General features: G+C 39.9%; 1 protein-coding gene across 3 annotated transcripts; it reads left to right on the top strand.

The window, feature by feature from the left end:
• Positions 1-1801: 1801 nt before the first annotated feature.
• srgap3 (SLIT-ROBO Rho GTPase activating protein 3) lies at positions 1802-97626 on the top strand. 3 transcript variants are annotated; one of them, XM_066663109.1, is made up of 22 exons: positions 1802-2335; positions 29985-30180; positions 46931-47093; positions 53890-53952; positions 64778-64963; positions 67287-67415; positions 72268-72489; positions 72812-72913; positions 75071-75268; positions 76443-76527; positions 80299-80326; positions 83612-83642; positions 84401-84461; positions 85935-86012; positions 86389-86523; positions 86657-86762; positions 87823-88050; positions 88388-88461; positions 92531-92711; positions 93526-93675; positions 95153-95468; positions 96918-97626. In XM_066663109.1, exons 1-22 carry the CDS (start codon positions 2269-2271, stop codon positions 97350-97352), a joined length of 3234 nt encoding a protein of 1077 aa, XP_066519206.1. In that variant the 5' UTR covers positions 1802-2268; the 3' UTR covers positions 97353-97626. The 3 variants fall into 3 exon arrangements, with proteins under 3 accessions (XP_066519206.1, XP_066519205.1, XP_066519207.1); XM_066663108.1 differs by lacking the exon at positions 83612-83642 and adding an exon at positions 83073-83175; XM_066663110.1 differs by lacking the exons at positions 80299-80326; positions 83612-83642; positions 84401-84461; ... (7 more) ...; positions 95153-95468; positions 96918-97626 and adding an exon at positions 77057-77088.
• Positions 97627-121896: the final 24270 nt, after the last annotated feature.

Raw genomic sequence — 121896 nt, 5'->3', positions numbered from 1 at the left:
CTTTGCTTCTCAAAAGCTAATGAGCTTGTAGATAGGCAGTCCCTTGTGCAAGGTCTACCCATATCCCCCAGATCCCTGTTCACGTCTATTCAACACCTCCCCCTCATTAACTCCCGGATCACCCTAAATAGCCCTTAGATCTACCCACAGCTAAACTAATATGGGCCCTAGGGGACCATTGCTAATTATTCACTCATTCATTGTCTGTAACCACCTATCAAGTTCAGGGTTTCGGAGATTCCGGATCCTACCCTTGGCGCAAGCAGGAACACACCCTGGAGCTGTACTTAAATGTCATAACTTGTATCAAAATATGTTTGCTCCCTTTACTGGCACAGGTAAGCAGGTAAGTAGTACTGTCCTTGTTGTAATTATAAATGTCTCTAAAAGGCCTTTATACAAATGGAGATGGTGGTGTGTTAGCCAGCTGACATCAGCACAGGTGTGCACATATATTGATATTACATGTAACATGTATGTATTTATATACGGGGGGCCGCAGTGGCCTAATGGTCAGAGAAGCAAGCATGGGACTTCAAATTAGTTTGATCCCCACCACTGATCATATACAATGACATGCGTACCCAACATTTCTTCAGAAATAATGTATATTACTATGTAATTTGTGCTCTTTTTGGCTGTTGCAATTGCTTTTACTCTCAAGGCTTTACAAACCGGAAGGTTGCTGTGAACATTTTAGGCCATTCAACCACAAGAACATAAGTGAGGCCCGGCACTGAAGTTAAATGGTTATTTCAGGATCACAGATGCAACCTCACACCGCGACCCTGAAATGGAAAAGCGGAAAAGAAGATGAGATGAGATGAGATGCAACCTGAAGGCATTATTCCAGAGCATGCAGTTCCAGTGCTCCACAAGACAGTACCTGAATTTACTAAGGCGTGTCTACACATTTTGGACATTGTGTAAATCCATCATATTATTCTCCAAAGCAACCAGTGAAGCTATATATTTATATAATTTTGTTGATACTTTCTACCATCTCCACTGACACAACAAGTCTCTCAAAAAGATCACCACTCTGAATGATTTAATTTTAATGATAGAAAGGTGTTGAAAAACGAATCTATTCCTCTTTGATTGAAGGTGTTAAAAAAAAAACAATGAATAGCTTGTGTGGATTACAGCCTGAAGCTAATTGTAGGCATATGCCTGAATTGTTTATACCTCTGGGATTAATAACGTCTAATAAAATCTATCTATCATTCTTGCATATTCATACTTTATTTACAAAAAAATCCTTGACTGCCTTAAAGTGGCCTAGATGTAACTCTACATATTTATTCAGTGTGCTCAGCTCTATCAATATGCAAGCTCCTCTTACCCCTCTACCTTTTGCGTGAAGCTCAAACCTTGACGGGATTGGTTTTGAGGTTTATGATATAAGAAACCCTTTTCATGGACTTGACAATTTATTTTGCACATGACATGTTTTCTAGCATATAAAAACGCCACACGGACATGCTACTCAGGTAAAACGTATTTTTCACTATAGGGAGGTGTTAATTTTAAAAATAATACTAAAATAACAGAACTGACTTTGATGTTGGCCGTTCTGTCACAATGCAAAGAAAAGTAAGTGAAAACAAACAGGCTGGCCGAAATCCTATTGGTTGGCTTCCGGAAGATGAGCATCTGGTTTCGCCAATACGTGAGAGGGGTTGTCGAGGAGAGCGCTGATTGGCTCGTGTGAGGGCGGGAACTCTGCAATGGGCGGTGCTTGGGTCGACGCTGCTCGGCGTTAGCTCCATTCTTGGCTTTTTGTGACTGCTGTGATTTTGGAGGAGCAGAGCTAGTCCGCTCGCTCTGAAATGCGTCCTAAAGTCTGCAGCCATGGACGTTGTGATAGTTTAAAGGGCATGGGCCCATACCATATACCTAGCAGACGAGTATTTTTATGAAGGAAAGAATTTGCTTTTTCTTCTAAATCCAGTGTGCATGGCCAGGAGGAGGACGAGGAAGAGCCCCCTGTGAGCAGCAGTGTAACCAGGGTCTGTGTCTGAGGGCTGAAAGAAAGCGCAGGTGTGTTTGTACAGAGGTGAAAGCACTAGAGACAGAAGTACTTCATGTCACCGCAGGGACATTCTGTTCTTTCGCACAAGTGCTGAAATACAACCCGAAGAAAAGGAGAGAAAAAAGAGGAGAAACCACCACGACCCTGCGTGCTGTGCCCGAGGAGCTAGTTCTCCCTCACTCGCGCATCTCACCGGATCTCTACTACCTTAATAATAAGTTCTCTCAGGAAAAATGTCGTCCCAGACGAAATATAAGAAGGACAAGGAAATCATTGGAGAATATGAAACGCAAGTGAAAGGTACGTTTCTACCAGAACACGCCCCTGTATTTATGAATCTAAAGTTTTTCGAGGCGTCGCGCCCACAGTCATTAGCCCTGGTTCTGTTCTGTTGTCCTTACAGAGACGTGTTGATAACCGGCCACACACTGTTCAGATTTTAAATTACCGCTACTAACAAAGACATGATGATGGATTTAGTGCGGAGGGGATTAGCCTTCTGCTCGCTGAGCCTTGATGTGATTTTTCTCTGCATTGAACTCTCAGTGGGTACCGCCTCACCTAGTTGTGGGCGATACGGCGAAATACCTTATCGCAATCATTCACACTTTACTGAGGCGATACGATAATAGCGCACTATTTACTTTAACTGACTCTTTATTGCCTTAGGACAGACAAAATATGGCGTAGTGTCACACTGGGGAGCTTAAAACCAAAACAGTAGTTTGAGGGTCAGTTGTCAGATAAAGACTTACATTTCAGTTCAATTGTAAAAAACTGAATCTTTATTTATTTTCTAATTGAAAAACGGTCTGTGGACTGTGTTTTATCACGATGATAACAATGAATGATACTATCACTGTATTGTCTATTCATAGCCTCACTTCATTGCCAGTGATTGACTTCTTCCTAATAGGCACAACACATTGTCATGAAGAACTGGGTGACATGGAAAAATGAATGACAACACTTGGAGACATTTTCCTAATACACCATAAGCATGACATTACTTTGACATGCAGATGCACAGCACTAGTTGAATTTACGCACAGTGCTGCACCGAATCCTATTAACCAAGACAACATAATGAACACATGCTTTTGGTCAGTGCAATTTAAATATGTCGATATGCAGGATGTCCTCAGAGAAGCATATTTTTTATCACAAAGATGGGGAAAATATAGCGTTATTGTTCATTTCCATCACATAAGATATAACACTGCTGTTGTGCAGTGCAATCAATCTATTCGTGTTGGAAATGTAGATGACCCAGATGTGACTCAGAGAAGGGAAGGGAAATGCTACACAGACTACAACTCACTGCCCTGACGCCTACAGATGTACGGCTATGTTTATGATCATTTCATGTTGTTGTAGTTGTGATCTTCTCCTGACCCAAATGCTACAGCTATCTTTGTTGCCGGGTAGAATAGAGTTTATTGCCATGCTCCTTATGCAGATGGGTGGAACTTGAAGGTGACCAGCTCAGTTAATTCTTCGCTTTGTGCATGCTTCAAGTGACCACCTCAGCAAGATCAAATGTCTGGCACCACTTGTTAGGCTATGCAGAGCTGGAGGGTCTGTAATGTAAATACGCAGGAACATGTGACCACAGAATTTTAACTGCAACCCATTGTCATATCACACAAACTCTACCATTATATCAATTATCTAAGCAAAGATGTTTAAACAGTATAATTGAGTGGAAAGTGATGCCCAGCACGGGGGTCATGACCATACAGCCGAATATTTCCTTCAGACAATGCAATTTTTATCTTTTCAGCTACGTGGTTCAGCTAGTGTTGTATTCAGGGCAGTAACTTAGCTGTGGGGTGGATTAGTGACCACTGGCTTGTGGATATTTTGGTCAATTAGTTTCATGGATCTCTTCTTTTAGGCTTCTCTTCTAGCTGACTGGACCGTCTGTAAGTCCTTTGATACTTCACTGTCAAAGAGTAGTGTCGGTCACTTTTTTTTTTAAATGTTTGCAGGGGTGCGCAGTCTGGCAAATTATAACAATACAGTATTTGAAGGCCTTATATGTGTGTATCATAGTATTTATTTATTCTGGGGTTTACCCTTTAACTATGAATGGACAAAAATGCACCAGCTACCAAGATTTACACAATGCATGTGATTCTTTGTTTTTTTTTTTTACTTTTAATACAATACTGAATTCAATCAGGACCAGCTATGTGATTTTTCTAATAAAATATTCAGTTGATTAGTGTTGACTGGCAATATCAGTGATATATTGTGGTAAACAATATGTTTATGCTAGCAAATAATAGGCACTGTCAGTAATGAAAGAACACCTACTGCAGGAGCATGTTTTGAAGGCTGTTTTTAAATATGGCACTAGTAGTCTATTGTGTTCATGAGTCACAATATTATGATACATACTGTGTATTTTGACAAAGGTTTGTTGCATATTTTAGGGAGTGTTCTTATTCAGAACCCCTCTGCAGTGATTCATATTCAGGCTCCAAATTTTATGAATGAACTGAAGCAACACATTCAGGCAGCACTGACCACGCTACGGCCCACTGCATAGCACATGGGCTTCGGCCACGTTTTGAGGATTACGGCAATGTCTGATTGGATTCTCGCTTGAGTTGCATGTGCTAAAAGGCTGTTTTCCGCTGGGACTCATGAAACGACATGCTTGCAATGACTAAAACTATGTCAAATTCAGGGTTAGCTTTTCTAGTGCACTGGTGTGTATTAATCAATGAATGGAGAACTGATGATATGTCACCCAAAGAAAGCATCATGAAAAGTGCTGAGGGCTAAGGACAGTTCTTTCTTCGTGTCTTCATTCAGTATCAGTGTTAGGCGCTCAAGTGTAGTGACTGCAATAGCAATACATTAAAACAGGCAGTAATTGTTGTTGTTAGTGGGGGGAGCAGCTTAGGCAGCAATGAACTGTAAACACTGCAAAAGAGGCTGCTTTGGCCCGGTGGAGTCCCATGACGCCTGTACATTTGCTTGGGTTCAGCGAGGTGGTCAAACCCCTTTGAAGCTGCTAATCCACATAACCAGACTGACACGGACCACAGACTTGTAAATCAGTGTGCAATAGCTGTTTAATATCAAGAGACAGATCCAGCAGCCTGTGTTTCACAGCCTTAGGATACAGCTGTCTGTGTATTTGAATGTGAAACTTCCTGTAATCAAACAGTTGACATGATATCAATCTTTTATTTGGCCATCACTTCTTTGTTAAGGTTATAATTTCACATTTGTCAGAATTTCTTTATTGATTCATTTCTCAAACCTATAGGCCACAGCTGCCCGCTGGAACTGTGCCACACTTGGGCTGGATGGTTAATAGAATATTAAATTCTTATCAAAATGTTGAATATATGTTCAGGAGAATGCTGGTTTGATCCTGTTTGATGTCTCAGTTGTCAGGTGGGTGGGAGCCATACCCGTTAGTTAGCACATGCTTTTATTAGGTGATGTGACAGATGTGGGCAGTTAATTGTATCCCTTGATGCGTTGATGAGATGTTCAGTGGCATTGCATTAGCGACAGTTCGAAAGGAATTGATGTGTTGGATTTGCATGTCTTGGAGGAAGCACATGTTCGCCACCACTGTCTCGTCCCACTGTGTGTGAACGTAGGGAAATATGTAACATTTTTGTAACCATATTTATTTGTATATATATTTATTTTTTTTTAGTTTATTAAAGTTTATTATATATTGTTTGTTTATTCATTTTGCATGTGTTTTTTCTTCTAATATTATATTAAAAGATCCCAGAAGTCCAGTAATATTTTTTTCTACAGTTCATTAAACACATTATTTTTTAAAATTTGAGTAATCATGTTAAATGTGGTTATGGATGAAAATAAACATGGTTATTATTGTTGTCAGCCCCCTGTGCCACACTATATATCAGTAAGTGAATAAGTTTTTGAGCCGGTGGTAAATGAGTCGTTACTGTCACTAAGTGCTGTTACCGTGGCAACTCGGTTTACTGTCACTGGGATAAAGCCTACTTGCTCATGTCTTGACTTCAGGTCTGCTTTCTTATGCTCTGACTGAAGGCTCAGACTAAAGCTCATTGATGCCATTCTGCAGACCTGCATTGATTATGTCCTGTTTAGAAAAATGTGGCTTCTCGCCAGAAGCCAGAGCCTGTTCACAAATGACCAAGACTAGTCAGACTAGACCACTGACAATCACTGTAAAAGACTGTAATGATAATTATCTTTAACGCATCGCCTACATAATGTATGAGTAGGAAGTTGGGTACAGCACTTGAAAAAGCTGAGCTCTTTAAAAATATTGTGAATAATGCAAGCCACAGGAATGAATTATAGAAAGATGAAGACTGAAAGACTTGGAGAGTGACAAGCCAGCAGAAGAATAAAGACGGCATTAGAGCCGGCATATCCATGAGCATGTGTAGGGAATGCCACCACAAGTCTGCCTCTACTCAACACTCTGAATCAGACAAAGCAAAGATAATACAATCAGAGATATGGTAATAATGTGCAAAGAGCCTGTATCTAAACTCGCAAGCGATCCAGCTGTTGGTTTTTCTTTGCTAGTTAATTCCTTGAGAAAAAGAGGAGTGTTTTTAAATTATGTTATTTTTAATTGGCCAAAGGCCCACATCTGCAAGATCTTGTATGTCCTGTTTATTTATATTTATGACATAGAGCAAAGCAAGCTGTTTTTTTTTGTGTGTGTGTATATGTGTTTGTGTGTGATATATATATATATATACACACACACAAATGCATTGTAAGTATTTGCTCGTATCTAAGCTGAACTGGCATTTTGAAATCTAAAAAAAAAATCACTGTCCTCTTCAGATAATATTAAACAAATAATATGCAATTGCTCAGTGAATCATACATAATACGCTGCCTCATTTTGGCGTAGGTGGAAGATGGAGTATAAATGCACCTACCTGACTCTACCTGTTATTTACATCATAAAACCGCAACACAGATTAGCTCAAATATAGATAATAAACAGACTAATTTGGATTCCAGTCATGCATTGATAGTTTAATACCGTACTGCATCTTTGTCTGACTGACTATTGTTATTCATGTCCTCAGTGCCTTCTGACTGATGACCTCTAATGGTCTGGATGATTATGGTGACTTTGGATATAGCAGCAGTTCTGCTAGCATCATTTATCCTCAGCCCGTCAAGCAACTTGGACGCCTTGTTGTGCATACGAACATTAATTATGCAGTTTGCAGCTGCGCTTTGCCATTGGTGCCCAGCTCCTGTTTAATTAAACAATGTTCCACATGAGACAGGAAGGAATAAAGGAGTGCTGGGTTAATAGGAATTCAATGTTAATTCAGTCTCAGCTGTTTTACACACATGGAGGTTTGCTTATCTCCTCCACAGGGGAATTTGTCCCTTTAATATGTTAGTTTTAAGCAGTACATGTTTCATCACCAGGATCTATTCAATGCCGTTTGAAGCCGATAATGAGATTCCGGTTTAAACGGCTCTTGTCACACTTCCCGTTATGGCTCTTTTGAATGGTTTGCATATTCAGAAATCAGCAGTACATTAGATGAGGTACCATGGGTGTCTACAGGATGAGCTGTTTGCTGCTTTGCCTATTCACATGGAGATTAGGTGATGGAGTACCACTTGATAAGGGCTGTAATAAGTGCAAGGATCCTGATCATGACACAGCATTATTAAAGCAGCAGAAAGACCCACAGCTTATTGCTTGTGAAATGTTGTGAAAAGGTTTTGAGATAGAAACCACAAACAAGTCAACTTCATATTTCTCTTTGCACTGATGTTAAATGAAGCGTCATCTTCACTGTTCAAATATTTGTAGATCTCAGCACGATTCTCTGTGTATCCAGATGTACTAGATCTTCCACTGACAACAGTGGAGGAAATATGATTTGAGGAGATGACAGTGACTGTTAATTTATTCCTGACTGTTGGTCGAGCCTCTGTCAGGACATCATTAGCTTTGGTTACTGTGAAACAGCCTCCTCAGTGGCTTGACCTAACGAAGTGGTACTACTTCTTCTTTCAGAAGGATACCAAAATATTTCTTGCAGAGTGTCAGAGGGCGCTAAAAAACATAACAATGTCTGAAATTAAAGGCATTTACATGTTCGTGGTGTATTTGTTTGTTGTTTGAGTAATACAAGCCACTGACTCAGTGCAACTCTGTGCATTAAATTGACATATATCTGTGTGAGTTACAGAACAGTGCAAAGTAGTTCCAAAGACACAATGACGTTGAGATCTGGCCTTTGTTTTGAGAACACCAGCAGTTTCTTTTTTGATTTACTGAGAATTTATTGACTCTGGAAAAGAATTTTTCTTCATTGTTCCTCATGAGCGGAGGATAGAAATTATTCCACACTAACACAGGCTGCAGCATGAACTGGTTCTCTAACAGGTTTAACTTCATATTTAGTGAGGAATGCATTTTGCCCAAATATCTTAAGGAAGTGTGCACTACATATCTTGATTCTTGAGAATCTAGATAGATTAAAGATGAATCTTTCAGCATTTTCACATTTATTGTTCCTCTTCCGTTCATGAAATATGGCACGCATTGTGATTACATCTGTGTTTTTCCTTTTTAAGGTCTTTTAGGCATCTGCACATCTTATCACACGTAGGTTTATAAAAGAGAAAATGCCTACTTCATTTATCTGAAAGCTGTAGTTATGTTTGTAAACACTGAGCATAAATGCGAAGCCTTGTGTGTAGATTGGATGATGATCTGATCACAGCTGTCAGATCACTGTCATGAGATATTAATATCAAGTGTAAACAGGTGACAAGTGGTGATGTTTGTTTTGATAGTTCTTAAGTACTTTGCAGACAAGATTAGTATCCCATAGTAAGGTGAGGTAACGGTATTTTATCACTGCATGGCATCTCTATAAATGACTTATTGGGCTGCTCACAAGTAGAAAACAAATCAAAGCATTTAATTTATTTGTGGTTTCTTTTTAACAGTCTGCCTAGCTTTCTTATAGGAATTGTATGTGTCATTAACTTGGGAGTTTAGCCATGAACATGAAGTCCAACCTGAATTTAATCTTTTGCCATTCAATGCCGGGTTCACACTACATGATTTTATCCCTGATTCTCCAGTCACAGATTATTTTTGGAGATCCCAAATCAGCATTCACTCTGCGTTTGATCAGTCATTATGTGTGGACCACTGAAAGACATGATTCGAGCGCTTGCCGGGCCATTGCGAATGCCTAAAAAAACCACCTGGCATATATCTAGCAGGTTTGATATCTGAACCTGTCGGCAGCTCTAACTCTGGTAACATGAAAGGTGTTGTGACTGGGAGTGAATGTGGAGAACAGCTATAGCCAAAGGGAACACAAGACATGGGCTAAGGGCAAGCTGCAGAGAAGAACTGTTGTGCTGTGTTTATTGCTCTTCTTCTGTATTTATTTTAGTCCTTTGTAATTATTGCACTGTATTTTTTTGCTCTCGTGTTCTGTGTTGTACCCTGGTCCTGTTTAATTGTGTACTGGTTTATTGCTAAAATCACAACAAATCCCAGAAAACATGCACATATACACAGGCTTTTCAGTAATACGAGCAAGAAGCTATGTTTTAGCTGCAAAAATATGTATTTACCTTCAGCTCTCTCTGTAGAACAGAAAATCCCTGCTGCCGGCATGCCCTTATCCAATTTCTCACCCATATACTTGTACATACTCTCTTGTGTGTTTTTGCTACAAATCAGTGCAAAACAACTTGTTCTGCTTGATTTTTTTTGTGTGTTTTGGAAGAAAAATAACGTGTGTCTTGAATGCCTTTATAAAGAATTGTAGTTGTGGACATTGCTGGAGTCGCTGGATGTTCCTCCTGGTGAAAGTTTGTGTAATTCATGACCCCGTGTCACTGATCAATCTTGTAAGTGTGGAATAAGAAAACACTGAAAGAAAACAAGTTGTTTAGGGGAAAGGTACAGGGATCTGATGACTTTAAAAAGTCATGTAGTGTGTAAATACAACAGGCATAACCTGTTTGGAATGTGTGTGTATGTGTGTGTGTCTGCGTTGTCCTGTGAAGGACTGGCGCCCCCTCCAGGGTGTATTCCCCGCCTTGCGCCCAATGATTCCAGGTAGGCTCTGGACCCAGCGCAACCCTGAATTAGATAAGCGGTTACAGATAATGAATGAATGAATGAATAACCTGTTTGTTCCTAAGACAGGGAAATCTTGCATGAGATTAATAAAGCCTGTGATTATTTCTACTGTTTAGAAAGGGGACAGAATTACCAAGAAATACTGTAATAGTGCTCCTGTTCAAACAGTAGTTTAGTCTTTATTTATTTTAAGTTTTCTCAGATGTACTCTGTAAGTCAGGCTACCTACTCTAATGAGCAGGCGGCTGGACACTCACGTCACACTGTCTGACCATACATAACAGTGCAGGAATGTGAATGATGGGTTTATGTGGCACCATGCAACTGGCCAGCAGTGATTCATAATGGTGCCCCCCCACTTCCCTCTCATTTACACATGCTGTAAGCAGAGTAGAGATGGGTAACGCTGCTCAAAGTTTGTCTGCATGATTCACCGATAGTCCTTACCCCCATGCCATTTAATGTTAATATAGACGCTGATCACCAAAGTCCAATCAACCTGCCTCAGCTGCTGCAGCTCAACCTCTACATTAAAAGTACACAGAGGCTCTGGTCTTTGGAGCACATTGCTTCATGGTGGTTGTATTACGGTACATCAGTCAGGAAGGGTGGAATCTTGATCGGCTGGTTTAAGGACCCAGAGGACAAGTGCCAGACCACAGGCCCCTGAAGGACCAGGGGGCTGCGTGCCTCACCTCTGTCCAAAGCTGTTCAGCTGCTACACAGCTTTATTTGCATTTAAATAGAGTGGCTCCAAGTGGAGAAGGAGCAGGGCCTTTTAGAATTGGACTGCATTTAGTCTTTCCTCTCACGCAGAACAGCGAGGGACGGCTTGGAGAGAGCTGCTTCCTGCTTGTCCTCTCTCTCCTTTTCAGCCTTGTCATATTCAGAGGCAGTGAAAGGGGTGCATTATGTAATGGGTCAGGCTTTGGCCATGAGGTCTGCTGGCTCCCTGCTGCTGCATGTTAGGCTATAGCAAGGACAAAGTGCCAGGCTACTTGTTTTGTCAGCGTTTATAAGTACCTGTTTGTGGGAAGTGATGGTTTTAAATGAGGTCTTTCAGAAATCTTGGACAACAAGTAGTGATTTGTGTTAGGTGATAGGTCAGCTATTCAGGTTTTGTCAAGAGATTTTACTGACTTTTATATCAACTTACCATTGAGATACTGATCGCAGAAACATTGATATTGAAAGATATTTGCTTAATGTTTTGGTTTGACAGATATTTCAGTAAATATTGTCATGGCATTATTATTGTACACTCAAAGAACTGTGTTTAGTACTGTAAAGCCCTATTCGTATGGGATTAGTTTTACACAGGGAGCTGGGGTCATTTTCCACAAGATGTCAGTAATGTTTATGGTGGATTCACACTGAATAAGAAATCTCTGGGAAAATAACAGAGATGGGAAGGGCTACTCGATTCACGTAATGCCATCACACAGATTGGATCATACACAGCAGAGCTGCTGGAGTTATTAGACGGTCAAATCTGCTCTGAGATCAGCCCTCAAACCAAAAACATACAGCTCTTAAACGACTTTATCTTCTAGTCCTTCATAACAGATAACCGGTGAGAAGGTGGCAAATAACTTTACTAATCGTCCACACAGTTGTTGTAACCTATATTATAAACTGTTTAATGGTAACGACACGTTCATAACATGTACTCACAGGCTACAGGCTGTTTTGTAAATTTGAGCCTGGTGCATTGTTCAGCCACTGAGCTTTAACTTAAACCGTATATTTCATCACTAAACGCCTCCTTTAAACTAAAATATATAAGAATATGTTTCTCTGGAAATCTAGTTTCTTTTGCGTTAACATATACAATACTCTGTAAGGAAGGACTGGCGCCCGCTCCAGGGTGTATTCCCGCCTTGCGCCCAATGATTCCAGGTAGGCTCTGGACCCACCGCGACCCTGAACTGGATAAGCACTTACAGATAATGAATGAATGAATGAATGAATACTCTGTAAGGTGTATTAAAAGCACCAGTGTACTAGAACTCTATCTAGAAATAAGAGTTTATTCGTTGTATTCATGACTAAATAAAATATCTGTAATTGTAATACCTTGATATATTTGGAAACATGTTATTGAATTCTCAGTATCATCCACTGCAGTGTATAATTCATCTCAACAACATGCATCTAAGCTTGGTTTATCTTGATATTTTAAAGATATCTAGCTAATCTTACTGATGGTTGGGCTGGGGATATAGGCTTATTTTGCACTGGTTAATCCTGACCTTCTCGCACTAAGTGCTTTACTCAATGTTTTTGTCCCCGATCTTAATCCCTCGTAACCTACTCATGTCTGTACTATGGCCATATGGTGTAGATCACATGGTGAGGTTGCCTTTTTTCAGTGCCTGACTTTTTTATTAGATTTGTCTGTTCTTTATCCTCCATTGTTCTCCTTAGTTCAGTGCAGCGGTGCTGGAGAGTGGGGGAGAGCAGGTTTTCTGTGCTCTTGGCTGGGTGCCCTGGTGCTAGATGGCCTTTTAAAACTCGAGCCATGGCTGCAGTTCACGGTCCCTTGTATATCTCTCTGCTCCTGAGCGGATACGTACCCTAATCATCAGTGATAACACCAAGACAAAGACAGCGAGTCTGGCCAACTCCGACTCGGAGTCTAATCCAATTAAACTGCTGTGTGGCTACAGCCAAGTCAAAGCCGTTTGGTTTTGGGTGATTCTTTCTCAATGACTGAAGCAGATTGTCACCTAACGTATGTTTCGCTTCCTAGGTGCTGTTAAATTGGTCAAGATTTGTTTTGACACCTTATTCACTCTCTGCAGGAGCTAACCCAGTCATTTTTCAGACGTTTTCTGCTGAGGCCTAATCTTAACAGGGTGAACAATGAAGCAGAGGTTTCAAAAACTAAAAAAAATGTAATTAATTTCTGTTTCCTGGTTTAAAGCTGCAGATTGGATGGACTGTTTCTTCAGAGGTCAGGTTTATCTGCACTGTATGACAGGGATAAAAAAGTGATTTCTGGAGCACACTTCTTTTACCATGGGTCCCTACAGCAAAATGGATGTTGTAATGCATGACTTTGTGTAAGAGGCAATGGGCTGCTGTGTGTCCTTGGAGAAAGCGGATATGTAGCCAAACCAAACAGTGATGGAATATGTGATGACACTTTCAGTGATGGCCTTAATTTTCCAGAGGGTGGATGATATTTTTTAAAGTATTTGTGTTGCCATGCTCTATTCTTAATGAATTTGGACAGCAGCAGAGAAACTGAAATTTTATATTATTTTCCCTGAGGCCAAAGCTCTTTGTAGTATTAATCATCTCACATCTTAAATGAAGTGTTAACTTGGGATAAAACACCAGTGCCACTTTTTCAAGCATGAAATGTCAAGTACTGATTGAGTCCTGATGCCGGTAACAACTTTGCTGTTTAAAGCACACTTCAGTTATGCACTGTTTATTATATTATTTTAGGATATCACAATTTTCAAAAAAAAAATTTGTATTCCATTACAGATATTGAACACTTGAGTACCAGCTCATTTTATGTTTATATATATATAAGTAAGAAAGTAAGAAATGTTTGGCGAACAACACAACATGAAACTTTGATAGTCATATTCTGTCTTTTTCTATTACAGAAAATGTTGTCTAAAACCAGCAAAGTTTAGCCTAATTTCTGTATTCGGCCTGTATCCAAGATTACAGTTATTTCTTAAATACAGTGGCTTTTTTTGTTTTTTATTGTCTGTAGTGATTCCCAATTTAGCCAATAGCACCAACCAAAGGTATGCAGTAGTACAAAGAATCATGTTTATTTTAAATGACTTCACTGTTGATATAAAGCCAGTGGAATGAACCCAGTCACAGGGTTTCCTTTATGCCCTTCTCATGCTCCTCTGCTTTGAATTATCGTCATGTGCATTTCTAGGAAAAAGAACACTTGATGACTTTTGGAGCTTTGTGAGCCCAATGCAGGGACGGTGTCGTCAGCGTTCTCAAAAGGCTTTTCCAGCTGCCAGTTTGAAATTCATTCAACAGGAACCTCATATTTGCAGCCAAGTGTCAGACTTGGAGGAAAGTACTCTCAGTTTTGGTACTCAAAATAGTGTAGCTGTCAGGCACCACTAAAATATGTTTCCACTGGAACGCTCTAAAGAGATGACTGAAGATGACCATATAGCATTTTCCACCTTTTACAACATTTACCATGATTTCTCATTCTTTGATATGCTCTGCTATGGTACTCTTCGCTATCTTCTGAAGAGTTTAATCCATTTGCAAGATGTTTTTAGAATCCTCAGAGACCTTTCTTTCTCGCTGGTTGGCTTGATGAACTGTACAGTGGAAATTGTGGAAGTAATGTGGACCCCACATATACTTTGTTTGAAAACCAAGTGATTAAACCAGGGCTGTTTCTGCTTGTTTTTAATCAAAACACTCATGGCTGGATATCCCTGCCCCTAACCTTAATAGGACATATGTTATCAGTATTACTCCTACTTCTTTGAGAGGGACCTCCCACACAATATCAAATGTGGAAAAATGAACAATGCATCACCTAGATCAACAAGACGATTCATCTGTTTTTGTACTGTTTTCCAGAACGATGAACAGAAAAGCAGCCCATTGTTTCGTCTCTTTTGGTTTGATGTTGGGTAGGACTTAAGATACTCATGAAAGAAGAGAATACTTCTAAATTGAGGAAGTGGCATTTGTTTGGTCAACTGTGTGGTTAAACTGTGTAACGACTTTAGCTCTCAGACACTGAGAGAGTCTCTTGGTTAGTTTTGAAGTGCCTGGCCAAGTGTGACTCAGTCTTCTGACCAGGGCATAAATCCTGCAGCAGTTCTTATTAGATTTGTAGTAAGCCTACAAACAATACAGAATGCTCAGCTACACGGTTCTCAAAAGATCCAACATATATTGGCTGCAGGAGATGATTTGTGAAGCCATTAGTGAACATTACATCACATAGTCACTGTTCTTCTGTGATTCATTTAATTAAACCCTTCCATTTTTTGTGGGGGAGTGAGGCTGGAGTGAAACTTGGAACTGTATTTTTGTCACTGAGGAGAACATTTCTCAGGACCACATTTTGCAAGAAATTGTGATTCAGCATCTTCCCATTTTAGCTCTGATCGTGCAGACTAATAAACTGGGGAGAAAAATGGTGCTATTTTTACCCCAAATACTTCTGAACCTTCTGAGTCAGTCTGCAATCTCGTCAAGTGTGTCTTGATTTGCCTGGGATTGAAACTCTTTGGTGAACTGCTCTTATGCGTATAAGCTTTAGCTGCTTGTGGCTGAAAAGCTGGCCATATGTCGCACTCTGCATCCAGACTGTTAGTCATAGGCTTCTGAATCTCTCTCCTGTAGATGATTTTAATTGGTCCTGCAGCTCCTGAGACAGTGCAGTAAAGGCTGGGATGTGGCCTCGCTGTTACCTCATGCTATGCTACATCTTCACCTCCTTCTTTTACTCTTGGCAACGAGAGAGGGCTAATCCTTATGAATAATTGATGGCACTATTACATTTTTTCCCCCCACTGCCAACAGAAATGCGTGGTGGGTAAGGGTGTTAGGATGAGATGATTTGTAGCAGAACTAACTGGATCCTAGTGTGTCACACCTGACTGAATCATAAATAATATTTTTTACATTTTCATTCTGATACTGTCTTCACATTAAAGGGGCAGACCTACAGTATACAGGCAAACTATGACAGGCTCAGCTCGTAGTAGTGTCCAGAGGTCAGAAACCACTGTTATAGCTGGTGGTAATAAAAGCTTGGCGTAATTGAATACGGATGATTTCTGGGCACCTACAGAGCGCATGGACATAAGTGGAGATGGTCTCTCAGATGGGCTGATTCTAAACTTTTGTCTTTATAGGTATGGGATTTTTTTTATTTTGTAATTTGATTTTGTTACACTTATTTATTAGGAATATTCATATTTAATATCTGTGAACACACATTAAGTTAAACACAAGCAGGGAGAAGCCAAAGAAGTATTATTAACACCATAGCCTTTATTACTGTTATCACTGGTGTTAAAGGCTAAATTACAAAAAAAAATAATAATAATGAAACATATTTTAACACACAAATAGGCAAGGGAAATAATTAGTAACAGGAGGCTGCCTCTGATGGCGATTATTACAGTGGCTGAGATTATTTTTAAACGAGCATATTCTGCTCTGGGCGCTTGAAAAAAGGCGTCAGATAGCAGTACACAATAGGAAAGAGGTCAGGCTGCCATAGAGTCATGTTAGCATTTGTGAATGAGGAGGTGTCAACGTCTTCCCCTCGCACCTTCACTCGCATCACACCACGCCTCGTCCCCAGAGAGCAGTGGACCATGCGTTGCTATAGTGACGCTGTGGAGTCATTTCTCTGAGTGACTGCAGTTGCTGTGCAGACGGGATTGATTGACGGTGTGTCTCTGAACAGGGTGTGGTTCTCTGAAGGGGCCGGATCATGTAACACACGCACAGGATGCTACTGCTGATGGCTGAGCCTCAGAGCAGAAAAATCAATGCTCTGTGAGGATGAATGACTGCAAATAATTCTTGTTTGTGTGTGACTGTTTGTGAGTGTGTGCACTCGTGGTTGTGTGAATGTGTGTGTTTGTTTCTGTTTGTAGAAGTGCTTCACTCAGATTTTATTTACCCAGCAGGACAGATTTATCACCACTGCTACATTCCTGATGCCCTTTAACCTCCAAAGTGCAGAAATGTTTCACACACATCACTCCTCAACAAGCGTGTTGTGTTTGGGTAAGGCACTAACGGCCCAAACACAGTGCAGTGCACAAGTCGCTTTGGGAAACGTTTTTATTTACTTTTTTACCCCTATTACTTAGACAGGGTGTTACTTTAAAGAGCCATATTATACCCTTTTTCCTCTGGTTTAAACATTTCATTAAGACCCCGAGTTCTTCCTTCTCTGTCCATTTTTCTGTTTCCTTTTGGTGCTGTTGACATGCTATAGCCCTGCCTTTGTTCATGGGTCCAGCACTATTTCGATATACTTGTAGGGGGACCATATAATACTAATGTGTCTACAGTCAACTTTTGGAGCAGCACAAAATCACAATGTCATGTTTTGTCCCATGTTTTCTGATTTGGGTAAACCAAGTTTCACTTGTTTCGTAGTTTGAGTGTTGATAGTCACTCCGGGTCCCTATATGAATATGCACATGCACACATGCACATGGATTTTTTTTTTATAAAATGTTCCATTTGTATATGATTATAATGACATCTGATTGTCGGCCCTGTACTGTGTGCCTCAATAGAATTCTCTTTTTACTATTTTCAAGTTAAACTGCTTTAGTATGAATAGGCTGAAACATAATACAGTCCAAAAGACCCAGACCACAGTGAAGATCGTTTTAGAAAAAGTGAGCTGCCTATATAGTCCATGCCTACTGTTAAAGTAGGTAGCATTCTAATTTTCGTCTGTCCTCATAAGGCAGATTGAGACCATCTTGCTAGAGAGCAATTGCGTCATGGCTTGTTTCGCTCGCTGCACACAACCGGTGTTTACTCATCTCAGCTGCTAGCATTGCCTCAGTGTTTCAGCTAGAAATAGTGAATAGTGAAATGGAGTTGTGCGTGCATTGCATCATGGGATTGCCTTAGTGACTGAGGAACAGTTTGATGCTGCCTTAAAATTCGTCCAGATTAAGATATCTCAGTAGGTAGCATAATGAGTAGTCTAAGAATCGGGACAGCTTACGTGTCGAGCACACGCACTCTGATGTATTATGCTCTCTATGTAGACAGCACACTAGGTTTTGGAACAGATCATTTCTGTTTATGAACTATGGAGTGAATAATTCATCCTTATAGTTTTTACCACATGATTAAATCAAATACCTCTTTGATTAAAAAAGAGTTACTAGTTTTCCATGAAATGGGCCCTTTAAGCATTGCAGAAGAGGAGTTTACCACAATTTTGAGAGAGAGAGAGAGAGCAATAGAAGAAGTGACCTGCTCTATGTAGAGAGGCAAAAGCTGACCACAGTCTGCACTATCAGGAAAATCGATGAAAACTGCTGCCTCAGCTCCTCTCTCATCTTACAAATCTAAGTGCTTGTCAAAGCCCTCCATTTGATTTGAATATGTTTCACTCCTGCCCTGACTGCAGCGAAGATAGCTGCGTTTGTCACATTTATCTGTCCCCGCTGCCGGGTAGCACCCCGTATTTCTTCCAGATAAATTCTCTGCTGTGTGCACTTCCAAAGAAGTGCAGCATTTACTTCCAGCAAGCTTCCTCACAGGAGAGTAGTGTTGTTTGCATCTCTGTCAGTCCATCTGTTCATGTTTGGGCCTGACAGAAATTAAAGCAATGATGTTAGCAGATGCTAAATGGCTCTGAGGTTCACAGTGCATCCAACTAGCGCCTTGCTGCTTTTCTTTAACCCCGTGAGATTGCACAAGTCTTAGGGTTGCGTTTCAAAGCTGTGCTAAATCTCAAAAAGCATTTTTGGCCAGAGGGGTCATTTCAAATTAGCGTCTTGTTAAAAGAAACTTTGGAGAGTTGAAGCTGAATTTACTAAGTATTTTTAGAGCGTGGCTACTGCCTAGGGCAGTGATGAATAATGTAAATGGGCCATAAATGTACTTTTCATATAGAATTGCGGGTTAGATGGGAGAATTGGCATAAAAGATCTCAAGATTTGGCCAAGAAGCCTAACAACTCATGAGGTACGATTCTGTGGTGAGCAGAATAATTTGTTCTTAAAAGAAAATGAAAGTGATGTGTGGCTCCAGAGTGAGTCGAAACTCATGAGTTTTGCATTCGGTTCTTATGCTGGTTTGTTGTAGCCTTTGTGGGCTGAGGGTGACTTAAAATCTGCTAGTCAGCCTACACATGACAGATGACATGCATAGACACTGAGGACTTGAGGCTGTTTCAGCCACACTGAATTAGCCTGACTTGAAAACCATCTTTTGAACATTTCCAAAGTACCTCCAACCCACACATACACGTCTGGCACTTACATCAGTTGACAGACATGTTGTGATAAAGCTGCAGATATTTGTCTACTGGCAAACCTTCATCTTTATATCTTGAGCTGAAGAGGGAGAATGAAGGATACCTGTAAGTACTCCACCAACTCTTCAGTGTCTAATGACTGTAATAGAGTAATGGGTCATACAGAGCCTATTTTCTACATTGTGGAAGTTACTCTGCCTCAGTACACCATCGTAGCAATATTGAGTTATGGAACAAAGAGTGCCATCACATGACCAGTGCTCCAGTGCTCCAGTCACATTGAGGAAGTGTGCCACTTAAAGGGCTATGTCATTTTGTGCCATTACGGAGCAAGCAGTATAATCTGAAGAGGAAAAAGTCAGACTAATGTCTGCATGTACATTATAAACACATAAACAAGAAGCTTTGGCTTAAGGATTAGACATTTTATTCCCTCCCTAGTCCAAAGAATTCACCTGTGTAAGCTAATCTACATGTGCATGCGACAACCAATCAGAACAGGCACAGTAACACAAATGGCCTGTTTAATTCTTAGAAATAATGAAAATTTGGAAATATGGCAATACATTGACACACAACCATAAATGTAATATATCTCAGAGACATTTTGCAAGAATAATAGCACATGCTGGCACTGTTTCTGTTTTTTAATGTATCCCTGCTGATATGCTGGTCTCTCTTTGATTTTAAATGATTGTATTGTTATAGTTATAGGCTGCTGGCACTATTGTTTTGCCTCAAATTGCACATGGATCTGAAACTTTTCCTCATGCTCTGCTCTCACCTCATCTTGGTTTTGGTTCAGGAGTCTGACTAATGGATACTCCAGGCCACGACTGCTGTCATTAATGAATGGGCAGTAATGGAGCCAATGGGGGGTTAACACATTGGGTTTGAAGTTAATTGCCTGCAGTGCGCACTGTGTAACCTTCAGTCTGAGCACTGCAAAGCTGCTGCAGTGTAGCAGAATCTTTCTCTACAGATGGCAGAAGCAGAGACAGGGGGAGAAGAGACTGAGATATTTTGTAAAGGGTTTTAGTCCTGTGAGAACAATCTCAGTAGACATTGCTTGGTCCTTAGTTGTGATATATGAGAATAGCATTGTATTTCAGGGCCTGAGTAAACCAATTCACTGCTGTGGGCTGAACACAATACTGTAATCCTATAACAAAAAGGCCCAGAACAGTCTTGTTTTGCTTTTCCTTTGTGTCTGTTTTTATTCAGTTGGATCTTTTGTTGGCCTGGCTTTGTATTTGGTAGAAAGTTATGCTCTGCATGTTTCCATTTATTTACACTGGTAGCATACACAGAGGATTTAACAATGCACATTATTACTAATCATGGGAATGGTAATCATGCAAATTCAAACCCTGTTGGGACATTTAGTAAAATGCAATAAAAAAGAATCTGTAATTTGTTAGTTCTCTTGAAGCTGAAATAACCATGGATAAGATGGCAGCATACGTCTCTCTAAAAAGCTAATGGTTTCCTCCATCTACACAAAAACATCTCACATTCAACAAGTCACACATGCCATGGTCACTAATACCCTCCATGCCATGAGAGAGGCTGGTTTTTGCACATAGTGCTGATAAAATTCTGGATGGTCCATTTCTTTATAAGTACAGAAAACACAATACTAATATCCATCCATCCATCCATTATCTGTAACCGCTTATCCAATTTAGGGTCACGGGGGGTCCAGAGCCTACCTGGAATCATCGGGCGCAAGGCGGGAATACACCCTGGAGGGGACGCCAGTCCTTCACAGGGCAACACAGACACACACACATTCACTCACACACTCACACCTACGGACACTTTCGAGTCGCCAATCCACCTGCAACGTGTGTTTTTGGACTGTGGGAGGAAACCGGAGCACCCGGAGGAAACCCACGCGGACACGGGGAGAACACACCAACTCCTCACAGACAGTCACCCGGAGCTGGAATCGAACCCACAACCTCCAGGCCCCTGGAGCTGTGTGACTGCGACACTACCTGCTGCGCCACCGTGCCGCCCCACAATACTAATATTTCATGCTGAAACATGGACTCCTCTGATCACAGCACACATTTGTATTGGACTGTGTTAGAAGATAAAAGACCTAAATTCTTTGCTGACATGCACTGAAAAATGTTTGAACTCTGCTCTTCAAATACTGCCAAATATTCATGAAAAATGGTCAACCTATTTTTGCTTGAAAAGTCTGAATTTTTGGTGAATGCGTCTTTTATACATTATCCACCTTGTTAGAATTCTTCATAATAGTGTGACCTGTGTTGTCTATTCTCTTATCTCTTATTTTACCAGTGACTCAGTTTTTGGCGTGTTGCAGACATCAGATTTATAATGTGTTTATATTTACAAAACAGAATCAAGTTCATTGACAACATTGGAAATCCTTTCTTTGTGCCATTTGCCAGTTAAATAAAGGTTGAAGAGAATTTCTACAAAATAATTATTGCTTTTTATGCATTTTACAAAACATTTCTGGAAATGGGCACTCTGCATTATTGCTGCACCAAACACTTGCCAGAATGAGCATTTAATGTGGATGCCTGTGTCTAAAAACATCAAATATGCAAATCCTGGGCATTGTTTTGGTAATTCTGCTGTTTGTTGACATGACCCAGCTGTTTGTTTCTTTAAGGGGATGGAGGCTGAAATTAAGGGCATGCAACTGTTGTTCCAGTCTGGAAAACAGAATTATCCTCCTGATTGTCTTGTGAGAAAACGATTTTATATTTGCTACTGGGATAAAGATACATATGAAAGAATAATAAAGTCTTATTGTACAGCAAATTCATATTGTACAAAAAGTCATAACACCACCTTGTCTTAGTTATTTAGTCATGGCAAATCTCATGGGAAATCTTCACTACTTCTGAAAATGTTCATTTATTTATTCCTATACTTTTTCCTATATGGTGGTCACCACCTGGATCATGTTTTGAGTAGTGGAACTAAACGTGTTTGCACAGAAGCAGTTATGTTTTTAATAGCTTATTTAACATAACATTTATTAATCTTTTTTTTCTTGCTTCTTAGCAAGTTTGTGGTAACTGCCAATAGAAAATGACTCATTAGGCCATGTTTCCTGTTTATTGACAAAATGTCCAAGCTGCCATGTCATACAAACATAAAGACAGAAGGAAGGTTTGGATTCATGTGCTTGGACTTACAGCTTGTAACCGTTGATCCGAATGATAATTTGCATTTACACCAATCGTTAGTTTCACCTGTATTGTACTGAGAAACCCAGACTTAAGAACCTCAGTGCCAAAGGCTTGCATTCATACACAGTCTATGATTCATACCTCTTCAACACTGCATGAAATAAACTCAAAAATGCTGAACTTCTGCCTTAGAGCGGCTCCTCCCAGAGAGAGGGAGCTTTCTAAAAATGCACTTTGATGGTCTTCCAAGCACCATTTTTCTATGGAATTGTTTTCTGTTTCCAGTGTTTTTCAGGGCTATATTTTCACAAAGGGTGACAGGTCCCCCCAAACAATAAGAGGAAACATTGATTAGTTTTATTTTTAGGCTATTCCAAAGAATAAAAACTGAATATTGCTGCATTTATACTGAATTTGTTTGGTTTCTTGCATCATTTAATTCTTAGGCAGGCTTTTAGTTGAAAACACTAGGTTACTGCTACAACAGCATGTTGTTTGGTATTTAGACACTGACAAAATCATGTTCAATATTTATAGTAATTTAGATGAAATAGTTTCCACATTCAAACACTTTTCTGAAACGGCTTCATCTAATTCAGGGTCTCTGAGTCTGGAACCTACCCCAAATGATTTTTGGAATTGCCCACCCACATATGTGTTTTTGGAATCTGTGAGAACACTGTCAAAAGATTGCACCTGACTTTAAACAGTTTTTAACAGTGGTGGAGAGGAACAGTGGGCAGCGTGAACATTTCTCTCACATTTTTTCATCTCTTATTCTTACTCTTACATCTGTTACTCACTCTATAACCCCCCCACCCCCCCCCCCACACACACACACACACCCACACCCAGACATACTTCACTCATTAACATAACACCCATATCACATGTTGGCTTTTTTCTTGCACACTACAGGGAATGCTTCCTCTGTATCCTGCTATTGTTCCCAGAGGTTGTTCACCTATGCGCTGAAAGATTTCAAGGCCACTTTGGATGCATCAGACAAATCTTTTGGATCTGTGGAGATAATGCTGATGTATTGTCTCAAGGTCAATGTGAAGTACTTTTTTTGCTTATCTTTGTCATCCTGTCTGCCTGTAGATGGGCTGTAATGAGCCTGGACCCCACACAAAGGCAGTCTGAATTGATCGGGCAGGATAGCACTGGTGTTATCCTGTTTACTGCCGAATAATAGTATTTAATTGAGAAATTAGATCTTTATCTTCTAGTAAAATGTACTTGTGTATGATACATTTATCTTAACTGTTCTTTTAGAGACTGAAGAAAGGATATGAAATCTACACCATAATTATGTCATATTGAAAATCTCCATTGATCAGCGGCCAATAGTTAAATATAAATAAATAATTAATTATTTTATTTAATTAAAAATATATATATTTTTGCAGACTAATGTAGAAATGTAATTATTAGCAGTGTTGGTTATTATACTGTCCTGCATTCTTGAACAAATGCCCTTGAACTAAGTTATGTTCACAACAGTAATGCCTTGTCTGATATGGACATGCTAAATTAATCAATGGATATATCGGTGGATAAAAGGATGAAGATGATACCCATCTGGTACAGATTTTCAGTGGCAGGGCAACACGTCACGCAAATAGTGCAGTGACGTTATTATTAAAAATGGTTCATAAATGAAACATTTTTAAAGCTTTAATGAAATAAAAATCAAATCATTATCTCTACAGTCTAATCCTAAATATTCACTATTGGGGCATATCTAAGCATGGATTATGGTGTAAATATACTTCTATGCAAAACAAGTTAAAGCTTTATTATCTTTACAACCTACAACAAAAGTGTTAATAGGTTTCAACAGCCTTCAAGCTCCATAGAGGTGCTTCTCTGTTATGGTCATATTACAGTGTTTGACTATTCCTTTATTAAGGCATGTGTCAACTAGGGTTGCAAAGGTGTGGAAAATTTCTGATTAATTTCCAGTAAATTACTGGTAACTTTCCATGGGAAATTTAGCTCGGGAACTTTGGAAATATTCCAAAATGTAAACTTTCAATGGAAATGTTGGAAATTTATTGGAATTAATAGAAAATATGTTTATAAAAAATACATATATCATACACTATTATTAATGTACCCTTTTTTGTCAACAGCAGACATGAAGGCATAACAATACTAATAATAACTATGACACCTGTGATGTCATAGTTGATGCATGTGGCATTCTTCCGTTAAATAAAATGACAGTGGAAAAACACTAAAGCTAATGGTCTTCAGAATGTTAAATAAATAATAAATATTAATTCCTGGTTACAGAAACGCTATGAAGCAAAACTAAGTATATAGGTAGCTAGCCTATGCTAGCCTTGGTAAGCTAACCTCTTCCTAGCCTTCTAGCCTTTGTAAACTAGTCTCTTAAATAAAATTGCTCATTGAGCTTTTCTGATTTACCAGATAGCAGGCATCTGTGAGATTACACCTTGATTTAATAGTTGCTTAAATGTTTCAATGCTATTACTGTCAACAAAATATGAACCTTGTCAAAACTTACCTGACTTTAGGTAGTCCTTTGGTCCAAAAGTCTGCTTTCAGTAGGTGAGTATCAGGTTTCTAAAATTTATCTGGACATGTGCTGTACGTGTGATGGAGGAATGAACAGTACAGGGGGTGTGGTCTCAATAGCCCTTCAGTGTGTAATGTGCCTGCAACTGAGGAGCAGCTTTGCTATTCTATTGTTTTGATATCATATCTAATTATTTTAGACAAGATCATTCTTCACTATATTTTTATGTTATCATATGTAAGATTCAAAACTAATAGTGAGAAAATTCTAATTTTGCAACCTAAGTGTCAACTGTTTTTTACAACTCTTTCATGTCGTCCCACAACTGCTGTTTCCAATGAGCAAGTGGCTATTGCGGTTCACATGTTTAAAACTACACACTGTTATAGTTGATTGAGCCACATTCTCAGTGCTTTTATATCTATTATCTGCCTTTTAGATGTGACCTCCTTGAAGTCTGAGAAAGCATTGTTAAAATACTTGGTTACAAAAGACACAAATACAGACTGCTATTAAACAAAAAATACTGTAGGAAATGTCTGAAGACTGACAAGGGCAGCAATTAATTTTACAGATTATAATGTCAACAATTGCCAAAAATATGTAGCCAGACAGGATGGGGCTTTGCTGTTTCTCCTCCTGTCCTGTGGGATACATGCCCAAATCCTGAGGTCTACAGTCATTCACAGGAATGATATTCAAGTGTGGATATATTGTACATCTCATATTATTTCTCTGGGATTATTATTGTTCTAAATGTGTTAAAAACACTTTCCTTTGGTGTGTATTAGTGTTGCAACAAAAAGTGTTTTTGTTCAAGCACTGTATAGAACATTTCACACTGACAGCTTTCACTGACTAAACAGCAGACAGAAGGCCCATCACTGTTTGCTAACAGAACCACAGACATTCCCTTGTACAGGGCCTTTAAATTTGTTATGGACCCAAATACTAAAAGCTTTCATCATTTTAAAGAGTCTGTCATGCACTAGTAGATATTGGTATAGCCTTTCACAACCCCACCAACTGAAAAGACTTAAATTATGGAGATTTTTGTTTTATTTTTGTGAATAACTAGTCTCTTATTTTCAAAACCAATGTGACAATATATTTACAATATAAATGTAAATACAAATAAAACAAATGTTAGGTTTACATGAACAGTATTATTTAATGAGGCTGGATCTTGTGACACGAGTTTCTCTTTAAGGTAAAACATTGACAAACTAAATAACCACGAGGTGTCAATTGCCATAAAGATGTTTTGGCTCTAAATTATGTTATTTCACAAATTAGGTCCTGCCCAATGTAAAATGTGTTCGACACCACTTGGGGGTAGTGGCAGCAAGGCAAGCAAATCTCTGATTTTAAGCCAAGCTTGGTAGCCATTTCACTTTGTTCTTTTCTTGGGGGTTTCCTTCTGATAAAACATTTGCCATTGGCTTTAAAAAAACAAACAATCAAACAAACAAACAAAAAACAATAATAAAATGAATGTTCCTCTACGCTGATAAGGAAGACCAATCTGGGCGGCCTCTCTATTGTCACAGACACACTTGGCTGATGTGCTTTGAGCTCTGAGCGCTGAACTCTGTACCCCCAACATGTCCCTGATCGGCAGGCGAGCAGACAAAGGACGTCCAGTGGAAATGTGGTGGGGGAGGGGATGCTCATGATGCACTGGATCTAATTGAGGCTTTGCTTAATCAAACCACAGTATGAGGTGGAAACCCCTTCAATTAAAGGTTAAGCTCGTAGTCTATATCTAATTAAACAGGCTTTTCTGTGTTTTTGCCTCTTCAGTGATGCTCCACCCTCTTTTACAGCGCTGTATGTTGGAGTAATAATTTCTTAATCATTCAGATGGCTTAGTCGCAGGGGTGAAACATGGCCATGCTTTATTCATTCCTGTAAAGCCTACACGTGCTGTGTGAATATATTATTTGTATTATATTTGGAGGTTGTGTATTCACGTCTGTACATAGTCTTTGCTAGTTTCCAGAGGTATTAAGTAGATAAATATTCCTTCTCTAAGAGGAGCTGGCTTTATGGAAAGTCGATTTTATCGGTTTGGAATTCATTAAGTTCTTTTTTGCACAATATAATTTTTGAACTGTTGGTCCCAACAACACAATCTCGTAGCTTGAGAAATGTTCTCTTCTCAAATAACGGCACTTTTCCCTACCCCCAATAGCTGAATAAATCTACCGAATACTGGTTGCTCACATTTGTTTATTGCCAGGGCAATCACTGTTACTCATTTTTTGCTTTAGCATATGAACAGAACCAGAAGATGAATATGTTTGATACCTTCCTTTTCGATAATGCCTTCAACCCTTTTGGTTAGATTCTGAAGAAAAATATATCTGCAGCGTGTTTCAATTCTGAACCAGTCGTTACATCTATTGCACCCTGGCATCACGTCGGACTGCTGCTGTGATGACTGAACAAGTAAACAAACAGCTGTTAATCAGAAGTGAGCAGAACTCGTTTCAGGAGCAAAGATTTCAGCTGTTGCTTTTGACCAAATGGCATCAGTGGTATATTTGCTACATTTTAAATGTTTTTATGCTCCATGTTGCTTCTGTAAGCGCTTTTATGTGCTTATTACACTTGTTTATGCTTAATAAGTGTTGCTTGTAGTTAATTGAAATAAGAAACAAAATTGCTGGTTGACAACTTGATATCATATTTGTGTCGTGTTAAAGTATGGACGATATTTGACGAGGATTTTAATTTGATAATTTTTTTGTTTATACCTTTACAATAAAATCAAATCAAAATGTGTCACATACATAGTTTATACACAGTGCAACTTGTAGTGAAATACTTTGATGACTGTCCACACAAGGTAACACAATACAAGAGTTAAGGAAATGGAATAAATAATATATATATACATTCTCAAAGTAAATATTAAACTAAAAATTAATTAAAACAAAAATTAATACAAAAAGACAAAAAAAAAAATGTATAATGTATGTGTTTAATTTACATTAATACAATTAAAGATTAGGAATCAGTCCTGTCAACACCATGTGTAAATGAGGTTAAAATGAATATGAACTTATTTATGATGAACTGTTTAGCTATATATTGACATAAATTGGATGCGCACTGACTGTACAGTAGTTAATTAGCTGTATTAACTCTACCTTGCCAAGGGTTAAGCAGTGTAACATCAGTCAGTTCCAGGCTTGCAGTGAAATCCCACAGAGTCACTGCAGTGTGTGTGCATGGAATCCTCTGTTCCTCTGAATAACTCTGTGATTGCTCATGGTCTCCGCGAGAGGTTGAAGGCTCACTTACAACGTGACCTATTTTTCCAAAACCCGCCTGCGAGTTCTCGTGCTGCTGCTGCTGGTTTTGAAGAGAAGTCGTCTCTTTACGAGAGTATTTTTGTCCTGCCTGTCAAGTGAAACGATGTCAGATGTTTCTGGGGTGTTACTCTGGATTCTCTTGTTTTGTTATCGATATGTGTCAAGAGCAGAGTGAAAGGAATGTCAGAATTTTAAAGAAAGAAAAGACGTGGAAAGGCGTGGACTGGTTGTGAGAATGGCATCTCTAAGGCTGCTGATGTTGATGATGGGGTTTTCCTCAGTAACTGATCTGAAAAAGCCTAAGCCACAAAGGAAAGGCTGGGTTTTGGTGGTTAATTTGAGCTTGTGGAGAGTAACATGGACAGTGGCTGGCCACACGTTATTATCACAAAGAAATATTAACCTCCCTTTCTTCTGAGCCTCAGAGCAGTGATTAACATCGACCAAATGGCAAGATCCCACTCATCATGCAGCTCTTTATGAATGTACTTTGTTGGACTGTCTAATTATACACCCCTAACAACATGGCAGCCTTAGATAGGACCTCCATAAGACACTCAAGAGCAGGTAATATTTGGATTCTGGATGATTTCTCAGCATTCCAGACGTGGTGGTGGCATGTTACTGTGTGTTGTGTTGGTATGGGTGGAACTGACACAGCAGTGCTGCTGGAGTTTTAAAACACTGTTCCTTTTTTAGCCAATCAGTAAATATTCTGAATTTCTTGTCAATTATGATGCCATTTTTAACAGTGCTATCAGTAAAGATCACATATTATTGGGTGTTTTTTCATGTCAAAGTTTGGATCTTTTTATGTATTTATTTATTTTAATCTTCTCTTATTAAATATCTATGTAAACAGATGTAAATAAATAATTGCATCAAGTGAGTTTGACCGGTGTACATATATATATATAAAAAGAAAACATGGTGGGTGTGTGTGTGTGTGTTGTGTGTTGAGATTTTGACCATAAATTTATGGTGAATTAAATTTTATTAGACCAAAACAACAAGACATTTTTGAAGAAAAAATAAAAAAACATAGTCAAACCCTGCATCTAAAAGGTGTTGCTCTCTGCAAAGGGCTTAATTTAACCCACCAAAGAGCATATGAATAATTTCTCTGTCAACCTCAGAAGGTGAACATGCAGATAGTGCACGATGAAGCAGCACAAACGCCTTTGAAATGGGTCTTGAAAGCATTATTTTTTGACACATTAGATGCTGTCAGCTCCAGGGACCCAACTCCCTGTACAACCTCTGTGTACTGATGTTAGTTTTCCTTTTTTTCTAGCTTGTCAAGTCATTTAAAAACACTCTTCCTTTTGAGGAAGCAACAAGCCTTTTAGAGGGGCCATCAACCTACAATAGAGGATTTGATTTTCTTGTAAAACAGACCTATTTGATTCCTCAGCCGTCCGTGACAGAGGATATAAAAGAGCATGACTGGCTTCTCTCTCTCTGGCAGGTCCTCTTTGTCTCTTAACACATTGTGATGTTAGCTATTGTTGCTTTCGGTTAGCTGATGTAACAGAACTGGGCAGTTCGTGTTGAGCTGTCCCATGACATAGCATTAGCACAAGTTCAAAAAGACACACTGACTGGCTTCACATTCTCTGTGAGGTCAGATTTTTTTAACAACACCGACAGTTGCAACAAAAGGATGAAGTGACATAAAGCCTCTTGAATTTCCTAAATCTCCTCAGTCACCTGCTGAGGAGTTGTGCTGTTTTGCCAATGCTAACATGTGCTTGGACATGTGTGTGTTTGTTTTTGTTTCAGAGATCCGTAATCAGCTGGTGGAGCAGTTTAAGTGTCTGGAGCAACAGTCGGAGTCTCGGATCCAGCTGTTGCAGGACCTGCAGGAGTTTTTCCGCCGTAAGGCTGAGATTCAGCTGGAGTATTCCCGCAGCCTGGAGAAACTGGCCGAGAGGTTCTCCTCCAAAATCCGTTCGTCCAGGGAACACCAGCAGTTTAAGTAAGCCGCTGGCTCACAACAACACTCAGATTCTGTGGGGAGAGAGGAAGAGGGAGGGAAGTGTGTGTGTGTGTGTGTGTCTATGTGCGGTTAAGCTTTTTAAGTTGTTATTGTGGTGCTGTGCTTGTATGCATCTCTCTCTCTCTCTCTCTCTCTCTCTCTCTCTATCTCTCTCTATCTATCTATCTATATATTTTTTTCCCTTTGTAAAGTAATTTTAAAAATAAAAGCTATGTTTTTGTTTTTTTAAAACTTTAAACAAGTTACTTAAGCTGAGACTAGAGCTAGGTTTGGGAATAGGATTCAAAAATCTTAATTAGTCTATGCATAAGAATGGAACATATCAATTAGGGTTTCTGTTAGGCTACAAATACTGGTTAAATGCCTACTAGTCCTGTGTCTGGAAGAGCGGTAAACAAAAATCCCACCAGACACAATGCCCAATAGTAATTTCCCCAAAATAACTAGTAAATTGAAAGTAAACAGAGTGTTTTGTTAGTTCTGTAATTGGGGAAGGAACCCTCTCCTGGGTTCAGAATCGAGGTCTGAAGCCTCGTCTGCTGAATCTCCGTGCCAAGACATTCAATGCAGTTTAGTATCCTGCTTAGATGGTTTTAACTTTGTCTCCTCATTTACTCCAGCACTAAATCTCCCCAGCTGCTTCTATCAAAATGGCCCAGGAAAGTAGTAAAAGAAATAAATGATGTAAGATCTCCATGTAAGTCTAAATGTGGCAAGACTGCAGTGATTGCCGGAGCAAGTTAACAGCTCTGCTCCAAACTGCCTTCAGGAGGTGCTAGGGGAGTTAGTCAGTTTGGAGGGTATATCCTAAGCACATCTCAGGCTGCTGAGAACATTTAGATGGAGTGCAGTAGCATTCTAAAACACCAGCAATATATTGAAATTGTATTTTTGGCTTTTGGAGAAAACGTGATATGTATGAAGTGGGCTAACTGCTCTGTGTACCCCCGCTGCCCCCAACACGGCTGACTAGGGTTTGATTCCCAGCTTAGGCAGTCCCCAATCACTGCTTGGTTTGGTATGAGCTTTGGGCAACATTACAATCAGTGTATAAGCAAAGAGAGGAGAGTGGGTTATTTTAGAATCATTTTCATAGATGCATTCTAGTAATTTAAATTGATAAATTTAGCTAAATAAATAAAATACGGCTGGTCTTACCCAAAATTCCCTATATCCCTTGCTGTGCATGCCAGATTTTCTTTTTCTCTCTTCATTTCTCTCACGGCTCCACCCTTTTCTCTGTGCTCTTATTAGTAGAAATCTGCTGCTGGCAAATTAAAAAGATATCTCTCGAACTCTTCTCCTCTGGATATGAATGTCCTTCACAGGTGTGCAGCTCTCTTCCTCAGACTTCTTAGAAGTTGTAAATCATCCAAGGCATAAGGATTTTTATATCCATTTCACTGTAGCTACTATAATATAGCTCATAATGGAAAAGGACTTTTTTTTCCCTCTCTCAAACAAGTGCTTCTTCAAGGCAGTGGGTGCTGCAGTGCTCCTAAAAACAGCACAACTGGAATTCGGCCTTTTGCATACGATAGAGCTTCTGCTGGTGCATATTAGATCAATGGACAGTTCTGTGCTTGGTTGGCATCCAGCCAGTGATGGATTCTTCGCCTGCGGTGGGGTTCAGCTCACAAGGCTGCATTTGGTGTCTGAAGGATCCTGCTGTTTCAGGCACTTGTCTCTCAATAGGGTTACAATGCACGTATTCTGCTTTTAGTAGCCCTACTCTTTCCTGCAGTAATAGCTTCTTCTCTGCCTGGCAGGATTTTTTTTAAAACACTAGATAGTGTAACAGTAACTGTGAGGTGATGGCAGTTCAGCCATGACAACATTTGCAAGGTCAGGCGCTGATGTTGGATGATTGTTATGTTATAGATAACAACAGCAAGCCACGTCAGCTTGTCCCTGTAATATTTGGCCATGGAGACTCATGTGCAGCTGCTCTAGGGCACTGTAATTTATGCTTTGGAGATTACAAAAGCCACGCTTGCACAGTGGAATGTCTGAGACTTAAGTTTTGTCCATATTTCTTTGTAAATTTTAATGAAAAACTGTCTCTTCATTATTCATGACTCAATTCTGCTTTAGCAAGTTGGGGATGATAAAAGCAAGGAGTTGGCACAATGCTAATGGGCAGTTATAATCTAATAAGGGGCTAAGGGTGAAAAAAAAATCCAAATGATCACTTTAACAACTTGTTGCACAGTGAAAAGGAATATGCGCTGGTGTGTGTGTGTGTGTGAGAGAGAGAGAGAGAGAGAGAGAGAGAGAGAGACATGGACAGTATAGAGAGAAAGTTCACCAGGCCTGGGAATCAAAGTTTGGAGTGCACATTCATGCCTGTGTGCATAGTGTATGTATGTGGACTGTGTGTGTGTGTGTCTATGCGCCTGTGCCTGCTGAGGCCTTGTCCAATAGCAGCCAGCTTGGTGTGTGTAATTAAGTGCAGCTGTAGGGAAGCAGGCAGAGGGCTGTGTGTTCCCCAGACCAGCAATCAACAATGTGTAGGAAAAAATGTGCCATTCTCACAGGCTCAGTCCTTCTGGAGTTTTTGTGCTAATAGTTCTGTTCTTTCTCCTTCCCGTTTACTTCTACAATGTCATTATCCTTTAGGGGCCCAGACTCATGAATCTGTATCACTGTTTTATTTGTAAATGTATTAAAATATAGGACTGTCTCATTTATACCAGGAAGGAAAATCTAGATGATTCTGTGACGTTAATAGGGTTTATTTTCACAGGTATATATTGTGCCAATAACATCAAGATCTAATTAACTGGAGACAAGAAAAAATATAGTACCACCAACACTCAGGACACATATTGGGATGATCAGAAATCTTGGAGACCAACATTTGGATGTGTCTTCTTGTGGTGCTGGTTAGTTTCAGTGCCTGCTTACTCACAAACACATTTGCACATTGCATGATGATTATTTTTACTTTACAGGAAACCCCCCTTCTCTCTGTCTCTCTCTAACAGAGATAAAGCTAGCTGCTTGCACACAGTACTGTGTCTCTTGAAAACTCAACGCTTTCAGATAAAGCACACACCCTAAGTCAATGTTCACACTCCACCACCTGGGTTTCGTGTCTATATCTCTATTGCTGTCTTTATCTTTCATTCTCTCTCTCTCTCTCTCTCTCTCTCTCACTCTCTCTCTCTCACGCTCTCTCTCTCTCTCACACACACTCTCTCTCTCTCTCTCTCTCTCTCTCACACACACGCTCGCTCTCTCTCTCTCTCTCTCACGCTCTCTCTCTCGCTCTCTCGCTGTCATTCTCTCTCTCTCTCTCTCTCTCTCTCTCTCGCTCCCTGCCTTTACTTTCCATCTCAACTTGTATCTTCTTCATAGCGATTGATAAATTATTTCATAATTAAGGTTTGTTTTTACTTAGGCTTGAAGTCTTCTTCCAATTAATATCTCTGTGAATTAGACACGGTTAGTGAGGCTGTGATGTGCTGCTGTAATTCCACTGTGTGTTGTTCTCTTCTCTCTCATCGTTCCCCAGTCGTTCAGTGTGTGTACATCTTGCAGCAGTGAATGCTTCACATTTGCTGCTCCTCCATCCTGCTGGAAGACTCCTGTCCACGTTGATGCGTGAAGCATTTGCAGGGGGAGTTGCTGCTCACGCACAGATGCTGAATACTAATTTCACCTGCTCTGCAGTCCTGCTACTGCACGTGACTTCCTGCTCCTGTGTGCCACTATACCATGCATTACCATGCACCTCTGATGGTCCACATTCTGCTCTAGTGTTTACAGGGTACAGGGAGCAAACACTAGGGATGCACTGCTATTGAAAATGTGTGCTGATGCCAATATCTAGTGATGTGGGACAAATGGCGATACAAAAGCTAAAACAAAAATATACATAAAATGTAAAAACCGGGAATATATCCCATAGCATTATACATGGATATAACATTCATTCATTCCTTCATTATCTGTAACCGCTTATCCAATTCAGGGTTGCGGTGTCATTGGGCGCAAGGCGGGAATACACCCTGGAGGGGGCGCCAGTCCTTCACAGGGCAACACACACACACACACATTCACTCACACGGGCACTTTTGATTCGCCAATCCACCAACATGTGTTTTTGGACTGTGGGAGGAAACTGGAGCACCCGGAGGAAACCCACGCGGACACAGGGAGAACACACAAAACTCCTCACAGACAGTCACCCGGAGCGGAATCGAACCCACAACCTCCAGGTCCCTGGAGCTGTGTGACGGTGACACTACCTGCTGCTCCACTGTACCGCCCACGAATATAACAGTTGTAGAGATATAGAAACAATAAAAATGGATCAAAATGCAGATATTTTTGCAGTTTCTATTCCCATCCACCTGCTAAATCTCAACTAATCATAAGAAGCTAGGATGCTGGCAGGGTGAAGGCTAGAATATGCTTTTGAAGTATATAAAGTCAGCCATTACTTCTTTTCAAACTGCCATCAATGCAACACCTCTACAATAACCAAGACGTTTGGAAAAGAACCATGTTTTTTTTTTTTTTTTTTAAACATTTTGTTTTTTACAATTAATTTGACTTCATTTATAATAAAACTTTACAAAATCCAGAGAATTCAACCTTTCTGTATAGAGAGGCCACCCAGGTGCTTGTTCAGTTCATCATAACTTCAAGGCTTGTCCAATGCAACTCCCTTCTGGCTGGTCTTTGAAAATGATACAGGACATGGTAGCCCAACTTGTCTTCAGTGTTCCTAAGGTCAGCCATGTGATTCCTCTGCTGTGGTCCTGTCACTGATTTCCTGTAGCTGTCCTCAACAGATTCAAACCCTGAAGCTGGTATCCGAAGCCAAACATAGCCCCACCCTTTCTTACTTGATGACAATTGTCAAAGCCCAGACCATAACAAGAGCTCCTCGAGCTAAAAGTACAGCTCGGCGTGACCCACCACCCTTCAAGATGTGTGGAACACAAGCACCCAGACAGTTTTCTGTCCAGGCACCTAAGTGGCGGAAAAGATTTCCCCTGGGTGTCCAAATGGTAGAGCCACTTTCTGTCTTCAAACTAGAAGACCCAACAATTTCAGTATTATATATCAGCACTTATCTCACACTTACCAAATTCCTGTGATTGTTTTCATGTCTTATTTAATAAAACATTCAGGCAAAGTTGAACATTGCGTATCTAGGTATCAATGCTGTATTTTGTATTTGGCAGCATCTTAAGATTATAAGTAAAAAGCAAAGCAGTTTTATATCACTCTGGAGAAGAGCATCTGCTGAATGCCTTTAATGTAAATGTATTGTAATGATTTTACACTCAATTACAATATGAAACATGTTTGGTGCCAAGTGAAATATGCTAATCTGCAGCGTATGCAGATTGATAAGCCTGTCATCAAGCCACTATTTTATTTTGCTCATAATACTGTCTTAAATGTTGCTATCTGGATTGCTTTAATATCTTGTCATGTTTCTTTAAGGACTATGTTATGAATAATCAGTAGCAAGGTCAGTCTACAGAAGTAATGTATTGGCCAAGCTATGTGACTTATAATCACTAAAAGTGTCCAGATGCTGTTAGCCTAGACCAGACCTTGGATCTGGTTTCCTGTCCTTGATTTTGTAATCACTGGCAGATATGCATCAACAGGTCCATGAACAATGAGCGAGTAAAAAACATAAGTTCAGAGACCTGTAGTTGGAGACCCATTTGTGTTTATTTACTTTAACATCAATTTGACATCCAAGATTTACATTACACAATATTTATTTATTTACATATATTATGTGACTATTTTAACTTTTTATAGCGGTGGAGGATTCCTACCCTACATCAGGGAGTGCGCTTGAGTCAGAGCAAAGAAATGGAGAAATCTTATTTGAACAAACATTTTATTTGTTGTCTCTTCTTGCCTGCCACGCTTGCTTTCTCCCAGTGAGTTGTTGTCAGTGTTTCAGTTTGTAGTGGCAGGAAAATACAGGTAAACATTAACACATAATATCACACAGTCAGTGTGTACCAATGGTTCATTAGTGCAGAAGGGCAAAGTGCATTTACGCATGCTGTTTTATATTTTTCCAAAGAAACTTTGTTTGGTTTAGAAATATCCAGAATCACCTTCTAATTAGTGAGTCCATCTTCTTCCTTATGGGGCACCTGTTGCCAAGATTTGTGCTTCATTGCGTACACAGTCTAATCTTCATAGAAAAGCGTTACTCTGGAGAAAAGGTACAAGCCTATGTTGGACATGACCAATTCCAAGCAGCAGCTTGTGTGATCTAGAGTGATAGAGCACCACCTAATACCTTTGGGATGAGTTGGAGTGTTCCACAATGCTGTCAGGTTTCACGTGGCTGAATTTAGCGTAATCTTCACAGCAGTGTCCCAGCTTTTCGTGTGAAGTCTTCCCTGAGGAGTAGAGGCAGCTTCAGTATGAACAAACTGCCCACTAATACGTGTTGGTTGTATCTACAAAAATTTGACCTGTAGTGTAGTAGATTGAGACATTTGTCATGTTTTAGGTTTTTAAAAGTGATGCATTTGCATTATATTTTTGATGTACAGGTATGTGTCATTACTCTTATTACTTCCTTCTCAGTACAAGATAAAGCAGAATGGGTCTGATAAACTGCTTCAGACACATTCTAATCCTGGGAGCATCATGTTCATGTTGTGGCAAGTGGAGGAGATGAGGATTTAGTTCAGCTGTATATATCTGCCTGCGGCACTGGGCTGGATATGGCAGTAGCTTATTCCCCTCACTGCAGTCTGAGCGGCAACCACTGCAGCACTGCTCTGCCTGCAGCCTGAATGAGGGATGGGCGTGCCTGTTGGAATATTTATTCATTCAATTAGGCATCCCGTTAAGACTTGTGTAGTTTGTAATTCATTCATTCATTCATTGTGCCTATATATTTTTTTAATGGAAATACATTCAGGATGCCCATCATTTGCAATGTATTAGTGCATTTACTCATAAAGCGAATTAAAGAAACAAATAAAATGGAATTGAATCAGTTTAAATAAAAAAAAAAAAACGTTTAGAGCAGAATGTTCCTTCGTTCATTCATTAGCATCTGTTCCTCTTCCTGATTGGAATTGCTGTGTCCCCCGCCCTGAATCAAGGCAGAAACACACCCTGGACAGAGCAACTGTCCATTGAAGGCCATCACACACTGGCCTAGTCACTCTCAGACTCTCACAACACATCCACCTCCAGATGTGTTTTTGGACTGTGGGAGGAAATTAGAGCATTAGAGCACTATACCACCCCAGAATGAAAAAATAAAAAATAAATTAGAATGAAGTCAGGCAGGATATATATATATACACACACACAACGTTTTATTTCGTTAATTGAATCATATTTTTCCTTATTTTATTTAAATTATATTACTGCTTATATTTATATATATCTATAAATATCTAGCTTCTATTCTTGAATGACAAGAGGCTTATTAACCTCTAATTAATTTACTCAAGTAAATATGGAATGTAATAAAAAATATTTGTCCTACTATTATGGCCAATGCATACGTACATGTAAACAGACTGAAGAAGGGCTTTTTGTGCAACCTGATTGGCTCTTTTTATTAAAAGGTGGAGCTTGTCCCTTAAATAGACACAATATAGAGCTTTACTAGCTTTTCGTTGTGTTTTAATTCCATTGCCTTTCCTCCTACATAATGTTGACAAGTTTGTACAAATGTTTCATTAAGGCTTTTGTTAATGAATCACTGATAAATGTGTTAATGCTTATCTGTCACACAGGTATGATTATTAATATAAATATTACTGTCCAATAAAGTCACTTATTGTCTTTAAATAAATATTTAAATATGCGTTTGGCTAAATATGCATGCACAAGCCGCTGATTTTCATGTTTGACATTTTATGGAGTTATATATGCAAATCACAATCATTGTGACAAATTTGTACCATTGTAAATGTGGTACATTTAATCACACACATCTAAACACCTCAATATATCACTAAATCAGCAGAGATGCCAGGTATGGATTATGTTCTTTAAACTTGCTGCATGCAGTAAACAGATGTAAAGCCAGTGGTTTCGTGGTTTATTCATGGCCTTGGAATATTTCCTTGTTGGAATATTTGAATGATATTTCTTTAGAAATGCAGCTATTCAGATGTCAGAAACGGTTGTAATGCCTATTCTTAGCCTGAACCCAAAGCACTGCAGCACAGCTCATCTCTCTGCTCTTCTCACACAAGCACCTGCCTCCCACCTCCAACCTTCATTCACACACTGCCAGTCTTCTTGCGCCAGAAGTGGAAGAGGGTGAATCATTCAAACTGTCTCCTATCTGACAGTGGTGTGTGTGTGTGTGTGTGTGTGTGTGTGTGTGACTGTGACTCAGAGTGGCCCAGGCAATGCCTTCTCTCTGAAATGTTGCAGGAGCTACAGCGAAGTGTTGTGCAGCAGTAGTTGGTGTGAATTAAAGCAGAGGATTGTTTGGTCATCAGGTCCGTCAGTGTCCTGTCTATCACTAAGTCTCCAGCGGTCCTCTTTACAATATCAGTGACAATATTTTGAATAGGACATTATTAATATGTACACTTAGCTTAAAGAATATTTGGCATCAGACACATGACTAGATTTTAATATTCATTGGATATGAAGTATTGTACTGTAGAATACAATTAGGTCATGCTGGGTTACCCTCCCTAAATATTGCAGGTTTTTTTTTTTTCATTTAAATACATTGAGCCTGGTAGAAGTTAATGCTGTATTTTTCTGTACTGCTAATGCTGGAAGTCTCAAATCTTCTCATTTTTAAGTATTTATACATCAGTATTGATATGAAATGTTAATATATGGTCCGTATAAAGTAGAGGTTTTTGTAATTATCGCATACTACAACTGACTGCTTGATATTTACATTTACAGAAATATTATTTTAATTTAAATATGCCCAGTTAGTTTTGAATTGCGCCATATATTAAGTTATTGAAACCTAACAAAGATCTCTTGCTCAGATATTAAAAACATTATTAAAATGTAGGAATACCCAAGCTTATGGTGTGTGTGTGTGTGTGTCGCAGTCACACAGCTCCAGGGACCTGGAGGTTGTGGGTTCGATACCCGCTCCGGGTGACTCTCTGTGAGGAGTTGGTGTGTTCTCCCTGTGTCCGCGTGGGTTTCCTCCGGGTGCTCCGGTTTCCTCCCACAGTCCAAAAACACACGTTGGTAGGTGGATTGGCGACTCAAAAGTGTCCGTAGGTGTGAGTGTGTGAGTGAATGTGTGTGTGTGTATGTTGCCCTGTGAAGGACTGGCGCCCCCTCCAGGGTGTATTCCCGCCTTGCGTCCGATGATTCCAGGTAGGCTCTGGACCCACCGCGACCCTGAATTAGATAAGCGGTTACAGATAATGGATGGATGGATGGATGGATGGATGGATGGATGGATGGATGGATGGATGGATGGTGTGTGTGTGTGTGTGTGTGTGTGTGTGTGTGTGTGTGTGTGTGTGTGTGTGTGTGTGTGTGTGTGTGTGTGTGTGTGTGTGTGTGTGTGTGTGTGTGTGTGTGTGTGTGTGTGTGTGTGTGTGTGTGTGTGTGGAGAAGGCAAACAGTTGTACGACATGCAAATCACGGCCAGAGCTTATTGAACTTCACTTAAAAGGCTAGAAATACATTTGAAGCATAAAGCTGGGACGCGTGTGCCCTACCCCCAATCTCACTTTGATATGCGTTTGATTCCTTTCCTCCTTCTCTTTTAGGAGATAAGCTCGAGCAAGCCACTGGCAACTGGATGAAAAGCCTTTTGGCAAAGCTCTATTTAGCTTTGAGTGTAAAAAAAAACAAAAAAACAACGGCATCTTTTATTGAAGTGAAAGGATATATGAGCTGCTGTGTTGACTCCTGCTGTGCTTGAGTAAAAGTCTGCATGTTGGGGCCTTTGAATACAGTAAGAAAGGCTTGTTGTCATTCATCCGTATAGGATAGGATTAGAGGTCTTTACTGCTCTAAGCATCTCCTTAAATACAGACACACAATCGCTAACAGAAACATTTGCATAAAAATTCTCACATGAACCCACACTGTTAACCTTATCTTAATGAATCAGTGCTGATACGTTCAGAGACTTTTTGCAAAGTCCTAATTAACCAGAACTTCTGTTGTTACATTACTTCGCTACATTTGCTCCAGAACTGTACATTTTGATTGTAATTAAGCAAACTTTTCATATGTTTGGTATGTGTCGTCATATCCTTTGACTGGAAAAATGACTAAAAAATGCCACATAGATGGCCATATAACTGACTGCACAACATTAATGTGGGGGAGACACTGCTATACAAAAGAAACACAAGCCTGCTTTGTTAATTACTGTATGCACTATGACTTTTTTCAGAGTGGCTCTACTCATGCATTCAGAAATGACATGGCCATGATTAATACGATCTGTTTCTTCAGCGTGTTAATAGAACCTGACACTGCCTGATCAGAATGATAGCTTGGAACAAAAACAAACTGTAAAAACATTTGCTCGTTGTTGCATCATGTTTTTGCACGTCAAATATATATAACACTGATATATCCGATTATTAAAGAAGAAATTCAAATCAGAGTCAGCTTTGTCATTCCATCTCACCAAAGAGCAGCAGACAAAAAAAATACATTAACTACAATTATACAAATTAACTATACAAACACAACACTGAAACTAGAGAAAGTAGACCACACATAGATCTACAAAGGCTTTAGCTGTTACCAGTTGACTAATAATCCCTAATAGTCCGGAATGTTTTAGGTGTAAGTTGAGTGTATGAGAAAATATAGAGTAAATTTGCCTTTCTGGCAGAGTGTTAAACTGCGGAATATGAATATGGGACATTGTAACTGTCAGGTTAGTGATGCTGGTGTAAATCTGTCAGTGAGTGATAAGCACAAGGAAGCAGCGTGTGTCTGTTTGTGTGTTCTAGGCAGACAGATGCTGGAATATTGCTCTGTTTGTTTCAGCAGCAAGGCATTTCCCTAAGGAGCTTCTGCCTGCTCTCAACTCCTCACTAATGATACCCCACTCGATTCACACTCACACACACACACACACATACACATACACACTCCGTCATTATCCAGGCTTTTTAAGGCCCGGTGACTCATCCCGCTGGCTGCTGGTCTGTCCGGCAAAGTGGAGAAAGTGAGTGGCCATTTGACTGTGTGGTCTGGTGGGACACAGTGTGAAGGGAATGTTAGCATATGAGAAGTGGCCATCCAAGTCCACTGACAGCACACAACAAGAATGCAATTCTGATTCCCAGCACTGGCATTGAATATTATGGTATATTCACTGCTTTAAAACCGACTTGTCCAACTAAGCAGCTTATTAAGTCTCCATCCTGCGAGGAAGAGTGTGTTTTTGAGTAGGGAACACACTAAAATTGAGTAGGAAAGGCAAGGGATGATATACAGTAGCATTGGACACATAATATGCAATCTAAAATACCACAAGCTTCATGGATATGTGATTCTGTTTATCATCGTTGATGCAAATTTTTCCTGTGTCAAAGTGCGTTGAAGTTTCATACAGTATTCCATAACAATATTAATGACTGCAAAACCAGTACACAGGTATTTACACATTTGTGGTACATTGGTATCACTGAACACAGCTCCAGGAACGTGGAGGTTGTGGTTTGACTGTCTGTGAGGAGTTGGTGTGTCTCCCTGTGTTGGTACACACGTTGGTAGGTGGATTGGCGACTCAAAAGTGTCTGTAGGTGTGAGTGTGTGAGTGAATGTGTGTGTGTGTCTGTGTTGCCCTGTGAAGGACTGGCGCCCCCTTCAGGGTGTATTCCTGCCTTTTATCCTTTTATTTGTAACTCTTCTCTAGTAGCTGTATGTTTTGACATGAGCCAAACAACATTTCTTTGAAATGGCTTGTATTGAAGTAAAAAGAGTAGAAACATAGTATACATCCTTTAAGAATGGACACAATACTGCTAACAGGCTAACTGTAATATTAAGATAAAAGCTTTAAGTGAAACATTTATGGAGCTATTCATTGTGGAATATAGACTATGGTACAATTATACAACTTCAAATGGGCTTCGAATACCAAACCAGCTGCAAGTAAAATGATAAAAACTGTGTGAGTATATCTCCATTAGCTTAGCACTAATGGAAACTATTTTATATCATGCTGTGTCATTTATGCAAAACAAAATTATCCATAAAAGCCATGATGCTTTTTTCCATCTAGTCATCTCCACAATCTCCTACCATGACCTGTACCGACCTTCCAGTACATTCATGCAGTTCTCATTTCATTAAAAAAATCATTATTATATATATATAAATATATTAAGTCTGTTTTGCCTGCAAAAATAATGCTAATTTGCCTTAGGGACATTTGCCTCCTGTTGATTTACTTTTTCAGTTCCATCCAGTAAAAAATGCAGCTCCTACAGACCTCATAAAATCTCAGGAGCGATATTATTCTGCTGTCTTTACGATGGGTAGAAAAACACTGGTAAGTCAAGTGAGTCAGAGTGAAATTCAGGGGAACTACTACTATTATTGACACAAATCTGAGATATTCAGGGTAAACCCAGAGCACCCAGTGCTTTACAAATTCTTTATTTGCTTAGGAATGCATTTCATTTTGAGTGTACTGGTGTTTGTGGTGGTACTGGTTGCTATGCTTTTCTTCTGCCAACTAGTTCTTTATTTGCGGATTTTTACTCTGATCTCTCTAGTCTACTCTAGTCTATATTCCTTTTTTCAGGAGTGCTAAAATAGGCAGCTCCCTCAGAGGTTCTGTTAACCAGTTTACAAGCCATCCTACTGCCCTCAATTGCTTTCCAAACCAGGACATGAGCATGGCTAAAAACAGATAATTGGTGTCCGTTTGTCTTTTGTTATATAAGATCTCAGTCAAATGAATTGTCTTTGGGAATTTAGAACTAGGACATGGAATGCCAGGGCCTGTCTTGTTCAGCACCCCCAACCGGCATGATTAACATCACGTGACACTTCTGACACAGAGCATCCTGCATTATTTCTACTTCTAAAGCAAATAGGCACATGGGCCAGTGTGTGTCGGTTGATGCGTTGTTGGTATGTTTGTGCTAAGATGACCTATGATGGTTGAAGTTAAGCTCTGCCACAGGGAGATCCAGGCACTAAAACTGCGTCACAGCCTTAGTGGATATACACGAGGTTATCACTAAATTGCAGAGGGCTCTCGCATCTGTCATAAAATATAGTGTTAGCATAACGCAACATGTAGCTAGCTCGAGGCAGCTGTCTCGCCAAAACAGCTGACCTTATTTTAATAAGCCGAAAAAGGGCTTTTCACAGGCAGATAAATATTTAACGTAGGATTACATGAGAAAGATATGTGTGGTCAGCATTTTCAGAGGAGTGAGCTGAAACTTTTCAATCCCCCTATACGCTTTAAGGGAGTGTGTGTGTGTGTGTGTGTGTGTGAATGGGATGAGGGGGAAGCTCTGATTACGCTTCAGAAGATGATTAAGCACCAGTATTCTGAACACACATGAAGCAGTAAATTTGCATGTTCTACATATATCATTTATTATCTCTAAAAATGAATAGACCATACATCTTGGGCATGAGGTATACTCTATCAAGTATATTGAAAATTGAATAATTTTGAATACTGAAATTGTATATGGATCAGATTCCCTCTAACTTTATTCTTATATAAAAAGCCATGTGTCACAGAACCATCCTAACGATCAAGAAGCTCACGTTCATTTAATTCATTCATTCATTCATTGTCTGTAACTGCGTATCCAGTTAAAGGTGGCGGTGGGTCCGGGGCCTTCTCGGAATCACTGGGTACAAGGCTGGAACACACCCTGGAGGGGGCGCCAGTCCATCGCAGTGTGACACACACACACTCACACCCATTCACACCTAGGGACACGTTCCATCAGATTTTGAAACCGTAATATACACTTTTAAAATATATGTAATTTTTTTAAACTTTATACAGGAACGGAACAATTAGAAGCTGAGTGACTTTCTTATTTGTGAGCGTCCAGCATTTTATTTATTTATTTTTATTTTTTTGGAAATAGGTTTCTAAATTCTGGAATAGATTGTAGGTTATGTAATTGACTCCTGCTCCAGTTTATCAGAAAGGATCGTAAATTATTCAGTTACCATAGTCTTTTGATTATACTTGTCCTATTTCTCAGTTCCACTGGATAATAATTATTCTGGCACCTTTCTGAAATTTTGAAAATAATAAAAAGGGAAGGCAGAATAAGGCAGAGAAAACTCTGGATGGAGAAAAGACATTTTTCATTGACAATGGTAAGAGGAATTAGCCCGAGGCTCAGTCAGACTGACCCAGTTCCAAATTGGGGCCTCTGAACCTCTCGCCCACAGTGGAGACAATGACGAGATGGAAATATCTGGTCTCGTGCCTTTATCATATGTGTTAAAAAATAAATAAAGAAAATAACATCCTTAAAATAAAAGTTCTTTATAGAGAGCAATGATAGCAGGTACTGGAATTGGGTCGATATTTTCCTTTTTTTTTGTGGAGCACAGGAATGCATCTGATCCAAGCAAGTAACAGTTGTTACTAGAGATAACACACAGTCACATTGTGATGTGATGTTTGTTTTTTTGTTTTTTTCCACTGTCGTGGTAGAGCTGCTTTTTTGTAATGGAACATTGAAGCTGAAAGCTATTTAGAAACCTTTATATTTGACAGTAACTCTATCCGAGCCTCACAGGCCCAGACGTGATCTGATAACAGGAGTGGCTTTTTTAGGCCCAATGTGGGTGAAACTTATTAGAGGAACAAACTGAGTGTGAAATGTCTAAACCAATTTGATGCTTTATGAAGGTAGAGCTCTTAGGAGCAGACTATGGCAAGAAATTCAACACTGTCCAACAGACAAGAAGACTGTTGTTAGCCTGAGGAAGTGACACAAATTAACATGATTAAAAAAATGACAGAAACATTCAGTAAGAATGTGTTGCATATAAGAGGAACACATTACATGTGGTAAAAATAAATATTAATTCTTACAAATATATACATTCTCTTGGCTAAATATAGCACTTAATTTTGTGTGTGTTATAACATTTATGGTATTTGTGACATTTACATTTAAAGCACGTTCTACAAACATTATAAGAGGAAAGTACACTTACTGTGTAATATTAAATATCCAGGACCAAACATGGATAACGTGTATGTGGCAAAAATACAAGTAGTCTTCCCTGCTGTGATGTACCGGGTTGGGTTCTACCAGATTTTGCTTGCAATCTGGGGTGGTAACAGAATCCATTTACCATAATGTGTGTAACATCATTACTTAGTGCATTACTGAGAACGCTATGAAACATAACACGATTAGTTGTCGGATCGCAGCGCAGTACATTCAGTGGAGTTTCGGCACACCGTGTGTGTATTAAACTCTCTCTTAATTCTTGCAGTGTTTTATGAATGTAGTCCACCAACCATTAATGTTGGCCAGATTAGGGTTTTACTGCCAGCAAGCTTAACAGACTAAGAGATTAATAACAGGATGGTTAGCATATACCACATTGTTTGCTGTTCATCCCTGGTGGAGGGGACGGATTAGCCAGCTAATAACGCTAGCCTCATGCTGCAGGAGAGAGATACGCACTCCATTAGCAGTGATTAGCATTTCACCAACTCTCTGAAGGGGCCGTGCTTTGATGTTTTCTCCCATGTCCTCAAACTCCCCAAAGTAATTGCCTTCACTTCCCTTATCTGAACCCTCATCCTGCTATCTCTGCGCTTCTTCAGATTCTCCACTCACCCATTCTTCTCCTTCTTCATCCGTGAGCTTGTTGATTGATCGGAGAAGGAGATAGGATTGAGTTTGTGGCCGGTGTTTGTGGTGGTTAGCACAGGCTTATGGGCCTGAAAGCTGATTAGGCTCAAGCTAGGACTCTTTCTCTCTCAGGGTCATTATGATTAGCAGCATGAAGGAATTAAGTGATCGATGTGCTGTCAGGCCGCATGTTTGCGCGCAAGAGCATGTATTTAGTTGAGGAGGCGTGGTTGAATACTGTGTTCTGCTGGTGTGATTATTGAAAGCAAACAAGGGACAGAGAAAGATGTCCCTTAGGTCTTTTTCTCTGTTGTTAGCAAGCAGTGTTGGCCAGCAGGAGCTGTACTGGAGACAATGGAAGTGAATAGAAATGATCTTTGTGAAACAGGTTAAATGTGATTGTATGTTCTCTTATCAAACAGCTGTAATTAAATTGATTAAATAGTTACACATATACAAAATGTGTATTGTATAGTCAGATAATGTAATTAGCCTGGAATTTAATTTCCAGTCAGGCTTTTGATGCATAGCGGTGCATTCTGTAGAGCATCACCTTTCTAGTGCATGTATAATCACTATTTGTTACCACACAGATTTTATTTTTGGATGTTATTTAGCCTAGTTATTTAGGTGGCACTTAGTGTAGATGAAAGTCTGTAACAACAGAACTGTGAGAAGGTCTGTGAACTATGTGTGGAATCAAATAATTTCTCTATGTGTTGGATAAAATGCATGAGAATAGATTTCAATCAGTATTTTTTATATATATAATTTATTTTTTATGAGTTTTTTTATGAGTTTTGATTATTTTCACTAAATTCGATAGCAACCTTTACAACAGTATCAATGGAATATCATCAGTAAAATGAAGGTGGTATTTAGGGGGATGAAATCTCAAAAGCTCATTGTTGTGTCCTTTTTATTTCCTTTAGGAAAGATCAGCATCTCCTCTCCTCAGTGAACTGCTGGTACCTGGTTCTGAATCAAACTCGCAGAGAGAGCAGAGATCATGCCACACTTAACGACATTTACATCAATAACGTCATCGTCCGCCTCGCGCAGATCAGCGAGGATGTCATCCGGCTTTTCAAAAAGGTCTGTTTTTCTTTCTCTCTCTCTCTCTTCTTTTCATCACACACAAACATTGATTCTCTTAACTGAGGCAGTAGTAACAGAAGTAATTAATTGACTTTATGAGATTACCGGTTAAAGCAAATGAGTGATGGAGACAGGCTGTTTTTATCTAAAAACAAACTGTACTTCATTAAAGGTGAAATCGGCCATCTGTTGTTTTTGATAAATGTCTTACCTGTGCGCTTTAGCTTTCCTGGCTGCGTTAGACTGTGTCTAATGTAAATTTATCTGCTTCCAGCCAGGTTTATGAAAAGCTGGCTGGTAAAAAATGTACATTAACGTGTGTGTAACACAATACAGTGGTGTACCGCTGCATACTCATCTGCATTTTACTTCCCTTCCTTTCTGTGCACTGTAATGAGTGCCTTTGCCACAAGGCTGTATTCTGTATGGTGAACTCCTGCTGGGGAACTCTATATGTGTTGGAATGCTGTCGGCACATAGCCTGGATTCTTGAGGTCTAACCCAAACACTGCCGGCATGTTTACACCTGGCTGTTCTTCCTCTAAGTGGAGACCCTCCCTCTCAGTATTCACTCGCACAAGAGTGAGAAAAGTAGAGGAGCCAATGACATGTGAGTGGTGGCTGCTCATACTTAGAAATGCTTTGATTAAACTGACCTTAGATAGTCGTGCTGGAGAAGAGTAGGAGAGCAATATGATGATGTTCACTGTTCGTGTGATTCACAAAATGTCATAGTAGTCTTTTCTGTCATCAGAACAGAAGACTGACTAGTTATGTTTCAAAAAAACAAGAATAATTTTAGTCTTTTATTATCATGTCATGTGAAACACTGAATACAAATTATTTTGCCATTCTGTAAATTCTACAGTAATTTTTCCTCATTAAGCTGTAGGTCCTAAAATTGATTTCAGATAATCTCAGAAAAAGTGATTGCTTGATCCCTTTTGCAGTGTTTACAGGTTTGTTCATTTTGTGCGTTGGCAGTTGAAAGAAAGATTTTTGCACCTCAATTTTAAGGTGTTATACACCCACATACTGTGAACTCAGACTAGCTTCTCAGCTGGAGGCCCTGCGAGCCTGAGGCTAAACACCAGTCTCTGTGGATTTGCAACATGTAAACCAACCTAGGTTTGACAGCTCATCTCTTATGATAATTAGCCAATATCCAGTACCATAGGAAAGGTTTTTTGTTAACCTCTTCATAACTTGTCTAAAACATTTAGCGTTTGCAGAGCCCTGTTTTTCTAGCTGAATACAATCAGTGTATCAATGTCTCAGTTACACTTCCAGAGCTATTAGCTCATTACTGGAGCTGGAAGTTCAGATGGCAGAAGAATGATTAAAGAGGAGTCTGTAGACTGAAGGATGAAGCGTGACAGCACTGGGAGCAGCGGTGCTCCTGACAAAGAGTGACTACACTATGTCAGTTTCGTTTGCTCTTTCACTATGTTGCATCAGAGATATCTAGTAGGGCTATGACTGCCTGCCTGTCGTGTGATTGAAGTCAGCACTTGCAATAGTGCATCTAAATGCCAGCTATGTGCAGAATATTAAACTGAAAACGTATTGGGGTTTTGTATTAAACAGTGGGAGATGGGCATATGTTCACTATCTAACAGTGTTCAAATGGCAAGATTTATTTTTGACCATTCTAAATTTAGATACCAAAAAGTTGGCCAGATCTACATGAAAACCGGAGTGGTTTATAGCAATTTATTGTACAATTGTAAACAAAATGTAATTTTTTGCAATATTAAATGGGCTGGCAATTCAGCTGCAAATCTCCTTAAATCTTATAAACCAAAGAACTGAAAATAAATAAATAAATAAAGTAATTAAAAATAATAATAATAATTTCTCTCCCTCTCAGAATTTTTGTAGTAGCATTTTAAACCACATATTGATTGACAATTTGGTCTTCACATGACAACGAATACAACCCTACACCAGTAGGCTTTTGTTAACTTTAATGTTTTGGCAGCACTTTGACTTTGATGCTGTGCTCAGTACTGGATTTCAAAGGTAAACTTGTGTTCAGTTAACCTGACTAATAAATTATGCAGACAGAAACTAAATTCATACTTGCACCCTCTGCCTGGCAGCTCATTCATCCAGTGACTGTTTATTATTATATTTGTTTTGTAAGCAAGCTGCACTAGCCTAGTTTCACTTTTGTGAAATAGGTATTTCATAATGTAACCATAGTAGACCCTCATTTATATAAAAGCTGTGTACTGTAGTCATTTAGCACAGTGGTTTTAAATGCTAGCTGACTTAGGCAGATCTAAAAAGACTTTGTGTGCTGTTGGGCTGTGGGATGGAGGCACTGCCAAAAACATCGGCCCTGATTGTAATTGGCTTGAGGGGTCGTTTGAGATCAGCATCTTTTAGCACAATCCCATATAACGTCCGCAACACAGAGGAACACCAAAAGGGAAAAATTATCTCCTTTACAGAGTAGAACACATAAAAACGATCTGACTGTATACCGAGCATACATAGGCCTGAAAGATAATAGAACTTCTTTTTAATTAGAGAGTCCTATATGGGTTTAAATGAAGTGTGATATTTCAAGGGTCATTACTGAGTACAAGTAGCAGATAAAGAAAGAACACATTTCACACTTTCAGCATTCTACACAAGCACCAATAAAACATAAAATGTTTGCCAAAATAAATAATGGAAAAAAATAAAGGCTAAGAATATCTTTCAAATTCAGTGAGGTGGGAATGTGAAGACATGGCTGGAATATTTGTTTAAATGCTTGCAGAATAGTGGCTTTCACAGTATGGTTGGGCGGTATCCACATATTTCATACCTTCTCAAAATATTATCGTGGTATACGGTATTACGGGGAGGGGGTGCTCTGTCGGGCTGCGCTGAGCCTTATGTCTGTGAGAACAAAATTGAGTGAATTTAGCTGAACACAGCCCCGAGAGTGGACACACGTGTTGACGATAAAAACCTGTTTCTGAGAGAACTGTGAGAGAAATTTCAGCGTCTGGTGATCAGAAACGTTCAAAAATAAGCGAAATAAGATGGTTCTACACTGTATAGAAGCACAGCTGGCGCTAACAGCCACTTGTGGTTTAGCACACCACAAAAGATATTTCAGCGAACTGAGGCTCAAAACACACATATTCAGAGGATAAAGCCATATTCCTGTGAGCAGCACAAAGTGAAGTGAAGGATTTTCTGAGAATTTTGTCTGTTTACAGCTGTCTTCCTCTCTCTTTTAGCCCAAACCCAGACCGTGACATCAGCAGTCATTGAGCTCCCACAGCGCCCCCTCCCTGTGGCTCTCTTAAATGCACATGAATATTTTAGCCAACTTTTAAAGACAACAGAAATTTGACACACCTCGCACACGCCGTAAATACCACCCTCATTTTGAGATACCGTCTCTGCGGTATACGGTATAATCGTTATACCGCCAAACCCTATTTCACAGCATAATGTATGCCTGCCATTTGGGACTCTCTCTTTCTGTGTGTGTGTGTGTGTGTGTGTTTGTCTGTGTAAGCTGACAGGAGATGTATGCATCAGGGTCTCAGGTGTTGTCCAAAACACACATCCTGCACAAATTAGATTCATTTAGGCTCTTGTTTCCTTAATGTGGAGGGCTGGGTTTGTAAATGAGAGAGAGAGAGAGAGAGAGAGAGAGAGAGAGAGAGAGAGCGCATGAGAGCATGAGAGGGAGACACTGAGCCCCCAGATGTACTCGCATGCACTGCAATGATGCTGCAGGCTTTATTGATCGTTGGGTATTATAGCACTTTGTGATTTATCAGCATGGAGGAGCATTGGGGAAGATAAATTATTGCAGTTCATGCCAGGAAACCTTGCACTAGCTCACAAACACACCAGTGAAAAGCTCACTATGAGGATGTGCATGAAATTGTAGAAGACATTAAGCTCTATATTATAAATATACAAGTTCTTTTTGAATGCAGCCTCCTCACATTGTTGAACTTAATGTGCAAAAGTTTGGAAACCTCTGGCCAGATGTCATGCTTTTTTGTTTTTAGTTAGAATCTCTGTTTACATTGATGAGACACTCTCGTATAGAGTAATGGCCAGCGGCACTTTGATTAACTCTGGCTTTTTAATGTGGCTTTGCCTCGGGAGGATTGTTTGGTGCATTTTTCAAAATGGAAGGCTTAAACGCACATATCTTATAGATGATATAAGTGTATATCTCCAGGAGATCTTCCTTTGTTCTTTTTCTGATGACATGACGACGCTAACGACTACTGTGCCTTGCACACAGCGGTTGTTGGAGAAGTTAAATGATAATCTAAATTTGGCTAGGCTGAAAGGAAGTGGCTAGGGGTGCCTCAGTGTTTAAGTAGAATGGCATGGTATGGGAGAGGGGTACAAAGGGGTGAAAGATTCAGTGGTAAAAGCAGCACCGCCAATCACAAAAACAGGAAGGAAATGGAACCTGAAAGTGGCTGTGCAGATAGCCAGGAGCTCATTAGAACTAAGGGATAGCCAAGTATAATGCGAAAGAGTAGGCCTTGGGTCAGGTGATTCATGGAAAGCTTCTAGTAAGGCCACATCACCAGAGAGAAAGGCAAATGATGACTAGTTTTATTCGGGAGCAGGAGGAGGAGGCATGGTGTGCAACAGCAGCATCACAGGCAAAACAAGGCCAGTGGCTTTGATGGGAGAATCTAGAGAAGTGGAAGATTTCCTGGCAAGAGCTGTGGGCGATGTCAAGTCGTATAAAGTTTTTGCTGGGAGCAACTTATGACGTCTTGCCAATACCGCAAAATCTTGGACAGTGGGTAGGTGAAGCCCCTAGTTGTGGATTATGTAGAGGGGTTGGCACGCTGAAGCATGTCAGCTTGTAAAGTTAGTTTGTCACAGGGTCGGTATACATGGAGACATAATCAGGTGTTAAGGGTTTTAGCATGTTTGTTAACAGTTAGTGGTTAATGCATTGACGAGTAGCTGTTTTCAGCTGTTCTCGAGAAAGTGCACCGGCTACAAATATTGGTAGATGGGGTGAAGCACGAGATTGGAAATTGCTGCTGGATGTAGGAAGAAAAGATGCAAGTCCCAGAGTGCATTGTGTTAACTACACTGAGGCCAGACATGGTGCTCTACTCTGAAAGTAAACAGTTTATTTCATAGGGTTAATAGTTCCATATGAGGATGCAGGAGATGAAGCATTTGAAAGGAAGAAGTTGAAGTATGCAGACTTGCCGGATGAAGTGAGGGAACATGGATGGCAGGTGAGAAGGAGTTATCAGAAACAGGTCTAGTCAGTGGTTGTGGATAAGGAGAGCATAGATTACTTGGGGAAATGCACTGTAGAGGTGCTATTGGGATTGCTGGTTATGTAGAATGAAATGTTCACATCGACCTGGTGGCACTGCGCATGCATTAACAGTGCCAGTGGGACTAGGTAGGGCCTTAGTAACCAGGGAGGGCAATGTGGATTTATGGTAGTTGATGGTAAAGGGTGAGGTAGGACGGTAAAGCTGGCTTGGAGGGGGGTGGGTCTGGGACACCAGACTTCACAGTGTATCCATTGTGTGTTGGGCAAGAAATGCACAGAAGTGCAAGACAGAGCACTGCTTCCTTTTACCAGCAGGTGTAAATCTCTGTGTTTACCTCTCTGTCTGCAGATATTAGTTTATCCAGTGGAGGAGTGAACAGCACGTTGGTGGATTAAATGGCCATGAAACTGAGACACAAACCTGACCCCTACTTGCAATGGTTCAGACCCTGCTGGTCCTTAATACTGCTATGCTTTAAACCTGACACCTGCTTAAAACTCTTAGCAAGCATTTACCTAATGGAACTGTATAGGCACAGATATGAAGTGCTTCACTTTGCTACTAACCCCCTTGATCTGAACACCAGAAAAAGTATAGAGTGATGATAAAATTGCGGTTCTCCATATAGCAGGCTAGGGTTTGACCCTTGGCATAAGCACCATATGATACCAATCACACTATGCAAAGCAAGGCACAGTAGCATCTCCTTGTGAGAAATAGCATCCCCCTGTGGTGCAATTGCTAACTATAAATGAGCACGTGAGTGAGTTACACGTCTGTTCTATGAGGTGCTTCACATCTAAATACTCATGTTGTCACAAAGGCTCTTTTATCCTGCTCATGTGATTCATTGCTGCAGGATTCATCTCTGAATGTTTGACAGATTAGGTACACTCGGTTCTATCTGACATATTGACACAAGATGTTCTCCTATACATCAGTCGGTGTGAAGAGCACTAGCTAAAATTAGACCAAACTAAGACTCAAATCATCCGGCGCTCTGCTCTGTCCTCAGTTTGTGGTCACTCTCGAGAATTCAACCCAAGAACGTGGATTGGACATGAAAGACCACCATGATGAAAGAGGGGATGGTCAAATATTGGATCATTTATCTTAATCACTTCCTTCAGTTTTTTCTCGGAGGGTCCAGCTGCTTTGGTTGTTGTCATGGTGTGTGTGAGAGAGACTTGCTGAAGCATATTGAAAAGACTGACATTTGCACTGCTGGTAAACATAGAGCTGCAATAATCACAGGAAAATGAAGCACTGCTCAAAGTATCTAACTACAAACCACAGACATGTCATGAGCCTTCAGAACACACTGAAAAATACTACACACACTGATAATGACACTATACTCACTACAGTGCATACTTCTTCATATTTGTCATATATATATATATATATATATATATATATATATATATATATATATGTATGTTTTAGCTCAGTATGCAATGTTTAAGCACTGTTAACATGTAACATGTTTGTTTTCTGTTTTTCAGAGTAAAGAAATTGGGATTCAGATGCATGAGGAGTTGGTGAAAGTGACAAATGAGCTGTACACTGTGAGTAGAGACTCTCTCTCTCCCTCCATTCTGCTCTTTTCTTTTTGAATGGGGCTCACCCACTGGGCCCTTCACCATGGCAACGCAGCATTTTGCTGCTTTCTTTTTCTCAGGCGGATTTGGGTGAAGACAGAAAGTGATGGTTGACACGACCTGTTGTTATGCTTGGAGGTAGTCTGCAGTGGGGTGGAGATGATGATGAAGATTGTTTTGTAATAATGATGGCCATGATGAAACTGTCTCTGATGTCCGATTAAATCACTTCCACATTTGTTCCTATCTCCAAACTACAACCTGGTTTCTATACTTCATCCTCCATCTAGCCCTGCATCTTCTAGCTTAATTACACAATGATGCTGTAAAAATTTCCTCCTCAGTAAAAAAAAAAAAAAAAAGGCATGAAACAGCAGACTCTCTCTCTCTCTCTCCCTCACACACACAAACTCCTTTGCTTTGCTGAGATCCTTTGCTGCCTCAGCGTTTCTGTTTCTCAGAAAGAGCAAGAGAGTGAGGGCTGACACTGTATCGACATGCCTCTGTATTATAAACTGAACCACTGGCACACAGTATAAAAAAACGTATATAGAAAATGGCACTGTAGCAACACTTTTTAAATGTTTACTGTATTGCTTTATAAATATTATCTTTTTATTATCTTACTGTGTTCTACAGCATTAGCATTAGCTCATGAGGAAGCCTCCATCACCTGAAATAGACTATTCACTTACCTTATACAACTATGTAATTCTGCCCCTCTCATATAATTATCCATTTCTAGTGATCTGATGGAAAAGTGTAGTCAGGATGGCACTCTCCCAAGCCCACACTTCAGCTCCCTGCTGTAGTAAACACTGTGAAATTTGTGAATGCGCTCTTCTGAGCTTAAGCAGACAGGAAGTGCACAGCGAACCACTCTCTGTCCTTGAGTCATGCACGAGCTCTGTAGCTCAGATATGTTTATGAATGAAATAAGTATTTTTGCTCTTCTTAAATGTTAGGTGCCACACACACACTGAGCCATGGAGCTTGAGCAGCGGTGTGCATTTCAAGGTCAGTGTCAGAGAGGATAATGCATCTGAGAAGAAATAAGGGAGAGGAGGTTTATTCCTTTAACATTGATTATCTGCCTGTTCCAAGAAAAAATATAAAATAAAATAATAATAATAATTGGGAATGACCATAGCATGGGCGTATCCATGGGTGGGCCTGAGTAGACCTGCGCCCACCTAAATTGGACAAGGCCCACCCAGTCAGCTAATTCCTCCTCTGTCTTCTTAATTCGGGGGGGGCATGATAACGTTTGTCGACCGTCCCTAAAATATGGAATCGTCCCCTATTTGGACACTAAAAGCAGATATGGGATGCATTTTCCATTTTTTTGAGGTTCCCTCAGCTGGAGGTAAGGGCAGATACTACATGATTTTTCACTTTTATTTAGCCAGTCAGTAGCCAGAGTTAGCTTCATTGTTTAGTTTTGCAGCCAAAAGGAGTCATAGTCCCTCCTACAGGGGTTTGTTTGTGCCCACCCATTTTTGCCAAGGCCACCTAAAATCAATTTCTGACTACGCCACTGGACTTTAGGCTATAAGATGACAGTGCTTTAGTTTTGGGTAAATGTCATATTGGGACTTTTAGAATGTCAGTTTTTATAAGAGAACCATGTAAGTACAATTACACAAACATACACTGAGTATACACTGATGAAACACTTACCCTATTGTTTCAGCTCCACTGATCATGGAGGAGCTCTTTGTAGTCATAGTCAGTCTCGACATACCTTTTATCCCAATTTCACCCTGTTATTCAATGGTCAGGACGTCCACAGAACCTCCACAGAGCAAGTATGATTTGGTTGGTGGGTCATTCAGTGACACTGATCTGGCGGTGTGGTGTCTGTAGCCCTGGTATGAGTGGATCAGACACAACACTGCTGCTGGAGTTTGTGAACACTGTGTCCACCTACCTCATTGTTTCACCTTGTAGTTTTGGTGAGTTGACTATTCTCAATCCAGCAGCGACACAGAGGGCTTTAGTAATTAAGGGGATCAAATTTAGGATAATCAACATTATGGCTTTACACTTTTACACCTAAGTCTCTGATGGTCTTTGAGAGATTAAACTTTTTTATGTATCAAAGTGTATACAGTTCTTTAAAATTAGGCCTTATATTTGTTCACATGTTGTTCTTATGTGACCTAATAATTAGTGACAGCAAAAGTATATATATTGATAAATTATGAAATATCCCTTTACTCTAGTCTTGTGTATTGATTAGGCTGTCTTTAGGTGAATTATGTGTTGGGAATAAGGAATGAGACATGAGTGCAAAGAGACTGCAGTCACCTCTGCTGCAGTAAAGCTAATTACTTCCTTCTTTTCATACTGCTACAAAGACGAGAGAAAAGAACAGCAGTGGTTTTCCCAGTGCTGCATGCAGTACCTAGAGCTATGTAGAATTTGCCTAGCTGCTCCCACTTGTATATTTGCCAGTAACAACAGTGTATTTAGCTGTTGGATTGTGATGAAAGGCTGCTGACAGAGGCATCCTGAACTAATTGCTTATAATTATTCATCATAAGTATTGGTGTTTTGACAATAATGGTGTCTTAGCAATGACTGTCACTTTCCTCATGACTCGTATTGCGTCACCATCAGTTTAATTGAAGCTTCTAGTAGGTTAGTAATTTGTTCTTATTCCTAGCAATAGAATAATTAATATTAGAATTTAATTTTCATTAATAATCAGAACATTTATATTTCAAAAATCAATCCATGAATTTCTTTGAACAGAACAGCTGATCTCAGAGAGGGGGGCTTTAAATCCAAGCCAAAATGTTAAAATGAAATCAGTGGAGGAGACAGGTAAATAGTTTGTAAATTTCAAATGTGTAAACTGCTTCAATGCTAATGCTATAGCATGTAGTAAGTAACTACAGATAATGTATCAGTAATCAATAATTATGTCTGAATACATCAGATAATGGCCAATTTAACTGGGTTTCTGTATTTGTTTATAGATCCCATTGTAGTTACTCATGTTAAACAGTGTTCAAAATACTGAACACAATGTTATGGTCATAAGATGGCTGACTCAGGAGCTATCTATGTAACATTGATTATTGTTTAGAGTCTTTAAACATATATTTTAAAAAATATTTATACCTAATATTTTGGATATATATTTCGTTATATATCTCTATGGGGCAGTGTTCATAATACTTTACAGTGTGAGTATTTTCATGTGCTAGTACCTACATGTACAGCTGCAGTTATGAAATTGCTTCAGTCATCATAAAGTTTTGGCACATTATCAAGAGCTCCCGGTATTTTCAAATTATATATTTAAAAATTGAGATTCAGTTTGAGTTATAAACTTTAGTATAAGTCTGCTATGGCGTACACAAGCATGTAGTTTTAAATTTGATTTTGATAGTGTTTTTGTAAACGTGCCTGATAGCATTGACCTATGTTACGTCTGGTCTCTTTTGTAGGTGGCATGGCTGCCCTGTTTTAAGGTCTAACAGCTTGAAGCTATCGTCAAACTACAGGCCCTGAACCACCTCAGCATGCCTGTAAATGAGATTCTATTGCTGGAGGTCTTTCAGCCATGCCTATCCTATTCACTTGTAAACATTTTTTTTTTTTTTTTTTTTTATATATATATTTTTTTTTTCCTGACTATATTTTTTCTCCATCCGTAGTGGATTTGGTTGATGGTTGACAGCTTTGGGAGGAGTGGAACGGTAACCTAGTTTCTCTCCCACACTGGAGTGTGCCTAGTAAGATGTCTGTGAACCCATTCAGCTAGGGCACAGCTATATGTTTTCCTATACTTTTATATTTTTTCATGATCTGTGACTGCCTGCAGATAAAGAGATGAATGTTATTAGGAGAGTTTGGCTTTTATTCATGCTAGTATATGGCAGCGTCTTTTTTCAGAAGTCTGCAGATCTGTTTTTTCAAAGACCAGCACACCATAAAAGGGCCAGCTGTTACCATTCATAATAATTGTGTAGCACTGGGCATTAAAGCAAATTTTAGAGGAATCAGTGATGGCTGTCTTGCAACATCCATCTTATGGATGTTGTAAAATCTTGGAGTATAATCCATAATACTGTAGTACAGTGTTAATATATTAAAACACAAGTAGTCTTTCATAAATGATATTAATTAGCCTATTTGGGTTTAGACTAACCCCTGGTTCTCATAAAAAAGCAATAGCTAGAACAGAGCCTTGCATGACAGTCACCAGTATTAGGAGAGCAGAGCTTTAATAGGCTACACACATCTATGTCTTTTTTTACTAGACTGACATACAGGTCTAGTGAGTGGTCCCCAGGCTAACACCCTGTTCATCATCATCTTAATAAGCTACAGGAAACAGCTTTTTCCAGCAGGGGATGAGGGCCCAGATGCAGCCTACCTAACTACCAGGACTTGTAGCATTTGTTTAAAAAAAGTGTAGTGTTGGTGTGTTATATTAAGATGTATTAGCCTGTCCACAAAGGAATGAGTGGGATGGCTTTTGCTTGTACTGTCCAAGTCTTCACAAACCTGACTGAAACAGCAAGTTAAGCTCAAATAAACTTTTCTTGGTGTCTGACATTAATCAGCATTTACAAAAATTGACAAAAGTATCTGAAGCCTAGGGTGTCACCGTCTCACAGCTCCAGAGATCTGACTTTGGGAGTTTGAGCTCTGCTCAAACTGTCTGTAGGGAGGTTTGTTGACCCCGTGTCCCTGTGGGTTTCCTCTCGGCTCTCTGCTGTCCTCTTACAGTTTAAAAACACACGCTGGTAGGTGGATTGGCTACTCAAAGTGGTCATAGCTTTGAGTGACTGGGCGAATGTATGATGCCCTGTGATGGGTTTGGGCTCAAACCCAGCTGTGGTCCTTCCTTGTGACCAATCATTCCAAGTAGAACCTGGACCCACGGCAACTCTGAATAAGATGAACAGTTTGAATGAATAATTCTGAAGCCCGATTGTTGTCTGTTTTTTTATGTAACACTGCAGTAGGGATATGAAAGTTTGACATCTGAATATTTAAATCTACCTAAAATACACATTCAGATTGGCTTTACACTCCTCAAGTTGACACTTGGTTTTTGACATGGTGAATTCAGTCTCCAGTGTGTGTTCTATTGGCAGTAATTTTGTATTTGTAACCGAATGACTGTGTTATAACTGGGTGTACCTTAATATAGCTATACACTCAAACTTATATAGTGTGTATGTGAAGTACATGTTAAACGTTTACGGATAAGCCTGTGCTTCCTATGCGAGAGCTTCATAGTAGTAAATTAATAAACATGCCTGAGTGGCAAAGCTACTGCAACCACCTGCACCAGTTAATGATTTTCTACCATACTATATTTAGTGCAATTTTTTTTTTTTGCCAAACTATTCCTTTAAAAATTCTGATTAACTTAAAGGAGCAATCTGTATGATATTTACTCTACTTAGTCATAAAATGTCCAGGGTGTGTGATCATAGATTAAGGAAACAGTCAGAGCTAAAACACTGCTGCCTCTCACAGCATTTCTAAAGCAGTATATTCTTCTTGAGAGGTGCCCAGTCCAGAGTGGAGCTCTTATGATCCCACCCTCCGAGGTCCTGCGTCATTTTACAGTCCACCGTGTGGCCAGGTCTACAAACAGTGTCTCCCGGCCATGAAATGACCAAGTGAATAGAGTTAATGTTATATTTTACTGGACCCAAAAAGCCCCACTGCCCAATCTCCATCACCAGAGATGGAGTAAAATGAGAGGAAACTGGCCCTGTGTTTGAAAAGTGGAGGCAGTTTACAAGCAGCAATACTACAGAACAGAGCCAAAACTGGCTTATTTTCTCCTGAACAAGTAACAGCAAATTATTTCTGAAAAAAATATAGAATTACAGATGCCTGTGAATAGAGTAAAAGGAGTAAACACCATAGGTTGTGTGTTTTATATAAAGAAAGTGAGGAATACCGACGTTTGAAAGATGTTAGGACTGTGTTTTGTGCATTTTATATGAAGAAGGTGAATTAAAACCTGATTGAAAAGTGTAAATACCATTTTTGTTTTAAAGAAATTGTTGCAGATTCATGTGTGTTTTACTAGTAGGTAGGTGTTTTAGTGACATGATGTACACTTGGTGGAGCATTTTAAATGGATAAAATGGGAAATAAGTGTTTCAAAACAATCTTAGTTTATAAATCCTAGCACTAGCTTTTCATAGTTGTTTATGATAGAAATGAGTATTTAATAAGATGCTAGAGAACAAAGCAAATAAGACTCTTAAACAGACCCATTTAAGGTGCTTGAATGAACTAAATACTTGAATACAAAAATTAAGAGTAATTGGTTGAATAATACAATTGGTTTGTGTGATTGAAATGGATAAATTGGAATAAAAGTTGCTCCAAAAAGTTTCAAAAGCTATAGCACTAGCTTCAGCTCTTAACGACATTCATGGTGGAAGGGAAAATCGATAAGTAACCTTGTCTAGTCTAAATATTTAATGTGGATTTGGACAGAAAATACTTGTAAATGTAGGGAAATGGTGGCCGCATGTTCACTTTTTTGCATAAAAAGATGTTTTGTGAAATGACTTTTTTGTGTAAATATGTTGATTATGAGGGCGGCACGGTGGTGCAGCAGGTAATGTCGCAGTCACACAGCTCCAGTGGCCTGGAGGTTGTGGGTTCGATTCCCGCTCCGGGTGACTGTCTGTGAGGAGTTGGTGTGTTCTCCCCGTGTCCACGTGGGTTTCCTCCCACAGTCCAAAAACACAGGTTGATAGGTGGGTTGGCGACTCAGAATTGTCCGTAGGTGTGAGTGAATGTGTGTGTGTGTTGCCCTGTGAAGGACTGGCGCCCCCTCCAGGGTGTATTCCAGCCTTGCACCCAATGATTCCAGGTAGGCTCTGGACCCACCGCGACCCTGAACTGGATAAGCGGTTACAGATAATGAATGAATGAATGTTGATTATGGAACATTCTTCTTAGCTATTATGGCCCAAGTTCTTAAACTCGTCTCTTGCTTGTCCCTTCAGTTTTTCTCAAACCGGCGACCTGGGGAGGAGAGGTTTGGAATCAGATTTGTGCCGAAAAGGATCTCAAACGTAAAATGTATAACTTGCAAACAAAATATCCAGCTCTGACCTTTGTGCTCCATGACTTTTGTGCGTGAGCTCTGAGTTTTGTGAGCAGTTTTGGCACAAAGCTCTCGTGTGGGCAGGACTTCCCAGGGGTGCCTTTCCATTGGCTAATGAGTTTTTGAGTGACAACTCAGTGCCCAAGGCATTAGTTGCAGCTCAGCAGCGGAGAGACAGGAAAGATTTCAACATTAAAGAGTTAGTAATTTTACACAAACACAAATTCTCTTTGTACTTTACTGTTTTAAAACGATGAATTACCTGCAAACTCCGACAATCAATGTAGATACTGAGGTAATGTCTAAAACAAAACATTAAAGATTTTACTGTGAATACAAACCTGTTTGTCTCTCGTTACCACATTCTGATCTGAGGTAAATGCACACCGATGTCTGTTTGCTCAGGATGAAACAGAATAAATGAGCGTTTATTTTGTTACAGGAGGTCTCAGAGAAAAGAGAAACATCACAGACCAGTGTTCCTGCTCCTTTAATGAATACAAATTTAATAAAGTTGTATCAAACTTCTGCAAAGTCCACTGTCATTTTTGGATTTTGAGAGGAAATGTGAATAATTAATAAATCATTAATCATTATTAACAATAATGAATTATTAATAATAACGATGATTATTAATACTATTATTGATAAACAAGAAGTCAAAATGTTCTAGCAGTATGTAGTTCAAGCAAAAAGAACTATCTGTTTAAATATTATGAAAGAGGAAATTAATTAAATATCAGAGCTATTCAGCAACGTAAATGTTCATATGCGTTATATTCTGCAAACGCGGAGTCCCAAAACCGAATACACACGCTTGCTGCACTCAGAGTCGGTAACAACGTTCAGGGCACTGAGTTGTCACTCAAAAACTCATTAGCCAATGGGAAGGCACACCTGAGAAGTCCTGCTCACTCGAGAGCTTTGTGCCAAAACTGCTCACAAAACTCAGGGATCAGGTGCACAAAACTCAGAGTGCACGCACACAGAACTCGTGCAGCTGGTGCGCAGAACTCAGAGCTCACGCACAAAAGTCATGGAGCACAAATGTCAGAGCTGGATATTTTGTTTGCAAGTTAGAAGTTTTACGTTTGAGAGAGAATTTTTTGTGCGATTCTTTTTGGCACAAATCTGATTCCATAGAGAGGGAGGAGGCAGACAGCTTTCTCCACTGTTTTGAAACTGTATTACAGTTCCGATATTACTTGTTGGTGTGAGTGTTACAGATTGTTCCTTTAATAGCAGTCTCCGTGTCAGTCTCAGGTGAAATATGCACTTTTATTTCTTAACCACACCCATCTTAGTGGCACAGATATACTGGAGTTACTAGAAGCTAGAATGACACAAACGCAGTGGGGATACTATATGATACACTATGAACACTGCATTATGCTGCATTGCATACGGCATGCCGACATTTAATTATGATCACTGAGTCTATCGCAAGGCTAGTAAGAATCTCTCTCTCTCTCTCTCTCTCTCTCTCTCTCTCTCTCTGTCTGTCTGTCTCATATATGTCTGTGCTAAACTGCATGGATAGCCTGTATGCCGAAGGCTTAGTCAGTGAAATCATCTTTTGAATTGCCATTATCTGGCTATATATGTACCACTATATAATGGCTCAGTAGCACTGACAGAGCTTTCCTGCAGAAAGAAGAGGTGAACTCAGACGTGTTACAACCCGCAAGCTAATTGCAAAGCCTTTGATGAGCTGAATTGATGAGGAGAAGTGTTGGAGCAGGTTAAACTCTACAGTGCACATTGTAGTGGATGTCACGGACCAGACGTTGCATCAACCAGACAGTCTTCTCTTTTATTTATAGGCTTAATGCTTCTTGACTTGACATTGTTGCTTTCGTTTGAAAGGGCTGACCTTGTCAAGAGAACATGTAGGGCCTTCCTTGCTCTGCCAGCTCTGAACTTTTATACAAATTCAGCGAATGGCCCATGGAATTCTGATGGAATGCTGTTCTTCATCATCATCTTCACCTGAGTTGTGTTCAGCACTTGAGGGATGGAGTTACTTGGAAGAATGCTTCATTTCTGAGCAAACAGTATCTGGCTGTGGAGCTTCATCTTCCCCACAGGTTGAGGTTAAGCCATTTTCAGCCTGAATGAGTGGTTTGATTACAGAGCTGGAAATGTTATTTTATTTGTTTTTTGTTTTTGTGTTCATCTGTAAATAGAAGAGAGTTTTAATTTGCATTTTACAGAATGTGAACATTTTGCAGAAATGTAATAGGCTAATCATCTCACAGGACTGCTTTGAGATGATGCTTTGTAAAGGGCAGAAATAGGCACAGACATTTTAACCTTGCTGCATATTACACTGAAGTAACCTGTAGAGTCATTATTTGCATTTTCAGTACATATCAAATTAATTGTGTAAAGGATTATTTATATATTTGGTTTACATTGCAAGTGAATTCAGTGCATTCATTTGGTTCAATGTCAAGAACAAATGATGCTTTCTTTTCTTTGTATGTACTGTATGTAGCTCAATCAAATACTTATCAGATATCATCCGCTCTGATACAATCAACACTGTACAGAACGCCATTCCCTTCAACATTCAATTCACACAAAGACTGGCAAGGAGCAGCAGCCGAATGCACACAGCGTACTCTCAACAGGAATGACCGTCCATCTGGTGGGCTGCAGCGGGCACTAGCAGGGGGTTCACCCAAGCTAGATCGCCAATCCACCTACCTCCATGTTTTTGGATTGTGGGAAGAAACCAGAGACCCCCGGAGGAAGCCCACACAGACACAGGGGACACAGGGAGAACACTAAAACTCCACACAGATGGGACTTGAACCCAAGATCCCAGGGCTGGAGAGAATCTGCACACTGGACAGAATTTCTCAGCTTGTTTATATGAAAAAATTTGCCTGATGGATATAGAATTTATTGATATGCAGTTTTGCTTCTGTTATGTCTAGCATTATCTGCAGTTTCAAAAGGTTAAGGGAACAATCACAGCACAGATCACACCCTCTGAGAGGGAGCCCTGGATTAGATTCAGTAATGGTGAGAGAAGGACAGAAAAGGAGTGTGTGTGCTCATATTTCTGCATATTATTGTGAAATTCTGGAAAGACTGACTCTATTGTTTGTAATACTTTATCATTACTCCTCTCTTTGTCTTGGGGTGACAGTACAAGAGAACAATCAGGTGGCACAGCTAAGACACATTGCATTATCCAACCGTAGACTAGATTCAGAGACTACTATGAGAGGACGGGTTCAGCTCCAGTAATAGTACATTTTACTCTAAAGATATTAAGGCTGAGTATTCTTGAGTTAGTCTCAGCCACAGATGCTCCACCCACAAGTTACATTCTGATTGGCTGTCTGTCTCCTTCTACACATCATGGCAAAATAGCTCCAGTCAAATTCTGTTTCCTGCTGTAGTAGGCAGTCCTTGACCATGGAAAGGGGCGAAAGGTACCAGACTCTCCCCAGAGAGGCCCTCCATGGAGAGTCTGGCAATATGCGATTAACCTCGAGTTATCTTTGCAGTTTGCATTATAATGCATATTAAGTCACTGTTATTTCTTAGTATGAAAAACATATCCCTCATATCTTTTGGTCATTTTTACAGGGCTGTGCCGTGTTTGTTTTTGTTTATTTAGATCTAGTTGTATTAATTGTCCTCCTCTTGTTGCCTCCCTTCTGCCCTCTGTAGGTGATGAAGACTTATCACATGTACCACACAGAGAGCATCAGTGCTGAAAGTAAACTGAAGGATGCAGAGAAGCAGGAGGAGAAACAGTTCAGCAAGTCTGGAGACTTGAACGTGAACCTGCTACGGCACGAAGAACGAGCACAGCGCCGCAGCTCTGTCAGGAAGATTGAGAAGATGAAGGAGAAGGTGAGAAGTGTCTTCATGGACAAACCCGAGTTATTTTAACCATTACTACATCAGTCATTAAACATTTGTCTTATGCACTTTACTCAATCAGTTAAAAGGTTTTTTTTTTATTAAGAACAAAAGATTTATGAAGGAATTAGGCAAAGAAACTATTTTGGCCAGGAAGACATACTAGTGTTCAACACTAAAGTAATAAGCTTCTTTAGTTTAAGGGGTTAAGCTCGGGTTTAAATAAATAACTGTAAAAGCATCATTAAGTGACTGCTACTTTTGGAATATGACAAAATATTTAGCTATAATGCACCAATTTTCTATAAGCTGTTCAGTTTATTAATAGTGTTTTTTACAGTTCAGTTATTTAACAAATAACTTTTTCAGACTGCAACACTTGATTGTGTCCTATGTGTGTGTTGAATATTTTTCAAAGGTCTTCGCTGTGACGCTGAGAATTAATCAGATGAAATTACTGCCCATTTTATAAAAAACAATAGCAAAATATATATATTCTACAAATGTATGGTACACTGAAGAGACTGATTAGGAGAAGGTAAGTTAAATGCGTAGGTACATTCTGACTGTTGTTAGAGGAGTAGCTCAGGAAGGCTGTGGGAGTCTCAAGGTCATTTCCTTACTATTTTACAATGATTCCCTAGGAAGACTGTTTGTCAGCCTGTTAATCCTTCTGTCCACAATGTTTATGACTGACATATTAAAGCCAATTCTTCAAAGAAGGGCATCTGACCTGCATCCACCTCTGGTAAGCACCGTCTCCCCACCAGGCCCTGAGGGTCTTGGGGAGAGTGGCTCGATTAGAGCCGATAAAAGGCCTCATAACACTAAGAGTGAGTGTTGTGACTGTGGAGGGCAGAGAAGATCCAGACTTCCAGGAGCCTTCATGCCTGACCACTCACACAGACAGCAAAATGAACCAATTCGGGTCAGTGACCTCCACTGTATAAGGTTGCCAGCGAGACTCTGACGTTAATTCATGCTAATTCACGCAAGGCTTTTCATGCATCTGGAGTGTAATGCTCTTAAGACGTTACTGTATAGAAGGCTTTCACCAGAGTGATTTTTCATGTAAATAAAATTCTGTTTCCCTGTTAGCCAAGCGGGTGCAGCATGCAATAAGCAAAGGCTGCCAGCAGGCCAGTATACAACCCCCCCACCCTTACCCCCTTCACGCTGCAGTGCGTGGAGATGCTGGCAGGAAAACCGCTCAGGCACATGCTATTTATAACTGCCGTAGCCATGGATGCTCTCTCTGCTCTCCCTGTGCCTGCCTGACCCGATTCTGCAAGCTTGCACACTCCTCAACGAGTCATGAGTCTGAGCCATACTAATCCTTAACTCACCCCTTCCTCTTCCCATAATAATAGCAGACAAGGTTGAGAAAATCTTATTATTTATTTATTATTTTGGTTTTTTATATTTTTTCCTACAACAGCCATATTCATCTACCTGTGTTTATGCTTTTCAAATGTATTAGGGTTAAAAACACAGGCAGCTGAATATCACTTAAGTATTTTGTTCTGTCAGTTCAGTTGTGTTGTAGTCAGGTGTGCTCTGTTATTAATGCCATTAAAGCAGCTGTCAGCTTTTGAGTGCTGATTCTGTTTGATAAAAAATTCAACATGACCCAGCTGGAGCTCTCTAACAGATGAGGCCCAGTCTGTGTGCGCAGCCCTACACAGAGCTCTCTTAAATCAGCTCCGCTAAAGGTGCTACGACAGGACTGCACAAAAGTCATCGGCCACCTTACATTTAACTAGTTCCCAGTTAAAATGGCCATTATGTACTTTGAAATTGCAAATTTTTTAAATTATTTACTTTTGTCTGTAATGGCTTTTTGACTGTGCCATATCGATTCACAGCTGTAGTGATGAATCATCTTTTCCTAATGGAAGGATGTACAGAAACAGCACTATTATTTCACGTCTCAAGCAAGAGTGGAGTTTGCTTTTCTTCTGTCTCTTAAAGATTGAATCTGCATGTTTATTTGATCATAATTTTTTTTTGTTAGTCTTTTTGTTAGTCTTTATCTTTGAACAGTTTTTTTGCTCATTTTACTTTCACGTTCCACTTCCTTTTGCAAAAACGAATTTTATATCTAATATTCTCAACAGTATTTCCTAAAAAATAATGTTTCAATGGGAAATTAAATAAATCAAAAGTGGTTAATTTTTTCACTGTTTTCTCCTATGTACAAAGATGTCACGCTTACCTAAAATTGAGGAGTGGGGAATTCTTAAGCAGATTTTCTGTTTTATAATGCCATTTTACAAGTAATGTTCTATGTTCATGTTCTCTTTTCTTCCCCCAGAGACAAGCCAAGTATTCGGAAAACAAGCTGAAATGCACAAAAGCTCGGAATGACTATTTATTGAACCTGGCAGCCACCAACGCTGTGGTGGCAAAATACTACATTCACGACGTCTCGGATATGATTGATGTAAGTATGCCTCATGAGGCATATGTTTGTTTGTGTGTTTTAGCTGGGATTTGTAAGTGTTGGTTCACACAGTTGAACTGTGGAGGACTCTGCTCCATCTGTCGTCCATTGCATTGTGGGTACAGGGTCTCTCAGGCTGATCTGATTCAGTTATTTCCTGCTAATGTCTTACAGTGTCTTCATTTAGTTTTCTGCTGCTTGTACATTGTAGATTCTTTGGTATTGTTGCCATTCAGGCAGCCACCCTTACTGTTATTCTTGAATCCTGTAATTACAGTTCCATTGTTTGATGCATTCTGGGTGTACAGAAAGTAGCTCAAAGCACGCAGCAGCAATGTTGCAACCCACACATATTTATTTCGAATTTATAACCAGTATCCTGGCAACTAGCCTCATTTCTGTTTGATGTATATTACATGAAATCTGGGCTCTGGAATTACTGTTACGTTTGGCACAATTGTCATCCTGTCATAAATGCTTCCTCTTTTTTTTTTTTCAAAACTGGGTGATAACAGTGAGGGATTTCCTGTGCTGACCGTTTATGTCTTTGCTGTGTGTTGTGAGCGTCGTGTCAGCATTAGTGTGTTTGAGCAGATGACTCCAACCTCAGGGATTTGTGCTGAAAGATGTAGTGTGGCCTCGCATTGCTGTCTGTCACTGCTCAACACACTGATCTCCTGAGGCAGCAGAAGAAAACAAACACTCATATGTACTCCTATTGAAACATGGCTCAGGGTGGCATATTCAGGGCAAGACTTCCTCTTGATTGCTTGCTGCTAAAGGCAAAGAAGATGGCGGGGAATATGGGACATAAAGGCTTGTAAATACACAATGCAGGACATGAGGTGCTCCATAGTATGTTTTGATCAAACTGTACCTTGGTGTTGTGTAATAAGCAAATGTACTTTGTCCTTTTATATGCAATGATGGCTACACAAGGTTACATGGCTCCACCTCAATAAAGCTATCTTCATGTTTCATTCATGACAGCATGAAAGTAAAAAGAAAAAAAAGAATGTCTGTGAGGGTGCGTTGAGGGGGGTTCATCGCAAGATCTCAGTCTGAGGGTCTGCATGTGGATTTATTTAGACCGCTAATACACCCAGGCTGAGCCAGTGGAATGCCACAGAGCCCACCTCTGTGCACATAGAAATTCATGTGGCCCCTGTGGCTTGCTGTAGGTTTTCTCAGGCCTTCAGGTTGCTTGGTATTTCTGACTTATTCTTAGAGACATGTAAGCTCCTTGTTGCCAAACGGCTGGCTACAGTAGCTGAGAACTCCACTCCAGGAAGTAGGGTTTGTTTGGCATAGATTTGGCATGGGCTAAGTCACTGGCTTGAGTCCTACTATTTCTAAAGAAATTTAATCCATCATGGATCCCAGAGTGCCACGTTCCTGCAGAGATTGGTGATGGTCTTATTTTGACATTCTGAATTGAACAGATAAGTGTGTGTAATTATCTGGATAGTTGAAGTGTGTTTAAAAAGAGGTATAAGCTGAATTCTGCGGTGTGATTGCATTCCAGAACTAGTGTTTCACATACCTTTAGATTAAGCTGTTGCCTGTTACTCCAAGTAGTATGTTTTTAAATTTTAGCAAATATGACTATTTTTTTTTTGTGGTCTACAGACCTTACCCATACATAGCACCACCGAGGTAACTAAACCGAGGCAGCCCCAGTACTGTAGTCTATACATGACAAGCACACTGAAAATGATATGGGGCATTGAAGCTGGGCAGCAATACCAGAGGTGGAATGGGTCCTCTGTAGGACTGACCCCAAATAACTCCTCATTGGCCGACAAGTCACATCAACAGAAAGGTATCTCCTACCATGGATGGAAGAGCTGTTTCACCTCGTGCACAAGACATTAAGTGCATGAATAACTGGTTTGAAGCAAACTGATCTAGAGGTAATATTTCCCCATCCTGCTTAGTGTTGTTTTTTCTTAATGAAGAGTTGTATAAAATTGTGCCCTGTTCACTATATAGTGTGCTGTTTTGGTATTCTGCCATATTGTCGTAGTGTCAGAAAACATGGTGGACGATTTCCAGTGCCCTCAAACAATCCCACAATGCACTGTAAAAAGTAGTATCCGACTTAGGTACACTATCAGAAAGCAGATACCCATAATCCACTGCACTGTTTGGTAAAACCTGCATTCGGTAGTGTCCAAAATCATTTACTGCTCTCCAGAATTCAGTTCCCTATAATAGTGAAGTGTACAGTGAGTAATATAGGGATTGGTGAATAGGGAGCCATGTCAGACACAGTAATAAATAACCGAGCAATTTATTCTCGGGTTTATGCTGTAATGAAAAGACAAAAGTCATGCCACCCTTTACTTCCTTTAGTGTACCTTGTCAGAATGACCTTCTGGATCATCCTAGACCAGTGGCCTTGGAGATCATGTGCAGTCTAGTTTTAGGCACCTGTTCTTGTTCAGAGAAGTAAGGTGTTTCCACGCTGGTAACTGGAAGTCAATTCTGCAGGAAAGCAGAGCTCCTGGAGGAAGGTTAGTGTGTACTGTAGTGAAAGTAAGCAGCTCTGACCTTCATCTGTATTCAACATTGCTGATGACTGATTGACTTTGTCGACTAATCGTGCAGATGTTCTTGATTCCAGGATTTTGCTGTTTTCTTATTGAGCAGTAAACTCTTCCAAGTACAGTGCAAGGTGATATAGCCCCTTGCGCCTTCCCTCAGACATGATGATAAAAGAGCCAGGACAGCTTTACGGTTCTGATGTGTATAAACAAAGCCAAGAGTCAAAGAGTTTTTGCAGCAGCCCACACACTCCGAGCTGTTTATTGGGTGCACATCTCATGCACATCAACAGAACTGAGTTTGGTTTATAATTCTGCCTTCTTGGGGAAATGATGTGGAGGCCTTCTCTGACTCTGTCTTGGTCCTGCTCTTTTAAGCACCATTCATACACACTGAAGTGTGACAGTCACTCTGTTTAACTTGGCTTTCATTGTGGAGCCCTGTGATTGGCTGCTTGTAAGCTGCTATTTTATCCACTCTATTGTGATTGGCTTTCTCTTGTTTCTGTGGTCTGCCTTTTAGTCTGTGTTGCCTGAAATTAATTGAGGAACAATGAGAAGGAGCAGGAATGGATTGTATTCTAATTGATGTATGTTTAATAAAGATTTTTAGGGCTTTTGTTGTGTGGTTAATATACTGCCTTTGATGTATTGCATTAATATGACCTCTGTGTTTCAAGAAGTCACGAAGTGGATGAAATGGTCAAGCTGTACTTCTCAGACTGACAGCAGACATTCTGAGAGCAGATCACTTTTCACATCACCGTACACAAGTGCTTTTTTCAATACTACTTTCTTTTTTCAATCTTTATTCAAGGTATCCACTACCTGACAGTTTGCTAGAAACTGTTTGGAAAGAACAGTTCAAAGTACATCCAACTAAATAAACTGTGAGTTTCCTTTCTGGAAGTCTGGTTCTGTCTTTTTTTCCCAAAGACAAATTTATGTAAGGTTCCATTTGGTACAAATTTTAGAGGAGAAAATAAAAGCTTTGTCATCTCTGTGAAGGTGAGTTTTGGCTGTATGATTATCATCTCTATCATGCTATTGCAGACAAGCTGTGAAAGTATTCCTAGATTGTAAGATTAAAACAGTGGCCTTTGAATTTGTTAAGGTATATGGCAGATATAATGCCTTTGTGACCCAGGACAACCTACAAAAAAACATTTCTGTTGTTTGGACTCACACAAGCTGAACATTGTTTTCCAGCATTTTAAGTTAATTACCAGAAAATCTTTATTGTCAGTGTGACGTCAGCCCATGTTATTTATGTTAGTGGATATTGACATATGTCAATGTACACTGTTGTTTGTTTGGTATGTTTTTACAGCAGCAGGATGGGGAGGGGTGGGCTTCTGCAAATATTTTAAACACGATCTGTACTTTAAACTTTACTTTAGTTGTCAGTTACTCATGCACTTGATGGTACTGGGAAAAGACCTTAAGTTTGTGAATCCTTACAGACTTTGTACTTATTATTGCTTTGCCTCCATTTGCATATTTTTTGTTTGTTTATTTGTTTGTTTGTTTTTTAAGTTGCTTTGGATTAAAGCATGTAAGTGCACAATAGGAGAGCTTAGAAGTATTTTCTAATTAGGTTATTCAAATGAGACACGGTACTAGCTTTTCCAGACACCTCCTTGATCCTAATGGATGAGTTTAAGGCTCAATGGAGAGCTAACTGACTCCTCTTCATTAAATGACCATATAATGATTCACAGAAATTTTCAGTTCCCTGCAGCATATTTTAAACCCATGCCGTGCGCTGCTAAATGAGGTTAGTTTATGCAATTTTTTTAACACAGATTAATTAGGCCTGACGTCCCGCTGTGCTTGTACTTCTAAATTTGTGTGTTAGGGGACATAGTTTGCAGTAGGTTCAGATCATATTCTACTTGTGCGACTTGCTTGATGTCCTGTACATATATGTCTAAGGTCACCACACTCAATAGAAAAGACCTGAAACACTGGGCATCCATGTTGTGATGGAGCTTTTTCCAGTATATGTGGAATGAGCTGGGATTTGGCTTTAGTGATCCAGAACTGATCGTCCAACATCTCTGATCGCACTGATTTTCCTGTATGCATTGCTTTACTTTCTGTAAAACAATACATATTATATGCTGTAATTAAATGCACCGTATTCTTTCAAGCATTTATTTCAAATGGATCTTGCATCAAAACAAATTATCCTCTGAAGATGAATTTAATAACCTGTTTTCATAGTTAGCAGAGAGGAGTTATTTCACACTCAAATGCTTTGCAGACTGTGTCTAAACACCCTGCTCTATTCTGTTCTCTTTCAGTGTTGTGACCTTGGCTACCATGCTAGCTTAGCCCGCACATTTAGGACATATCTCTCAGCAGAGTATAACCTGGAGACATCTCGACATGAGGGTTTGGATCTCATTGAGAACGCAGTGGATAACCTGGACTCCCGCAGTGACAAACATAAGATCATGGACATGTACAACCAGGTCTTTTGCCCACCCATGCGTTTTGAATACCTGCCTCACATGGGAGACGAGGTGGGCTCATGTACATTACTCAGCACTTTGACATTTGATTGAATGGAATTTTGCCCAAGATTTCTATACTCATACAAACAGGCTGTTATACTGCCAAATTCTGTGCTAATTCTATACAGGACAACAATGCAGTGAAAATCTAATAAATAAACATTATTTTAAATAAAATATTTAAAATATTGTGGGCAAGTACAGGAATAAAATATGTTGTGTACATTACTGAAGTGGTGTAATCTGAATTGAAATTAGTGTGCACTAAAGGCCATTTCTGAACGGTGAAGGTCAGGAGACTAATATATGATATATTTGATTTATTTTTCAGGTGTGTCAGGTCAGTGCTCAGCAGCCAGTTCAGACAGAGCTCCTGATGCGCTACCATCAGCTGCAGTCTCGATTAGCCACACTGAAGATTGAGAATGAAGAGGTGAGTCTCACCTTGTATTACAGAATAAAAAAGTTTCACAAAAATAAAATCAACAGAAGCCTGAAGAGCTAAACATAATATAATTCAGTGTTTAGTGTTTTGCTTTAATTACATGATTTCTGGCTGAAATGCTTTCAATTCTTTGAAGTCAACTGCAAAGTCCAGTCTTAGAAGTACTTCCAGGTTTTGATCAGATATCACCAGGTTAGTCTCCTCATAGTCGAATGATATATTGAATTTTTAAAGATCTAAAGCAAGAGTACTGCTTAATTTTGCCTTGTATCTCAGGAAGCTTTAATTATGGTTTAACTGATTGTTCCAAGTGTCCAAGTACCACATTTTTTCTGTGTCTTTTAATTTATATATTTTTAATCGAGTTTGCATATCTCCTACTTTGGCTTTTGACTATGCACGTGGATTAAAAAAATAAAAATAAAAGAAATATGAAGAGTGTTCTGAATGTACTTAATGTACTCTATAGTATATTGTATAAATGTATCAGTCAACCAGTAATACTTGATTTCCTTGAAAAATAAGACTCCATGGAAGTTGCTTGGGGTTCGGGTCTAAGTGCAAAAACAAATATCAAGCTGAATGTGAAAGTGACATTTCATTGTTTTTCAAGTTGATGCTGCTCAGATCCTACTTTCAAAACAAGCCCCCAAAGGGCAACTTTATTTTAAAACTCCTGTCTGGATGGTGTCTAAAACTTAATGACATATATAGTCAGTATAGTCTGTACGTTTGTACAATATCATGAAAATCCTCATGCCACCAGCCAATTTAATGGCCTGAATATGTATCTCTTCCAAAAAACATCCTGACTGTGACTTCAAATTAGACTTTGTGAAGGTCCTTGATCTTCACCAGTGTGTGAGTCACAATACTTCTGTCTCTGCAGCTTTTCTGCTCTTCAGAGGCCCCTTAACTTTACTGAGGCAAGTTTCTAGCTGCAGTTTCTAAAGCACTCTAGAGAATGTGTCTGAATAGCAACTGCACTCATTTAATTTTTCAATATTCAGTCCACCTTCCCTGGGAAGAGGGTGTATTTTTAGCTTTCAGCTAATAGAGATTTTTTTTGTGTTGAGGTGAAACAGCACTATGTACTAAATCTGCAGAGGTACTTTTTTTGTTGATAGAGAGCTGAAGGCTGCATGTTGAGATTTCCCACTAAGTGTACACAGGTGCTAATGGACTCCATAATAGCTCCCGCCTGTGCGTATTGATGGCTCCATCTAGCCCTTATCACTCTGTGTCTCATAACCAGGCTGTAATGGACGATTTGTGCCATGGAGAGAATATGGCACATTAATCTGAGGGCCCCTCAATAGGGTCCCGGGGCAGTTATACGTATTGTCTCTATGACAGGCAGACAGGCCTGATATTCAGCAGCTCAAATGACAAATGTATAACCCTGTGGTTGTTCAAAATCCCGCCCTCAAGGAATCAGCTTGGGGTCCAGGGGATGTTGAATTGTAGGAGCGTTCACCCAAAGGTCAGATGAAGTGAGTTTTGATTTACCTTTGATAGATGTATCCCTCACCCTGCACCAGTCTGCTTTTAGTCTGTTGCTTGTTTTTCTGGTGCATGGTGCTGAAAGGATTATTTGTAATAACATTCAAAGACTCTCGTTGATAAGCAACAATTTGATAATTTAAACAAAAAAAGTGCTTATGCTGTGCTGCTGTTTCCAACTCTCATAAGTGCATAATTAACAGTAGTTTTAAAGCAAAATATCGAATTATAGTTGTTATTCAGTAATAAATTAGGAATAATAATGAAGTAATAAAATACAATACCCTTTAATATTAAGGATTATATGGTTCTTTAAAACAGTAGAGCCACTAGTTTTATTCTCTACTCTTTCTTTGTAAATGAGCTGTGTGATTTTGAGGAATGTAAAGAATCTTAAAACTTAAAGAACTTTTACATTAAATGTTATGCAGATTATTAAAGCCAAAAATGTTCATCCAGGTCACGAATATTTTAGTTATCATTATTGTTTTGAATGCATAGGTTATTTTTAAATAGTCTAAGTAAAACTTTCAATATCCAGCCTTGTTGGATTAAAAGCAGTTTTGTGGTATAGGCTGCCTATTGAAAGAAACATAGAATTCCTTTGTGAACTGAAGAAGTGTCCTGCTCTTTGTTGGTCAGGTGCGTAAGACCTTGGACGCCACCATGCAGACGCTGCAGGACATGCTGACCGTGGAAGATTTTGACGTGTCCGATGCTTTTCAGCACAGCAGATCTACAGAGTCTATTAAATCTGTGGCCTCTGAGGGCTACATGAGCAAGCTGAATATCGCCAAGAGACGGGCCAACCAACAAGAGACAGAGGTCTTCTACTTCACTGTGAGTGTAGAATGCGTTCTCTCAAAGTTGTACAATTACCTGAATCTGCAGGCGTGTCACTGCTAATGCTGGAGTGCCTAAGGCCCACATGAAATGCTGTCTTTTTGGTCAAAACTGCACATTCTAGGCATTGTCCTGTGATTGTCCTATGATTCACTCTATATATCGCCTTTGATGATGCTACTTGAGCTCTTAGGTCAACGACTTGTTGACCTAAGCAATGTATACACTATTATAGTAAATGTAACTTGTATGTGGCTCTGCACAATAATGTCACAGCACCTGGTCACTGTATATTTTACCACCACAGACCTCTGCACAGTTGAGATAAAAACTGCAACCAATGACCCCAGCAAAACGTAAAGGGTCAGGATGAACACTTAATCTAAACTGAAATTCTCTACTAAACATCTGAAAGACCGTTTGGACTCATGTCCCATGAGTAGTAACTTGATTCATTGGTCAACGGAGATTCAGATCAAGTAATCCAAGTACATCTCAGGTGCCAGCTACTAAACAGAACTACTAATCAGCACTTCGTTTAGTCTCTGAGCCCCAGTTGCAGTTTTTGCTCATCACTTCATCGTGTTTAGGTGCTGAATTAGATAAACATACAATTTGAAGTATTTGTACAACAGCAAACTCATTTGGAAATAGATTTCAGTTTGAAAATCACAATTTTTTTTTTATGTGTGCCTACAGCTTAATGTTTCGCAGGTGTGCATTAGAAATGTGATTCTGATAGTGATAGTTTTAATAAAAGTGTTGAAATGTAGGTGATAACTGAAAACCTTACTTTCCATCAATTTTATGTGAGTATTGCTGCAGTGCTGCCACATATTTGATTTTGCTTGTTTGTGGCTATTCTGTTATTTGAAATGTGAGATCAGTTTTCTTATCTAATCACAGTACACTGTGTCCTGTGCAGCAGTGTTGAAATTAAAGTATACCCAGCATGCCTTATCACACTTGAAATCATAAAATGCTCACGACAGGGCCCCATGCCTTACCGATGAAACGGAAATTAAACTCTCCTTTCGGAACAGATTGAATTAGTGCCGTGCAAAACACAACGAAATCTGTTCTTCATCTGCCGTAACCGACAACTCTCTCCTGTTCTTGTCAGAGCTCATTAAAATCATTAGTTCCCTGACGCCTTCATCTGTGTCCACAGAAATTCAAAGAGTACCTGAACGGCAGCAACCTCATTGTTAAACTGCAGGCCAAGCACGACCTGCTGAAGCAGACGCTGGGGGAAGGTGAGTAGTTGTGTAACGAGCCCTGTGCTGGCAGTAAATGTTAAAAGTGTCAGGCTTTTTCGTGAAGGTCTCTCTCATTACGACTTTGGCTACAGTGGTATACAGGGTTTGTGATGGTCATATTAAAGGCAATATGAAAGAGCCAGTGATTAATGAAGAACACTGTTTAGAGGCATGTGTTGTCATGGCAAACTTTCCTCAAACCTTCATTCAGAAAAGTTGATTAGGAGCACAAAGCTCTTTCTTTCTTTAGCAAAACACGACCTACGTACAGCTTGTCTATTTTTTTATTGACAGGTCTCGCTAGAGCCTTGTAGATGTAGTGTCTTATTATGTTTGTTTGCATTAAGGCTGGTTCATACCTGCTGCGGAGGTGGGCTTGGCAAAGTGCGCACAACGTAGCACTGGACCATTCGCAATGCTCAGTGTTCATACCACTTATGCCTTTGTCCCTGGTGACCACATAATTTTAATGGACTTCTCCTGTTTCATCCTCATACTCCTACTTCTCTTTTTGTACACATTTTAGGACCATTCCTGTGATTGTGCTTTTCATACCACCACCTGAAGTTCTTATTTTAGTGCACGTTAAATTATTGTACACATCTACAGCATGATACAAAATGAGAGAAATGAATGAAGTTCTATATGATAGAAATGACACATAAGCTTCAACAGAAACATTAAAAAAATGTATTAAACTTTTTGATTTTGTGCACAGTGTGTGTCTATTACGCTTGCAGTACTTGCTTTCCTCAATCTGACGTTTTTTTTTTCCCGACCCCTTTTTTCTACTTCTTGCAACACATTTTCTGTGGCCAATTTAAGGCTCAGACTGGTGTGGTACGCATCAATGCCAAACCACATCTGCATCCGCAGGAGGTATGAACCAGCTTTTAGAGACCCTACTTTATCCTGCTTTCTACAATCCAACCTGCATGCAAGCATTGAACCCTCCTGGTCAATGGCATGTTCTGATGGTTTATTTTAGTTCTGTAAGGCATTTTTTTCTGCAAATGTAAGTGTACAGTTCATATTTATCTAGCATTATCATGTTGGATATAATAAAACTTTATATTAGTGCTGTCAACTTTACATAGTAGCTTCGCTACTGCTGGGTTCAGTAGGTAGATTAGATTATTTTTATGATTCAGCGGTCAAGGTTAATAAATCACCTCTATATTCCAGCTTCATGAGTGGGTTAAACCCCCACCCCGCCATCCCCCCTGGTTTAACCCACCCATGAAGCTGGAATATGGAGGTGATTTATTGTGATTTATTGGTTTCTACTGAAAAAAAAAAGAGATTCCTATTCAAAAATCATAAAACACTCTGAAATATAATAATAAAATAAAAAAAATGTCCTCTACACAGTTAAACCACTCTACACATTTGTTTTATCTCCCTTCCAAAAAAATACAAGAAAATACTAGCAGTTCAACTTGCGCTTACTAGCATTCAAATTTTGATTGCCATTTAACATTGACCACATTTTATGTAATCTATTATTTCACATGTTCATTTCAAACAATAAAAATGAACTATGCATTAAAAGGTGCAAATCTCTGTTCTCTAGTTGATATGATCTTATTTTGACTTATAAATTCAACAAAACATTGGACCAGAGGTGGCCAAACTTTTGCATATGACTATATATAATAACACTTCTTGTCACCTCATTCATGGATCATTGATCTACATTCAGTCAGCTGAGTGTTTCAGCAGCTGCTGGTGCTTCGGGTCTTAATCTAATGGGGGCGACTGGTGGGATGTCCCAGCTGAGACCAGCCCTGAACATTTTATGTTCACAAATACAGCCCCCCTGCTACCCACCACTCCATCACACTGCAGCTACATCAGCTGGGCCACACCAAGCAGGGTTAATTTGTCTGGGCTTAATTTTGGCCACAGGAATTAGGCATGTATACTCCAGTGTCTGTGCCACATATGGCGGCTGCAGGTACTTCCTCTGTTTTTAATTATTCACTTAATTGGTTCTGGACACCTTAAACAAACTGGGATAAATATCTCTTCTGCTTCAGTGATGTTATCAATGCTGCCATGGTGTCAGCCACCTGGCCAAAGCACCGTGCTCGTGGAAGTTTGAATGAGTGATGAAGAATAATACATGCAGGGCTGGATGCACTCCAGTCAAATGAATAACCCAGTGATGTTTAAAGCTGCCTTCTCCTAACCCGCTGAATCTCAACCAGCATTGTGAATGAGTGCTCAAGGGGCTTCAGAAGCCATTTTATTCCTCCTCAGCTGGCAACACAAAAGCCTTTCTCTGCGAATGCATAGCGATGACACACTCAAAGCACCCCATTTGATATGTAGATTTGCAGAAGTAAAATTATTTGAGGGCCTTTCTCGGTTTCTCAAGTAGCTCTCTAGCAGCTTCAGCGGTTACAGCAGTACATGGAGATTTAGAATTGGAAAAAGAACTTGGTCTACATTATGCAGCGATGGGGGCCAGGTGCTTTATAAAAGAAGTGTTTTTGTGGCATTTTTACTAAGCTATTGTGCCTGAAAAAACGACAGAATAGACACCATTTTTTCACTTGCTTTCCAGCTGTCAGCCAGAAGAAACAAAATAGTGCATTTTTAGTTTACTTTTAGTTTAGTTTCCCATTGTATTTTCTTTCAAAGTTGACTTTTCTTTAAATGACAACACTGATGAACAATGATGGTTTATATGGTATAAATATAAATGCTGTATGGAAAAATAGCTGAACAAAGATGCAGGTTTTTAGTTGATAAATAGTTCATTTAAATGAATTTCTTAATGTAGCACTTAATGTAGTTTTCTCCAAAAAAAAAAAATTTCTATTCAGTGAGGAACAGTCTTAAGACAGATCCCTGGCAACTAAAACATTATATCAGGAATTTTTTTCCAGCAGTGCCTAGATTAATAAACCAAAGTAAGTTTAGGACAAAACGACTACCAAATTAACAATAATTTTTAAGTTGCATTGGAATCAACAAAATGTATTGTGATGAACGATATATGGGACGAAAAAATATGACAGAACATCACACTAAGCCTTCTGGAAAACCTGGGTACATCACTGAATGTGAATAGGAATTGACATTATCTTTTAGCATTCTGGTACTTTACAGCCCATGCTAAATGTGTTTTATTTAACTGTAATTTCTATGGTTTTCCACTAATTATATAATAGATCTGTATTAGCTGTGTTGCTTCATATATTTACAGATGGGGATGCTGAAGGCTGTGGCAGTTTAACACTGCTTAGCTCTAAGAACACACTGCCTTTGCTTATTTGCATAATTGTTGGCCAGTGTTAGCCGCTGGGACCAATGTGACAGACAGACCCAGTGTCTGTGTGTCTGTCTATGTTTTTATATCTGTGTCTTGTTTGTGTGTCTGTGTTGGTTTCCTTCTGTGCTGCTGTGAAAATCCTTTCCAGCCCTTTCATATCAGTGAATTTTTGGGACAAAGGGCCTAGTGAGCCATCACATGCATCACTCAGTGAAATCAGCATGCACACATGCATACACTCACTCCCCCTTTATCTCTACAGCAGCCCATCTAAGCACCCCACGGGGGTCTGCCAGGGTTTCTACAGCGACCATTGGCACTCCTTTTGTCTGAAGAACTGAGCTGTGGCTCACTCATTCATCTCTCTCTCAATAGCCCGGGTCACTCTCACTAAAGTCCTATGTCCACTCGTCCACATCTCTACAGCACAGAGCATAAGATCATACTTTCAAATTCATGTCTGAATACCATTTCTCTCTTTTTTGCAGGAGAAAGAGCTGAGTGTGGAACCACGAGGTAAGACCCTTATGATGAGCTATTTGCAGCTTTTTCTTTTTCACGTCTAGAAAAGATGGTGAAAGGAGCCGATGTAACCATAGAAACGAAAATGACAAAATTCTGGACCTGCATTCATGAAGACTGATTTCAGCAATGCAGCATTAGACATTAAGGCTGATAATTCATCCATAAAGGGAAGCTATTATACTTGCTGAATTAGAGCACAGTGCCCACGTTATAAGTCTTATACAGAAGAGGCATACTCTGAAATACTGTGAAAAAGAGACCACCATTATTTTATTTTCATTAAAGTTTCAAGTTTGTTTTCCCAGAGTGCAGAGTAAATACTGAAAAACAATTTTTTTTTGCATTTTTCCTGACATTAAATAATGTCGTTAATAGTGGCAAGTTTGATTAAAAGAAATTGAATAAATGGGAGGATAATCTTTGATTCTGGACAGTACTGTAGAGAGATTAATGGTAATGGATAATTAATAATAAATAATTAATGTTGCCAGAAAGGCTGAAATAATTAGATTTGGTCTTAATGCTATGGGAGTTGATTTGCATATTATAGTATAAAACTAAGATCATACATAATACTGTTTTCATACATAACTTCAATATATTGTTTTCTGGAACATAGTAAAATGTACTGGTTATGAACTTTAGCTGCCTCAGTGGGTCGAGGTAGACAAATAGACTAGACAGTAATTGTTTATTAATAATAAATGACTAAGGGAGCCTCATAACCGGAAATGACTTGCATAATATTTGGTCCTCGTTTTATGAAAAAGTGTTTTAAATATTGTGTCATGTGATACAAAACATTAAAACTGAAGCATTAGAGATGAGCACACTTGGGTTTCAATGCAATGTTGAACTCAAACGGCTAATTAATACCCCTAGCATCTGTGGAGCTGTCTAGACAGATAAATGGTAAAAATTAATAAATAATATATAACTAATGTCAAAGTTGAAGGGCCATGACAAATATACTCAGGTCTTTCTTCATCTTCAGATCTATCCTACAGAAATATAATGTAACAGAACAGGTCTGGGTCTGTCAGGAGGCCAAAAAATATGGAGCATTTCTTTCAAACCCCTTTGAAAGAGTTTTTTTTTTTTTGAGGTAAATTTTTGTAAAATTTAAGCAGCCTTATTCCACTGTTCCCTTTTGACAGCAGTGTGTTAACTTAAAAACAATATTCTGTCAGTCCATTGGCCTGCAGTTTCAGCTGCAAAAACAACCATGAACAGGCCAGTGACAAAGAACGAAAGAGAAGGAAGGGCAAATATTTATTTTTTGGCACCCCCAACTGAGTTATTTCACTGCGGTCGAAGAGGACTTGTCCCCAAGCTGTCACTGGCAACTTTTCAACTCCTGTTGAGTAAAAGCGGGGGTCCACTGGCAGTGTGTGAGGCCAGAGAATAGGGGCCTCCCCTGGTGAGCAGATGTGAATGACCATCTGTACAGGTGCCTATATTTTTTTTTTTTTTTTTTTTAAGCAGCATGTCACAGCAAACAGTCAATTACTCTTCATCAATACTTGAGCACATTAGCTCATTTTGAAAACTATTTTTCCCTTGAATCAGCATGAAGCTACAGACATGAATAAATCAAGGTCTATTTCAACATGCCAGTGTCTGCTTTAAAAATATTTGAAACACACCATTATGCAAAAGTGTATCATGGCAATAGTTAAAGACTTCTGTGTAAGAAATATAAACACAGGCTTGACGAGTTCTCCAGAGATTTACAGCTAAACTGCAGAGTCGCATGCTATTTGACTTGTATTGAATCCGGCGGTGGGTCACAACTCTTGAGAGTAATTAAGATTTCCCAGCCCAGCATGCCTTCCTATAGTGGGCAGCATCAGGATTCACATACCGTAGATAACAGAATCTTACTTGCCATTATTTGAAGTAAATACATTAATTATGGGTCAGATCAATTGGATCATAATTACAGTCCATTAAGGTGTAGAACTCCTCCGCTGTTTACTTAAACCTCTCATTAATTGCTGTTTCCCTCACTGGAACGTGTCGCCTTAGCGTAAACAGAAATCTCTATATGCTAGTTGGCATAAGAGGACTGTCAAAATGACACAGTTTGAAAAAGGAAAAAAAAAACATAGATTTTATAGATTTTTGATTATTAAAATGATTATTAATGATTTTTTTAACTCTTCTGGGTGGCATGGGGTCACAACAATTATTGTTGACCAACTCCAGGGTTCTGTGGTTTCAGTCAAATGTGTGGGAACTACTTTTTTGTTGCTGTATTTTGCAAAATCCACTGCAAACAAGGGTACAATCCCTCTTAAACATAGTCCCTAATTTCCTTTATTCCTTCCTTTAAAATTCAAAGTACAGCCATAAACCCCATGCAAAATGCTACCATTTATGAGTTTATTTTTATAATATTTAATACATTCTCAGCTCACTGGTAAATGCTTATTTACTGTTTTAGAAATGCGAACTCATGATGCATCCTTGAACTAACAAAAAGATTATTGCCCTCTACACTTCATGAGATGTCAGATATGTTTATAAATTTCAGTTTGTTACTACCTCCATAAGACCCCCATAAGATGTTCATAACCACATTTGGTCCAACATTTTTATGTTAGGGTATGTTGTTTGGTAGTATAATCAAAAGTGATAGGATTGTTTTATCCTTGAGGCTACATGGTGTAAGATTTCACTGCATTTGGTGGTGTTTTTGTGTTTAATTCCTCCTTGCTGTGTTCATTCCCCCCAGACCCCCCACCCTTCCCCCCAAACCACAGAAACTGCGGAAGCCCCGTCCACGCTCCGTCTATAATCATAAGCTGTTTAATGGAAATATGGAGTCTTTCATTCAGGTACCACCAAAGGGAGTGCTGTCAAAGACAGTGCCCTCTGCTGGGATGGAGGGATGCCTTAACTTTCGCTGCTTACTGCTCCCTCGCTCTGTGTTTCTGTCACTCAGCCTTACTTTTTCTCTTGGCAGTGGTGATGCAGATTATAAGGGTGGTGGTGGTGGTGGTGGTTCATACATAATGATCTTTAGCCTTCAAAGCCATCAGCCAGACACAGATAAGGCCCCTAGTTCAGTGAAGAAAATGTGATTAGCTGTGGCTACAAGCTGGGCGCTCATATGCCACCCTCTTCTGCATCTCAAGCCATTTTTTGTAGCTGCTCCAAGACTCACATCGACATTGTCGTCTCCATGGCGATTCTGTCATTCCTTTCTCTCTAACTGTTGTTCTCTTGCTTTTCTCACTTCTCCGCTCTGCTTGCCACTGCTTTCTGTCCTAGGGGAAGACGGAATACCCGTATTCGCAACCAGGTACTTAGTAATTCTTGATAATTTTATATGGCATGTACTGTAATTGATCATGAACACTTGATTTTGGATTATCTTCCCAATTAAAAACAAAGAACTCTTAGTAATTACCTGCATTCATGATTATAGCAGCTTGCTCTGGGCTCACTTAAACTAGCTGTCAATTTTTATATAAAGCAGACTGCAGGTCAAATATTTTCTGACAAAAGCTGTCTAATGTATCCATTTTCTGCTTTTGCATGTGCTAATAAAAAAACAGGTATTACTTGCTTTTTGTGCTCAAGAGAATAATGTAGTTACTGTGAAAAATGTGTGGTGGTATCACAAGTAACAGAACTCTTCCTAACCAGTCAGAATTTGTAGTTGAAATTAACTACTGTATAAATTGCCATATTTTTCTCATAGCTCTAGGCTCTGAGGACAGAAAAGCCTAATGCAGTTTTCTTTACTAAAATTTCTCTGTTACTGTGGTTCTCAAATATGTTCTTAGGGCCTCATTCACTAACATTTTTACTCAATCTTAAAAACTGTGGAGTGTTTAAGGGCCCTGCGAACTAGTTTGAGAAGCACAATTAGAGTGTCTGCTTTAAGCGTTTTTGCCTTTATTTACCTTTGTAATGGAACAGTGTTTTTGTCAGTAAAAAACTGGTAGGACGTAGAGCCGTCTTATATGTGTATACATCTATTAATCAACTAACTTGTTTGTAGTGACATGCTCTGTATATAAATTGTCCTATATTTTATTTCTACTGCTTTTTCAGGACTCAGGTCAGCCTATTCCTCTCGTGGTAGAGAGCTGTATTCGCTACATAAATCTCTATGGTAAGCCCTGTTCATGTTTCAGTCTGGCTTGTAGTCTGTTCTCTTACTGACAGTAAGAGAGCACTTATCATTCTTTCAGTGCTTAATGCACACTAAACAGCACGGTGACAGGTTTGTAGATTTAGCACAAATGCTAATTTGACTACAGGCTACTCTATGCAGATACATCTGCTGAAAGTTTTGTGATTCTCGGAAGCTTCACAAAGAGACAGTTCTCCTAGTCTGCCATCTGTTAGAGAGCGGATGAGCTGAAGTCAGTGGAATATGGGGCTCTACTGCTGTAGGGCTTTTTCCATCATGCAAATTTGCTGCTATGGAAAAGCATGCTGTGTTCGTAAAGCTACAGGAAACAAGAAGGCTTCTTTTTTGTAGATCAGATGCACTCTAAATACTTGATTCATGTTTGTCAAGAACAACACTCATTAGGAGAGTTCATGAACTGTGAAAGCACAAACCATTTACTCAAAACACAGAACTGTAGATTTTCTGAAGTTTCAGAGGAAACATGCTTACGGCAGTGTTTTACAACATTCAGGAATATGTTAATATGGAGTAAATCACAAACCACAGCTGGGGGTATGGATCTTTTGCATTACTTTCCTCAAATATAAGAAAGTGTTGCTCATCAGCAGAAGCTTTCCAGCATCTAAAGCCTGTAAGACACTGATATGGTGGCCCAGAAAGTCAAAGCACACCAGCAAGATGATAACACGGCAACAAAAGATGAGACATTAAGCAAAAACACAACAAATATGCACTAAAACATTTAGGGAAAAAGACACAGCACTGATATTTGTTTTAATAGGTTAGTGAATGTTCTTTAAAAATATAATTTGGGGCAAATATCAAGGTTACTTCCATCTGTTGGTGCTCCATGAACATTAAACTTAAAACTGTGTGTGGACAGCTGGTGAGTATTTAAAATAACTGTTAATTCTCAGTTGCAAAATAACAGGAACCTTGCCCTGAGCATGCATGTGTATGATATTCACTCCTCTCAGCAACCACATGTCTGCACATATGAGATATGAGACAGAACAGATCATTTCATTCCAGACTTTTCACTCTTGTGAACAGGGCTTAGACATCAGTTTTGAGATTCTTCGAGATGAAGCTCAGATAGTCAGTCTTAGTTTAATTTCCTTTATCAGATTACCTTCTCCTCTGTGCCTCGCTGTTTGTCTACTCTTCACATGGTATTATGTCTGAGCTGGCCTGGGGGCATTCTCTCCCTGTGCCCTCCACATCTAATGAAATCTCAAACTGATCAGAGTAGCTTTAATAGAAGCCATATGTCCCTAAGAAAGCAAGGGGGCCCCAGCCTCGTGGAGCTAGAAGTCACTTTACAACCAGATTGCATTTCCTGCCCCATGTTATGCATTTCATATTGCTTTCATGTCGTCGGATGTTGCACAGCTGAGATAATGGCAGGCCTAGACGTTTTCGGGTTTCATGTGTCCTTTTCTATTTCAGGCCTCCAGCAGCAGGGCATATTCCGAGTTCCCGGATCTCAGGTGGAAGTCAACGACATTAAAAATTCATTCGAGAGAGGTTAGTGTCCAAGCGAGGAGGCCCCTAATTGTTTCTGAATTGCTTTTCTCCCTCGGACTTAGGCAATTTGTTTTGTCATCGTGTGTCAGAAAAGATTATCTGTACGTATGAAAGAAGGGAATGACGTTTCTAAATTCAAAATGACAATGAGGTACTTCAGTACTCTGTAAAATAATTACCTCGATTGCTATTTGATGTTTCCACTGATCTGTCTGCTTTCTCTTTGAAACATAACATAGTCTTATTGGGCACTGGAGTCTTCTTGGATTCATGCATTTATGTATTCGCAAGCCTTGTTCCAGTTTAAGTAATATTTAAAGCACATTCTTTCCCTACGTGTTTACGTCTTTAAAACTTGGAGTGTTCCCTCTTTCAGGTGAAGACCCACTGATAGATGATCAGAATGACCATGACATAAACTCGGTAGCAGGAGTTCTGAAGCTGTATTTCAGAGGCCTGGAGAATCCTCTTTTCCCCAAGGAGCGCTTCCTGGACTTCATCTCCACTATCAGTGAGTTCCTCTTGTTGTCACAGACCTCACATGATCTAATGAAAGAGGTGTGACCTTTCAGTCTCAAATTCAGGATCCAAAATTATTCTGAAGGGTGAATTGCTGTGTTTTTCTTCATTTTTCTTTGTTTTAGAGCTTGAGTCATCTGCTGAACGAGTACATCACATACAGCAGATCATAGTCACTCTTCCTCGTACCATCATCATCGTCATGAGATACCTGTTTGCATTCCTCAACCAGTGAGTCTACAGCTTTTAAACTGGATGTCTTGTTACACCTGCATAATATCAATGAGAATCTCAAAGCTAGCAGTTTCCATGCCTAGATGATTAGTTTTTCACATCTCTGTTTGTGCTGCTGCTTAGTAAATCAGTATGTATGTGAATACCTGCAGTCAAAGGCACAGACGTTCATTATATTCAGAGTTATTGAACAGCCCCGTACAGTTCATGTCCAATTCATTACCGCTTCTGTCAAGCAGTGCTTTAGAAGTTATTTATACCAGCGGAAAGCCATGGCTCTGTGCAGTAGTTTACCTGTCCTTTTTTATTGTACTTAAATTGATGCCTCCTCGGCATGCTTTCCCCTGCAGTACAAAGAGTTTGATTTCACATCCTGGGTTTAAGCTGGATAGTTTCTTTATTTGTGTACTCAGTCACTGTGCTGGGCCTACAACTCTTTGAGCTTTGGCTTTGCACAGTTCTTCTTCAGACTTTAATTCTCCTGTCGCAGCAGTATGTTGTCCCTAATGATGTTCTGTATAATGTCACTGTGGAATGAAACTGACTGTCTGATAGGTGACATCAAACTTAAAAGCTTGAAAAATAGAGGGCAGTCATTCTTGCATTGGAACTAGTCTGCCTTTCCCCAAAGTGTGATGAATAGCTTCAGTTTAATAGCTCAAAATATTGAAATAATATAATGAAATATACGATTTGCCTAGAATTAAATGGCAAAGATATAATAGTCAAATGACAATATATTTTTTTTAAATGTCGCTTATCACACGACTGCACTCTTGCGTCTTGAACTGTCAATTTTCATACATTTTTAATGAATTAATAATTTATAATGAATCAGGTTCAGTTTCTGTTTCCTGTACCCCATAGGTTAATTTGGTTTGCAGTAGACAAGTCCAACTTCATCTTGACACACATCTTACAGACAATACACACAACTGACAACAAAAATAATCCTCAAGATTACACACCAATACAGATTGTGTGACTATAGAGACCCCAAGAATTGTAATATTATTTTTCTGTCTTTTTTTTTTTTTTTTAACACCACCCAAATCAGCCTGTCCCAGTACAGTGATGAGAACATGATGGACCCCTACAATTTAGCCATCTGCTTTGGCCCCACACTGATGCCCATCCCTGATGGCCAGGACCCTGTGGCCTGCCAGGCCCATGTCAACGAGGTCATCAAGATGATCATCATCCACAATGAGGTCATTTTCCCCAGCCACCGCGAGCTGGAGGGCCCTGTCTACGAGAAGTGTATGACTGGAGGAGAGGAGTACTGGTGAGGAGTCTCAGTGTGAACATAGTAAATCTCGTGCTCTATGGGGCAGAGTAATGCAGCTTGATTGAATTTTCTGCTCCAAATGAATAGAGGGTTCATCAGTCAGGTCAAGTAATGAAAGAAGCCAAGAAAGCCTAAAGGCAATAGAAGCAGCAGAAATTCAAGTGATTCTGCTAGGAATAGTGAGAATTAGTATTCACTGGTGTCATTGCCTCTATTGCTGTGTAGTACTGTCTGTATCAGCTCTTTTGTTGTGTGTACCTCTTTTGGAAATTCCCCTGGCACTGACAGCTATGTGTGTGATTTTGTGTGTGTGTTTCTGTTTGTGTATCCAAAGTGACAGCCCCCACAGTGAACCAGGCACCATTGATGAGGCTGACAACGGAACTGAGCCACACACTAGTGATGACGGTACGGGCAGACACGCTTGTTTGTGTATTTTTCATACCATTTATTCATTCATCCTTCTTTTGTGACATTCTTTCATGGCCATTTAAGGGTTGTCTATAGAGAGCTATGTTACTGTAGCACAAAGATCAGCTGTGTTATGAGTTCAGTGTGGAGAAATTAATGACTCCGCTACCGAGAGGTTTTCTTCCCGTTTTCAAAAACACAGTTATTTGTCAAAAGGATGTTTTGTCATAATTAGATAATTGCAATTGTTATGTAAATTTCAAAAACTCTGGTAGGGTTTTTCTTCTGAGCTGTGTGTGTGTGTGTGTGTGTGTGTGTGTGTGTGTGTGTGTGTGTGTGTGTGTGTGTATGTGTGTGCACTTGTGCAAGTGTTTACATTTACAAGAGCCAATTCCTAATTGAAATCATATGGTAAAAGAAAACCACAGCAGATGAGACTAAGGCTTAATATCTACAGTGTACAATGCTTTATTTTAACCACCACTCCGTGTTAGGAATGTAGAAGTTACTGGTTATGATATTTAAAAAAAAAATACCAATAATATGAAGCCAAATACTTTCCGTTTTAATCATTAAAATAACTTGTTTTCATAACATAATTATGTAAGTAATAGCTGAAGTATATAGCCTATTACTACAGTTGCAATATATGTTCCAGAAAGTGAGATGCTTTAATGGTGGTATTTACTTCTAAAAAACAGCCTTTTGTGTTTTGTATAGGTTCATAAAGTGTAATATCAACAATTTAAAGATTTGTGCCAGTAATGGGCGTATAATAAAGTAGCTGAATTCACCAATTAACTCCAGCAGTAAAATATGAAGTGTCATCTTGCCTGGTTACAGACACTGAATAGGGGTTAACAATTTCTTTGTTATTCTGTGGAGAGTGGTTTCCATCCATCCATCCATTATCTGTAACCACTTATCCAATTTAGGGTCGCGGGGGGTCCAGAGCCTACCTGGAATCATCGGGCGCAAGGCGGGAATACACCCTGGAGGGGACGCCAGTCCTTCACAGGGCAACACAGACACACACACATTCACACCTATGGACACTTTTGAGTCGCCAATCCACCTGCAACGTGTGTTTTTGGATTGTGGGAGGAAACCGGAGCACCCAGAGGAAACCCACGCGGACACGGGGAGAACACACCAACTCCTCACAGACAGTCACCCGGAGCTGGAATCAAACCCACAACCTCCAGGCCCCTGGAGCTGTGTTACTGCGACACTACCTGCTGCGCCACCGTGCTGCCCCGAGAGTGGTTTGACTGACAGATTTCTCAGCCAATCAAATTGCAGTTCCATCAGCAGAAACTCAGTCAAGCTTCCCATTGACTGCCAAGGCAGTGAGGAGATAACTAGGCTAATCTTAAATTAAACTTGACTGTTCAAGGACAAGATGTGCTGGATTTTTCCCATGCCCTCTCCCTCCTGCTTTGCCCCTCTATATTTCTCTCCATTTCCCCCCTCTTTAGCCCCTCACACTTCTCTCATATTCTAATCTGTTTGTGAGAATAACTCTTGCATAACTCTTTTCCAGCATATTCCTCAATGAACAGTGAGAGGAAAATGCCATTCCTATCTCCTCCGCCTTTTTCCACTGCAGGTTTTCTCACTCTTCTCATCTGGCTTTTATCTCTCTACTCACAGACTTTTCCCTCTCTCTCACTCCTGCTGTCTTTGCAGAAGATATATAAACAGACCTTTGGGGCTTCCATCCTCAGCTGTGTTTTTCACTCTGCCACTTGACTCAGTTACTTATTGAGCAAAACACATACTTTAATAGAAAATAGCACTAGTATAAAATAGTGTGTGGGAGGCACTACTCTACATACTTGATTTTTAGAAATAAAAGTAATACTTGACATGGTATAACACTGGTACACACTCCCAGTTTTGCTGCAATAATAGCTGCTATTGTACTAGGCAAGGTTTGCAATAAATAGTTAGACATTGGTGATAATATTTAATACCTTTCAGCAACTAGGCCATGTACTGATGATGGATGAATGTTTTTTTTTTTTTACCTTGTTACAAAGATATTGGATAAATCTTCAGAACTCCAGAGACTACAGTGTTTCACATCTACACAGCACAGAAATTGTCTTTATACTACATTAGATCACTCTGCAGGGTGAGCAAAAAGTTTCAGGACACCCTTTTATTTCTTTTGTATGCCACATGAGGGCGGCACGGTGGCGCAACAGGTAGTGTTGCAGTCACTAGGTAGTGTGGGTTTGATTCCCACTCCGGGTGACTGTTTGTGAGGAGTGTGGTGTGTTCTCACTGTGTCCGCGTGGGTTTCCTCCGGGTGCTCCGGTTTCCTCCCACAGTCCAAAAAAAAAAACACACACGTTGATGGGTGGATTGGTGACTCAAAAGTGTCCGTAGGTCTGAGTGAATGTGTGAGTGTGTGTGTTGCCCTATGAAGGACTGGCGCCCCCTACAGGGTGTGTTCCCGCCTTGTGCCTGAATGATTCCAGGTAGGCTCTGGACCCACCGCGACCCTGAACTGGATAAGCGCTTACAGATAATGAATGAATGAATATGCTACATGACCACTTTCCATTGGAAAACTTGTCCAGTATGGATGCTTTCAAGATGGCGACCATGTTCTAAAAGATAGGCCCCCTCACCCATTTCTTGCTGGGATATTCAGATAAAGGGGTGTCTTGCAACATTTGACTCTCCCTGCTTTCGGTGAAATTGCTCATAAATATTAGGTGTCTTAAAGAAAGTTTATATTTTCATTTGTAGCAGAGATGTGTCTTGCATGTACACACAAAAAAAATCAATCTCACTTGAATTCACTTGACTATTAAAAAGATTAAATTATTCATATATTACTATTATTAAATGTGAACATATTATTTATTACATAATTTTTCTTTATTATTTAAAAACAAAAGGTGTCAGACTGAGCATTAAGTACAAAATTTTGATTTACCCTGTAGTTAGAAAGGGGACAAGTCCAGAGTGAGTAATACTGTAGAGCTTGTGACCACACCTCCTTTTTCATCCCCGTGTACACACTTCCTCTGTTTCCCCACTGCCTTCAGAGTGGACTTAGAAACTGCAGTTAGAGCAAAACGTTGAACATTTTGCAATGACTAAGCCAATAATAGTTTTTTTTAACATTGTATTTTAAACCATGCCACACTGCTGTGGTATACAGCTCTGCCAGAAAACAGCATCCTAGAAGCCTATGTTGCTTTATCACAGTTTAAAGCCCTGTATTTCAGTGTACACACGTCATACAGATTGTTACAGCTCTATTGCCTTCTGCACACTGAATGAAGTCTGTCAATCTGTCTGTCCTTCTCTCCAATCTGTGTTGACTCTGTGTCTGTAGGTAATTTCACCCCTGGCTAAAGCCCTTAATAGAAGCAATTGGCTTTCCTGGTTGAATTGGAGATTCCCCACTGAGAGGCTATTTATTGTGTGCATCTTTTTAACCCATGCTGACCCAGCTGTCTGCCCATGTCTGAACACTGGCCTCACTCTGGCCTGACTAATGACACTGAGGCAGAGAGAGGTGGCAGGTTTGATGGCTTTTACATAGAGCCTGATCTTCACTTTGCATTTAGAGCAGCATGACTTTATTTAAAAGCTGTTTATTAGAGCAAGAAAAGAAAGCACATCCCTAGAACAGCGCTGTGAAATATAGCTATTTTAAGTTTAAGTAAAATAGCTGTGTGTGGGGGGGGTGTATAGTGTAGTCTGACCATCATGAAATCAAAACTGACCTTTTATATTTTCCCAAGTCAGGTAAGCTCTAGTAATTTAAAAGACAATATAAGCTTTTTTCCTATAATTTTTATTTTCACTAAATATAATGCTTTTTGTCTGGCTCTAAAACATTTTCTGATTTTGTATGACATAACCATTCACCTGGAAGTGGAGCGAATACTGCCCAGTGATATATTTCCTTTCTAACTCCCATTAGCATTAAGGAAAAAGAGATATATGAAAGAATTTCAAACACGCTCCCTGATACTAGGTTTCATTTGGTTATTTTCTCTCTCACTCTCTCTCTCTTTCTCTCTTTCTTACACACACACAGAGGTGGAGCAGATAGAAGCCATTGCTAAGTTTGATTATTCTGGCCGGACTCCAAGGGAGTTGTCCTTTAAGAAGGGAGCATCTTTACTGCTGTACCACCGAGCATCTGAGGACTGGTGGGAGGGCAGGCATAATGGAGTAGATGGCCTCATACCTCACCAGTACATTGTAGTACAGGACCTGTGAGTATACGCAAACACGTATTGATATTCAGCAGGGGCCTTTTCCAGAGCAGCTTTTAAAAGTGCATTGCTGTGTGCTCAGGGAATGGTTTTCTTAGCTAATATAAATTGGTTAGACTCCAAAATACTGCCACAAACAGTCACAGCAGATACTTACATAAAAAGACACACGATACAGAATGAACTAAGACTACAATCAACTATAGACACACACACACAGCCTTGAACCAATTAAATGAGTAAAAGAGGCAGGAGCGTGGAGCTGTGTGTACAGAGTTTGACCCACCATGATCCTGAACAGGATGAAGCACTTACCAAAGATTAATGAATGAAAATTGGTGCAGTGTTGTATTATTCTGAATGTACTGAATAGTAGCTCGATGTGTTCCTTCAACATGAGAGAGAACGTCTTGCTTTCTCTTTTTATTCTATAAAACTCTGTCAGTCAGAGTACTGCAATCAATTCAGTTAATTGCATTGCCATTGAGACAGCAAAGGATCAGCTATTTAACTGTGATCTGTGAAAATCAGTGCAATTCTGGATTTCTTGAATTTTGAGCCAAGGTTAAGTTTACCGCATTAAAACTTTTAAGAATAAAATAAAAAAGATTATCTGTTTTTGAGAAGAGCTGGTACATTAATCCAACATGAATTTTTTTAGCCAAAGCTAAAAGCTTTATGTAAAAGCTTTATGTGATGTTGTTTTGAGCAGATGCACAGTTAAATCAAGTCTTGAACAAACAAGGCTCTTTGAGCCACAGCACCTGCCATGCACCCTTCATAACACAAAACCTGTCTTCACCTCCCCTCTCAGGGACGATGCCTTTTCTGACAGTCTGAGTCAGAAGGCGGACAGTGAGGCGAGTAGTGGACCACTGCTTGACGACAAGGCCTCGTCCAAAAACGACCTCCATTCGCCATGCGAGCAGTCGCCTGATTATAACTTCAGTGGGGTGATGGGCAGGTGAGTACAGAAACCGCAGCTGGAAGAATAATGAGGAGAATGCTGTCATTTACGTCTGTAGAGTAAGCCTTTTTTAACATGACGTCTGTCACGTGTATATGATACTGAAAGCACTATATAAGGACAGAGCACACTGCCCAAATAACTTATTTTAATACGTCTTTATTTGTTTATCTTTTAAAACAATAAACAGGTTAATTTTGAGGAGAAATCAATTTGGTTCGTGTGTTTGTGATAATATTTGGGAGTTATACCGGAATGTCTTATTTATCTTCTTATTTTGATCTTAGTTCTTACAGTTTTCAAGTGCTTGAACCAACCACCTTGGGGCAAAAGTCTTTCAGTGCGTTTTTGACAGTAGTCTTAAAAATAAATTCTTTATACCGAGGACAGCACTTTGATGAACACAAAGCTGTGTGTATACCCAATACACCAGAAGTAGGAGCTCTTGTATGTCAACAAAATATTTCCCTGTATTTTTTTCTAACATAAAGGGAATTTTCACTGACAACAGTTCTGCATAATTCAAAAGTGGGGCTGTAAACAAAAGTAATTCAAAGTTGCTTCAAATAAAATGTAGCATGGCAGAGAAACTGGCTGAATTTAAACTTTTTGCAATAATAATAATTCATAGCTCAACATTTCTCCAATACAAATAAAGCCATATATTAATTTCTTAAATGACTAGTCGACCCAACTATTGTCTTTAGGTGAATAGAATTATCATGATTACAATTATGGATTTTATATCAGTCCTCTTTTTAAGTTTTGTTTATATCTTAATCATTCAATTATGGAGAGCCTTATTGAAGAAAATAACAGTGAGAATCCAAAAATAGTCTAAGTATTTAAAACAAAGCTGTAAAGAGTAGCTGTGTGCAATGATAATATTTAACTGTAACTTCATTGATTACATTGCTATGTTAAAATCAGTGTTGTACATAAGGAGCATTTAGTGTAACATTCATTCATTCATTCATTGTCTGTAAGCACTTATCCAAAGGTGGGTCCAGAGCCTACCTGGAATCATTGGGCACAAGGCGGGAATAGACCCTGGAGGGGGCGCCAGTCCTTCACAGGGCAACACAGACACACACACACACACACACACACATTCACTCACACCTACGGACACTTTTTGAGTCGCCAATCCACCTACCAACGTGTGTTTTTGGACTGTGAGAGGAAACCGGATCACCCGGAGGAAACCCACGCGGACACAGGGAGAACACACCAACTCCTCACAGACAGTCACCCGGAGTGGGAACCGAACCCACAACCTCCAGGTTCCTGGAGCTGTGTGACTACCTGCTGCGCCACCGTGCCGCCCCTTAGTGTAAATTTTAAGAGCTAAATTTGGTTTCTCTGTATTAGGGACTGAAGTCCTGCAGCAGAAAAGTCACTCTGTTGTTAACTGTGAATATATGATGTTGCTGTTATTGGGGTGTGAGTAACTGTGTGTTATTACTGTTGTCAGGGTGAGACTGCGTTCAGATGGTGCTGCTATCCCTCGGCGGAGGAGTGGTACTGAGGGCCACAGTCCCCCGCGAGGCACAGACACACCTCCTCGTGCTGCTGCCTGTCCCAGCAGCCCCCACAAAGTTGCAGTGAGCCGGGGCAGAGTGGAAAGTCCTGAGAAGAGACGGCTGGGCACCTTCGGCAGTGCTGGCAGCATTAACTACCCTGAAAGGAAAGCTTATCCTGAGGGCCACCCGCTAAGGCCTGGGTCAGGAACCACACGCCACAGCAGCCTCGGAGATCACAAGAGCCTGGAAGCTGAGGCTTTAGCTGAGGTGAGGAATACCACTCTCTCACATGCAACAGATGTAGCTGGATAACATTAAGTTCAGTAACTTTTTGATATTTCAAAGCATAGGATAATTCATACATATAACTGCTGTCATATATCTCTGAAATAAGAATTTATTATGTTACTCTCACTTGCTAAATGCAATTTCGGGCCATTTCTGTTGACCCATATATTAGGAAATGTTGACTGTGTATCCTCTGGGATCTTCACTATTTAAGAGGGAATAAATGGCCATTGATTAATCTGTTTCTTTCAGCATTAGCTTCATAATAACAAAGACAGTGGCACAGGAGTCTTTTAGACAACTTCCGCTGCCTATGTGATTGGCTAAAGGGAGAAAAATTACATTAGATCATAGTTTATAAAATGGAAATTATTTTTTCTGTGTTTTTAATTAGAGTTTTGGTGTTTGCTGTCTGAATATTCTGTCATGGTGGAAGAAGATGATTAAATTCTTCGTATGATCTTTAATTACTTTTCATTGTTGTAGATTAATGTGTGATTTAGAGTCAGCAAATTTGTTATGGGGCTGGAAGTTGTGTTATTGCCATTGTCATAGTCTAATGAACTTAATTGTTAGAGGCTGAGAGAGCGAGGGTGGCATTATGAGTGAATTGGAGGTGCTGAATGTTTTGTGTGTGTGTGTCTCTTATCTCTCAATTATCATGAATGCTTTCAGAGTTATGATATATGACCTGTGCCTGTGTATACAATTGCTGCATGTGTGCAGGCATGCATGGTTTCATACCTCTTATCATTATGGCTTCGGTATTGCTTGTGGAGTCATAAGATGGGCCAGAGCCCATTGCTTTGAATGAGGGGAGACGAGCACTAAGTTTTATAGCATAAAAGGTCTGGCTGAAGTGCTGTGTAAATGTCATATATAAAGTACGGTGGTGACATACTGGACTTAAGAGATAAATATACAGCAAAAGACTAGGCTCAGTGAAGCCAAAGCTTAGATCAGAGCCATAAATCTGTCCTGTAGAGTGCAGGGAAAATTCAAGGAACTCAAGATTTTCAAGGAATTAATAAGAGTTTGTTGGTAAGATTGAGCTTACGTGCTCAGCATGGTTCATTAATTGATAGCAGGCCCAGCAGCTCTAAAATGTCTTTTAGTCTAAGGTCTCATTTGTGAATAGTAACCGCCACTGTCATCACACACACCCCGAGTATTCAATTGTTAATTGTGATTCATTTGCACCAACATTTTAATAATATCTACCAGTGTAAACAATTACTGCTCTTTATATATGATATAAGCAGATTTAATAAGTGCAGAAATTGAACAATTTATGGACTCTTAATGAATAAAGGAATATAAATATGCCATCGATGATATGTATTTCTCTAGCCATTGCCACATGATGCATGCTGTGTTTTCCCTCTGTGCATGGACTATACTGACTTGGTATATCTGTCTCACCTACAGGACATAGAAAAGACTATGACCACTGCTCTCCATGAGCTCAGGGAGCTAGAGCGTCAGAATACAGCCAAACAGGCTCCGGATGTAGTGCTGGACACCCTGGAACCTCTGAAGAACCCAGTGAGCTCTGAACCAGCCAGTCCATTGCACACCATTATGATCCGGGATCCGGACGCAGCTCTGCGGCGTGGGAGCAGCTCCACCTCAGAAATGATGACCACCTTCAAACCGGCATTGTCTGCTAGACTAGCTGGAGCCCAACTCAGACCTCCGCCCATGAGGCCAGTGAGACCGCCCCCAACCCAGCACCGCTCCAGCAGCTCCAGCTCCTCCGGTGTAGGCAGTCCAGCGGTCACTCCCACTGAGAAGAGCTTTCCCAACAGCTCTACTACAGCATCTTCTTCAAACACAGGAGATAAACAAGGGGATAGTATGTAGCCCACCATGGTCGGGGTCAGGGCAGAATGTGTAGCTCCCAGCACTGGTCAGATTACATCATGAAGACCAAGCTAAGGGGTGAAAAAGGCTCCCTTTTTTTTATTCTAGCTTTAGGATTTTCAAATTCAGAATCAGCCTCAGAAGGCCCAGAGATAAGACCGGGTAACTATGGACATGAGGCATGTGAAGTATACAGGCTTAAGCTAAAGTTTAGGCACCCCAGGTTGACTTTTTAAGTGAAAATAAGTACAAATCCTCTGCATAAATATTGCTTCTGCCTATAAACTATAATAAAAATAAACCAATAAAACATAAATACACAAACACAGAAACTCAACATATCTTTTATTGCTAAAATTTGCAGAAAGTGGCCCACCTGCGGGAAGAGGATTTGTACATATTTTCACTTAAAAAAAAAATAAAATAAAAAATGAGCAAAACCTGATTTGACCCATTGGTGTTTAAACTATTGCACAAGCTTGTGTCATCTACATCTCTATGAAGCACGTTGAGAAGTTGATAGAAGAAAAAGCTGGAATATAATAGATGTGTTGGCATATAGATATGTGTACACATAATGTATACACATGTATAGCAGCCTATTCATATGTGTATATAAATATGCATATGGTATATCAACACCTCAGAGCTTGATTTTTTTTCCCTTCTTGTTTTCTTCTTCTAATTTTTTTTTTTAAACCTCTGATACTATAAAGTCCTTTGGCCAGTCTCTTGCTTTCAACTTGAACATACTGTAGGTAGAGCAATACTAAATGAGTTTAGCATTTGTTATTCTCTGCACTGGTCAGCCAGATTTGTTCAGTTATTGAGGAGGCAGAGTTTCTGTACAGCCCCTCCCCCCCAAAACTAGACTGTCCATTTAAAGCAGACTGTCGCTCGAGGACTACCTTTGAGCTGTTGTAAATAGAGATATACTGTACTTGAACTTGTAATGCCTTTTGTTTTGTAGTATAAGGGATGTTCAGCAGCATAATAGCATAGCCAAGTTGTAAACATATATGAGATGCAGAAACTGATACCAATATACATTACCAACTAATTGTAAGAAACCTGTGGTAAAAATGTAGTTTGAACTGTATATAATTTTAGATAGATTCCTTTTTTAAATGTTAAACATGTACATTTGAGGAATGAACAGGCAAGAATGGCATCTATCCAATAAAAATCACCCAGCAAACAAAAAAATAATTCATCTCTATGGGACTTTTTATTAGCTGTCTGAGCCATTAGTTATGAGTATATTCAAATCCATTCTTTTTTTTTCTTTAACTAAACTAATATACAGTTAAAATCCAGTTGGACCAAATCAGTTATTCTTACAGAAAAATAATCATCACAGGTATCTTGTGTTTGAAAAACTCAGAGTGGAGTGGATGTCAATTTCCTTAAAAATGTAAACATGGTTCATGTCAAGTCCTAGTAATGGTTAACCGTGCCCAAGCTAAAGATAATTGTACTGTGTAGCATGCATAATATGTTTCAAATATGTATTTCTGCTTTGTGCTTGTAGTGTGGTAGCCTAGCGTTTATAGAGAATATATCTACCACTGCCAAATTCCATATGGTTGCTTCACTTGTGAAGTACTTCAAATAACATACAACCAAAGGCACAACAGAAATCTAGGGCTGGTACCACTAATCGTTTTATTGATCATTATTGATAGGGTGGAAATATCCAGGTTTTACTGGGGGGGAGATACAGATCATCAAAATGATATACAGAACTGGTATAAAAAAAACAAATCAGCACTTATTCACCTACACATAAAAGTAGAAAGAGATTTCTACTACTTTCATGTTAAAAACACAGACTGAGTGTTGTTACCATGGAGACTGAGGGGGCCCAGCTCTAGTCAGACTTCTTGTTGGCTGACTATGGGCTGAGGACTGAAAAGAGGTGAATTTAACTGACACTTCATTTCACGTTCGTTTTAAACCACTATACAGGTTTTCCCTTTGAAAATAGTACAACATTTTTAAGATCTGTTCCAGAACCCTGTCGCATCTCAACTCCAGTGTGTTCTGGCCCATATTCATCTCACTTATTGAAATTATAATACTTAAATGGCCAATTTCTGGGTAACAGCCTATTCTCAGCCCAAGGAACAAAAACTCCCTGGCCTTTTTTAATTTACTCCAACAAATATCTTCCAGTCGTCCCCAAACCATCTCTTATTCAAAGAAGAACAAATTGTTGATATATACCTACATGCAAATATTATGTCATTTCTAATATTATTCATATATATAATTAGCGTAAGTCATTAATATTCATGTCACTCATGGCTTTCTAATGAAGAGAAAGGGCTCTACCCAGGTGTATCTCCATTACATGGAGAGAGCAAATATTAGTTAATTAGCTTGTGATGTAGCTGTAAATCCAGGTTGTATTCCCTCTGATGGCACTCAGAGATGTTTTTCTTACCCCAGACTAAAGATTCTAACCCAGTGGCAAACCAGCTACTACTGGGAGCATCTTGGCTGCCCCCAATCTGTCATAGATTTTCCAGTTCATCTTTAAACTGGTTTCCAGTCATCCCCTCCCCTCCCCCCGCTGCACTGGAACAGGGGGTGGGGGTGGGATTCCCGCTCGGGCATGAATATTGCCCGACTGACCCACTTATCTGCTTCAGTCAATTCAGATTTAATCTCATCTCCAGCACAGATAATCAACCACGTCTGCAGTTTTGCCTTTTAATTGCCACCTCTTGCCTGTTCCGCTCAGATCTACAGTATGTAAATGCTTGTATAGCTGCAAAAAAAAAAAAAAAGAAAAAAATCTGCTGGGAAAAAAAAAGTACTGTTACTGCACACTTCTCTTGAGTTCAAATGTGATGATGATGATGTGAGAGTCAAGCCCTTGTCTTAATGTATCAACAGCACAGAAATCTTGCCTTCTTTGTCTTGCTTTTTTTTAATTTTTTGTTTAAACACGCACACAGGTATTTGTGTGAGTTTTAACCCTGTCTAATGTGCCATACTCCTTTTATTTTGCACTACATTGCATCTGTTCATTGGTAATTACTTGACCCTCCTAATGCTGCAGGCGTTTTGAGTCAGCATTAGCTCCTGGTAATTAGCGGTAGCTAGCAGCTGGCTGTTGTCTGGACGCCTCAGCCCGGCCCCCTGCATGGGCTCTCATTCTGCATGAGAGGGCGACAGAACATGTGCTTCCATAAGCTTTTACACCACCAACCGCAAAGACCATGTGGTGCACCTCAGAATCACCACACAAATGAAACAAAAACAGAAACAGCAGAGGTGAGGAGATTCATGTCAGTATTAAAGAAATGTATATTTGAGCTTTATCAAGATCAGAACCCACAGCCTTATAAATACCTGCAGTTGAAACTCTACACTCTGTTTTTTACCCGTCCAACCAGTGGCAGTGGATACATCCTTGTCACAGTGAGGCACATAGCTTCTAATGCTATCTTGTGGTAGAATTTTGGTAAAAAATGCTGAATTTTAGAATTCCATTTTGACCATAAAAAACAACAGTGATTTTGACTGTTAATTAACTATGTGGAGCCCTGTTCCTGTGATAGAAATGGTCAGCTCAGGTCCAGGAAATACAAATCCCGCCCCTGCTCCAACCATGTTGCATTTCTGCTTAGCTCAGACCAGCAGCAGATGTGTAGAGTCTGAACCAAATCCTGGGAAGGATATTTCCTTTCTGGGTCTGAATTACCCAGCTCTGCACTCTGACCTGTGATCATCCAGCTTCACTTTGTCTGGAAAGGCTATTTTGACACAATTTTGTCAAATCCAACAAATGTTCAGTGTCTGACCCAAACCTGAGGGGGCAGGAATGGGCTGTGTAGTGTGACATAATTCAATAGACTGCAGCTTCTATTCTACACCAGTGAGTGCACTGTCCTCTGGTGGGTAAAAATGGCCACTGTCCACCCCCCTCTTCTCTCTCTGCTGGTTAATGCTGGTACTTTCATTCTTAATTATAGGGTCATCATAAAAACTAGCTGTTCCTAGGATTGTGCAAATTAGCATTAAAGAGCGGTAAGCTGCTGGAATGCATTGCCACTGCGTTGCTCAAAGCACTGCATGGTCTCCCTTCAAGTTTATAGAGCCCTTTCTCTGCAGATTTAAGCAGCAGAAACATTAATGATTTGATAGTTTTAAGGGAATTGTAGCTTTTAACATTCTAGTTATTGTTTGGCCAATTTTGATGTGGTTTACATAATTATATTACATGTTTAGTCATGTAGTTAATGAATCAGACCCTTCTTCTAGAGTTTAAGAATATAAGCACAAACATGACCATTGTGACTAAGGATGAGGGTGGTCTTCATGTTTTGTGACAGAGAGAAAGTCTCTTAGATTTTCTGAAGTGTTTTAACAACTTTGTGACATTTATTATCTGTTTTGAGATTTTTTTTTTTTTTTGGGTTTATTTATAACCACATGTTAAATCCTCACATATCGCATAGGTTTTGCTGGCATATAGGAATTGTAGGAACTTTTTTACTTAAGTTTACACAAACCTCTGTCTATATCAGAGCAAATTTAAGCACGGGGCGTTTTAATCATAATATCTTTATTTACCTCTACATCATCTTGATTCACTTTTAATCATTCCTTTCATTCCTGTTTCCTCTTGAAATGACCCCAGACTGTGCTGCGCAAAAGCTTTGAAGTCCTGCTCTCCATGTAATCCTTCTATCCAAGCTAATGCATTGCAGTATTTAAGGCCTAGTCAGATCTTCTATGGTACTTGCACGATTACTGATTACTGAGGCACATGGTGCAACCCTGTCCTTTATAGGCTGTATGTGGACAGTAAATTCTGGAAGATTTATTATTAATTTTTTTTTTAGTCTGGGAACGTATGCTATAATGGGTGTGTATTGTATGTATGCTAAACTGTGTGTATGCTAAGGTAACATTGACTTTCTCCTTCTCTAGACACAACGTTCATTAAAACCAAACTTGCCGTCTGTCTGTACTAGTGGGTTGTGAATATTGACATACTGTTTTTTGCCCTCTTCTTGACACTTTTGTCTAGTGATGCTGTTTGTTAATGAGTGTTTGAATGGTTGAATCCTCCCTGTGATGTAGATTAACTGTACACCATGCCACTCTTTGGATGTGAAGAATATTCAAGTCCAAATAAAAACAAATTAACTTTTTTGGCCTCTTTATGAAATGAATGAGTGCACACATTATTCACTTTGTTGTATTTAAAGGTGCGCTAGTCAGTGCTTCACTGTGTATTTTACCCACATCCCAAACCCTGACCACTAGTGAATTTGTCAAGATTCAAGATAAGTGAATCGCAGCAATAAAGACAGGCACCAAAATAGGCTTCAGGCCCAGAATGCACGTTTTTATTCATGCTCTTCACCTTTTACAGATAAATTTTATTAGTTATAAAAAATGAAATTGACTAATGCACTATTAAAGATAATTAATGACTACATAAATAATCACAATGAACATTCTTAGCCTGCAGTGGCACGGTGGTAGTTGTAGTATTGTAATGTGTGTTACGCTGATATGTGTGAATCAGACACAGCAGTGCTGCTGAGATTTTAAAAGCTGTCCATTCAGTGACCTCTCAGTTAGGCACACCTACCTTGTTGGTCCATCTTGTAGAGGCCTTGTAGTGGACACCAGGTGCTGTTGAATACATATGTTTGGTTGGTGGACTATTCTCAGTCCAGTAATTACACTGAAGTGTTAAAAACTCCAGCAGCACTGCTGTGCCTTATCCACTCATACCGTCACAACACACTACCACACCACAACATCAGCGTCACTGCAGCACTGATTAGACCATCTAAATCATACCTGCGCTGTGGAGGTCTTGTGGGTATCCTGCCCATTGATGAACAGGGTGAAAGTGGGTATTCAGAGCAACAGAACTACAAAGTGCGGTCTGTGATGTTGGACAATGAATAAAGGAAAAGAAGGTGGTTTAAATGTTATGGCTGATCAGTGTATGGTCTTTTACATGTATTAGAACTCTGAGTTCTAACTCAAAATTTAGCACAAATTATTTTTTTCTCCAGTGGCAATAAAATAAGCACCCAGGGAACAGTCGAGGGTTAGGTGTCTTACTCAAGGGAACCTCAGCCATAGACGCTGAGGGAGGAGACAGCACTGTTCCTTCACTCCCTCAAACCAAATATTACGGTCAAAGAGGTCAAACCAGCAACCTTCCAGGCCCAAACTTGTGTATTTGACTATTTGGGCATAGTTGCCCCAAAACATGTTTTTACTCCCCACCCCACGTAGTCTTGGCATTTGACAAGGCTGTGTTTATCAGCCGCTTGCAGTTTTGCGGCTCACCGCTTGGTGGCGGTAGAGTAACAGTGATATTGTGAGGTTGAGTGACTGGACGGAGGTAGATGGAGAGGGAGAGCTGCCGGTGTGGGTTTATTTATGAAAGCCGCTGTAAGTACAAACAGTCCCTTTCCCCTCATTAAGTTTCCCCAGTAAAGCCAGTACGGCGGAGAAAGCCTTTTGATTTCCTCTGAGTTCTGAGATAAAACTTGCGCCAATCTATTATTCATTTGTCGTAATTTACCAGAATACAGTCCTCTATCGAAGCGTGGAGCAGATAAACACAACTCCATTTGTCACACCTGAAGGAGCCTTAATGAACAAGACGTAAACATGACAACGTCATTCTCTCTCGGGCTCATTATTTTCAGCCGGAACACAGTGTTCCTCTACGTCTTTATTTACATCCTGAGAAAGTACCCTGATAAACATTGTGTATTGATTCTCTGATATCACTGTTTTTGATTTCCACATTTCTTGGAAGTTACTCAGTTCCTCTGAACGTCACTGTTCTTCCTGGTGCTTTATAACAATGTACTGTATGGCCGCAGCCGTGTGGAACCCCTGTCCTCCAACGATATCTGTAGTCTCCTCTTTGCTACAGTAACAGTTCCTGCTTTTTCTGGTAAAGCAGCTGCTCAGTGTCCCATTTCATACTGGGCACTGGGCACAACTGAACCTGTCCACAGTAGGTGGAACTTAAATAGGGTGACCAGACGTCCTCTTTTACCCGGACATGTCCTCTTTTTTAGACTTAAAAAACATCCGGCCGGAATTTCACAAACGTCCGGGATTTTGTTTTTCTGGAGCTTACATAGAACTTCGAGAAGCGTTTCGTTCACAAACTAGTCCCGCCCTCCCCTACTCCGATTGGTTCGCTTGAGTGAGAAGGGGGTGTGGTGAAGTAGCCTAAAATCTTCTGATTGGCCGGTGTGACTGTAGAGCTACCGCTATTGGTCGATAACCTTTTCTGTAAACATTTAATTGGTCAGTCTGCCCGTCAGTAGTCCTTGTTTACGTCAGGCAAAGCTCATGTACCTACCCTCAGCTCGAGCAGCTATGCCGAAACGTAAATGTAAGTTCTCGGATGAATTAAAAAAGAAATGCCCATGTTTTGTGTAGCAAATAAGGTTGTAAAGGACCTAAAAGCACACATAGGTTCAGCTAAGCATACAACAGCAGCGAGGGATGAGACCTAATACCCCCCCCACCCCACCTTAAAGCAGATAAATGCCCTCATTAAAAGGGGTGTTTATACATTTCTGGACATATTGTATGTACTAACCTAGCTTATGACTACCCTACCATGTTATAAGCTGCATCACGTTAAGTTCCTCGAGCTATGCATTGAATTCAGGTTTGTGGCAGGTTCAGATCCTACCCAGAATCACTGGGTGCAAACAAGAACACACTCTTCATAATGGGGCCACAATTAACACTCTTTCAAATGTGTGTCTTTTTGATTAAGCAATTCACATACAAACCTTTTTGTTGTTGTTGTTTTTACGACTATGGGAAACCTTAACCATTTAAACATTTTAATAAGGCAGCACGGTGGCTTAGTGGTTAGCATGTTCGCCTCCCAGCGCTGGGATCTTGGGTTCAAGTCCCATCTGGGTGGAGTTTCCATGTTCTCCCCGTGTCTGCATGGGTTTCCTCCCACAGCCCAAAAACATGGCTTGTCTAATAATTGTCCTCCTGTGTGAGTGAATGAGTGTGTATGTGTGAGTGAATGTGTGTGTGCCCAGATATGGATTGGCACTCTGTCCTGGGTGAAATCCTAGTGCCCGATGCAGTCCTCCAGGTGGACAGTCGAGAGTACGCTGTGTGCGTTTGGCTGCCGCTTCTCGCCAGTGTGTGTGTGGATTGAGTGTTCTGAGCAGTGTGGGTTGTAAAGCGTCCTTGGGTATCTAGAAAGGCACTATATAAGTGTAAAGATAGATAAATAGATTTAGTTGCTCTTTGTAGTCTATGTGAATAGAAGGACAAATACTCTAGAGAGGACACATCTGCACAACGTCATATAAACAGTTGTCTCATTTGAACAGTGGTGCCACGTATTCTACACGAAAACTTTACAAAAGGTATTTAAAAGTTTGTCTGAAGATTTGGTTGCATTCAGCAACAACAGCATTAGTGTGAATGCTAATGTAGAAACGTGGAATGCTTAGCTGCGGATTACAAATGTTTCTAGAATAATAAAAAAAGAAATTGCATGTTGTGCCGTCCCCCAGAGAACGTAGAATGAATAGTTTATACTCTTCTAGTGGACCCTTGACATTGTGTACACTTACCTTAGGCTCATGTTTTGCTGTTCTGATTAATCTGATGGTGGTTCATCTTATTGTGATTACACACATCTTAAAATAATCAAGTCTAAGTTGTGTCTATGAACTTTTAATATGTAATCTAATAGGAGCATGGTCTAATAATGTGATTGATCTGTAAAGATCAAATCCGTTTTTTTTGTGTGTATGTGTACAGGGTTATATGAGGGGAGCTGAATAAAGGTGGTAAAACTGCTGAAATATACTCTCTCTCTCTCTCTCTCAGTGTGACCTGTGGCTTCATTTCTTTTGATGTTTAGAGACGGAATCACACACACGTATACAATGGATGTGTCCTCCAGGACCTGCACTGTAGGTTTTGACTTCAGGCAAGACAGGACCCTCAGAACCCAAATGGTATAAAGAGAAAGGTAAAAATAACATGGTATATCCTCCAGCATAATTTTCTCGTGTGGTCTTCTTACAAAGGCCTGAAATCACTGTACGGAGCAGAGGGTACAGTGTAAGGATGGTAACGACCCTGAGGCTGATAATACTGCAACTCTTACAAGCGTGAAACTCAAACCAGCTGCATTTAAGCTCTTGGAGAACTTGGACAAAGTTATCATCCAACCTTATGCCTGCACTGTGTAAAATATACCATCTTAAAGGAAAACACTCTACATTGTAGACCTTTATTGATCACAAGTGGGACAGCATTCCTGACAAAGCTGGATGAAACTCTAAAACCCCATTAGTCACAAGTATTACCTGTTCTACCTGTGAGAGATAGGACGCCTCCAAACACACAAAGCTGCCAACTTCATTGAACATCTCAACACGTGGAGAAAAACATTAACTGCCCAGTTATGTTAGCTAACAAATGCCTGAATTGGCTAGCACTGTGCTGAATGATGGGAGGAAGCCAGAGGGCCATCTTACACTGCCAGAGAGAGCAAAGCCAGTCGTGCAGTCTTGGAGTCCCAGCCTCAGATTGAACTCCATGTCGAAGCCAGCATTACACAGTTGTGCCCCCGAGGAGCCAAAGCTTAATGCTTTTCAATGAAATAGCTGGCTGAGCTGTATTCAAGGTCATTGTTTGCATTAAATTCTGCCTATCATCATTATGTAAAACTCAGTTGTTTACTCATGTAATTGTCTTTGGAATAGGAAAAGGCGAAAAAGTCAGGTATTTTGTACCTGGCGCCCAAAATTTTAATGTGTGTGTGTGTGTCCACTGCTACAGATGGGATAAACACACATCTCACTGCTGTTTATTTTACTTTATTTTATTTATTTATAATTTATTTATTTTTTTACCATGCACCAATGACCTGGTGATGTAACGGAATGTGACATTAACCTAATGCTAAACAGAGATTACTTGGAAAAGGGATATTTCTCTCATCACAGACATCAAACATCAAAAGAACACAAGATTAACCACCAGATTAGTGTTGTCACGGTACCACAGTTATGAATTTTGATATGATACCTGCCTAAATATCTGCCTAAAAAATGATACTGCTCAACACTACACCAGATTGTGTTGTTGTTGTTGTCCAAGGTGAATGGTCCTGGTGAATTGGGAATGACAGGATAATGGTTTTCAGTGACTTGGCCCATTTTGAACTGTGTGACTGTGAGGTGGGCTGATGGGTTTTCATGTGGCTGGGCCAATCAGAATCCTCAAAAGCCTGTGTCAAATAACCACAGGGCTGCATTTTGATGTACTTTTCATATGCCTTCAGACCTGAATCTAGGGGAAGAGAAATGACAGCACTTGTGTTGTGTTTTTCTCAGCATTTTGGGGAATATTGAGTTCCAGCTCATCTTAGGAAAAAGGGTCTGTCCCAGATCAGCGGTTTCCCCTCTGTGTCCTGTTTAAACAAACAGCAGCTTATGCAAGACATCCCTGTTGGCCTCATTTGGTATTTCCTCTAAAACAATTAAGGGAGAATATGCAGATTCTGCTTAATTACGTCTAATTTCTGTTGTTTATGTGGGAACATGCAGCTTCATGGTAATGTCCCCCTCAGTCCCCTTCACCTAGCTCATCTCATTTTGAATTTATTGGGACAAATGAACTGCCTGACAATTACTTTGCTGATGGAAAGCCCTTGAGGAAAATCAAGTTACACAGTTGCATCATTCACACAGATGACAACCTTCCTGGGAGAAATATAACTGTGCACAAATTAAAATAGTGACACAACAATCAATTTTCATGTTTAAAATACGTATTTTAATACAAACATACATAGCACAAAAGCATGTGGACACCAGCTCATCCAATCCAAATTATCCTATTATTAGGTTGTAAAAGCTATCTTTTACTCTGCAATAAGGCTTTTAAATATATACTGAAACATTGCTGTGAGGATTTGATTGGATTAAGCCAAAAGAGTCTTATAGTGCATTCAAGTACTGGTGTTGGATGATTAGTTCTGCTTCAAAAACACCAATCCCCCTCATTCAGAAAGTATTGGATGGAGCTCCATCACTCCAGAAAATGGAATTTCACTGCTTCACAGCTCAGTGCCTCTTGGCTTAATACCGTTCTTGTGGACTCTTGGCATTCGGCGTTGTGACTTTAAAGCAATGTGCAGCTGCTCTAGAGCATCACCTATTTCGTGCTCCTCTGTGGAGATTATAAAAGCTGTAGTTACTCTGTCCACAATGAGTGCACTTTATATAGTGGATATATAGTGTACAAATGCTGCTATCACTAACCGTATCCAAGCAGCTGGCTGGGGTTTAAAGCTTTACTCAAGGCGACAGCAGGACAAGCCGAGTTATTAACTGCACTCAATCCCACTCATGCTTTCTGACCATTGGGCAAGCCCTGAGTCTGATACATTCTGAGAGAACTGTTCCTCGTTTTAATTTGAACCTGAGGGCTATGTTTTCAGACACAGCTCAAGTCTAACTTTAAAATTAAATGGATTTATAAGTGCCTTCCGATGGATTGGCACCCTGTCTAGTGGGTCCAAGTCCATGAACACGATGAAGTGAGTAAAGTAGATGAATGAATGAATGAATGAACGAACAAACACATTTTAATTGAGGATATATGTTAGAGCACAGTGATTAATGCAAGTCCTTTTCTGGTGAAGCAGTAAGCTAAAGGCATCTAGAATAGATTTCATGTATCATCTTGATTAGTTACTGGTTTTGTCTTTAAAGAGCCAATATCCTATAATCTCTTTCTCCCCTGAAGTCCTTGTATGACATTTAATGTCTTATTACATCCCAAACAAAGCCATAAATCATGTTTTTATGAGTGTGCAGCCAAGGCTGAAACACTGCTTATAACTTCAGTATGGACAGCCAGAGCTTCAGGCTGCTATAGTATAATGGCTCTTGTATACTGACCAGTCCAGAACATGAAATAAATACATTAGTGAAATGACTGATTGCACCTTTACGGATTGGGTTAATACGTGTTTAGTTAAGGTTAGATTTAATCAATGATTTCATGCTCAAATTTTTGAATGGTATTTCGCAGATATTTAGCTGAATCATTGTTAAAAACAAAGCGAGCCTATACAAAGCGACTTCAGGGGACTATTAAATAAAGCTTTTGTGTCCAATCTGTCCACATTCTTGAAGAGCTGACGGTGCCGGTGGGTGAGCAATAATCGTGCACTAACTCTTGTATTTGTTTGGTTCTGGGACAGAAAACCATCTGGAATTTCATTGGCTGAGTGTCAAGAGCAGGACATAAACATATTGAGGATGTGTTTGCAGAAAAGGGGATGAAATGATAACTGTAGTCAAACAATCTGAGGCAGTCGTTCAGCAACGCAGCCATAACATGTAAATCCCAATAATTCCCAGTTATCAGTTTAACACATCACTCAGTGCCACTGAGGGCTGGACATTTAATCACATATTTAATCACAGAGACTTGAAGGTAATAATCTGACGACGTTAATGTGACTCATAAGCATTATTACAGTTATTAGCTACAGTTAAGGATATTACTCTTTGTGACTTTGACCCAATGAAGTGGATTGTAAAATCTATTGACTTTTTGTGTTTGGGTCCAATTTTCCTCCCCACTATTGGGGCACTATATATACTTCTCTTCTGAAAAGAAGGTGAATCATTTCTGTTGATGTTTAATTGTATTCGGTCATCAGAACACTTTAATATCAGGTGCTGATGTTTAATGGTCTCCATCTCATCCCGATGGTACTGAATGGGTCTCCATTACCCAAGAGCATGCATCCACTGCTCCACAGTGCTGGGCATCTTTATACACCTCAACCCTATAGTGGGCATTAGGCATAATGACCTTAAGTCTGGAACAGCTAGTCCAGAGCAGCTAGTTCTTTTTTATGTTTTGCATTGGAGTTTACACAAGCTGTGTCCCCAAAGTGTCTACAAACCTTTAGACATCAGTTTATAATGAAAGTGTGAGATGCTGGCTAGAAAAACATCCTAATTGCACCTTCCCGAGGGCTTAGGGTTTTGACTGATGAGTTTGCCAATGTCCTTCAGCATATGGCTTAAGATCAGTCTTATTTTCCATCACAACAATCAGAACAAATGTTTTTCAGAAGAAAAATAGGAAAATCATGAGTGTCCTGGTGTTCTCCTCATTCTCTTTTTTTGTTTGTTTTTCCCTGTAGCTCAGTTCTCTCTGTTGATTCTCTGTGACTGATGTGGTCTCTCCTTCATCGCTGTTAAAGGGAGTGAAAAGAAAATGAGTTTCTTGAAATCTCTTCTCTGGATTGTGTTGTTGTGAGGCCTGTGTTGGACATACATTTGAGATTTCTCAAAAACATCACAGACGGAATTCCTGACGTTTCCTCCGCAGACACTCAATGAAACTGACCTGTATTAATATCCTGAAAATGAAAAACATTAATACAGAATCATATTGTTGCTGTCCAAAATATAAACTAAAATGTGCCTCCGTATGGTAACTTAATTTTGGCAAATTAATTCATTAATTAAATCTGACATTTTTCTGTCAGTGCCACTTTAGTCTCAGATATCTTCATGTGTTTTGAGCTGCTGTAAATAGAGCTATGCCGTATAATGGTAATACCATATTTAAAATGTAGGTAGTATCTTAAAATGAGGGCAGTATTTAAAAATTACGATGTGTGTGGTGTGTTAAATTTCTGTTCTGTGTCTAACCCTCGTTACAAGGCCAGAGAGCCACAGGGTGGGGGCGCTCTGGGAGCTCACTGACTGGTGATGTCACTCTGAAAACGGGTGGTGGAAAACACAAGCCCAGTAGCCCACCACAGTTGTGAATTTAGCACAGAGTTTGGGTTAAAAGAGAGAGGAAGGAAGCTGAAAACAGGCAAAAAACTCAGAAGACAATGCACTTGAATTTGTGCTCACAGGTATGAGTTCACCAAAAAAAGTTCTGCTGTGTTGTGCTAAACTGTCTGTTGCCAGGTATGCTTCTAAAAAGTGTAGAGCCTGTCTTAGTTCATTATTTTCTAACTTTACTGTTCCTCCAGCACCAGTTGATAAATGTTTTTTTTTTCCTTTTTATCCAGTTATCCAATTCAGGGTCGCAGTGGGACTGGAGCCTACCCGGAATCACTGGGCACAAGGTGGGAACACACCCTGGAGGGGGTGTCAGTCCTTCACAGGGCGACACACACTCACACTTTCACTCACACCTATGGACACAGTTTGAGTTGCCAATCACCTACCAATGTCTGTTTTTGGACCATGGAAGGAAACCAGAGCTCCTGGAGGAAATCCACGCAGACACAGGGAGAACACACCAAACTCCTCACAGACAGTCACCCGGAGCAGGACTTGAACTCTAGGTCCCTGGAGCTGTGTGACTGTGACACTACCTGCTGTGCTACCATGCCACTTTTTTTTTTTTTTTAAACAGGTGATCTACAATATATAACACAAAGACGCTATGTTTATAATATTGGCATATTCAATAATAAGTGAAATATCTTAACATTATCATATTAAACCTTCCATTAATAAGTTCTAATCAAATAAAACAATGTTGCTATGATATCGAAAGTAAATTTCTGCTTAGTTAAGTAAAGAAACAACAAGGCTTAAGGAATGGTTGTGCATCAACAACTGTTTCCCAAGCTTCAGACAGAATGTTCCTCTCTCTGTTTTGTCGTGGATAGTTCTTACAGCTCTAGTGCAGCTCACACTGGCCTCATTCGGGTTTCATACCTCATAAGCCAGCTCCAAAAGACAGCTTATCTCTTAAATATCCTTTGCCTTTATCATGAAGGTGTGGTGACGTGATCACGCTGCTGCCATGGTGACGCGCCTGTGCTCCGGCTGTTTGAGGCACTGATGCTGCTGTAATGGGTCTGAATTAGAGGAGTTTGGCAGATGGTTCAGCGAACTACATTCAGCATGCACTCAACAGATCAATACAGGCAGCTAATTACAGCACACACACTAGGGCCACAACACATGCTCAAAGGGCCAAGTCACACACTCAGAGGGTCACAGCATTAATCGTACCCTGAAAATGTGTGTCTTTCAAGGAGGTATCCAAAAAAAAAAATAAATAAACACATGAGATGTCAAGAACTGGTGCAAATAAACATAAACAGTGTATTAAGGTGTTTTGAATGCAAAGCAGTGGGGTTGGGGTTTCGAGTCCTGCTCTGGGTGACTGTCTGTGAGGAGTTTGGTGTGTTCTCCTGGTGTCCACATGTGTTTCCTCCGGGTGCTCTGGGTGCCCACTTACATCACAGGTCACATTGACATCACACAAACTTATTAACCAGAAGCCAACTTATGATAGACATCACTGAGCAGTTGCCAAATTTAATTAATAAATGAGTGAAATGCATAACAATATAATTCACATTTTACCAACCACATAACCACCAACAAACAGTACATGCTGCCTCTTATCAAGGTCAGATCTACTTTCCTAACATTAAAAATGTCCCAGCTTTAACTGCCACATTCTTGGTGACTAAAACTATGTAATTTACTCTACATCCAATTATTTGGTGAGACTGGGCTAAATGCAAAACTGAAGCACACAGTAAAGTATAAATTGTTATATTTTTATTCAGATTAATGGTTTATTATACAGGCTGAGTCAAAAATCGCTGGACGTTCTTTTATCTGAATACCTCAGCAAGTAATGGCTGAGTGGACCGCCATCTTGAAAACCACCATATTGGATCAAGGGCAATTTTTTCCAATGGGAAGGTGGTCATGTAGCATATCAAGGAAATAAAAGAGTGCCCTGGACTTTTGACCCTGTATTACATTATATATTGTGTATTACACATATATTGTGTGTCTGTGCAGAAACATATATTTAAGCATGACAAATATTTAAAGAAGTAGGCACAGTAACAGGTCATTGTCAGTCGTCATGCCTCTCTAAACTCTTTGTATTAAACTCTTTTAATGTGGCTCATGTTACAAATTCATTCAGATTTTTTTAATGGCTTCTTGGGTGTTATATTCTTTGGTATGGTGGTGCTTTGGACACTACTTTCCAGCATAATTCTGATGAATTTATCCAGGCGTGTTAGGGCAGGAGGCCCACAGAAATGTGCTGTACACCAGCAGTCCAGTACCTGAAAACCCTGGGTCTTAACAATGTGAACCAGTCTCATGTTGGTAATATTTGATGAGTTATCTTAAATCATTTGATCCTGAGTAAGCCACAAATAGTGTTTTGTCATGGCAGGTGAATCATCTAAATACCTTAGTCTATTATTTTAAGCAGAAACAGTCCCCCATGCCTCACTGCTAACTCAATCAGAGTAGTTTGGCTCTCTGTTAAGAAGATTCTTGGAAACCACACAGCTTAGAAGAGACTTTGGGGTTTTGTTTACTTGCCATGGGCACAGTGTCTGTGCTGCTGAGCGAAGGTTAGACAGCAGGGTTTTCAGTTTCTAAGAGCGAACCTGGAGGGAGAGCCTTGTGCTGTAGCTATCTCAGTGGAAATTTTGGGGCAAAGGACGTGCTCCAGGACCACATGCAGCACTTTGGACCACACCCTTGATCCTGCTCTAATCCGTGCTTTAGTGTCTGGCACTGGGGTGAGCTCAACAGGGCAGTGAGAGAAGGAAATGTGCAGCATTAAGAGAGAAATCAGGCCCGGGAAAAGGTTAACAGCACTACAATCTGGAGCTAGAGACAGCTTTTTATTGCAGAGAGGGTGAGAACCAGGTGAGGACCAGTTTCTCTCAATGTTCCTAAGAAACAAAGTGCGATGTTCAAACACAGTAATGGGCTGTAATTATGCTGAAGCTAAATGGTACCTGAGCTATAACAATCAAACTTACACCTGTCGCTTTTTTTTTTTTGCCACGTTTTTTGGAGGTCTTGCTCATTACGGCCTTTCAGCAAAAACTGCTTGATATCAATGTCTCTTATTAAAATGAGGCTAAGCACTTTAAAAGCCCTCTTGGGGGGTGTTTTGTTAAACAAGTGTTAAAGGAGGATCATGCTCCAATCAACACACAGTTTGTTTATACTTAAGCTTTTCTAATGCAATTGTTGCATCCAGTTACTGTTCTGATCTAGTTCTCTCACACAGTACTCAGATTAATCCTAGGCTGACTGTGCTCCACTCTGTGTAAATAACCTCTTTTAATTAATAGTTTACATCGCACCTGCACACTCTAGACATAACATAACTGGGTCAATTACATCAGTCAATTTCAAACAAAAGCCACATCACCACCTCACAGATAAGCACCACTGTCCATGAGACAAGAGCTATATTTGTGTTAGTGGTAAAATACAATTTAAAAAGTATCCCCTTCCTACCTTTTGGAGTGGTGCTAAAGCAACACAGAATGAGAAAATAGGTACTGTTTTCCAGAGCAGAGCAAACAGCAGCGAGGTAATTGACCAGTTTGCTACAGCCCCACCCCATGAGAGACCAGTGATACTCTGCTGGTGGGTTAAGAAATAGAAAATCAGAATTTCATAATTTTTAATATTTTGTGTGTAAAAGAGGCTAAAATAACTTCTTTCCAAATGAGTCATTTATTGTTGTTGCAAACCCAGTATGTTAATGGATACCGTAACTTTATAACATGTCCCTTAAGGTTCTTTTAAGGGATCCTAACCTCACCCACTAACCAGGGGAAAAAAAGATTTTTCAGGGGTTTCAAGGGGACCCTGGACCCCTAGGACCCCCTGCATCTCACACTTTGTTCCTCCATCTTCTCAGCAACAATAGGAGTGTGGAAAATATCGGAAGATAAGCGTAGAGCTACGTTAATTCATGCCATGAATATGGACATGCATATTGTATCTATGTAAACACACACGTTTGCATCCTGTTTTTAAAGAAAACAATATGTCTTTAAGAATTACATTGTAATTTACTCTACAGTTAAAGTGCTTGTTTAGAGTTCAGAGTAAAGCTCATGGCTGACCTGGGAAAGCAGTTTAATTTTGAATTAAAGGAACAATCACTCATTTTCAGTTTTTACACTGATACATAGTGGCCTGGATCTATCTATATTCTATACTAACCCTATGGCTGCCTCCATATGGGGAACCTGGCTATGGAGCCCAAACTGATTCATGCAGGGATTACAAAACCATATCATCCTGGGTCCATTATTTGAGTTAGTCCTCATAAATATGCAATAATGAAAAATAATCACATTTGTTTGCTAAGTTTTCGTGGTAACAATGATTATTGCTTTTTTAACAAGTGGAGGTGGTTGAGCAGTGAGGCGGGATGTGTGTAGCAGGTAGCTGGCCGAGTGTAAAGGTAAACACTGACCATCTGTCACCTCAGCTGCTGATTAGACCAGAGCAGTGTTCACGCAGCTGTGGACCACAGCAGTGGCTGCAGATGCTAACGTAATTTCCCTCCACACAGCAGGGGGGACCAAGAAGACTACACATACACACAGCACTCACACCCAAAGCTAATGATTTGGGAGGCACTCCTCATTCACATGTCCACACCACTGCAGTAACATCCTACTAGCTGTAAATAAATATTGTCCACTGGTCATCTGACTTTACAATAACAGTTTATTTGCACTGACTGAATGAAAGAGAGGAACGTGTAGAAGAAATTGGTGGGGAGGACTTTTGAGGACATAGGGAATTTCATGGTCCAGATGTGTTAGTTAAGTCCTGGTGTTACACATTAAAAAAGTGATGAGGCAATATGTATATGTATATTCAAAAACAAGGATCTCCATTGGCTTTGTGGTATGCGTGTATCAAGTAAGTGACCCTTGGGCTAGGGTTAGCATGGTGGTGCTGCAGAAACTGTCACTGTCACACAGCTCCAAGGTGCTGGGGTTGTGGGTTCAAATTGTACCTTGTGTCAGTGTCTGCGAGGAGTTTGGTGTGTTCTCTCTTTGTCTGCATGGGTTTTCTTCAGGTGCTCTGGTTTTCTCCCACAGTCCAAAATGTGTCCATAAGTGTGTGTGTGTGTGGTTTCTTGTGATGGCCAAGGATCTCATCCAGGGGTTTCTGGTTTGTGAGCAAAAAACTTGTATTATGTGTAGGATGGTAAATGTACTGTATGTATGTTCACTGCTGGACCTATGACTATCACCACAGCACCTTTGAATTGCATTTAGACTCATATTAAATAATTTACTGGGTTAGTGAGCTGTAAGAGGCTTGTCACAAATTTATATATATATATATATATATATATATATATATATATATATATATATATATATATAAAATTTTAATTGGGTACTGACTCCTTCTCAGTGTATGTATTGCCACGTATATCCTGAGCCCATAAAAAATAGAACAATAAGAGCACCAAATGGAGATTCTCCAGAAAGCCCACTAATGCAGCTGCATAATTGGATGACTCACCTAGGTCATCTACTTATCATTACACAATGTGACAAGAAGTGACACTCACCAGTGTGTGACGCCTCTTTACGCTGGTGGATAACACCCCAGCAAGCAAGGGAACTGTCAGAACCATGATGTAAGAAAGTTTGTGATCTAACTGGTGTAAAGCAGAGTTAAGATCCTCAGCACTGGGGCTCTACAGTACACACTGCACAGCTGGCTAACTTCCTCTAAGTCTGCCATAAGTCTTCAGAGCAATGCTGTTACCTGTCAGCTTCATTATATCCGCCTCATCTTCCCCACAGCAGCACTGCACTAATTCTGCCTGCTTTCAGAACCCTAGATCTGCATTGCAAATATGTCTACAATCACAGTGTATCAAGCACAATTAGTCATCTCCCTAACTCTGCAGAAAAACGACATTCAGATCTACAGAAGAGCACAGCTGGAGCCTTTCACTTCTTAACCTCGGAAACTCTGAAAATCCATGGGAACAAAACAATGCTAAATCTCCCAGGAGGAGAGCTCGGCTTGGCGTCATATGAACTGTGAATTTTTATTTTTTTATTTTTTTTCTGCTTCAAACAAACCAGCCTCACTCCGAGTGCAGTGGAGCATTTTGGGAGGAGGGTGGGAGATAACGGATAACGTGTTTGCGGAGGTGCTGCTTTTTTCTTCTTCCCAAAAGCAGAATAAAGAATAATGATGAAGCATACAGACTTGCACACTGCAAAAAAAAGAAAGGTGTTTTAACTTGAAGAAGTAAAGTAACCATCTGCTTTAAGATGTTAACTGTGAACTGAGGTGGGGGGAATTTAGGACTCCCTGTAAACTCTGTGTATGGGGGCCTTTGCATTACATTAAAATGTGCCAAAATGGTCATATTCGTTTTGTTACCACTTCATAATTCTCACTCTTACTTAGGGAGCAGACTGCTGTGATCATGAATAAATGGATAAGCAACACATGCTTTATTCATCTGGACTCAATGGTTCTTAAAAGCATTGCATCAGTCAGATACATAGCTGCAAATCACAGGAACATCCACAAACATCCTCAAATGTTTAACCGGAGCATATGACACCAAGGAATAATAAAGACATCCAAAAACACCCCTACCCCTTTCCGCACCCACACAGCCAGTGGTTTTAGTTTTAAAAGTCAGCTACAGCACCAACATTTTAACAATACGGGTGCGAAAGAGAGTTCTTTAGAGTATTGTACACGTGAAGTACATTCCAATGAAAGTTTCTTATAAACACAGTTGAAACCACTCCAAAAACCCCTTCTAGGCACCTTTATAACAATGAATGAAGTTCTGAATTGTTATCCATTTAAAGTGTCCTCCAGTAAGTAATGTTCTCATTATTCAGCAGTCACAACATCAGGGAGGTTTAGCAGCTCTCAGTGCTGTCTTGTACGTGAAAGGGAGAGGCTTTAACACACCGCTGTGCATAAATCAGACACCAGACACATGCAGGCGCTTGCTTTTAAAGGGTAACAGCATCAACTAGCTTCAGGGCTCTGCCCTTGCAGCAAGGAGACCAATGTGGAGAAGTGGAATGCAGCGAGGAAATGTATTAGTAGGTGCTTTCCTCCAGTAGGAGCAAGGCATGAGGAGAGAATGCTGCATGAGGGGTTGGGAACACTGGCTGACTAATTTGCATGCTGTCACATGGAGACATGCCATCTGCACATATAATAGAATTGAGCCTAACCAAAGTGGAACTGAGCACAATATAACCCTTTTTGTGTTTTGGTAGTTTGGAAATATGTTACATTGTAACTAAGACAATTTAGCCTTTAATGAATAAATATACGAATAAATAACAAGCAAAACGCAAAGCAAAAAGTGCATATACGCTCATGTGCACAGGGGAAGTCACAGCTAGTGTCTGCTCTGCTAGGACAATGGAAATGAATTTTTATACTCTGAATTAATATAATAAAAATTCATACAGCCTTAAAAATGCCAGATGTGAAGCTGCTATCAAGCAGTGAGCGGTGAAAGGGGAGGGGTGAGTACCATTCCACACATGGCTAAACTGTATTATTCATCACCACAGCAGCTTTTATATCAAATATAGAACATGAGGATTATTTAGCCAATAAAAATAGAATTTAAAAAAGGTTCCTTAATCACATTTGAAACTTTCAGTTTGCTTTGGTTTTTGCATAGGTGTAGGTGAGCACATGCACACACACACACACACCCATATTATCACACTAGTTGGATCACTGCTTAGCCTCCTCCAAGGCTAACTCTCCCAGACCTGACAGTTGGACAGTGTGTATGTTTTATCTCACACATTTCACATACAGCAGACGCTGGAGAGTTCTGTGCAGCGTGCGATACACACAGCTCTGTGCATTCACAGAAGACCGAGACATTTGGGACACAGCTGTGTGTCTGCACTTTCACAACAGCCCTATCAAATGAACGGAAAAAGCATTGAGGACGGAGAAGGAGACAATTCACCTAAAATTCTAACTTCCAAAATTGGCCTCTTTTCAAGCTCCTGTCCACATTGAGCTCAGGGACCACTGGGATTCAAACTCACCAACAGTCAGTCAAGACACTGCTCTCTATCTGTGTGAGGACCTTTCTAAACTCAGGTCACACTGCTCTGAGGTTGTGTAATGGCTTAACCCTCTAATAGTCAAGAGATTCTGAGTTCATTAGTGGAGTGGGAATAAGAATGGACTAAACTGGTGTAGCATGATTTGAACTGGGGTGACATGGTGGTGCAGCAGGTAGTGTCGCAATCACACAGCTCCAGGAACCTGGAGGTTGTGGGTTTGATTCCTGCTCCAGGTGACTGTCTGTGAGGAGTTTGGTGTGTTCTCCCCGTGTCCAAGTGGGTTTCCTCCGGGCGCTCCGGTATCCTCCCACGGTCCAAAAACACACGTTGGTAGGTGGATTGGTGACTCAAAAGTGTCCGTAGGTGTGAGTGAATGTGAAGGACTGGTGCCCCCTCCAGGGTGTATTCCTGTCTTGTGCCCAGTGATTCCAGGTAGGCTCTGGACCCACCGCGACCCTGAACTGGGTCGAAGCGTTTACAGACAATGAATGAATGAATGATTTGAACTGTAAGTCACTCTGGATCATCTGCCAAATGCCACTAATGTAAACTGGGGGCAAAAAAGTAACCAGCACAATTTAACCTGGTGACTTAACTTATGAGGCAGGACTTAAAATTTGAATTGTTTAATATGGAGCATTTTTTAATAAATCAGGTTTTACGAACATGTAGGCAGAGGGATATTTTAAGATTTCAAACTGGCTTTTGTTATATTGCAATTAATCATGTATAGTAGTTATATATATATATATATTCATTCATTCATTGTCTGTAAGCGCTTATCCAGTTCAGGGTCGCGGTGGGTCCAGATCCTACCTGGAATCATTGGGCGCAAGGCGGGAATACACCCTGTAGGGGGCGCCAGTCCTTCACAGGGCAACACAGACACACACACACATACGGACGAATAAAACAAGGAGCAATTTATCAGGGCCTAAGGTGCAACTAAAATATAACTAATGTGTAAATTTGATGTAATTGCAAACTACAGTCAAAATGTGTCCCATATTGAGAAGAAATGTAGCCTTTGTTTAAAGCAATGATTTCTATGCTTCCACATTGATGGAATATATCAACTCAGGTTTGTCTTTCTGTTTAATCACTGTTGGCAATGAATTTGTGCAAACAATGCACACTCATAAGTGGTTTAAGCATTTTTTTCTGCAGTGTGCTGATTTGAAGCACAGGCAGTGAAACACGGAAATTAATGTAATGTCTTTCCTGACTGTACTTGTCTTAAAACTCACATTGGTTTAGAATTACAGCTCAGGACATTATGGGTCTGGCAGTTAACATGTCTGCTTACTGTCTGTGTGTGCATGTGTGTGTGTGTGTGTGTGTCCGTGTCCGTCAATGGCAGTTAAATTGCTCCCCTGCTGAAGAAAATTAAATTTCTGAAAAAAAAAAAAAAAAAAAAAAAAAAAAAAAAATATATATATATATATATATATATATATATATATATATATATATATGAATGATAATAAGCCATGTGAGCCTCCATTAAAATCCCAGACAGGAAAATCGAATAAAGTTGCATTATGTTGCTATTAGACACATGCAATAATATAATAAATTGTAGAGCAGCTGTTTATGAGCCTAAGAACACCATGCCTAATGCCAGCTGTGGGCTAGAGGGGTTTACACACCCCTTCTCCCACACTATTGTAACTGTTCTGTGGAGTGATGGACATCCAGTCAATACTTTTGGAATGATTTGGTGTTTTATCTAAAAGCTAACACTCAGTAACTGCACCTGACCTTAATAAAGCTCACGATCGTACAGGTGGCTAAAAGCTGTCATAGCTACTGAAATGTTTCAACACACAAATTGTGGTGGCGAAACCTGGATGCAAGAGGGCTTTTTACCTTGCATAGTTGTGAATATTCATAAATCTGCACGTTGCCAATGAACGTTAAGGTTTAGAGATGCTCTTATGTTTTTTTTGGTGTACAAATACTACATGAAATACACATGAAATGTACAATATATTTCTCAATCTGGATTGTTTTTATGGTTTAAATGAAGACTATACATTACTTAATGAACATGTACTCGAGTTAATGTCACTCGTATGGAACTGGTTACTACCCACCTCCACTAAAACAAGCAACAAAGGGAAAGTGCACCACAGCAGCACTAGCATCGCCTGCATGACAATTACGTAAACAGATTAAAGCTCATTTTAAAATAGCCCCAGACAAATGAGATAAACAATGACGCTGTGGAATTTTTTGCTGGGTCCTTCATTGTGCTGGAGAACGCTGGTGATATATGGTCTCTGGCTCCAGGTATTTAATCAGTCGAGCTAATGAGATGAACTGGGTGAGGGAACTGATTGGCTGTGACATTTACGAGTCCCTGGAGTGAGGGAGAGAGAGGGGAGAGAGAAAGAGAGCAAGCTCTGTATTCATGTCACTCTGGTCTGAAATAGCGTGATAAAACCCGAGGTCGTGCTATTTTAATCATCTGAAGAAATACAATATCATTCAAAGGCACAAAGCTGCCTCGTCGTGTGCCACTTTCTATCAGTCACAGCGTCATCCTGAGGCAGAGGACAATACACTTCATGTTTCATATCA

Source organism: Hoplias malabaricus, chromosome 3 (assembly GCF_029633855.1).
Source record: "Hoplias malabaricus isolate fHopMal1 chromosome 3, fHopMal1.hap1, whole genome shotgun sequence".
Lineage (NCBI taxonomy): Eukaryota > Metazoa > Chordata > Actinopteri > Characiformes > Erythrinidae > Hoplias > Hoplias malabaricus.
This window is presented reverse-complemented; position numbering and strand designations above follow the sequence as displayed.

Coding starts and splice junctions, on each gene's coding strand:
- srgap3 (XM_066663108.1), top strand. CDS start 2,269: ATGTCGTCCCAGACGAAATATAAGAAGGACAAGGAAATCATTGGAGAA. Junction 72,490..72,811: donor TGCCTCACATGGGAGACGAG/GTGGGCTCATGT, acceptor TTTATTTTTCAG/GTGTGTCAGGTCAGTGCTCA. Junction 75,269..76,442: donor CAGAGGTCTTCTACTTCACT/GTGAGTGTAGAA, acceptor CTGTGTCCACAG/AAATTCAAAGAGTACCTGAA.